We start from the raw sequence: 141,778 nt of genomic DNA, 5'->3' as shown, positions 1-141,778 counted from the left end.
TAACGGCTCTCAAAATCAGCCTCTAAAACTACTAGTCACTTTGGAAAATCTAGACCCCATTTCTTAAGAATACTTTTCTTGCTTGCGGTACTAACCTCCAGATCACAAGGAAAACAATGGTCTCTTTCTATATCAGGTTTTAAGTGCATACACATTATGGTGTCTGTTCCCCTTTCGAAGTGTTCCTCCTACTAACCCTAATGGGAAATACATTCATGTGTTGGCCAAGGAGTAGATTCTTTAGTATGTACCTACCACATATATTTCTGTAGTTTAAAATAGACTGTATACAGATGTGTAAGTACACTGTGCGTAGGTGTACAACTGTCACTTCCCAGATCCTAAACAGGATATGTAGTGTTGCTGTGCACTGTTGCCAGGTTGCATTCCAGAGATGGCTGCATTACATTGGTGGTGAAGCTATTTCTATGGACTAAATCCTGTCTCTTCTCCTTTGCAGCTGAAAGTTCTGCCTTCAGAGGAACCAGCATGGGAAAGCAGGGTAGGATTTCTGGTGTCTATGCTGCAGAGCTCTTCTCCGCATTCCTGTGCAGCTGCTTACAGGGGGAAAGGAAGGGAGGAGTGGGGTCAGGTTTGGTGGAGCCACTACCACATGGCTCCACTAGCTGTTGTCCTCTGCAGGAGTCCAGCAGGAAGGGAGACTATTGCAGCTTTAGAGCTGCAGTAGTTGTCAGAGAACATATCTACTGGCACTCTATAGCCAGGGCAGTAGTGGGTGAGGGATCTTTTGTCCCATCCCAGTGTTCAGCCTGATTACATTGGCTTGAGGGAGGATTTGTCCCCATATATGTAATATGCTTTGAGCTCTTTCTGGCTGAGTAAGCACTTGTTACACTGGTGTACATGTAGGTTAAAATCTTCATTAAGGCTACGTCTCTGCTTGGAGCTAGGGGTGTAATTCCCAGCTCGCATAGGCATACTTGTGCTATCTCTATGAGACTTAGTCCACTAAAAATAGTAGTGTAGCTGTGGTAACATGGGCAGCAGTGAGAGGCAGCACAGGGTAGTTGTTCTGAGTACAAACATACCTGGACCCCATGAGTAAGTACTCAAGACAGCTAGCCCATGCCACTGCTCCCTGTGCTACTGTGACTACACTACTGTTTTTGGCACGCTAGTCCAAGTATATCTATGCAAGCTGGGAATCACACCCCTAGCTGCCAGTGTAGACATAGCCTCAGAATGCAGCCTTCACCTTCACATCCACAGGCCTGAGCTGAAAAAAACAAATTTGTTTACATAAATATTTGTTTAAGATGTTCTCTAAAACATTCCTTACCTGGCAAAAGTAAAGTCTGCCAGTTTTACAAGACATTTCCAGGTCCTTAGTTAAGTCATTGCACAGGAGAGAGAACATGCTGCCGGTATGGTTTGGGGATTAGTGCAATGATGAGACCGTTTTCTGCTTGCATGATCCAAAATAAAGTATATTATTGAAAGATTTCAGAGTAGCAGCCATGTTAGTCTGTATCCGCCAAAAGAACAGGAGTACTTGTGGCACCTTAGAGACTAACAAATTTATCTGAGCATAAGCTTTTGTGGGCTACAGCTCACTTCACCAGATGCCTAGACTGGAACATACAGCAAGAAGATATTTATACATACAGAGAATATGAAAAGGTGGAAGTAGCCATACCAACTGTAAGAGGCCAAGCAATTGAGATGAGCTATCATCATCAGGAGAAGGAAAAACTTTTAAAGTGATAATCCAGATGACCCATAGAAGGTGTGAGGATACATAACATGGGGAAATAGATTCAATTAGTGTAGTGGCCCAACCATTCCCAGTAACTGATTGAATCTGTTTCTCCATGTTAAGTATCTTCACACCTTCTATGAATCATCTCCATTATCACTTCAAAAGTTTTTCTTCTCTTGCTGATGATAGCTCATCTGAATTGATTGGCCTCTTACAGTTGGTATGGCTACTTCCACCTTTTCATGTTCTCTGTATGTATAAATATCTTCTTGCTGTATGTTCCAGTCTAGGCATCTGATGAAGTGGGCTGTAGCCCATGAAAGCTCATGCTCAAATAAATTTGTTAGTATCTAAGGTGCCACTAATACACCTGTTCTTTATATTATTGAAAGCAACTAGTTTGGCAAAAATCCCTCTTATCACCCCTAATACTGCCAGGGAGTTTCAATGAAATCTTGATTTGTAGATATGACGTTTCCCAGGGTGCAATTTGGACTGCTATGTCCCGTTAACTCCCCAGCCTAAGATGCTTTTTACACTGCTTTCCTGGTGAACAGCAACCCCTCCGTACTCTGTGGGCACACAGCCACTAGCATGTAAAATCACTCCCAGATGAATACATGAACACTGTGCTCAGCTATCCATGAATTACATACAGGGTGATACCCACATATTCTTCAGTTCCAGCCTTCTCCCTAGAAATGTGTGTCTTGTACTGCTCAGTAACCCCCTGGATAGTACAAGCTCATAAATAGGTTGTCATTCCAACACTCAGTAATGATTATGCACCAACCTTGTTTACCCTTGTCATAAGCAGATAGTTAAGGGTTAATGCCTCTTTTACCTGTAAAGGGTTAAGAAGCTTAGTGAACCTGGCTAACACCTGACCAGAGGACCAATAAGGGGACAAGATACTTTCAAATCTTGGTGGAGGGAAGTCTTTGTTTGTGCTCTTTGTTTGCTCTTGGGACTAAGAGGGACCAGACGTCCATCCAGGCTCTCCAAATCTTTCTGAATCAGTCTCTCATGTTTCAAAATTGTAAGTAATAGCCAGGCAAGGCGGATTAGTTTTATTTTTAGTTTCTCAACTTGTAAATGTCCCTTTTTTGCTGAGAGGATTTTACCTCTGTTTGCTGTAACTTTGAACCTAACATTGGAGGGGGTTCCTCTGGGCTATACGAATTTGATTACCCTGTAAAGTATTTTCCATCCTAATTTTACAGAGATGATTTTTACCTTTCTTCTTTAATTAAAAGCTTTCTTTTTAAGAACCTGATTGATTTTTTCCTTGTTTTAAGATCCAAGGGAATTGGATCTGGACTCACCAGGGATTGGTGGGGGGAAAGAGGGAGGATGGTTAATTTCTCCTTGTTTTAGGATCCAAGGGGTTTGGATCTGTGTTCACCAGGGAATTGGTGAAGCCTCTCAAGGCAACCCAGGGAGGGGAAAGTTTTGGGGGGACAGAAAGTGCTCCAGACACTGAAATTTCTGGATAGTGACAGAGTTACCAGATCTAAGCTAGTAATTAAGCTTGGAAGTGTCCATGCAGGTCCCCACATTTGTACCCTAAAGTTCAGAGTGGGGAAGGAACCTTGACAACCCTAAGTAGATTTCCCAAATACTTCAATCCAAACACACACTGGCTTAGGTAAAACAAGTGTATTAACTAGAGAGAGATTTTATGTGATTAAAAGTGATAAGGCATAAAAGTCAGAATTGGTTACAAAAGAAAAAAAAAAGATAAAACCGCAAGCTAATTCCTAAACTTTATCAAGGCTAATAGGTTTAAAAGCACAAGACCTGTCTCACCAGACGCTGTACTGAAATTTCACAAGCTGCATCTCCTTCCAACCTGGGACTGTTCCCCTTCTTAGTTCAGTTCTTTCAGAGTCATTGATGTCCTGAGCAGAAAGGGGTGATATGGAGGTCACTGTCTCTTACTTTATACCCTTCTCCTCTCTGAGAATTACCCCCTACTGGGTATAGACAAACAGGGGACTTTGTATATGGGATGTGAAACATTCCTGTGATACAATGTCATTTTTTAAATTATACTTTCCCATTGCTGAAGAACGGCCAGTTAAACAAGTAATGGCTCTTTGACACCTGTTTGGGGTGCAAATGTGTCTTTGTCTCTGAAAAACTGCTTGTCTTAACCTTGGAGCAAGTTATAACAGTGCTACATAGTAGAATCTAATAACTTCTCATACACCATTGATACACACATTTTACCAGGACAACAGTATTCAACAGATGAAGAGTTTTCAACTGAGACCTCACAAGGCATACTTTGTACAAAATATATCATAACCATATGAAAGTGGCGAACAGGGGTACAGGGTGTCACAGTAGGTGGCTCCAGGCACCATGGAGTTCTGTGCTGGTCTTTAATGTTCAGTGTGTTAGTCAGTTTTGTTGTTTTTTTTTTAGAACAGCGCAGAGTACACAATGTACAAACTGTTGTCTCCAGCATAGGTCTCATTAAGGCCAGATTGTGAACCCCTTATGTTAGTGAACCGTCACAGTGGCTCTTAGCAATTAAATAACACTTCAGATTTGCCTCCTTGCTCTGTGAGTTTAAGGGCCAGATTTTAATGCCCTTACCTTCAGAAATACCTTACACTTCTTGTATTTAATCCCATTGAAACACCTGTATCACGCCACTGGCAATCTGTAAGTTCCTACTTGGAGTTGAAGACAAACTGAATCAGGTAATTCCATAACTGCTTACTGCAGGGTTCCTTATACCTCCACCTAATCTGGTATCCTGTCTCTGACAATGGCCATTAATAGCGGCTTCAAGGGAGGTGCAAGGAACCCTGCAGTAGGCAGTTACGGGATAACCTGCACACAGGGAAAGTCTTTTCCTACCCTTTTACCCACCTGGACAGCCTTAATGTCTTCACTGGTGGGAGGGCAGAATCTGAAGACAAGAGGATAGCCCAACCACTTGAACTTTTCTGCTTGCAACTATTTGATGCACAAATGCAAAAAGAATCCAGTGTGCTCTCCAAAAGCTCAGCTGGTCCTGCAGGGCTGACAACACTGCACAGATGAAACTGAATATGCACAGGAAAAAGACTGAAAAAATGGCATCTTAATAGTTCATCAAAACATAGTCACTTTTCACACTAGAACCACACTTCATACTGCAACTATCAGCAGCTCTGTCACTAGGGCTTTGCATCTTCAGCATCTCCCACTTTTCTAAGCCTTCTTCCAAATCTTGGATCTAGCTGGTTAAGTCTGATTCTTGTCTGAGATCAGAAAAAAGTTTGGCCTTCTAAGGATCACTTGTCTACTGTAGTTAATAGATTATACCCACCCCCTTTTAGAGGTTGTGACCCTTCTTCTTGGCAAGTGCCAAATTTGCTAGATGATCCAGTGTTAAATTAGTTCTATAAAGACACTGACATTGATTTAGGAGTTGTTAATTATCAGTAGAACTGACAAATACCCTTCTGATCGACCTAACGCACTGACCCTTCTGAGACACACAGGGTTACCCTGGTTTGAGCGAGACAACTTGGAAATGAAAACCACTTCTGGTCATGATCCCTGCCTGGGCTCTCCTCACTGGGATTCAGGTTGCCACTGATACCCCTAGTGCTCTCTGCCTTTGGTGGGACTTGAGCCTATGGAACCCCTATTTTCTCTGGCTGGTGTTCACCATGTACTTCCTTTCGGTTGCTAGTGTGGGAAAGCCATTTGTCAAACCTTTTTTGGTTATGAATAGAGACACATTACAACAAAGCAACATTTGTCCGGCTCAGGGCTTCTCATCCCCACTACAGCCACTCTGTATATAATCATTCTTCTGTGCTGGGATGAGCATCCTCTTCTACTCTAGCACAGGCTGTGTCCCAGCACTAATATATTTCTGACTGAGAGAAAGAGCTGCTTGTACTGTGGGGCTGACTTAAACACCAAGAGCGTGCAGTTGTTGAAAGGAAATAGCCCTGTTAGTTCTCCTGAACAAAAGGCCTGGCTTGTGGTTTTTGGAGTTTTCCCCTAATGCAGTCCTGCAGTTGGATTCAAGCCTTGTTATGCAGGCCCAGCCACTGTATACAACTGAGATCCATATATTGAATGCTTTCACTGCATGCCACGCCATCTCCAGTGGTAGCAATACAAGTTCTAGATAACAGGAAACAGATCAGTGCTGATATGTTAACCCCTGTTCTACAGCCCCACCGCACACAAATCTCTTGCTAAAACCAATATGAATACAGCTCACAAGACAGCCCTTAAGGTAGCTACTGTAATTCTATACTAGACAGGAATGTACACTGTATTAAAGTGAATTTTAAAAGCCTTTAGAAATAACCTACAAGACTCACACCACCCTACTCGCTGGGACTGGAGTGGGTGTCTCTCTGAGAGCGTTGCCATTTTATTGATACATCTTAGCAGGGGGGAAACACCTGAGGAGCCAGGTTATTGGATATTTCCTGATGAGTGGTGCCCGAGGAGCTGCTTGCCAGCTCTGATGTGGATAAGAAAGACAGAGGGAACCATTGGCTGCCCTGATGACACCACATCCCATCCCCTTAAAGCCAATGGGGTTGCATGACATGTAAATTGGTGCAAGGGCTGTGATTCCTACTAGGATGTATGACCAAGGAGGGAGGAGTCTTGAAGCTTGTTGTATGGTGAGTTAGAGAAATCTCCAGTGGTATAACTAAATCAGTGTAGTTATACAGTGTAGCTACTTAACATAGATACGCAGCACCAATGTAAAGTGGAGTGCGATGGCGTATACATACCGCACTCAGGCTGGAAAAGGTTAACAAACAGCCCAGCCCGCTACACTTGTAGTGGATGTCAGGCCTGTAGGAAGGGGATCGAAAGAGGGGAGCTCACTCAGTTGTGGCTGGCTGGAAAGAGAGAAGACCAGCTGCTCTCATTGGGGAAGAGAAGCCTGGCTGAAGCCAGGACTCAGTAGGACTGTGCTGGTTAGAGGCTCCCTGGCAGGCAGGCCGGCCTGATGCAATACTATTTGGGTTTATCAGGGACCTGCTGATAAACCAGGCAGCAGAGGATATCTCACCTGAGGGGAATAATGAGAGCTGTAAACTGAGCCTGGGGGCACGTTGGATGTATAACCTCAGACGGGCTGAGAACTAAGTCCACCTGGGATACAGGTGCCTTTATTTCATGTTTTGTTTTGAGACTGTGATCTTGGGCTCTGCTACCCCAGAAGGGGAGGAGGCTGAACTTTCATAGTGACTCAAGCCAGAGCACTGAGCCGTAAACCACCACAGTGGGCTGGAAACCCTGTCAGGGAAACTGAGGCAGAGTGGCTGCAGAGCCATGCTTGACCTCAAGGATGCGCATACGGCTGGCAACCTAACAGCATGGGGCTTACACCCGTAATTTATCAGATTAAGTCTCAGTAATGTTGCTGCAATGTATCTAGGTTGGGGTTTGCACCAGCATAGCTACATCAATGCAGGTACTAGTGTCAATGTCTCTAAGGTAAAGTGAGCCTTAGAGACCAAAGGAGGAGCTAGCCCTCTGTCTGTCTACAGAGGTAGATCCAGGCTGCTCAAAGGAGTTGAGAGGTCAGAAGTTTTCCTTTAGTTTAATGAGCAACCTTAAAGCAGCTTCCTGCCGTGTCCTCATAGAGACAGTGAGCTGTTTTCTTCCACCCTACACAGCATAATTGCCCTACTGTGTTTCCACCTTCCCGCTTGACTATCTTTAAAACACTTTAAATTACTTAGTGATTTATTCTTTTCTATGGTTAGACCTAGTGTTTGGAACATCGTGTATGTTACATTGGATAAGAGATGGACCTGAACCAGAACCTCCAATCAGGAATGGTGTCTTTTTCTCCCCTTCCAAATCTGCCTCTCTGGTTTTGGATCTGCATCAGACCCAAAGAAAGAGACCTGTTCTCTGGATCTGGTAACAATGTGATCCAAGATGACAGAAGCCTCACAAAAACAGCTGATCTCATGCCATTTTGATTTGTCAGATGTATCTAGATGTTTATAATGCATCCACCAACATGGTATTTGATTGCATCTTTCCACCATTTTGCACTGAAATCTCAGAAGAGGAGTGTGAAAGAGGTCAGCTTCCCTGAACCTCAGCCCTGGTTCAGTCTTGAACCTGATCTCCAAAGCTCCATCCATCCAGGTCCTAACTGAATGAAGAATCCATTGAATGCTCGTGTGTGTGTGTACGTGGTTATAACTGCTGGAGGCTACAAAAGATGGACCTATACAGTTACCAGCAGTTATGACGTAGTTCAGAAAGAACGCCGCCTATGAGAGTCCTGACCGTGTCTATTCTGTGAGGCAACAAACCCCGTCGATGGGTGTGCGTTTGTGTGTTTGGGGACCTATGTATCGCTGCTGTGGTTTTGTAATGTACTCAAAGAAACACATGATGTTATGAAACTGTGTGAAGATTTCCCAGTGACTGTTGTATTTAAACCTCCAGTGTTTAAATCCTTCTTAACAAGAAGATACCAAAAAGAGTTGCACAAACACTTGGAGCTTATTCTGAAATTCTGCCGTGTGTGTGAGAGAGAGAGGGAGCTATTTTAAAAGTGTCAGTCAGTTTTGTGTTTAATGGAAATCTGCTGCCTAGCTGCCAAGCACGAACAAAATGTGCACATACAAACGAGACTGCTCTTTGTTTTAAAATGCCACTGTTATGCCACTTAAAGCCGAGACTTCCTTCCCATCGCGACCCTGTTTTAAAATGCAGCAGACTAGCTTAATAGTTCAATGAGCAAGTCCTGGCCTAATAAATGTAATTGACTAGTGCTTACTGGAATAAAGTTTGTCACAACAAGAATACCTGGCATTGTGGTGAGGATTTTAGCTTGACTGACTGTACTGCCATGGTGGATTCACATACAGCTGAGGCTGAGAGAGGATGTACTCCTTTGTACTCTTGGCAATCATTTCTTAAATTAGCTATTTTAATCAGAACTTAAACTTATTTTGATTACATTAGAATAAAGATGTTTTTAGAAAAAGTATTTACTCATTGGTCCTGACTGTGATGCTGTGGTGGGTGTGGGAAGATTAGTAGCCCCTAGGTTCGGCATCTGTAACTATTCAAGGTAAAGCAAATGAGAGGTGAGCCTTGCAGAGCCTGGCATCTGGACTCTGGTCATCTTTGTGATTGGACTGCCATTCTTGGTCCTGAGTATCAGGAACTGACTTGCTCTGCGTCCACTGTCCATGATACAGATGGTGATCTGGCTGCTGAATTGCTTGAACCCTCAGGATTTATGTGTCGCGTATAGGGGACTCATTCCCTAAACTGTGCACCTGCTGTCACCAAAATCAATGACAAAATCCTCACCAACTTTCATGAGAGCAGGATCAGACTCTGAAATGCTTTATTCCTTTCAGTGGCTGCTCTTGATCCTACTGGTAACTCCATGCTTACTGGAGAGGATTGTGTTGCCTTTGTCATGCTGCTTTTTCTCTCCATGATGTAGAGCTTCTAAAAAACTGGAACTCTTGTTTCCCTGCTAATTTGAGACACTTGCAAACACTGATTTGCTTCCTTGTGGCTATATGATGCCAAAGCCATCCTGCCTTCTCTTGATTCCTTTCTGAGTGCACCATCCACACCAGTGATGGCAGCAGGAACCAGCACTGACTGGGTAATTGTTTGGGTGAAGGGAGAAGGATCATGACTGCTCCACTCACATAACGGTTTTATTGGGTGGGGCCTATTTAAATAATGTTGGCTTTGTTCTAACTGTCACGTCAACCCTCCTCAACTGGGTCTGTGTCCTGGAGACCATGATTTAAGGGTTTGCACATGATTCTGATTGGAGCTGAGTCTGTGGGAGTTGCAAGGCCTCAGCACCACTCTGGATCAGACCCTGAATGTCTTGTGGCTGCTGAGTGGTGCTATGGGAATTCTACTGTTATCTAGCACTGTTTCAGGCCCACTGACTGTCAAATGTAACCAGTGGACTGCATTGATGTAACACTTCTCCCCACTCCACAGGTACAGTCTCTGCTGGGATTTCCATGTGCTTTTATAGAACTCTGAGGTTGATGTCTCTTTCCCAACACAGTAGTGTAGTGAGCTTCTTAAATAACTAAATCTCTCTGGGGCACATCCCCAGCTGGTGTAAACTGATGCAGCTCCGAGTCAATGGAGCAACACTGATTTATGCTAGCTTAGGATCTGGCCATTTTATTCTCTCTCTTGCACCAGCCCCCTAGGAAACAAGTGATTGCGCGAGTTCCCACAATTCATGGAATTGGGGTTGGCCCTTGAGGTAAAAGTGTTTGAGTGTCCCTGTGACATTACCCAGGGTACTGCTGAACAGCTGTGTCCCCTCAGTTCTCCAACCTGGGGTGCCTTTTACACTGCTTTGCTGTGAGAGCAACCAGTCCTGGCCTGCTCACACCGAGCCTGCAGCATGTAAATTACTCCCAGCTGAGTTATAGGAGTACTTTTAGCTAGCCACACCTGAATTATATTGCAGAGTGACACCAGCAAATTCCCAGTTCCAGACTTGTCCCCAGAAATGTGCATCTTGTACTGTTCAGCTCTTTCCTTCTGGACAATACAAGCTCATAGAAAGTCCATCATTTTATTAATAGAAGATGATATGCACAAATCTTGTTATACCAAATGAAGTTTCCCAAACACAAATACACACTGGTTTAGATAAAGCAATAAAACAAGTATATTAATGACAGATTTTAAGTGATTACAAGTAATGAGGCATAAAAGTCAGAATTTGTTACTAAGAAATAAAAGGTAAAACACAAATTAATACCTAACTTAAGAAGCTAAGTGAACTTAAAGCAAAAAGGTTTCTCTCACTACATGTTCACAGCAATCTGGCTGGATTCCTATTAGCCAGGACCCCTCCCCCAGTTAAATGATGCTTCCTTTTCTTTCAGGGGTTGTTGATGCCATGAGTAGAGATGAGGGGAGAGAGGTGATTTGGGGCCTCTGTTCCTCATTTTTATCTTTTTCCTTTTTGAGAATCACTTCCAGCAGGGATTCAGAGGACAAAGTCTGGGGCCAGGAACTTCCAGCTGTCTCTGCAAGATGTAAATTTATCACTCATACCCTTTTTCCTGGCAAAGAATGGCCACTTAACCAGCTGATAGTCTATTTGATTTTTTGACACCTGGCTGAGGCATCAATTTGTCTTTTTTCTCTGAGGAACTGGTTTGCACCTGTTTTTCTGAACTTGGAGCATGTCTCAGTAACTTTATATGATGGGAAGAAGACCTCTAGGAGAACTCTACACTGATTTAAACAATCCCTTCCCATTCTCCAGCTCCTCCGTTCGGATCCCAGCACTATTTTGGCTTTGGATCAGACAACGGGAGCTTAATTTGGTAAATGACCTTTCTTTTCTTCTCTGAAATTCCGACACATGCGCCTGCATGCACTCTGATTTCACTTCAATCCCTTTCCCACCTTCACCAGCCCTCATGTTTCAGCGAGAGTTTTATATGCAGCCTTTAATCTGCAGTCCCACAGGTCCCTGGAGAAGGTTATTGGCAACAGTGGGAGGGGAAAAAATAGCAGCAGCAATGCCGGGTGAACTCAGCAGGACATCTGCTGTTTAATTTTTCTTTTGTACGTGTTGTGATGAGCTGTTGACGTTCAGGAATATGAGTGGATGGTGGACATTTTTGGCTGCTGCTATTCAGATAGCAGAAGAAAAGAAGCAGTATTAACTATGGGAACCAGCACCAAAACACTGCCTTTTGCAGAAGTATTGGAGAAAGACGGGTGGCTGGCTAGATTTTTTACCATCTCCTTATACATGAAATGCTGGAGGAGGCCATCTGCCAAAGCTGGTTTCTTCTATTCGAATCTCTTCATAGAGCAGGGTTTCATTTTCATTGACATAAAATCTGCCCCTTGGGAAAATATTATTTTATTTAAACAAAATTGGCCCAGGTCCTCAAAGGTAGTTAGGCACCTAACCCTCATTGAAATCAACTTTGAGGATCTGAGTGAAAACCCTTCCCAGCCGAAAGAACAAGAATTTCCATGGAGCACATCAGCAGTTGAACTCCACCAAGAATTTAAGTGCCCGCTTCATGAGGGATACATCAAAATCAAAGCAGCTTTTGATTCATTTGACTGGTCAGTGTTTTGGCTTGCAGTGAAAGGAGTTGGTGTTCCAAATGTCCTGCTAAATCTAGTGCACTGTCTTCAAACCAGCACCAGTTCAAGAGTGTGCATTGGTTCATGGCTTTTGGTGCATTTCTGCATACCCTCAGGTGTGCATCAGCAATGTATTCTTGCCCCAGTGCTATTCCGTTGAGCTATCAATTGGATATTAGGACTTGCTGCTCCACATGTTAAAATCAAGGTGGGTCAAGAAGAGTTTACCAACCAAGACTATGCCAATGATGCTTTCCTGCTTGTGGAGAAATCAGGGAATTTCAGCCTGCCTTCCAACGTCTCCAAGACACCACCTGCACTATATTTTTGAACGTCTCATGGCAGAAGACCAAGGTCCAGAACCTTGGAGCTGGGCCACAAGAACCCTAGTGCAGGTGGGGTTGAGTACAGAGGAGAGAATTGTTAAGTTCCTCTACCTAGGCTGCAAGCAGAGTTCAAGCAGTTGCCACAAACTGGACGTTCTTCAACAAATAGGTTTTGCTGCCTCCAGCATGAAGCCCATGTCTTGTTTGTGGGCACAAAAACATCTTTGCAGTGAGACAAAGTTTAGGGTCTATCAAACCTATGTGCTACCTGTATTGCTATATGGGTCAGAAATCTGAACCCTCTTACAGGAAGACTTGGAGCACCTGGAGGCATTCCATATGCACTGTCAGTGACAAATCCTCAGCGTAAAGTGGTTTGACTGTGCAAAATGTCACAGTCTCGCAGAGATCTGGCCTTCCTTCAATCACTCATATTCAAAAGCGGCGATGCAAGCGCTTCAGCGATGTCACCAAGATAGACAAAAAAAAACCAGGGCACCTTACTCCTAAACTTTCCATCAACGTGAGAAAGGGGGGCATCCCTTGGTCATACCCGGTGCCGCCCATTCCCCCCCGAGATTCATGGATTCACAGAATTGAGCCAGATTTGTGAACATCATTACGTGATGCCTGGACTTGATGCCTTCTACCATGGTCATTTTGGCTGGTGCAAGGCTACTCAGCAAACTGTGTGTGTTTGATGATGACATCAGTGTTTGGGATGTGGGGCTGGCTGGTTTGCACTGATAAATGGGCAGGAGTCTGCTGCCTGCTCTCCCTTCCCCCCCCCCAGTGTTCTGCCATCTTATAGCGAGCATATGGCAAGTGTACGTGTCTTGAAGAGAGGTCAATTCTAGCATTGAGGAATCCACTTCTGATCTCACCAGAGGCCATTTCCAGTCCGCCTGATCTTCCTGCCTCCCTATTTCCCCTGCAACTGAGACCCTGCTCAACCTCAACCTTACTGCACCCTGAACAAAGACAGGGAGTGTGCCACATATCTGCAGGCTTACTCTTGTTTAATCCTTTGCTGCATCCACTTCCCAAAAGTGGTAGCAGTGGGAGAGGGGTAACTGCTGTCAAGCTACCATATGGCAATTGGAATGTGTAGGATTTAAATGTCTGGTTGAAATACAGTCCCTCTTCATTAGAGGGAGAGACTTTAAATATTCCTCAACTGAGTGATGTGAGGCAGTGGGTCTCAGTTGAGGGATTACTTACTAGGGAGAGAGTGTGACCTAATGAGCTGGATACTGGCCTAGGAGGCTGAAGCCCTGGACTCTGTTCCTGGCTTTGCTACTGTCACACTATGTGATTTAGGAAAAGTCATTTTGCTTCCCTGTGCCTCCGTTTCCTCACTTGTAAAATGGGGAGAATGGTACTCCCCCTGGCTTGTCGGCTACTTTGAAATCTCTAGAGGAAAAGCACTCTGTAAAGTGCCAAGTGTTGTTAGAGTACCTACTTGTTCTAGATTAACATCTCTGCAGCATGCACCCCTGTGTCTCTAGACCTTCAATGGACAGACCATGTCATCCCACTGCTTTCTCTTCCCAGGATTTATTTTAACTAAGTGCATTAGTCTGCATCTCCCCTGGAGGTACCAACCATAAAGTGAAAGCAGACAGTTCTCTGTTGTGAAAAACTCCTCCTTTAACCCACTTTCTCTCCCGGGACAGAGAGCTGAACAAAACTGGCTGAGTCATTCGCTGTTGTTTCACAGCACCAGGAACTCTCTCTTCTCCTCTGTTTCTCCAGCTCCTGCTTTGCAAAAAAGCCAGGAGTGCACTCGCCTGACCAATCTGTGCTCCATCATTAGTCTGACATCTTTGATGTGCCTTTTAAGTGTCAGGAAGGTGCTGTGCACAGGCAGTGGCTTTGCAAATGCTATGTGCATTAGTGCATTTATCCCTGGTATTTTGATGTTCAGAGTTCCAGTCCCAGCAGGCTCTTTGGTATAAAATAAAAATAGCCTTGGCCCAAGCAAGGTGTTGCGTGTTATGCTGAAATGTCTGCTCCTCCTTAAACATCCATTGATCTCTTTTGGGAAGCAGGGCAGTATCTGGGATACACTTCCTCTTGTTAATCATGCAATTCAAGTGCTCTTGTCCAGCTTTTTAGCCATGGCTAGTGTTTATTCAAGCTGTTATGAATGGTTCTGCCCCTCTTGTCTTTCACATGGCACATTTTGCTCTTCCTGTTTAGGAGCTTCAGCTGCTCATCACGGTGGGAGCAATGACAGCATGAAGGGCCCCTCAGTAACAGCAGGGACAGAAAGGAAAACTCCAGGTTAGCCATCTGGCCCTGGAAATACAACACTGTGGCACTGCGCTCTCCCGAGATGCCGCATCACCTCAGGGAGAAAACCGGCTCACGTTGAAGCAGAAAAATGCTTTGCTCAGTTCCTATCCTGGCATTCCCAGCACCAGCTTCTGACGTGGTTTGAATCTCAGCCACTTCCTTTCAGACAGAGCCTACTGGGAAACAACAATGACTCTAGTGGCCTGAGTCATCTTGGACCTGAGAGATGGGACAACAGACAATTGGGACCTCCACGCCTGCCTCTGCCATCAACTTGAAGGGTGATCTTGGGCAAGTCACTGCGGCTGAAATATTCAAAAGTGGCTTTGGGTTTGGCTCCTTCTATATCTGGTTGCCCAAATCTAGTCACCTAGGGCGTGATTGTTAGGGGTGCTGTGTTGCTAGATTTGGGCACCCGAGAAGCCAGACACCACAGAGGTGACCATTAAAATTGCTTTGCGGTTCCAGTCCAGTTCCAGGAGCCAATGCCTCAAAAGACACCATCCTAGCTGGCGTTAACTGGCACGGTGGCACCCAATCAGCAGCCTCCGCACAACAGGCCACATATGCACCCACACACATCCCTGGCATGAGGATGCCTCTGGTTGCTTTCCATGGCCACTCCGAGACGAGCTACAGGAACCTGGCAGACAATGTGCAGGGAGCAGGAGTTGCCCATGCTATATCTGCTCTGTGGCTAAGCAGAGAACTTGAGGTGCTAGGGCTGGTTGCTCTGGTACCTTTCAGCAGGACTGAATTCCCACGCTCATTTAGGCAAGGCAAGCAACTGCCAGGAGGTGCTTTAGCCATGGACTAGCTTGCTGGGTTCAGTATTGATGGTTGTCGCATGGGCCTTGGAATGGAATTGGATGGGGCAGTTTGTCTGGTTCTGTTCGAGCTCTTACATCACAGTATTAGTGTCACTGTCACGTCTGGCTTCTCTGCAGAATGCTGTTCAGTAACTCCCTCTGGTGCAGAGCCAGGCAGCCTGCCCATCCCTGCACCATCCACAGAAACACAGAACTGGGGCCACGTTTCCCGTGTGGTGGTGGAATCGATCTCCTGGGATGCCTTGTGCTGCAGCAACCATACTCCCACACACACCCCATGCTCAGAGTGCTGACCTAGTGGCTTTTGGAAGCTGGCTTGAATTGGCTTTGCTGAAACATGCGCTACCCAGAGTGCTGAGCTAGTCCTGGAGCTGGCGAAGGGCCTCTCCATTCGGCCTCCCAAATCCTACGGTTTGAAATGTTTGGTGCTTTCCTGCCCAGCGCAGAGTCCTCCCTGGAGGGGAAGGTGAATCATCCATGCGGTAAAGGCTGCTTTGGGCAGCAATTAATATTTCATACAGGTAAAAAATCCTGCTGCTGCTGCAGCAACTTCAGGCGTGCAGGGAGAGAGAGACGAGTACAATGAGTGAAGCTGGGTGGGAAGCAGAGCTGAGCAGCTGACTCACCACCCCCAGGGAAGCAGGGGCTGGATTGAGCTCTGCAGCCTGACAGCTTAGCGTTTCCAGGCTACCGGCCGAGGCAAGGATTACAGGCAGGAAGTTTTCCAGGCCATCATCCCACCTGCCAGCGATTATGGTCTGCCATTGGTCAGGCTTTTGAGGGCTGACCATGCCTCACAGAGGTGCTGAGCCCCTGTGGAAGGAGAACTGAGGATCAGGCCCTTAGTGGTACAGTGAGAGAACTCGCAGGAGGAGGCAGAGGGAATTGGAAAGAGACTGCCTGCTGCTACTTCAGACCACAGCGAAGATGGGCTTTGAGATCGGCAGCCAGGCCCCATTATCATGAGGGGTAGAGGGGCCCCTGGGCATTCGAAGTTTGGAACCAGCATCCTCGGCATGTGGCACTTAGAGGACTGGAAACAGCCCCCTCCTCGTGGGTGGCATGTGGGATTCTGACAGCTGCAAGGGGCAGGATGAAGACTGCACTACTGGGGCAGGATCGCAGCAACGCTGGGGGGCTCATGCACTGTGAGCTTGCTGAATGAGCAAGAGGCAATAAGTGTGGGATGCAGAAGGCTGGGGTAGCTGAGGTGCCCCTGTCCCAGGCAACACATCCTCCCCCTCATACACAGCTGCAGAAAGCTCTCTCTGGTTTTTCCGTGCTGTGCGTTATAAGTATTTAATGAATTGCCAGGTCACTTCCCAAGTAGGTTATGAATTATTCACTGTCACAAAACTCTGTCAGACGCCCCTTGTCTTTGACTCCTAATCAGTGTCAAAATGATAAAGCGCAGAGCCCCTTGCCCCCATATCTAGCACTCCCTCTGCCCACTCCCCCCCACCCCTTCCTGCCAGCTTCTCTGCTGATTTGGTTTTAAAATGTGGAACCGGGAGGGGGGGATGAATTGTTCCGTGGCCAAGGATCTCGGCTGTGCAGAGAGTGCAGTTCTTCAGGCACCATCTTCTCAGCCCTCCCAAACCTCTGTGCTGGGCCAGGGACCTGCCTGGAGTCTCTCAGAAGGATTTCTGCAGCAAGAGGAATCTTGTTTAAGTGGCATATTCCTGCGTTCGCCACATAGAGGCTGGGAGGAAATACAGGCCTTCCTGCCCGACCCTGAACAACCACATGCACTTAGACATCCCTCACACACCAGGGTGATGAGCCTACAGAGCCAGAGGGGCAGCATGAGCCATTGGTAGGACCCTACCAAAAATCACCATCCATTTTGGTCAACTTCACAGCCATGGGATTTTAAGAATCATAAATTTCATGATTTCAGCTATTTAAATCTGAAATTTCACAGTGTTGTAATTGTAAGGGTCCTGACCCAAAAAGGAGTTGTGGGGGGCCACAAGGGTATTGTAGGGGACGTTGCAGTACCACTACCTTTCCTTCCGCACTCCTGCTGGCGGCGGCACTGCCTTCAGAGCTGGGCAGCTGGACAGCAGCGGCTGCTGGCTAGGATCCCAGCTCTCAAGGCAAAGCCACCGCCTGCAGCAGCGCAGAAGTAAGGATGGCATGATATAATATTGACACCCTTGCCACTCTCTGACCACCTGGCTCCCAAGGCAGCAGTGCAGAAGTAAGGGTGGCATGGTATGGTATTGCCACCCTTACTTCTGCGTTGCTGCTGGCAGGGTGCCGCCTTCAGAGTTGAGTGCCTGGCCAACAGCCGCTGCTCTCCAGCCACTCAGTTCTGAAGGCAGTGCAGAAGTAAGGGTGGCAATACCTCAACCACCCTAAAATAATCTTGTGACACACACCCCTAGCAACTCCCTTTTGGGTCAAGGATCCCAATTTGAGAAACACTGGTCTCCCATGTGAAATCTGTATAGTATAGGGTAAAAGCACACACAAGACCAAATTTCACAGGAAGAGACCAGAATTCACAGTCTGTGCCACATTTTTCAGGGCTGTGAATTTAGTAGGGCCGTAGCCAGTAGGTAGGAGCTGGACTGAGCTTCAAGATCTGGATTCTAATGCTGACTCTGCCACTGATCTTGGGCAAGGTGCCTTGCTGCTCAGTGCCTCAGTTTCCCTTCCCACCCTTTGCCTTTTTGGATTGTAAGCTCTTCTGTGCAGACTGGCCCTTGCTGTGTGTCAGTACCATGCCTTATACCATACAGCTCTGATCTGGATTGGGCCCCCTCAGTGCCACTCTAATGCAAATAATTTGCATGATGAATTTTGGCTAATCCATGTTGTGAACTTCTCCCCTGGGGGCCTGGGGAACTCAGGGAAGGGCCCCTCAGGAAGTTTCCTCCAGATCACTCCTTAGGGGGCACTGGTTTGAAACCACCCTGGCTGTGGAACGTTGGGGAGGCTGTTACTGGCATGTGGCTATTAGGGGAGTGCACAAAGGCACAGGTCCATCTGCACCCCTCAGCTCTCTGCAGGTCCCAAGAAACATGACTCCTCAGCCAACCACTGCCCCTGGGTGCCACTGAGCCCCAGCAGATGGTTCTGTGGGAGACAGAGGAGGGTGGGTTAGCGCTGACCAGGCTCCCAGCAATTTCCCCACACAAATACCATGGGCTGAAGTGGAAGATCACTGGAGCCTGCTTGTCACACATCCTAGTGGGTGCCCCTTCCTCGCCACCCATTAGGGCTGCTGTGAGAGGCCCTCAATCCTCTGCGCTCTGAGTCCCCCACCTTTTTCAAGTTCCTGGAGCCTGAACAAAGCCCAGCCACTGCGCCTGTCTCAGGGTCCCTAGGCACACTGAGGGCACAGACCTTCCAACCGGCACCCCTCATGTGGGTCGAGACCCATTAGACACTACCTGGCCCCTCGGGCACAGCACTGACCCTTTAGACTCCCCGGTGCATGAACCACATCCCAAGGGGTGACACTGCAGACTAGAGTTTAATGCAAGGGCACCCACAGCAGCTGTGAAGCAGCCAATGCACATGCGCTTTGGACCTGCTCACCACTGTATGTTGCTCTTTACAGTTCATTGTGGAAAGCACAGGACAGGACAGATCACACGGAACCATCTGTGATGGGTTCTCCCCAGGGTGCCACCTGGAACCAGGGTACACTGAGCCCCCTGACCCACTAGCCTGGGCTCCCTCTCACACTGTACTGCTGTGACAAGCTGCAAAGCCCTCTAGCCTGCCTTTTCACCAGCATTCATGCAGATAGGGACACACCCAGCTGCCGTTACCTGAAGGCTCTCTGACCAGCCCCTGCATAGGAAGGCTACAGCCAAGGCAACTTCCAGGTCCATAGGCAGCCCGCTCCCCCCCCCCCAGAGTATAAACCCAAAATTATACTGTCTTGTGCTGCACAGGGAACTGTATAGAGTAAGATCATAAAGATCATCACCTCCTCCCTCAGTGTGGAGAGGAATATGCAACAGTCTTTGACCCTTGAGTTATGATTCCCACACACTTCACTCCGACTCACTTGTTTAGATAAAGCAAAAACAAGTTTATTAACTACAAGATAGATTTTAAGTGATTATAAGTGATAGCAAACAGATCAAAGCAGATTACCTAGCAAGTAAATAGAAATGCAAACTAAGTTTAATATACTAGATAGATTGGATATGAATTAGCAGATTCTTACCCTAAGAGATGATACAAGCAGGCTGCAGGTTCTTAAGGGGCAAGCTGCACTAGCTTTACAGCTTGGAATCACCAAGTGTTTCATTCACAAGCTAGAAATCCATTTAGCCTGGGTCCAGCACTTCCCCCAGTTCAGTCTTTGCTCCTCGGGTGTTTCCAGGGGTCTTCTTGGGTGAGAAGTGAAGAACAACTGATGATGTCACTCCCTGCCTTATATTGCTTTTGCATATGGCAGGAACCCTTTGTTCCAAAGCTTGGTTTCCAGGCCAGTTTGTGGAAAAATACTGACATCCCAAGATAGAGTCCAGTATCATGTGGCCTGGTCACATGTCCCTGTAGCAGCCATTATTTACAGGCTGTTTGGAGTGTTCACAGGAAGGCTCACCAGGTGGGAGATAAGCTTCTCCAAAAGGTCTATTTTTCTCCCTAATGGTCCATTGCCCCGAATAGACCCTTCCCCATCCACTATCTAGACTAAAAGCATCTTGTCTAGTGGGTGTCACACAAGTGTAACTACATTTGAAATACAGATACATAGTGAATATTCATAACTTCAGATACAAAAATGATACATGTTTACAAACAGGATAATCATATTCAGCAAATCATAACTTTTCCAATGACACCTCACATAACTTACCTTGTACAAAACACATCATAATTACATAACCGAAGAATATGGGGTACAGGATCACACCACTAGCCTAAGCACAACATCCATTGCTGATCCCCTATCTCTTGGGGGAATCATAGATTATTAGGGTTGGAAGGGACCTCAGGAGATCATCTAGTCCAACCCCCTGCTCAAAGCAAGACCAATCCCTAAATGGCCCTCTCAAGGATTGAGCTCACAACCCTGGGTTTAACAGGCTAATGCTCAAACCACTGAGCTATCCCTCCAGCTAATCAGCAGTGTTCCATCAGGCAGGCAGGGGCCTCTCACCACTTACCTGCCTTAGCCTCCCACTCAAGCTGATGCAAAATGGCTCCCTTCCCAGTCCCCACCCGCTTCCAATTGTTTTTATAGACCTAGCTGGGGTCACCTGCTGCTTTGTTCTACCTTCTGGTAACTTTCCAGTACTCCCAGCCCCCCTTGCCTTCAGGCCACAGGAGGATGTGTCTTCTCCTGGCTAGAGCACCATCGGCCCAAAGTGTTTGACTCTGTCTAGGCCATCCTGGCATGCTGATCGTTCTGGGTATTTCTACATTGCAGTCAAAAGCCCATGGTGCCAAGGCCCACAGCTCAGCTCAGTTGACTCAGGCATAAGCTGTGGGGCTAAAAATAGCAGGGTAGCTGGAGCCCAGCTTGTGAAACCTGGGGAGGGGGTGGGGCTCAGAGCCCAGGCTCTAGCCCAAACATCCATACTGCTATTTTTAGCTCTGCAACTGAGTCCGCTGCCCTAGGCTCTGAGACTTGGTGCCATGGGGTTTTCTTTGCAGTGTAGACGCACCCTCCCCACCATTGGCTCTGGCCTGGCAGAGACATGACACAACCTGCCAACTCACAGGGAATCCACATCCATATATGATTCCCATACCCCAGTAACTTCCTGACACAATTCCATAAACTAACACACAATCCCAAATGGTCACAGTGCATTGGCTCCATGCCCACAGCTAGAGTGCCTGACCCACCTGGAGTCTGGAAAGCAATGGAGGGGCTTCCGAATGGTCACAGAAGGGGAAGTGACAACACAGAGGTACCTCCCTATCCTGCTCCCTATTTGTCTGATCCCTATAGCCAATGCAAGCAGAGGGATGATTAGAACTCAGTGTGTTGTGAGAGGCTAGATGCTGGTCCTTGGCTCAAACACTGAGCACAGCAGGAGATACAGAAAACATGTATTAAGGCCCAGCTCTTCAAAGGAATGTAGGCTTCTAACTTCCACTGAAATCAGCCTAAATAGCTTAGAAGATCTGGGCCAAAAGAGCAATCAACCAGAAACTCCCCCATTCCAAAGTGGTCAGCCATGTACATGCTACTCTAGCCCTCCAATCTCACCTCATTTCAACACACCTTTCTGCAATGCACATTGAAATCCCATAGGAGTTCTTGAACATACAATGGCATAAGACAAACATAAAGAAGACTCAGTAAATTGGTGCTTGCTAACCCGCCCTAAGGAAAATGTGGGTCATCCCATGCAAACCTTGGTGAGCTTTGAGCTAGCATTCCTTAAGCCACAGAGCCTCTGCTCAGCTCACAAAGCCATGACTCTTCCATCTTTTGGCTTTGATACAGACAAACATATCCATAGCCATCCAAAATAAGCCGGAGGTTTCACAGGATTCGATACAGCCCCTCATGTTCCAGCATTAGAAAATGCTGCTCTACTGGTTTTGAAATGTGTCTTTCTCTCAGCACCAGGCTCGCAGCCTAAATAGCATGTGTTTGGATTACAATAGTAGCCAATGAGCCCAGACAAGAGTGGGTCCCATTCCACTGGGCTCTGTGACAGAGAACAGTCCCTTCCCAAACAGCTTACAGTCTAAACAGGGACAAGATGCAAGGGGGGGTGGGGAAATGGGCAGTAGGGGAGGACAGGGCAGTGCAAGGGACACAAAGCTGTATATTAGCTGAGGGTAGTTCTCAAGTGCAAGTTTAGCCCAGGCTCCTACTCGGGTGTTGCTCCTAACCTAGCTCCCACACACAGCCAGGCTGAGTGATGCTTTCACCCCTTGGCCTGGCTGGATTAGAACCTGGATTCTGCTTTCCCTCAGGCTGGTAGCCCACCTGCTTTGCAGTGAGGACGCAGGCTAAACCATTCCAGTGCAGCTAGTCTTCCAATGCCTTCCCACAATTCCGCCCATGTACCAGGACAGACAGGTTCCCCACAATTCACTAGGAAAGCCTCAAGAGCAGCTCAGCCTGCTGCAGCACAAAGCACCATGGAATGGGTCCCCAGAATAGGGTGACCAGACAGCAAATGTGAAAAATCGGGACTGAGGTGGGGGGGTAATGGGAGCCTATATAAGAAAAAGACCCAAAAATCAGGACTGTCTCTGTAAAATCAGGACATCTGGTCACCCTACCCCAGAAGTCCTAGTGACACACAGAGAGTGCAGCACCAGTGAGGACCCAGTGACTTGGGCTGGGCTCTGCAGTGCGGCTGCTCATACCTGGGCTAGGCTTCCCTGGGAGCTGACCACCTGGGCTGACTGCCGTGAAGACACACTCTGGGATCGCTGAAGTGATTGGGTTTGGGGATTTGAGCAAGGGCCCATCCCTCTGACTCACTGGGGCCTGGGGCTACAGCAGCACTAACACTGCTGGAAACATTCCCTACATGGAGAAAGAACAATAACGAACCAACACCAGGCCACTGGCTGCCAGGCAGAGGCAAGTTGCCCTGGGTGTCGTAGCAGAGGGAGATCATAAGAAGGGATTTGGAAAAGGACAACATGGCTGTGGCAATTGATATGGAGATGGTGTCCAGTCTATGCACAGGGGGCAGTGAGATGTCGGCGAGGAGGGGCCCTGGGTGCTTTCTAACCATGGACAGTCAGTCCCACAGTTGGGGCAGGGGACTGGAAGCTGCAAGCCATGAGCCATCACTTATTTCTATCAATGGGCCGCCGTTGACTGGCTCCTAGCCATGGGCAAAAGGCTGTTGTCTGAAGCCCCACACATTCCAGGATCACACCATTGCTGGTACATTGCTGGCCCATGGCCTATCCCAACACCTGCATGTGGCCCTGCTCCGTCCCTCAAGCACAGAGGCAACCAGAAGTGCCAGCAAGCAGATGAATGCAGCCTTAATTTCCTGCTCACACCCCCGATTCATTTCTGCAGTCCCATTATAAAGAAACTTGGCTTTGGCAGCCTGTTTGGCAGCATTTACCCTAGTAATTCCAGATGCTGCGAGAAGGCTCCTATGCCTAGTAAAGGCCTCTTAGCCAGCAGCCAGCGGCTTTCCTTGGTAGCCTCTGCCCCTGGAGGATTAAATTATTTATTGAGACAGGGAAAAAAGGATACTGCATTAGAAGTCAACAGTTTGCTGCTGGCAGCAGCTAAAGGTGCCGGATAAAAGTCAGATTGTGAGGAGTTGCTGCCTACATGCATGCAGACACATGCACACGCACGCACGCTCACACATGCACACGTGCACATGCACAGAGGAAGGTCATTTAGACAAATGTTGCAGAGGCAGAAATGGAAAATTCCCACACAGCACCCAATCTACGTGAGCCACAATGAAATCGTTCTCAAAAGGAGGGTGTTATCCACCAGACATGATGCCAAGGTGGCACAATCCTCTCACAAGGATGGAACTTGGGTTGTGGGGGGAGAGGCAGGAGCTAGGGCTGCATTCCTTTGGTGGGGATGCCAAACTGTGACTCCAAGGTGCTGATCTCTCGTGGTCACTAAAGATCCCAGGGTACTTTGCACCAACATCAGGGAGCGGGAGATTGATTCTGATCTTACGCCCGTGTAAATCAGGAGTAATGATACTGACATCAGAGGGGCTGCACCGGTGTAAACCTAGTTGGCGAGGAGAGTCAGGTCCATGGCATGAAACCTGATGTACCTCCTGGTTGAACTCCAGTTGTGTTTGTTACATTGCTCCTCCCTAAATTCCCCTGGCAGTTTCAGTTTGAGGCAGCAAGCCAGCTCTTCAGCTGGTGCAAATCGGTTCTGCTGCACCAACTTCAATGGCATTCTGCCGCTTTGCACCAGCTGGGATTCTGGCCCAGGATCTGCTTCACTTCCTCTTCTAAAGTGCTGCCATGAGCTAGCAATCAGCTGTCACATTCCACCCCAGACTGGGCTGCCCTCCAGCCCTTGGGGATGAAAGGCATTCTGGCCTCATTCAGGAAGGTACTGAAGCATGAGCCTAACTTTAAGCATATGAGTAATCACACTGAAGTCTTTAAGTGCCCTTCTTTATGGTCACCTATAACATCATTTTGCACTTGCAGCACATTGCTCCTTTCAGCTGAGGATGAGCATCTTTCATTTCCCTTCTCCTACAGTAGCATTAGTTATATTTGTCTGTCATGTTCAGTTCCCCCTGCCCAACCACGCTCTGAGACAGTGAGTGAATTGAGACAAGGATGATGCAAGTAACTGTATTTTAATGTACTAAGGAAGATTTTTAAACAATATATAGATAGGAATGAGATATGAATCCTTTCACAGCCTCACCTAGCTAGCTAGCTACCCTTCTCCATGCATGCATACCTAGCCATCCAGACAAAGCTAGATAGATAGCCAGCTGTCTGTTCTGTGGTAGCTGTGCATTTATGCCATATTGATCATAGTTTTATCTAGGAGCCTAAGTCACAAGTTCTAATCCAGCCTGGTTTGGTAGTGACTGGTGATAATTATTATCCAATACCTGCATGGTGTCCTGTGTAGAATGAGTTTGGGGAGGGGCTCAGTCCAGTTCTTGCACACAGATCTCCTCATCCCAAGAAGCACCACAGTTGTCATCTATTAGCAACTTTGTTGGCAGAAAGGTCAAGGTCCAAACAGGCCATTGGTTCAGAACTCCCCTCTGCTCCCTCCAGGTGGGTTGGGTGGATCATGGCTGAGGCACATTGGTGGTAGCAGTGGGAATGCCCACCATGCTGCTGCCCCAGCTGGGCCTGTCCTGGGAATGAATACAGGATCTCAGCCTGCAGGGCTCCTGGTCTGAGATGTGCTTTGAAAATCTCTGCTGCTCCGCATTCTCAGTTTTAATTTAAACTTTAAAGAGCAAACTCACACTCCTTAGTGAGCCAGTGAAATATCATGTGACTGGGAGATCAGAGACCTGAGCCCTGGAACATATGGATATTGATCGATGGAAACAATTACACTGATCACAAGTGGTAAACGAGAGGAAAGTGCTTGGTTTGGCAGCAGGTCCCGCTCCCTCCTTAGACCTTCCTGTTGTTTTTTTCCCATCCCTGAAGTAACATTTCCATAGACCAGGCTGCACCGTCCTGGGCTGAGGGGAAGAATGGGACATATCCCCCACCAGGCCAGCCAAACCCAGCAATGTGAGAAAGCGAGGAGGTGAAACTCACACAGAAAGGTGCTGCTCCAAGCTGGTTCCAAGCAGCATGTAATAAATGTGGCTCAGAACAGGGGGCAGGACCCATCCAGCCTGCCCAAAGGACCCCCAGTGCCCCTCACCCAGCCAGGCATAACTGGTTAGATCACTCACTGGTAGTGTGACCAGACTGCAAGAGTGAAAAATTGGAACAGGGGGTGGGAGGTAATAGGAGCCTATATAAGAAAAAGATCCAAAAATCAGGACAGTCCCTATAAAATTGGGACATCTGGTCACCCTACTCACTGGGGACCATCCAACGCTTCATGGCAATGTTTCCTCCCCCAGAAAAACAGGATCTACCAGCAACTGTTCGAAGGTCTGTGAAATTAACTAGTGAGCGTGCTCCACTGCCAAGGGAAGCAGTGTCCATCGCCCAGACCCCCATCATAGCTGGGGCCCAGCGAAGGAAGGATGGCCTCATCACAGTAAGGAGCTGCTTGGGGACTCCCAAGGCCTGCGTTAGCTTCCTGGCTTTCCCACAGGCTCCAGGTGTGATGTTGGGCAAGTCCCTTCATCTCGCTGGACCACATTGTGCAGCTGTGACTCACAGGAGTAGTCCCTTTGAACTCTGCAGGTCCTACCAGTGTGAGTAAGTGCATACCAAAGATGCAGAACACTGCATAGCTCAGCCATGAGGTTCTCAGCTGTGAAACAGGGACAATGGATCCCTGCCTCACAGGGTGTTTGTGGGGATAATCGCACTGATGGTAGGGAAGGGCTCAGAGGGCAGGAGTTAGACAGGGTAGAGGCAGCTTGCCCTGCTTCACCTTTGTGACTGGGGGCAGTATGCCCTGCCCTCACACATCCAGGATCCCTACAGCTCTCCTCTGAGCAGCAGACATTGTCTGAGATGCTCTCCCCTGCTAGCCTCTGACTCAACCCTCTCCCTGCACTCCCAGTGTTGCCGATCCTTGTTGCTTTATCATGAGTCTCTTGACATTTGAGATTTGACTTAAAGCCCCCGCTGCTGGAGTCATGTTATTTTGTGATCATCTCCGTTTTTGTGAACAAAAATAGAACATTCCTGGCCTTCCAGGTGGCAGAGAAAAATTTGAAAGCGTGACCTGTAACAGCTCTAAAACCCAGGAAGCAGAGCAAAAAACAAACAAGTGTGTTAATTTTAACAACCTCATGATTTGGGGGGGCCCAACTCATGATCTGGGGTTGGCAATACAATTGCCCCCCCCAACCTCTTGACCCCAGTTTCCTATTAGTCCCTCCCTTTTGGAGGATCGTGGTCAATTTCCCTTCATTGGGCAGTGCCTCTCATGACGCCTCCCTCTGCAACTGAGCTCCAACAGGCCAGCGCTCACCACAAGTGCTAACACTGCTTTCAACAGACGAGGGAGGAGGAACCTCTTTCCTGGTGCGGGACTGAGCCCTTCAGATGCTGCAGCATTGTGCCACTGCCTGGAGCCTGCAGTGCGTGTAGCCAGCCAACATTACAAGCCAACTGCAATCCCAATGTTACCGCAGCGAGTTTCCTAAAACTTCCTCTTCCGCCACAGTAAATCTATAGGGCTGACCCCTAATGTTATTATGAGTTAATGCAGCAGCTTTACGGGAAATCGCCAGCCACTTTCAGCCTCTGCAAATGCAATGAAACAGCCTGTTAATGCTCTAAGCCAGGGCCTGAAATGACAAATAAAGTGACCCTGATGGGAATGCTGATGAGGCAACTATCACCGTCAGGGTTCGCAGCCCAGTTGTCTCCCAGCCAGGGGGAGTTTTCTAGATGGCAGTAATCGTTAAGCATGGCGGGGCAGCCTGGTGGTGGAGCGGAATTAGCTGGTTGCACAAGCTATAAAAGGATTAGCCCAAATCCATTGTTTGTTGTGAGATTTGTCACTGACACTCCCGGGGGATGAGGCCTTGAGTACACAGGTCCCCCGCTGCAGGAGTTCTCTTTTGGGAAGGGTTTACTGCTACCCAGGGGCCCGATCCTGCTCCCCTGGCGACCAAGGGCAAAGCTCGCATTGATGTCACTGTGGAAGAGTTCTGTTCTAAGCAGTGGCAAGAGCTGGAGGGGTTGGCCTGTGGGGAAGAGGCACGGTCATTCAGGAGATAAGGGACTGATTCAGGGACCAGCCTCCTGGCCCTGCCCTGTGATCCAGGCCAAACATGCCTACTGATTCTGGGTACCTTGACTTTTGGCTGCCCAACTTGAGACAGCTTGGGCCCGATTTTCAGAAAGGGCTGAGCACCCACAGCTCCCATTGGCTTTGAGTGGAGATGCTGCATCGCCACGAGAGGGCACAAGCCTTACAAAAGGGCACGATGCCATTGCGGGAAATGCTCTGTCGCATGTGTAGCTGTCACCTGTGGTATCTCCACTGACACCTCTCAGGGGCATGAGTAGTCTCTTCTGTGAGGTGCTGGCTGGACACCCTGGGCACCCAGATGTAATCAGAATATTCTCAGAAAAAATCAGATGGGGACAACACTACTCCCTAGACTAGCCCTATTCCTGTCTGCCCCTTCCCCATGGGCCACCCAGTCCATGGGAATTATGGCAGCCCTATGATGCCCCCACAAGAGAGAAAATAAGCCAGCTCTCAGCCTCCCAGGACTCTGCTTGCAAAGCACACAGAATACAGCTCAGCAGCAATGGACGGGCCCTTTCTGTGCGTTCCCAGAGTTCAGACAACAGCCTCGCTGTGAACTAGCTGGGAGTTAGAAGAGAATTCTGCACACCAAAGGAAAGGGAAAGGTGGAGGCTATGGGATATAACTGGGTTTTTAAATAAGGGAGGAAACATTCCATCTCAGCTGGAAGAGTGGAGGGGGTTCTTTTTGCTCAATATAATGTCTGTGCTTAAACCCGCAGTATAACTCAGGCCCCAGGTAACCTGCAGTTCTGAGACCAGGGAATCCATCACAAACTCCAGCCTTGCTGCAGAATCTAGCTCAGAATGGAAGCCTTTCCTTGTTTTGTAAAACTAAGGCTCCAGCTCTCATCAGTCCAAAGAAAACCTCTGAAATGTGAACTGATTGCAGCAATGCAGCAACATCTGCCGGAGTCTGCAGACAGCCTGAAACAATAGTGTTATGAACTACCCTATTTATCTCACTTGGTTGTTAACTCTGAAACATAAGGATGGCATTTGGAATGTCTGCACTGTAAGCTATTTCATTGCAGATCATATTAGCAAAACCATGCAGTTAATGTATATACCACACACTCCCAAAGTCCCATGACTCCTCAGATGTCATGAAACCCCCAGCACCTCCTATCCAGCTGTCCCAATGTCCACCTTCCCCCTAACAACTTTAATAAGGCAACTTTGCATTCTCAGTTCAAATCTCTGCAGCACACTGCACATGGAAAATACAGGACTGCACCAAATAGATTCATTGCAATAGGAAACGAATTAACATCCAGCTATGCTAATCAAATGATTCATTTCCATATTGAATTTGATTTTTAAAAATCAGTGTTCAATTTCTCTGCAGCTGCATCCGACTCTCCAGCATGAAGTGATGCAGGAGAAGGGGCTTTGCTGCAGAACTGAGGTGGGGCTTGCTACGGAGTAGCTGGGGACGTCAGCGGAATGATGATCGCAGCTAGTTTCCTCCCTCCATTTCCCTCAGTAATAATCCAATTCCCTCCTTGCCATAATAAACCACTTGGCTTTGGATTATTGCCTGGTAAAATGAATGCCAACGATTCCCCTCCAATTAGCCTTTATCTGATATTGTCTTACAGTAATAACATTATTGCACTAATGTCCAGGGCGTTAGCCTGCTGTACACAGTTGGTTTCATTCTCATACTTCGATGGATTCTCTATCGCTTGCAGCCTTTACATCGCGACTGGGTGTCTTTCTGTAGCTCAAACAGAAGTTATGGGCTTGATGGAGAAATTTCTAGGTGAGATTCTCTGGCCTGTGTCATGCAGCAGATCAGACTAGAGCAGTGAGACTCGGACTGAGGCTCGGGAGCCGCCAATGGCTCTTGAATGTGTCTCCTGAGGCTCTTTGCAGCACAGGATACTAAAACACTGCTTGATTTAATTATTAACCAGTCTGAGTTATTAACCAGTCAGGATGCTTCTTCTATCTTATTAACCGACTGTAGAGAAAAAAATAGAGAGAGAGATAAGAATAGTAAATGAACCAATGAGTTCTCACTCCTGTGGGCCTTTGGGTAATGCTGATCGCTAATTTGGCTCCTGAACCACTGAGGTCTGAGTTTCACTGGCCTAGATGATCATAATAGTCCCTCCTGGCCTTCATATCTATGAATCTGTGTGTGTAGTGTATGCTGCAATCAGGAATTTAACAGTGACATCCAGCTGAGACAAACATAGCATTCTCTGCAAAGCCAGACGAGGGCAGGTTTCTGTACAGCTCATCTAGTACAGCCGCTGCTCACAAGCCATGGCCCTTAGAGCCTCTGGCAACATTCAGGGTACACTCTCCTGTCAGTTCATGCCATTGTAACTTCACTGGAGGCATTCCTGAGTCACACTGGTGAGAGGAGAATCAGGTCCAGCTAGGAGCTGGGCTAATTAGGCTGGTCTGTTCTTGTCCCCTTTGCAGATAAAGTGTTCCCTACCCCACTTTCCCATACAGATGGCCTGAGTACTTGGCCTGAAAGCTGTTCGGGGCACAGACTATCTTTTTGGTCTGTGTCTGTGCCGTGCTTTGCACCATGGAGTCTTATGCAGTGATTGGGGCAGAGGACGCTGCTTCCACAATGCAAATAAATAATTATAATAGGAGAAGTAACAGCAAACTTTGTTTCCTTCCTGCTGTCTCCCTGGCAGTTGACTGTTCCATAAAGTGAAGAATATTGTTAGTCACCTGCCTCCACCCCAAACTTCTTCCACCCACGCCCCTTAGGATGGTTATAATCACTTTGGTTTTCACATGGTGTCCAACCACCATTTCAGTTGTACATGGGGAAAGACCTCACATTCTCCTGCTCCAAGGGCCCCAGCCACTGGAGCAAGAGGGAATCACCACTAGCAGTAGAGGACCAATGACACACTCTTGAATGTGTCTGATTTCCATCCAGCAGGGGTCAGTGAGGGTCATATTAGCAATTATATTACACTGGATATGAGTTAGCAGTGTGCCCTTGTTGCCAAGAGGGCTAAAGGCATTTTGGGCTGTATAAGTAGGAGCACTGCCAGGAGATCGAGGGATGTGATCATTCCCCTCTATTCGACATTGGTGAGGCCTCATCTGGAGTAGTGTGTCCAGTTTTAGGCCCTACACTACAAAAAGGATGTGGAAAAATTGGAAAGAGTCCAGCAGAGGGCAAAAACAATGATTAGGAGGCTGGAGCACAGGACTTATGAGGAGAGGCTGAGGGAACTGGGGTTATTTAGTCTGCAGAAGAGAAGAATGAGGGGGAATTTGATAGCAGCCTTCAACTACCTGAAAGGGGGTTCCAAAGAGGATGGATCTAGACTGTTCTCAGTGGTAGCAGATGACAGAACAAGGAGCAATGGTCTCAAGTTGCAGTGGGGAAGGTTTAGGCTGGATATTAGGAAAAACTTTTTCACTAGGAGGGTGGTAAAGCACTGGAATGGGTTACCTAGGGACCTGACCTACCTTTGTATGAGTCCGTACTGACTATCCTGTATTAGTTCAGAGATTCCTAGGTGTTCCCGTGTTCTCCGGCTAATCAGCGTTCTCTGGATCTTCCCCACTGCTGGGCATCTAGTTGCTTTGATCTCCCTTAGAATCCCATCTTACATTCAGGTGTGGCCTCTCTTCACAGCACCAGTCCCTCCCTTGTTGCCAGAGAGTATAAGGATCTATATCTTTTGCCACCCAATTTCCTCAGGCGTGGCATCATCCAGCCCCGAGGTTGTTTACCAGCCTTAATAACTAAGTGTTGTTCTATTCTTTAAAAGGACTGTGTTAAAATGTAAGAGATCTACTCCTTCTGTGTATAGTGAGGGGCAGATGCAGGTGCATTAGTGGCATAAATACATTTTTCACTGTGTTTCACTTCTGTCAGCCCCACAGAGCCGGCCTGGAGTCTATTGCAGCTTGTGCCTCACCAACAGCATTATTTACTACATTCTGGTTGCATGGCCAATAGCTTACGCTTGTGCAATGCGACTGAAGACATAGGGTTGCACAGGTGTCACTGAGAGCAGAGTCAGGCCTTGCAGATCTTACCTCATTAGTGATGGTGCGTTAGATGGAAAGCACATAGCTTGACTCTCAGTCAGAGCCCGGACGGGAATGTGCAGAGCCAACAGTTAGAAGAAACAGCTGGTTACTTGTAAATTATGTAAATTTAACCTGGAGACATTGAGACACAATGAACACGAACCCTCAGGATCAATGCCATTTTTACAGAATCACTTTTCACAACAGAGCTGAGTTTTAAGTGCCTGAATCAAAGACTGTTATAATCTATGGACAGACTTTCATGGCTTTGGATCAGGCCCTAGACCACTTTCTCTGGTATGATCCCGTTGTCCAGCAATATCCCTTGGTTTTGCTATAGAAAATATGTGTCTGTTTCACACCTTTCCTGCCCTTCTCTCCCTCCTCCCTCTTGTGCAAAGGAGGGCCCTGAATCAGCAAAGCATGTTTGCCTGCACTTCACTTTAAACATCTCCTAAAGTCCTGAATCCAGTCCAACACAAATAATTCATTTGGTTTTTTTTTAACCCTATCTGTATCTTCTGTCAATAATTTCCACCTCAGGTGTCAAAAGCCTGATTGTCAGCTTCCTCGATTTCTTAATCCTTGTGCACTGAACAGATTGGAATATGATTGATAGGCAGCTAGTACCTTTCTCATTGATGGTATTGTGAAACAAAATACTGCAGTTACATTAATGGGCTGTGGCATTTGATCCATTACAATACTTGATATTTATATAATGACATCTGTATTCTTCCATGCTTTCCTTATTTGCTTGACTGTGATTCCTTAATATCATTCTGTAATTTTTCAATTCTTCTTTGTCCTGGATACAAGCCTTTTTTTTTTTTACTCAATATTGCCAACCCAAAAATCATTAGTCAGGCCCCAAACAATCACGAAATTATCTTAAAAATCATGAGACTTTTAAAAAAAATGCTTGGTCATTTTTATTTATTCCTTGAATTTAGGATGCATTCAGGTCACATTTTCAAGCTTTTCTCTGCAACCGTCAGGGTTAGAAACTTACATTTTGAACAAAAGCTTAAATTCTCATATAATCACTAGACTCCAGAAGCTGGGGCTTTAAGACAAACACCAAATATGTTGGAAACACTGTCAGGTTCAGCCACATTACCCATGTTTACACCCCATAGATATAATACACTAGCTGCACTCCTTTGCTTCAATAATAATAATTAATCATCATTTAATAATACCTTATACAGTGTGTAATTGCAGTCATAAACAGGAATAAGGTTACAGAATTTAATCTGGAACAATTTCTATTTCCTGTGTCTTTCCCCTGCCTGCCACCACATCAGCAGGATTGTGGTGCTGTTAGGGTGACCAGATGTCCCGATTTTATAGGGACAGTCTCAATGTTGGGGTCTTTTTCTTATATAGGCTCCTATTACCCCCACCCCGTCCCGATTTTTCACACTTGCTGTCTGGTCACCCTAGGTGCTGTGATCGAATGACTGTGGGAACCAAGAGAATAACATATGGGCCCAGATCCTCCAAGGTATCTAGGTACCTAACTCAACTCCTATTGAAATCTGTGGGAGTCAGGAGCCAAAATACCTTGGAGGGTCTGGGCCATCCCTTTTCTGATTCCCATGCAGTAGGACACTGATGCAATTTTGAATTGCAGATATGTACATATGTTTAAATGGAACTCTTTTACTTGACATTTAAAAAAAAATCTTAACTAACATATATGCACAAATTGGGTCTAAAGGACCAGGCAGTTCTCCTTTAACTGTACAGTACTCACTGAAACTTTGTTTCTGGTGGGCTCCTAAATCATCCCCAGATTTTAACTGCCCAGCTTCCAGAGGGAGACTCACTATTCCCCTCCTTTTGTGAGTGTATAAGGAGCTTTATGATGCTTTTCAAGCCAGGCGGACTGGGCTTAGAATTCAGGCTTTAGCGATGGAAATTTGCCATTCCTGAAATTTTCCACTGGGGACAAACACATCTGAGTCCAGGGCCGCCCAGAGGATTCCGGGGGCCTGGGGCCATCGACGCCAGGCGGCTCCGATGGACCTCCCGCAGGCGTGCCTGCGGAGGATCTGCTGGTCCTGCGGCTCCGGTGGAGCATCCGCAGGCACGCCTGCGGGAGGTCCACCGGAGCCGCGGGACTAGCGGACCCTCTGCAGCCATGCCTGCGGGAGGTCCACCGGAGCCGTGGGACCGGCAAGCGGCAGGGGGCCCCCCGCGCGGCGAAATGTCTAGAGCCGGCCCTGTTCGGCGGCAGGGGCGCCTTCCGTTCTGGGACCCGCCGCTGAAGTGCCCCGAAGACCCGCGGCGGGGGCCCCCCGCCGGCGAATTACCGCCGAAGCGCTGCCCGCTCTTCAGCGGTAATTCGGTGGCGGGGGGCCCCCGCCGCGGGTCTTCGGGACACTTCGGGGGTGGGTCCCTGAACGGAAGGGCCCCCCGCTGCCGAATTACCGCCGAAGACCGGGTTGCACTTCGGCTGCAGGTCCCGCTTTGGCGGTAATGCGATGGCGGGGGGTCCTTGCGCCCCGGAGCGGAAGGACTCCCCCGCCAGTGAAGACCGGGAGCGGCCGAAGCTCCGGGGCCCGGCCCCGCAAGAGTTTTCTGGGGCCCCCGAGCGAGTGAAGGATCCCGCTCTAGGGGCCCCGAAAAACTCTCGTGGGGGCCCCTGCGGAGCCCGGGGCAAATTGCCCATCTTGCCCCCACCCCGGGCGGCCCTGTCTGAGTCTCACTGCTGCACAGCACTGATTCCCAGTCACCTGCAGAGCCGCACTGCTCCCAGCCCTGCCTGTGAACAGCTTTGCAGTCCTAGAGCCTCCCTTCTCCATCTGTAAAATGAGGGTCATAAAAATTCCCTTGCCCAGCTTGAAGGCGCCCCAGCCCCACTGCGCGGTAGCTGCTCACCCTGTATGTAGGCAGCCTTGCAGCCCAGCACAGCTACCACCGTGCCTGCAGGCAGCTGTGTAGAGCCAAGCTGCTACACAGATATCAACCCTCCCTGAAGTCTAGAGCTGAGACTACATATCCCAGAATGCTACGCTCAGGCCAAAACTGGGGCAGGACGGTGCGTTGCATGCCGGGTTCTGTAGTCCTGCCCTACTCCCTCGATGGGCTCTATTTTCCTCAAATAAGGTGGAGTCCTCCGGCTCCTGATAGGATGATGCCGGAAGAGGGCGGGGAGGGAGTCCGAAAAGGGGCGCGGATAGGGCGGGTTTGATGTTGATTGGCGGGAACGTTGGCCTATGGGCTTGAGACAGTGGGCGGGTGCTGCGAGGCGGTGGTGAGGGGGAGCGCCGGGACTGGTGGAGGTTGTGTCGGAGTCTGCTGCAGCCTTCCCCGGCCCGTGTCAGCGCGGTGAGTCCGGCCGGACGGTGAGTCTCGGCGGGAACCCCCAAGCCCACGTCGGCTCGGGGTGGGAACCCCCCAGTACGGCTGGGTCCCAGACTCGGCCCCCACGGGCTTGTCCCCCGCCGCTCCCTATTCCCCTCCCCCCCCGGCGGCTTCCCGCCCGGACTCCCGGGGTCTGCCCCGCGCCTCCCTGCACTCCCCGGGGCCTGCTCCCCCCCCACCTCCCCGTCCTCCGGGGCCTGCTCCCCCCCACCTCCCCGTCCCCCGGGGCCTGCTCCGCGTCTTCCTGCACCCCCCTGTCCCATGCTCCCCCCTCCCCCAGGCCTGCTCTCCCCCCCATCTCCCTGTACCCCCACCTCCCCGTCCCCCGGGGCCTGCTCCCTCCCACCTCCCTGTACCCCGCCCGTCCCCCGGGGCCTGCCCCGCGCCTCCCTGCACTCCCCGGGGCCTGCTCCCCCCCCGCCACCTCCCCGTCCCCCGGGGCCTGCTCCGCGTCTTCCTGCACCCCCCTGTCCCATGCTCCCCCCCCTCCCCCAGGCCTGCTCTCCCCCCCATCTCCCTGTACCCCCACCTCCCCGTCCCCCGGGGCCTGCTCCCTCCCACCTCCCTGTACCCCCCCCCGTCCCCCGGGGCCTGCTCCGCGCCTTCCTGCACCCCCTGTCCCATGCTCCCCCGGTACCCCCCGTCCCCCGGGGCCTGCTCCCCCCCACCTCCCCGTCCCCCGGGGCCTGCTCCCCCCCACCTCCCTGTACCCCCCCCTCCCCCGGGCCTGCTCTCCCCCCCACCTCCCTGCACCCCCTGGGGCCTGCTCTTCCCCCCCCACCTCCCTGTACCGTTCCCCGTTCTTGTGCCCCTCCCCGTTGGTCCTGGCTTTCTGCAATCTCCTTGGACTTCTCCATCTGGGTCCTGCCCCTTGGCACCGACTCCCCCAGCCTGGCTAATTCATCCTGATCTTGGGCCTGGCATTGCCTCACTGACCACCCCCTTTCTGGCTAGCCCTGGAACCTGGCACCCAACGGCTTCACAACAGCATCCGGCCGTGCCCCCATCAGCCTTGCCTCTTAGCCTCCCACTGCTCTGAGACCTGGCCCCTGGGGCCCTCCCATCCTGGCATCCCAATCCCTGGCCTGGCACCCCTGTCCCCAGCCTGCCCAGACCCTCTCTGCCCTAGGCCCTGTCATCCCCAGGCCTGGCTCACTGCCCCAGGGTAGAGACCCCCTGCCAAGCCCTGGGAGCACCCCTCTTCTTATACTTCCCTCTATTACCTCATCCCTTGGTTCTGGCACTTCCCATCCCTCTATCCTGGAGGGCTGGCATGCAAAATACCCTTTACCCTTGTGTCTTGCTACCCCATGGGCTGGGTGCTCCTGGTCTCCACCCATCTCTGTGGGGCCTGGCATTGCCCCAGCTGAGCTGTCCCTGGCACCCTCAGCCCTGCTGCACTGGCTGGGCCTTGCACTCTCAGGTGATGTGTGTGGTGGCTGACTCCCCTTGGGGCTTGTCTTTTGGCGTCCTCATTCCTGTCCCCCTGTATGGCTGTGCTCCCCCCCCCCCCCCATTTCCGCATGAGGGGGAGGTTTGAAAACTCAGCCACTTCATTTCAGCTTCTTGAGTGCCTGGTCTCTGGTCTCCTGGCTCAGACTGATGTCTGTAGAGGGAACCCTCTATTTTGGAAGAGGGGATTGGGCACCGTTAATTGGGGAAGGGAAGAGAGAACAATGAAGTGGGGATAGCACAGCTGCTGGAAGATGAGTGTGAATTTAAATTAGCCACTTTATTGATCTGGGCAGTTAAATCTTAACAGATCTGATTTCCTTCAGCATTTAAAAACAACCACCCCAGGTTTTCTAAAGATGGGTGTGGGCTAGAGAAGGGGGTAGTATTGCGGGGGAGATGGGGAAAAGCTTAAGAAGTTAACCATCTGCCTGTTTATTTCTACCTATGCAAACTACTGTTTTATTTTGCTGGCAAAGCTCAGCCCCACTGGTCCAGAAATGTTCTCTTTCCATGCTAGGGAGCAGCCACACTTGCTCCCCACAGGCCTGACTGTTTTGTTTGTATCAGAGGATTTATGCCTTTTCAGAATAGGTAAACCTCTGATTCAGAGGCTTTGAGCAGTGTTAGCTTCTTGTGTGAGCATTGTACCAATAATTGCCCCTTCCCCCAAAGGGCTGTGTAGCAGTCTGAAAGGAAAACAACCTTTATGCTAGAACCTGGCATTCTAAGTTAACTGCCTTTCAAAAAAAAAACAACAACCCACAAGTGTGGGTTCTTTGTTGGCAGCTTTGGGAATTTAACCAAAATTTTTGTCTGGATATTGAAAAGATGCTAAAAGCAAGCGAAGAAATGAGGACCCTCCTTTTCTTTTCTTTTAGGCTCCCAGCATATCTTGGTACAGAAGACTGGACATAAGGTGGAAAGGATGAAAGGTTCATTCTGAGGTTGACTCATTGTTCCTTAGCCTTCCTGCCCCCCTTTGAAGGGGGAGACAAAAACCTGTGCTCATAAGAGCCTCCCTAAAAGCGAGGAAGCTGGCATTAGTGCTCCTTTCAGTCTGGCTGCATGTTTAGTATGCGGATTGTGCCTCCTCACTAATGAGAGGGAGAATGGGAACCCAGGGAAGCCCTGTGAAGAGCTATGATTATCTGCTCAAGTTCCTGTTGGTAGGAGACAGTGATGTTGGGAAAGGAGAAATCCTGGAGAGCCTTCAAGATGGAGCGTCGGAATCCCCTTACGCCTATAGCAATGGTAAGGATTTTGGAAAGGGTAGAGGGAGAATGTTCTACTCAGTAAAACTGCAGCCATAATTATAAAGAAGCTATTGATAACTCTTTTTTCTAATTGTTATTGAGCTGCAGCTCTAGTTTTTCTTACAAATAGATTTACTTTTATTGAGGAAGGGAACTGTACAGTACATGATGCTCAGTGGATGTGTCCCATGTTTTGCATTGTACTTGGCTACAATTTGGCTTGGTGACTTACCAATTAGGCTTAATGGGACTTTCTTTAGTGCTAATGCAGGAGTGGGCAAACTTTTTGGCCTGAAGGCCACATCTGGGTATGGAAATTGTATGGCGGGCCATGAATGCTCACAGCTCCTGGCCAATGGAAGCTGTGGGGAAGGCACTTGGGGCAGGGGCAGTGTGTCGAGCCCCCTGGCTGCCCCTATGTGTAGGAGCCAGAAGGGTGACATGCCGCTGGTTCCAGGTGCCAAGCAGAGCCATGGCATGTGCAGAGCAGGGCAAGCCCCCGGACTCCGCTCCCTGTCAGGAGCTCAAGGGCCAGATTAAAACATCTGATGGGCCGGATGCAGCCCCCGGGCTGTAGTTTGCCCACTCCTGTGCTAGTGCAAAGGTGTTGTCACTTTATTCCTTAAACATAAGAATCTGCCTCCCTCTGTCATAGTAGAGAAATGATCAGAAACATGTACTCTGTTACCTGACACGTTCGTTACATGTGCAATAGCATGGCGCTTCTTGTACATTGCTCCAAAATAAAAAAATAAAAAAAATATTTTGGAGCATTGTTGGAGGGTTAGAACAGGCACTGAACTATACTCACAGTTAGTACTCAGTTCTTTTGGTACAAGTGCCTATGAGATTAGCTCATATCTAAAGCTTTTGGTGAGTTGCTACTTGGGTACTCAGGAGCCTAAACTTAATCTCTCTACCTCCTGCAAAATCAAGGTTTATAATGGAAGCCCTGACAGACCATTAACTATAGTGTCACAAGACTATAATTAAGAGCCAAGGAGTGGCGCTGCTCTCTCTCCTGCATCCCCTCTCAGTAGTTAAAATGTAATGCTGCCTGGCAGGGTGCAGGTCCTGTGGTGACTTGCAATCTGTCATAGTTCTCGCCATTTTCAGTGCAAAATGTGACTCCAAGGGCTTGACAGAAGCAATCTAATCCAGATCCTGGAACTCTGCATCTTTGCCAAGACCAGCCTGGGGGCTGTAGTAGCTGGCACTTGCAGTTTAATCTGCAGACAGGAGTCTGGGAGAATCAGGTGCTTGTTAACATTTGGGATGAGACAGATTGAATTCAGAGTTTGGAGGAGCAGTACAGCTTGACTCCTGAGAGTGCTGAGTTCTCTTTGTGCATAGTCTTTATAAGAGTTGCTGTATGAGTACAAGCAAAAACTGGTGAGAAGATGGCTTGGAGAGGGCAGGATAGCTGTGAGATCTAGACTCATAGCAGCAAATTACATGGCTGTAGACAAGACTTGACATGAGCGCTAGCATTCATATATTAAGGATTGCTTTTGTGAGGTACTGGGTACTTGCAAAAAGGGCTCCACACCCCTTAAGTGAGAGTGGTGTGTCATTGAGAACTGGTGTACTTTGCACCTAGTGTTGACTGACAAGAAAAAAAATGAAGGATACAGCAGGAATTATTGTTGATACCATTTCAACAGGTGCTTCGAAGGTCTGAAAAATATAATTAAAAACCTTTTTATTTGATAAGGCAATTCAAATCAGTTGGAAGTCAGTAATGTAGGAAAAGAACTAGTGATTCAATAACTTGGGCTGATTTTTACATTTAACCATAACAGTAAATATACAAAAGAAACCAATATATCAGGAATCGATAAATATGGGCTGTGCCCCCTGCACTCTGAACTGTGTACCCCAGAAAATACCACAACTCTCTTTATTTTAAAGAGAACCTCATATACCTCTAATAGCTTTAAAATTTCCCATGACTGCTTTCTATGTGCTCTTGAACCCATTTTTATGTAGCTAATTTTATGGTTATGTTTTGAGTTTTACTCAAGGCTATTGCATTTTTGGTATTTCCACTACTTAGTGGTTCATCTTGCTAAATTGCATACCCTGTGGATAGTGGGATTGGATAGCCTTGCAGTTCGAGTGAATTTAACACTCATGAAAAGTCTTGACAGTCCTGGCAATCAAATTCCTCTGGCTCCTGAGCAGCTAGGGTGCACTCACAAAATCCTGCCAGTATGCCTCAACTGTCACCAGGCAGTGACCATCTCTAGCTGTAAAGGAAGTTAAGCTTCCATGTGCGTTCAGGGCTTCTCGCCTGAAACAGGCAGCTAAGGTTAATTTTGTATGTTTGTGTTGATAGTGCTTGTCTAGTGATCTCAGCCCAGTTCTCAGTGAATACTCTATATATGCTCCCTGAAGAGCAATCCAGTTTGGCCAATACTGATCCAGATTCAAATAAGTGATCTGTAAGTGAAACGCTGCATGTTCCATTACCAGCCCTTCAAACCATCCGATTTTGTCTATTATAAACTTAGGACACATTTCTAATACTGTCCAAAACCCACCAAATTGAAACATTATGCAGAGGCTCTTGTGTAAAACCTAGCAATTTCTATACACATCCTCTTTTTCCTATAAACAGATGTTCATATTGTGCCATCCGTTTCTCATTTTAATTGCCCAGACAACGGATCTTACCATTATCTGAGAAAAAGAAATAAGCTTTGATGAGCTGGCCTTGTGGTTAGCGCAACAACTCATTTCTCAAGCTTGATTTCTCCTAGCGCTGGCTGGGTTCTGGGGTGAGTTCTGCAGTGCCCATGTGCTTAACCTCTGTTGGGGAGTGGCCTTCCTGGTAACTACTGTTCCTGAGCAAGGAGCAACAGGGAGTTCCATCCACATCCTTTGCCAAGGATGGCTACTGTGGTGCAGGACTCTGGGGTGGGATGGGAAAACCTGGTGGTGTGGGGTGGGGAGGTGGGGAAGATACTCAAATATTGAGAGAGAAACTTATAGAACTAAAAAAAAAAAAAAAAAATTCTGGAGCTGATCATTTCTTTTTGTGACCTAGGACCAGGGTCTTCTATGCAGTTGAGCTTTGGCTTGCCCTTACCCTATCTGACTTCAGCAAAGGCCTGCACCAGGAGAATTCTTGGCAGTCTATAGGAGTGACTTGAAATGGGGTCCAACAGAGGAGGGGGAGTCTGCTTTCTTTGCAATTGACTATGCAGTCCATAAGAGAGGCAAAGAGCCTCTGAAGCTGCAATTCCTGCTTATGTGCAGCTGCTAAAGGACTTCCATATGTAGAATGGACTGCATCCTTCCTGAAAGCATCATCAGTATAAAGACCTTTCTCAGGCTTTTTTTTAATCACAGGAAGCAGAGTTCAAAGGTCACTCCTGAATATGAACCTCTTATCAAATTGATAGTTTTATTCTGAATTACTTTTTATTTTTTTCCAATGCCTAGCAGATAGAGGCATTACTAAGCTATTGCTGTGTTTCAATATTTCACGCTCAAATTGACAATGTGTTCATGTATGCAGTGACATAGTTGTTAAACTCTGGAGGCTGGCCTCCGTGAAATGAATTGGTGGGTTTGACTCTAGCTCTGGACAGGTGGCTCCATCACAGGTTACTGCTGTGAATTGGCACTGACTGACACCCTTGAGCAGCCTACGACTGAAGGAGCCAGGGCTACTGAACATCCTTGGAGTGCCTGGAAGGTGGCAGCTTGGTATTGGGGCTGAGGCACGCTGATGCGGAAGCTTCCACTGGGGTTCCCTATGCTGTTCATCCTCAGTTAATAATTAAGACGTCAGTCACCAGGAATGCAAGGCTGATGGGGTCCCTGTTGTTTGCAGCACCCCCTGCTTCCTGTGTGGCAGTTGTATTCCTAGGGCCCTGGCCTGCTCACTGTGTGTATATACTGGCATCCCTCACCAGGGCTGATTTCATAAAGGAAATCCTGTAAGTGAGGATGAGTTCATAGAGCTCATCTTCTGCGGGCGTGGACTGCTGACAGGCTGCTGGTCTGGTCCTAACCAAAAGGCTTTCCTTGCAGGATGGGCTGTTTGGATACAAAGGCTCTGAAGCAATCTCCTCCCTGGAATGTTTGGGCAAAGAAAGCCCAGTGCAGGCTATTTGGGGAGGTCGTATGTCTCAACAGTCCCAGGTTTCAAGGGACTGAACCACTTTGACTCCCCTCCCCACCCTCCTCACCCCCCCCAAAAAAAGAATTATCCCAGTTGATGCAGCTCCTGTCCTGTGGGGCTGGCTGGGCTCAACTCCCTGCTCTGGCTTTGCAACCTGGTCCCTGGGGTCACAGTGCCACTCAGGTTTCTCCTGGCCCCCCGGGGTAAAGTTATAATGCCCAGAAACTGAGCCCAGCCAGCCTCACAAGACAGGAGCTGCCAGCGCAGGGTGGTCTTACTCCGCAACTCTGTTCTACCCTATCCCCGGGTTTCCCACCCCCTGTGGGCAGTCCCACTTTAGTCACTTGAAATGCTAGGATGTATGGAGGGAGTGCGGGGTCTTTCCTCCTGTTCTCCCCAATTTACCCTCCCCCCAAAAAAACGATTACAGGCTGCCTTCCTCCTATTGCAGAAGCAGGACTCCCTGGGAGCCTACCTGTCCTGTTTCCTTTCAGCTAGAGCGACCTCCTGAGAAGGGTACAAAGCCTACTCTTTCCCTTAAGGCTGAGCATGCTCCTTCCTGTATGCCTTCTGCTCCTGCTACCTTGGGCAGAGAGAGGCTAGCTTGACACTTGCACTCTGAACCCTGCTTAGCAGCCTATGCTGCAGCTAGACTAGCTGAGACTAAATGCAAAGCTGTGTGACTGCTGTGTGCTCTGAACATCTGTCACTTCATAGAGTTTGAGGTCAGAAGGGGCTGTGAGATCATCTAGTCTGACCTCCCGTACAGTCGAGGACCCCAGTTCCCGCACATGAAACCCAACAGCCACAATGAGACCAAAGTATTACAGCCCACAGGATACTAGACTGTTGTGTGCCACAGGAGGAACTGAGGTGTACCGATGCCTGAGGCCCCTGCAGTGGTAGGGAAACGATTAAGTGAGATTTACTCAGATGATCCTGGCAAGTGACCCGCACCCACATGCTGCAGAAGAAGGCCAAGGTCCCTGCCAATCTGACCTTTGGGAAGATTCCTTCCTGACACTGGTGATCAGTTAGAACCTGAGAGAGAATATGCTCTGCACCATCTCAGAGTTCTGACCCTCCCTGTCCAATATCCCATCTCCTGCCATGACCGTCCCTGATGCTTCTGAGGAAGGAGATTAAACAAAAACCTAGAAGACCTTGGTGAGGGAAGATCCCTTCCTGACCCCTGCAGGTGACTGGTAGAAAGCCTGAGGCAGCGTATTTAGGACAGTGGAGCCCAAACTTTTCCTGTCATATCCTTACCAGTAATGGAATCTGTCCATGTCCCCCTCCATTACTGCCCAGTTGGCTCAGCAGAGGAGCTTGGGCTGAAGGCGGAGCTGGGGGCTGAACTGGAGATGGGGGAGGAACTGGGGCTAGAGGCAGAGCTAGTCTGGGGGTGAAAAGGGAATCGGGCAAAGCTGGGCAAGGGCTGGATCTGGGCTGTTCAACGTTCCCTTCCTGCTCCCCGTGGGGGCTGGCCTGGGCCCTGCTGTACGCCCCCCTGAACGTTCCTCCATACCTCCCTAAGGTGGCATGCCCCACAGTTTGAGGACCACTGGTTTAGGAACATAAAACAAACTGGAAATGAGTCCCATGATGGTTGAGTCCTGCCCCTATCATCACAAGCAACTTTGCAATACAGTGCATTTATAAATTTGTCCAGCCCCCTCTTAAAACTAATTAAGTTGTTTGCATTACTTGACTCTCACAGTTGTCCTTGTCCTATCCCTAAATGTTGCGGTAGCGAGGAGTACCAAAGCACAGCAGAAATGCCCCAATTGCAGAGTTCTCAGGCATCTGGGCAAGTGGATGCAGTGTGTGTGTATAGCCCTGAGCCAGGGTGTGAAAGGCAGATCTGTTCAGCTGGGAAGATGTTTGTTCCTTGCAGGAATGCATGTCATTTAGACAATGCTGTGCCACAAATCAAACCTCTTCCTGAAATTCAAGCTGCTTATATGCTTGCACTTAAATAATCTTGTCCAGCCTCATTCTTTGGCTGAGAAGTCTGCTCTGTTATGTGCTGCATCACAACCAGATGAGACTTGTGAATTTCTCTCTCTGGAATACTTGACAGTGTGCACAAGTGACACTGCTGCCATGTGAGCAGTGATCAGCATCCACAGGAAACAGGGTTTGTCTTAACATGGGTGAGGACCTGCCTGCAACATGCTTTCCTGGTGGGTACATGCTTCCAAACATTTTGCACACTCCTGTGGAAAAGGGTGCTTCTCCATAGGGAACCTGTTCTACTCTATCTCTGACTTATCCTTTCCTACACAGGTGGGTTTGGACTGGAATGGGATAAGCAACTTTCTTTTCCTACTGTATCAGAGTGGTGACTATCAGTTTGAACAGGTTTAAGGAAAGAGGTGTCTGCTAGACATAGTAACCCTTAGTTGGGGCTACAGTACAGAGAGAAGCACCATTTCTAAGTGCTCTAGAACCCCATACGGTATCTCGCATTTATTCAGAGGAGGGATGTAGTGAGCTCTCCAGCAGGGTCTTTGTTATAAAATGGGCAAAGGTGGGGGTGTGGGGGAAAAAACTAAAATAAACTAGAGTCAGATTCTGACCTTCTACAATATAGTTGTTCATGGGTTCCATTGATCTGAGAAACTGTTCAGTCTTTTGTGAGGTCTAATCATTTAAAACGGAGAGAGAAATAGGGGGTGTGCTGTTTTTGATACCCCTTTTCTTCTCTTTCCTTCTCTCTGTGGGCTTTGTAGTTTCAGTAATTTTCTAGTAAAACTCAGCTAAGCGAGATAAGGGGATTTGAAATGAGATTTCCCTGTTTCCATCCCATTCTACTTTCTCCACTCTTACCGAGGTATCCAGTGTAGAGTCTGGTCATAGTTCTAGACAACTGTGTACACTGCTGGCTAGGACTAGGGTAGGAAGAGAAGCGGGATATGGCAGTGGACTTGCCATTTACAGAAATAATAAAACTCAGCACAGGGTGGACACAGATGCCACTGGCTGAAACTTTGACTTCACTAGGTGCAAGAATCTAGGCCAGTGTTACTCTAATGTGCTTTCTCTGGGTAAGAAGGCAGGCAAGTAGCAAAGGGGTTCTCAACCTTTTTCTTTCTGAGACCACCCCAACATGCTATAAAAACACCATGGCCCAGCTGTGCCACAAAGCCAGGTAGCTATGGGGTAGCAAGCAAGGCAATTGCTCAGGCTTTGGCTTCAGCCTCTGAGTGTGACCCCTCAATATATTTAACACTAGTATAAATGCTGGAGGCAAAGCAGGGTTTGGGGTGGAGGCTTACAGCTCGCAATCCTCCATGTAATAATCACGCAACCTCCTAAGGGGTCCTGACCCCCAGTTTGTGCTATAGAGAATAGATGGATGTGCTGGTGAATCCTCAGGAGGGGATAGGGCACTTCACTGTTATATATGGGGTTCCCCCCAATACCTACAGATCCCACCACACTATCTTTAACCGCATACACTCCTCCATTAAAGTTTACTCTCATTTAATCAGCAATAATCCATTTAGGTGGTTCTCCAGAGCAGATCTTGTCTTCTGCCCAAATCACATGCCAAAGTGCTCCCTTTGTCATTTTCTCTGACCCATCTCTTGGAACTACCCTCTCAACTAAGTCTTATGGGCTTTCACCCTCTGCTTCAAATCCTCCTTTAAAATGTCCTCTAAACAACACCATCTAACCTGCAGCACCACAGTATCCTTCCACCTTGTCATCACTCAGTGCATTAGCTGTATGTTTTGATTGTCTATGTAGCAATCCTATAGGTCCGTAGCCAAAAGACGTATTCTTCTTGCAATCAGTGCATGCAGGAGTGGAAAGGAGGGAAAGATTGTCTCCTTATTTCCTGCTCAGTAAGGACAGAAGAGCTTCATCCTCCCCTCCATGCTCCTATTCCTGCCAAGCTTCTGAGATCCACCAGAGAGAGGCAGTAGTCTCCTCTTCCCATTGCATGCATTGCCCCTCCTTCCCCCCCAAATCAGGTCTTCCTGGGGCAGAGTTCTGCAGTGACTGGGACCGCTGCTCTGCCACTGTTTGACTTGAGAAATGTTAGCAGACAAGCGAAATTGTTTAAGATTGCTTTCTGGACTGCTAACTCTTTCAGAAGAAGGCCTTTGTCTTTTTTTGTCAGCATGCAGTTAGTCTACCCTTCCCCTTTTGGGGTGCACAGGAAGTATCTGTCTGACTTGCACCCAGTGTTTACTAAAATCTTGGAATGGGGCAATCAAGATGTATTGCCCTCTCCTCTGACCAGCACAAGTTCTCGAGGCTTAGATGCTGTTGCGTTGCTTGGGCAGACTTGTACGTCCAGGGCCCAGATTTTTTACAGGTATTTAAGTGCCTAATTCTGATTGATTTCAGTGGGATTTGGCCAGCAAAGTACCTTTGCAAATCTGGACCCAAGTGGATTTTTCTTTATAATGTTGCAGTGATGCATCAAGGACACAGCAGCAGCATGTCTGGGAGGTGGGAGGGAACAGTTATCTTGACACCTGTTCTCTGCTGCTTACCCATCTTTTTTTTTTTTTCTTTTCCCTGACTGCATGCAGTTGGGTGTGTTTCATGGTGTCCTGACAGAACAGTATTTTCCACATCAATATAGACATCAGCTGTCAGTTTGGGCTGGCCCACTAATAGGCACCACACACCAATAGAAATGACTGTTCATTCTCTGGCATGATTTCTGTTTGTGGCAACAATGTTTCATACTGAGGTTTCACCATTCTGGTGAGTGATGGATAGGGACAAAATCTTGTAAATGAAGCCATGCCATCAAGTTCCCTCAGTGGCTGCAGAATTAATAGGCAGGGAACTCTTCAGGGCTGCTGCATTGGCCATGCAGCTAGGAATCTCCTTCTCTTGCAATCGCTTGAAATATAGTACAAGTGGAGAGCAATTGTTACAGTAATCCCTTCCATCTGCTAGCACTCACTCCAGTCCCCTTCAGGGAAACGTTTATCTCCACTACAGTAGGGGGACAGAGCTCTAATCTAATCAGAGCGAGCATTGAATCCAACCACTTCCAACACCTCTAGTTTATCCTTATCTCCTTTTTTAGTTCTTTTCATGAGCAAATGTTCTGCAGATTCTGCACTCTGTGTTTAGTAAGATCTCTTTTCTGCTTGATATGAGTCAGATGGGGCTAATTCTAAACAGGGGTTATAAGAATCCTGTTCCCACTTAACTTATTAGGAGTGTGATCATGCAAGGTGCTGAACATCATCTAAGATCCTGAACATCTTCAATTCTCATTGAGGGTTTTTGAGGGTGCTAAGCACCTTATAGGACTGGGCTGAGGTTACCTCATTGGAAGGGATTGGTTGGAATTAGGCTTTAGAGTTACAGAACAAATTTATAATACAGGGGATGGGGGAAGTGCTCTTCAAAATGCTCCATGGATGCTTGGAAATGCTAATACAATGAATCACAGATTATAATACACTTTTTATATGTCTGTCTGTCTGTGTGGTTAAGACTCCTGCATCTTTATCACTATGGATTTATAGCTGATAAATCTGAAGTCAGAGGTTTATATTTAATAACTAAAAGGAAAAGTGGTATTCTTTTATGTTTTGTTTTTGCTATCTTGCTCTTACAACAGCTTTATTAACCAAGCAGTGCTTGTTAGGTTTAGCGTTTTCATCATTGTCCTGATATAGCATTGCCCAGTTCTTTGTGGAAAGGCTGCAAGCTCGATACAAAAGTTGCATGCACTCTGCTATGGAAAATCTTTGTCTTCCTTCCCAGTGAGCTTCTGTTACCAAGCATTTCCTGACACACTTTCCTCAAGTTCTACTCTTTGCAGAGGGAGAGGGAAGGCATCTTCCTGTTGCATCTGTAATGGTACTTGCAGTAGCCATGCAGAAAGCTTGAAATACATTTGTGGGTAGTAATAAGTCTGGCTCCCTGACTTCCCTTAAGCTCGCTTCTGCCATTTCCTTCCCCTGGTAAGTCTTTCTCTTCTACCTTCCACTGCCCTCCAAACTTGTTTCTCCAGAAACTTTCTGTATGTTATCTGTTTCCTTAGCTGCAGCATTACGTCACCTGGGCTCCTAGCCTATTCCAGGCTTTGGGTGAGTAGGAAGAAGCTGTCTAACTTGGAAAGCATTGGAACTGGTGTCTCTTCCCTTCCTATAAATATTCTGATGAATGCCAGAAACCCCATACGCTAAAAAGGATTTCCTTAGAGAATGGAGGTCTGAGTCTGAAGTCTGGTGATTGCATTGACGCAAAGTTCTGTTTTGTAGGAGGCTTTTCTTCCTGTAGGAGGCTTCTTTCATTAAGATGTATCAAGAAGAGATGTGTTTGTCATCCCTACTATGTGATGTGGTGATCATCTCAACATAAGACATGGTATTTATTGCGATAGGATTTTGTTAAGATTGACACAATGTATTTACTGTTAGGCCATTCTAGGGAGGAAGGCACACTTAAGATACATTAAACAAGTGACAATATTTAAATGGAAGGCAGCAATGCAATTCTGGGTTCATGCTTAGTTACTCTGTCACACCTTTCGGACTTCTTTGTATTCCTAAAGGGACTTCAACTGAATCTATTTTAAGAGTTAAATAGTTCCAGGTTCTACACTAGGCCTTGAATCACCTGCCAGCACTTGTGGTTTTACAATCCCACTTTACTGTCTTAAAATGTTGGGTTTTTTTCCTCCCTTCTGCTGTTTGAGATTGACACACAGGAGAAACTACAAAGGTTTTGATTTACAGAAAAGTCCAGTCTCTCCAGTTGGGATCAGGACCCCTTTAGTCAAGTGTCTAGAACAAACAGAGATATGCAGTCTGCACCTGGAGGAGCTTGGGGAAACTGACTAAATACAAAGACTTATTTAACAACAGTGCACTTTGTTTCCTCTCTTTCCAGTTTGTTTCATCTTAGACTGTTTCCACTGCCAAAAAGAGGTGTTTGTTTTTTTTTTGTTTTTTTTTTTTTTTTTTACAGAGAGAACAAATATGCATTAGTTACCTTTCTGGAAAGTCCAGTGGAAATAATGTACAGGTAGTTTTTACAGTAATATAGCTGAGTGAGGTCAATACTTCCCCACTCCCATACGCAGATGACCTTGCATAGCTTCATCATGGTAAAAATTAGAGCCTTGTTTCCACAAGGATTTTATAATAAGATAGCTTACATGTTAATTCTCTTACTGAAAAAACACACCTTTTTTGGCAGTGAAGCCTTAGCCTCTATCCTCATAGGTGTTGCTTTTAACATTAGGTTAAAAACTCATAGTTCAATTTTAAAATGTATACAATGTCCCTTTAAAACTTAAAACACTGGCATCATCTAGACTTACAGCCAAATGAATGTTTTGCCTCTCAAATGAGGAAAGTAATTAAGGAAGTAGGTCTGTGATTGCAAGTATGAGTGGCTCTTTTTTCTCTCTGCCTGCCCCCATGCATCTTAATTCTCTCCGTTATTTCTGTACCTTAGCTCTGCTGTATCCCTAAAGAGACCAACTGGACTGAGCTCTTCACAGGCCAGAGCTGTGCACTGACTGTAGATCAAAAGGAGAGCTCATGGGGGTTTTAATGAACTGTGTAGTCTCTGCTTGAGAGTAGCTTGCTTGGAAACGAAGTTTCTCCTATTCAGATCTGACGTAATATTGCTGGAACACTGCAGAATTCATAAAGGAGAATACAAAGGAGCATACCTTTAATTGTAGAGCAAGTTGGGAGAGTCAAATACCTTGGGAAGTGCTGTATGTAATGTTGTAGCTATGTCAGCAATTGGAAATGCATACTGATGTGTGAAACTTCAGCGCTTGAGGGTGCTATAAGGAGAACTGCAGCCAAGTCCCAACCTCCTCCTCTGTTCATTATGAACACTGATCTCTCCATAATTATGATTGGGCCATTGTAAACCTGATGTTTTTGACACTTAACTTTTCCAGACCTAACCAATTTACCTGAAATTCCCCAGGTGTGATTGAATGCTGCAGTTCATTTTATTTATTTATTTTTTTCTTGGATAGTTTGGGGCAAATTGAGTCAAGGACTTTGGAGATAATATGGTCGAAAAATTGGGCTGTTTTCACTACTCCAATGCTTTCCTGATGTGTCACTGGAATGTGGTGATTCAAATGGCATGGCTTAGAAATGCTGAATTTGTTTTAAACAGCTGGCTTTGGTGAAGAGTAGTGCCTGTGAGAATTCTTCACACGTGTTTTAAGTTATTAGAAGCTATGTCCATGTGCATCTAGAACACCACAAAATTCTAAAATCTGGAAGCTGCCATGTTTGCACTCTAGGAAACTTTCATCAGCTGTGTTGCCCAAACTATGCACTGATGCCATACATAGGTTTTGAAGCATACATCTGTGAATTCTGCATGGTGCCTGCGCTCCATACTTCCAAAGTACTACATGCTGTCCAGGATTAAGGGTGGTTGGTTTGTTTGTTTCATTTCTTTTTAAAGAAACAAACTTTATCTCTAAAATTCCAGGCTTTGGAACATAGCTTTTCTTCAAAACACAATATTTGTATTCCCCTGAAATTTATTTTGACCATACTGAATATTTGGTCTCAGAACAGATCTATAATTGCATCTGTGTTGTAATCTAACAATGCAGATTGTTATGATGCCCTCTGATTTCCCTCATAGTCTTTATCAAGTGCAGTTGTATAATTTTATGGCTAACTGAACTGTAAATCATGAAAAAACTTTTGTCTGTGTTGCTTCTGTGCATAAAATCAGTCTTAATTTTCTTTTAAAGACCAAATCCACATAACATTCCCAATTCTAGACTGAGTCTTGACTGTTTCTCTGGCTTCCTGAGTGTTCATTGAAATTGTTTGGAACTTTAGGAACAGATTTGATTCTGGCTCAGAACGCAATTTTCAGATGCAGTTGCTGTCCTTAAATGAGGCCTTGAACAAAGTTCTACTGTGAATGGAAACTGTAGCTGCTTAAGTTCTCTCCGCTGGATTGCAGAGAGAGAAGCTGAAGAATGAAGTAGTCTACAAATCTGGACTCTTTTTACAGGTGTGTCAGAACATGCTTTCTGCTGCTGTCCATGTACAAAATCCAATTTGCAATACTTATTTGTATTGTACAGTACCTCGGAACCCCTGCCATGAACTACAACCCCATTGTGCTAGGTGCTGTACACTCACCAAAGACAGTCCATGCGCCAAAGTTTACATTGGGGTAGGCAGCCTATGGCATGCATGCCAAAGGCAGCACGCGAGCTGATTTTCAGTAGCACTCACACTGCCCGGGTCCTGGCCACCGGTCCAGGGGGCTCTGCATTTCAATTTTAAAGGAAGCTTCTTAAACATTTTTAAAAACCTTATTTACTTTACATACAACAATAGTTTAGTTATATATTATAGACTTATAGAAAGAGACCTTCTAAAAACATTAAAATGTATTACTGGCACGCGGAACCTTAAATTACAGTGAATAAATGAAGACTCAGCACACTACTTCTGAAAGTTTGCCGACCCTGGTTTACATTTTAAGTGAAAGATGAAAAAAAATTGTTGGATACAGACAGGGAGAGAGTTCGGAGCAAGTTTTGTTTAAAGTCTTTTATATCTGTAGTAACTCCAAATCAGCAGGTAAGTTATCTCTCCTTTCCAGGATCTTCTGATGCCCCTGATGCTAAGCCTCTTGTCAGTTTGTTCTGGGTACATCAGTTTCTCAGACCCAAGCCCACTTTCTGCAATGTAGTCCAAACCATTCACACTTTAGTTGGAGGGAACTAATATGAGGCTTCTGCAGATCCTTCCCAAACACGGGTATGCTGCCGCTTGACCACTTATAGGGATAAATTCCTAGACTCAAGAGGAAGAGTCATAACTCCTAATGGCCACACATAGTAAAAAATTTAAGAGTGAAGAATTAAGACTCAAAGCTCCTTGCAGCTGCAGCCCATCATGACCTGCAGCAAGAATAGAACTTGCATTTGATGTTCTGGTGAGCAGGAAGTGCCACAGGCTTTAAACCAAATGGCTACAGGGTAGACCAGGCAAGAGACAGAAACCAGCATGCTACACTGTAAGAGAGCATAATTGTCATAGTCACTATGGTTCTTCCAGAGTGCTTGGTGTAGACTGAGACCTTCCCTTGCTGCTATCAAATTAAAAAGGCTTCCTTAACTGTTTCCAGTGTAGTGCCATTATCAGTAGATAGTTTCCACTCCTTCTGATCTGACTGCTACTTCAGTCCTAGCACTTCATGTACTATCGGGCATTATTCTGATATTATCCTACCTGGGAACTTTACTGTATCTTTTAAAAAGGAAATATATTGACCATAGAAAGCACAGGCATGAGTTGACTGGTTGTGGTTGTTTACCTCTCTCACCTTGCGTCTTTTAAACAGGTTATATCTTTTATTGGACCAACTTCTTTTGGTCAGAGAGGCAATTTTTCAAGGTACACAGAGCTCTTCTTCAGGTCCTAAGGTATTACCTCATCCATCTTGTGTCTCTAATATCCTGGGACCAGTATGGCTACACTGCATTTAAAAGACAGACCTGTGGAGAACCCTATTATTTGGCAGTGAAGATGAGTATTTTTATATCTACTAAATAAGATATTTAAAGAGTACGCAAATTGGATAACTATGAACATGATTCTAGCTGTAATAAAGCTTCTGTCACTCTCTACATCCATTGGAAACCCCATCTTTCCATGGCTTATAATTCTGAGCTGAGAAATTCCTTACCACTAGTAAATCTAGGTTCAGATGTCTTCTGTGTTTATCCATTATTTTAACATAAAGCTTCACTTTTTTAGCTCAAGACAATGTTTATCTATTTGTAATGGATTTTTCTGGAAGACTTAGGGCTACTCACAGTTTATGATCCATCTATAGATGGAAAGTTGCTCCTCAAGGTTAACTGCATTTTCTTTTGCTGTGCATTTGTGTCATGGCAATATTTTCTAAATAATAGCATTGTTACTACATTATCAGGGATCCTAAATATCTGCATCCTGTGTGCACATGCGGTATTTCTATACCATTCCCATTAACTGTTTTCATAGCTAATAGAAAGTTCTGAATGTATAACTAGCACGCATTGCATACTATAGTATAAAATACCCTTTAAACTGATAGCAGGTAAGCTACATTGTCAGTCTGCAAGAGTGAAGAGGGCCATATGGACTCATTTGACGGTTTTGTTAGAGAAATGGAATGAAAAATTGTTAATGTTTGTGTTAACTTATGCAAACAAGAAAGAAACCATTCAAAGCTCAGTCTCACAACCAAGACTGATAACTCTGCCCTTCACTCACCACCTTGTGAAGACAGGAAGGGAGCAGTTAGGAGTGGAAGGTCAGTCAGGATTTTAAGCGTTAACTCTAATGCATCTGTTTTACTTCAGAGTGAATCTTACCATGGACCTTTCTGGCTGCAGATCTGTAAATGAGCAGACACAGCTCAGATGAAAATGTATAAACCTGTATAAAATAGGCCACATTGAAACTGTTCCTCTGAGTGAGAATTTAAATGCAGAGGAAGGGCAGATTAGTGGCTATTTTTAGAATCTGACTTCATACTTTTATTTTATAGTCCCTGAGGGCTATGGTTTCACGGTGTGTCTGTCTGTAGTGGTGCAAAGGAAGATGACTGCTAAAACAGTGCCAGGGAAATAATAATTACAAGGAGCTTTGAAGCCTCCATGGACCTTTGGCGGAGACGGTAGTGAATCTTTCCTGCTGCCAGTGCAGAAGGTCCCCGTAACAGCAAACATCGCTTCCTGTTGTTCACTGCGTGCCTGTCTGACTCCATGGGGAACAACCATCTTTTCAAAGCAGCCCTCTGTTGTAGCTTCCACTTCCTTGTGGAATACAGTCATTATGCAGGAAAATGGGTCCCAGGTGGCTTCTGCCTGCTGTAGTGTTTCAAATTAAAGGATTTGTGGGGAACATGATCATTCCATATAGATGACATGTGAAATACTGATTCATTGCTCTCATTTGTGTTGCATATATAATCTTGCACCCCTTCTTCCCCACCCCACTTCATTCATACTCACTGGAGCATCTTTAATGCTGGACATGATAGAGAAACTGGGGCTAGGACTGCTGCTTGTGGATCAGCTAGTGTCCATGGCTTTTTGTAGGCCAGCTCTGCATTGAGTGTCTCAGTTCCTCTGTATTGAAATTGCTGCTACCAGCTACTTTAATGAGCTCTTCAGAGAAGTTTTGTTGAATATTGAAATCTAGAAGTGGAAATGTTGCTTTTGTTACAAGGTTTGTGGGGTGGTGCTTTGTCACAACACAGATTTGAAACTACTATTCCTGTCTCTTGGTTTCTGACTCTTAACATGTAGTGACCCATCATTCTCCACTCAGAGTATAACCAGTTGAGTTGTTGGTATTCTAGGGGTCATGATCCTCTTCCACAAATAGTCAGAGGTGGTGTGGCGGTCTAAGCCAGTGTGCAGTCCAGGAAAAGTGACCAAGTTTGTCTGGGGCAGAGGAAGAAGACAATTGCAACTCTTGACTGTCAGGAAACTACTGTTATCCAGCGAGCTGCAGGAGGGATCGTTGGCCTAATCTGGAAGCAAAAGGCTATTGCGGTAGGTCACTCACCCAAATTAAAGGTTTGGCTGGACAGTCTCTGCATTTTGCTCTGCTATCCAGAATATGGGTCAACGTTTGGCATGAGGAGTCTGTCACTGTGTACAAAGCATAATTAGCCTGTGGAACTTACAACCCCAAGATAGTCCAAGATTTTAGCACAGTTCCACATAGACACTTTGTGGATAATGAGAACCTCTGCAGTTGCATGAGAATAAAAAATAAGGGATATAAACACTCATGCTTCAGAGCATAAGCTAGTCATTAAGTGAAGAGATGAAATAATGCCTTTCACTGTGTGTGAATATTCCTTATCAGGTTTCTTGCTCTTCTCTCTGTGTCTGATATTGGCCATTTGTAGGATACAGGACTAGACAGCCCATTGGTCTGATCCACTGTAGCATTTTCTATGTCCCTAAGCAGCCATTTTAAAGCATTACATGTAAAACTCACTCAAATTCTGTAGGCTGCAAAAATGCCTTTTTAAATTACCCTTTCATGTTAGAAAAAGTCTTCTGAACTCAGGTATGTAAATGTCACCTATTATATCCCCTCCATCCTTCTGCCATCAGCTACTGAATTGGAGAGGTCTATGACCAGATTACTTTACTGGCTGTGCAGGGCTAATTCATATTAAGTGCTCCTATTGAGGATCAAGCATTTAAATTTTGCGTCTGGAACCTGTCACACAGTTGCAAGACCTATGAAGAAGACTGGCTTGGAGGGAAGATACCATCAGTTTGTTAATAATGCAAAGTTATTGGCTTTATGGAAGCCCATCCAGAACATCACCTTTGCTACAAACCTAACCTTCAAATAATCTTGCTGCTCTTAGGCCACGTCCACACTACAGAGTAAAATCGAAATTAATAAATCGATTTTATAAAACAGGTTTTATAAAATCGATTTTACGCGTCCACACTAGGGCACATTACTTCGGTGGTGTGCGTCCATGGTCCCAGGCTACCATCGATTTCCGGAGCGGTGCACTCTGGGTAGCTCAGTAAAAGAATGGGTCCAATAACTTCGATTTCCGTCCACACTAACCCTAAATCGATATAGTAATATCGATTTTAGGGTTACTCCTCTCGTTGAGCAGGAGTACAGAAATTGATTTTAAGACCCCTTAAAATCGATTTTAACTGCCTTGTAGTGTGGACGGGTACAGTGTTAAATCAATTTAATGTTGTTTAAATCGATTTAACGCTGTAGTGTGGACCAGGCCTTACCCACACCAGTGAAACTCTGTGTTTAACATCTGAAAAGCAGTAAATTGTAAAGCACTTGGGAATATTTACCTATCAGATTGCTGGCTTGCTTGACTGAACATTCCTAACATTGCAAGCTGTGAACAGAAGGCATCTCCTGCATATGACACATTCTGTTAGCAGACCTTCGCAATGGTGCTGCACCTGCAAGAAACACTCAACATGCTCTATATTGAAAAAGCAGTTGTTTTCTCAGAGGTAACCTCTTTCACAGCTCATCGAGAGAGAATCACACCGCCTCTTTTTCTGGTCCTCATCTTGATTATGCTCTGGTTGGCACCAGCACCTCAGTACAAAGCCAGGTAGCCTCCATGCACTGCACAGTAATTCTAAGGCTAATACTCTGTAACCTCTAGTTCTTGGAATCTGAATAAAAGGCAGAGTTAAATTTGTGGAGAGTTATCCCTGGTTGCTTATTATTTGCATTGGACAAAATAGTTAAATATTGCCTACATTAAAGAAGAAATGTAAAACTGAGAACAAGTGACTGCTACAGAGCTGTAGCCTTTTAGATATGCAGGAGGAGCTAGTTTAGATGAAATGTTTTGTTTTTAATAAGTACTCTTGTGGGAAAGGAGGGGAAAGAATTTTCAGCTGCTTGAATGTAGTGCATACAGTAAACATACATTTCCCGAAGGATTCTGCCGAGGCATAGTACACCTCTCAAATGCGAGCATATATGCCTTTTGTTCCATCAATTGCTTGAGCTGCACGCGCTGTTTCCTTGCTCAAGTGATTTATTCCCAATTAATGACAATATTATCAGAAATCTGAAGGAAAAAATCTAGTCTGTAACCTCTGAAAATATAATTGTTCTCTCCTGTATACTTACTAATATACTGTCCAGTCCATTGTTTAAATGTCTCAATAGACTGCCACTCCTGACCTTAAGTACGGTCTAATCAATTTCACTGTTGGATAGCTGTGAGAACTTCCTAACCTAAATACCCATTTCTTAATTTCATCCAATTATTCCTAGTTAATTCCCACTGGATCATCTCAATTTCCTCTCTTAATGTTTACATGATTCTAATAGTTGTTGTCCTATGTCAATCTCTTCTTCATCACTCCTCCAACTCCCGGAGTGTGTATCATTAGCTCTTCTAATCTAGTCTCATTCATCAACCCAGTCTCCTGACTTTTGTTCTTTTCTGAATTCCCTTAAATTTGTCAATCTTTCTGGTAATGTGGTACATAGAACTGAATGCAGTATTGCAGATGCTCTTGCTCCAGAGCCATATGTGGTAGAAGAAGGATTTGTCAAACCCTTTCATGGACCATATATTGTCGTCTGGTCTTATGGATGCTTCCGCTCCCATTTGCAATCAGATGGGCTGCCACTTTTCCTGTTCGCTGTCAAATCATATAACATTTGTGACAACTACAGAAACTACTTAGAGGGAAAAGTTACATCAGGAAAGTATGTGTAGCTGCTTTGGTGCACTAAGTGTCCCTTCTATAATCTCCTATGTGTACTCTATCTGTTCTAGAAACGAGGAGATTTTGTACCATGTGACCAGCCAGTTTCCCATGGATCACCAGTTGTCCACAGGCCATAGTTTAGGAAACTCTGTCTTAACTCCCTGCTTCATGACGTTCCAGTGGAGCCCAAAATTGCATTGGCTTCTTGCTGTTACACACCTAACATGCTTGCTATTGTTTTTGGGGCTGTAGGGCTAGAAATTAGGCTTTTCTCTCCCACAGAATCTTTGAAATTGCAAGCCACGCAACATAGAAAGTATCTCTTCCAAAAATGTGACTCATCTCTTTTCTGTTCATATTTCTGATTTTCCCTAGCTGCTCTCTTGTTTGTGTCCTTCCTGAGACTGACAGTATCTCCCAGTTAAGGATGTGAATTTTAGTAACGTTTCAGATGTTCGTGAAACCTTTAGTAGAGATCTAACTTGAATCCCAGTTTGTTCCCCACTTGGCACTCCTCCAACTTGATATATAGCTACTTTTTTTTACAGTTGTACTGCAAGTTTTGACACCATAAAGAAATTTTTGTAACACTATCAAATCTATATAATGTTCCTTTTAACCTCTAATTCTGTTGTTCAGGTCAGGGGGTAATAATGGGAGAACTGTCAAGGCTTACTGATTATAAACCTGTCCTTACTGATCACAGTTCCATTAACTAGATGTTCAGAGACTTTCCCATTTGTTTCATTGTTTGGTGCATGCCTCAAAGAGTTTACCCTTGTACAGATGTATTCTGTGAATATATTCCTTGTAGTGATGAATTCAGGTAGCTTGTGGTTACTGGTAGCAGTTTTCCATGTGACTCTGAATCAGTTCTTCTCTTGTAAGAAAGAGAGAAATCCAGGATCGCTTATCCTTTGTGATCCAGAACATATGGAATCCCAACATTTTCTGTGTGATTTAGCTCTTTGCATGTTTGATTGTATGTTAACATGTTCGGGTATCTGAGTAGGTTTAAAACAAAACAGAGGAAATAAAATATAACTATGGTTACTGGCAAGTTTGGTCCAGAAATCTTTTCTTCTTCCAGTGCTAATGGTCTGTACCAAGGACCCACGGTCACCTTTATTTTCATATCTTCCTGAGAATTTCCCCATACTCTTAACTGCAGAATGGAAGCTCATTGGCATTGTAAATATTAATAACATAACTATCCTGTCTAAGCAAAGTTCAGAGACACAAGGTGGGTGAGGTAATATCTTTTATTGGACCAATTTCTGTTGGCGAAAGCTTGTCTCAAAAGCTTCTCTCTCACCAACAGAAGTTGGTCCAATAAAAAATATCACCTCACCCACCTTGTCTCTAATATCCTGGGACTGACATAGTTACAGCAGCACTGAGCCAAGTTCATTCATCTATATTCTTCTTACCCAGTTTGTCTTCCTCCTTTGCAGCAGAGCACTGCCACAGCATCTCTTGTCTCCTCTTGTGACTGAGACTACCAGATGGATTGTGAGGCAAGGATAATACATCCCAGTGCATCTGATTCCTTCTCCAGAGGCTCAGTGGGCTAGCCACATGTTGTTCATTAGTCTTTGCCAGCTGAGAGTCTAAATCCATTCCAGTAGCTGTCTCTAGAGTCCTGGAGTCGTGCACCTTCTGCTCTAATTACGTCTGCTGTTTAAACAGCAATCTGCTAGTTCTAGGGAGCCATACGAGCAAGCCTGGGTTACACAATTCTACTTAGCTTACCTTATTTCCCATCTGCTTACTGATGCTCTGAAAGGAGTCATCCTTTGCTCTTCTATGGAGGGTAGAATAATGGAGCTTTTAAAATGTTGACCCTATATAGGATAAAATCAAATGGGCCAATTGACTTTTTTCCCCTTCATGATTTCTAACCGAGCTAAAATTAATAATAGCTTATTTATGAAGCTGAACAATTCTCATTTTGCAGATTGTGTCTTTGTATAACACTTTGAAATCTACTGGTGAAAAGTCATGTGTAGGAGCTAGGCTTTTTATTTTTTAATTTTTAGCAGAGATGTTTCTTTTGGTTTTGGCTTTTTTTTGCTAGAGCAAACATTTTATTTAATAAATTACTATGAAGACAAGAGTCTCCAGCCTCTGAGTGGTAAAAAGCATCCATATGAACATATGTAATGAAGCATTTCAGATCATTGTACAATTAATGCAACAAATATACATGCATACATCTCTAGCAATAAATGACTAAGAATTTCTGGGAAGAAAGCAAACATGTTAAAGCTATAAATAATCCAGTACATGGAGGGTTTGTTGTGTTTTTGGGGTGGGATTTGGGGGATTATTTTCTTTGGAAAGAGCCTCTCCAGGCCCAGGCTTATGGATAGATAAACTGTAAAGCCTTTTCCATTTTGCTCAAAGACACTTCAGGCTATGGCAGCATTCAAATACTGTGCTGGAATTGTTTATTACAGTGTTTTGTAGACTACTTATATAGGCAGTGTGGTCCTGTAGATCAAGCATGGAGACCATTGTTCATTTACTCTGCTTTTTTTTTTCCTTTGGCATGTGCATAGTTGTCTAGCCAAGCGATGGCATCTTCAATGGCATGATGCAGTTCTTCTAGGCCACGGCTGAACTTAGTCAGCAGGCATTCATCGACAGTGTGCATCGTCGTCTGTATTGCACCACAGCTGCAAAAAGGGCTGTCACAAAAGCCCCAGCAACATTGGTTAGCTGCACAGAGATCTTGCCCAATCCAAAACCTGTTCAATAGGGACCATTGGCGATGGGGCAGGTCAAAATCAGGCAGGCAAATTGTGGGGTCGGCGATGAGGGACTGGTTGCTTACTCTGTGAGATTGTTGAAGTCACTTCACTTCTATGCATGTTTCTCCATCTGTAAAATTATATTTTTCCTCCTCTGTAAACATGCTATGTAGATATAAGCAGGAAGTATTACCCAAGGCTGTTAGCCTTCAGGGACTGGCTTAGCACAGCCCTTGAGGGAGAGAAGAACAATCTGTTCACATTGATCCAAAAAAAGCACTATCATGCTGCTAGTCAGTGTCATGTTTAAACAGTAATATAGTGTAGTTCTGATTCCATTGTCAATAGGGCTTGCAGGATGATGTACAAAGGAGAAAAAGGGCATGCACTCTTTTCTACTGCTCTGGCCGTAGATTTGGACAAAAACCTTTTTCAGTCCTAAAAATTTAATCTGATTGTTTTTTTTAAAGGGAAGAGGACCATTGCCAGGTCCCTGTCATAAGAAGCAGTAAAGGCTTGGCAACAACAACAAAAAAATCATTTGCAGTACACCTTTTAAAGCATCCTAAGTTTTAAAAACAAAAACAAGACCTTCTGTCCTTCTGAGCAATTACTGGGCTGAGAGCAGTGAGTATTTACAGGAGCAGTCAACTTGAATATTTATAACGGAGTATAAAAATCTGATTTGATAGTGCACTTATTTAGTATTCTGGCAGGAGTTGATTTTTCTTTAATTGGGGGGGGGTAATGCTTCCCTACTGATCTATTTAAAGATATTTTGAACAAGGGGGAGAGGATGGGCCCGGGAGCAATACCACCCAGCATACACCCTCCCTGTCTCCACCCCCACCATCCTGCTCTGTGCACATACACGCTTGCTGCCTGTTTGGTTTCAGATTTGACTTGCTGCTGCTAGCAAGCACTCTTGCAGGGCCTGGTAAAAGTACGCAGATGAGCTCCTCCACAGCTGTGCATGCTAATAGACATGTAACTGGCAATCAAAAATAGAGAAACTTAAATGTTGCCAAATGCATGACATTTGAAGTCTTGCAGTTAACTCTGACAGGTACACAATTTTATACTGGAAGTGTAATTCTTCAAAAGTTGATGTCCCTTTAAGGGTCCTGAGTTCAGTTTTGGAAGGTTGATTAGAGAATCCTGCAATGTATGACTGATCCCGCTCTCTTGAAGGTGGCTGCATTTTCTCATGAAAAATGCTGGCTTTAACTTTCCTTATAGCTAATGGCTGTTCTTATCACAGACAATCAAAAGAAATCACATGGGTTTGGAATCCTTTAGGGGCAGGACCTGGAAGCTTCTATAATACTAGTAATCCCTGGTCCACCTGAAAGTGCACCAGGGATTCAAAATTTACTACTCAAAGGAGAGGAATTTGGGTTGCCAACTTTCTAATTGCACAAAACTGAGCACCTTGGCCTCACCCCACCCCCCCTCACTCCATCCCCACTCCCTTTGTCACTCGCTCTCCCCACCCTCACTTTCGCTGGGCTGGGGCAGGGGTGAGGGCGCTGGCTGGGGGGGGTAGGCTGTGGGGTGGGGCCAGAAATGAGGGGTTCAGGATGCAGGAGGGGGCTCTGGCCTGGAGCCAAGGAGTTCAGAGTGCAGGAGCAAGCTCAGGGCTGGGGCAGAGGGTTGGGATACAGAAGGGGGCTCAGGGCTGGGGTAGGGCATTGGTGTGAGTGGGGGTTCAGTGTGCGGGCTCCAGTTGGGCAGCGCTTACCTTTGGCGGCTCCCGGTTAGTGGTGCAACAAGGCCAAGGCAGGCTCCCTGCCTGCCCTGGCTCCATGCGGCTCCCAGAAGCAGCCAACATGTCTGGCTCCTAGGCGCAGCCAGGCAGCTTTGTGCAGTGTGTGTTATGAGTTGCCCATGCCTGCAGGCGCCACCCCTGCAGCTCCTATTGCCTGCCGTTCTCGGCCAATAGGAACTGTGGAGCCGGTGCTCAGGGCGGGGGCAGCATGCAAATCTTCCCTGATCACCCCTGCACCTAGGGGCTGCAGGGACATGCCGGCTGCTTCTGGGACCTGCGTGGAGCCAGGGCAGGCAGGCAGCCTGATAATGGTGGTCTATTTCACCTTCAGTTACAGCATCTTATGCCAAATAGCTTTAGTTACTTACAAAATCTCAAGTTGGGCTAGTGTCTAACAGGCTATAGTTGAGTTAGAAGGATAGCAGAAAACCTAGCATGCACTCTGGCCTAGACAACAGCTCACGCTGGTTTTCCAGGCTTCATCCATTGCAACATGTCCAAAATATTTTCAACAAGATATTGAGTGATCTCATCCTCAACCAATAAAAAGACATAAATAAGCCCTACATCAGAATCTATTTTTCTTAGTGTTGTGCACCCTGAGGGCAGGACAAGGTTACCTAGCAGCCACAGCTATTGGACTAACTCTTTCTCCGATATTGCATATGCCACAATAGTAGCAAGTATGGGGCTCCTTAGTAGATATGTTCGGTATGGAAACTAGTTCTGGCTGACCTATGAGACATGTATTTCAAAATGAGCTGTACTTTGCGACTGCTAGACTGTACATTCAAAGGGGGGAAAACTCTGTAACCACAATTTTTAACTCTCTCAGAAATCAATTTCAAACATTCTTTAGAAGCTGACAAATTAAACTGCAAAAGATCAGCCCTCTCTAGACCCAAGAGAAGTATTGTCATGGCTGAGCAGTAGGTTGTCGCATTGCCAAAAGTTTCTGTGAGACAGTGGCATCTAGTGGCAGATGAACATGAAAATATTATGTTCCGACTCATCTCTCCAGTTGCAAAATCAATGCAACAAAAAGAAAAGCATAACCCTGCACACATGAACTGGGGATCTGTTGTAGCAAATGTGCAGCGAATTAAGCATGACTCCACCTGGCTCACTTGTCTGTTCTAGCCTGATGCTTTCAATGGGGAACAAACTCCTGGTAGCTGTAGTTAGAGACACACTGCCTAGGGAATGTTTCTGCTCTAATAGGATTAAAACATGTATAATCTTTTAAAATTAAAATGCTAACTATTGAGTTATGAGTGAGTGTGATGTGTGTCTCGGCTTGAGAAGGAAATGCAGTAGTACGTACCGGTAAATGTATTCATAGAATCATAGACTTTAAGGTCACAAGGGACCATTATGATCATCTAGTCCATGGTTCGGCAACCTTTCAGAAGTACTGTGCTGAGTCTTCATTTATTCACTCTAATTTAAGATTTCACGTGCCAGTCATACATTTTAATGTTTGTAGAAGGTCTCTTTCCATATGCCTATAATACATAACTAAACTATTGCTGTATGTAAAGTAAATAAGGTTTTTAAAATGTTTAAGAAGCTTCATTTAAAATGCAGAGCTCCCTGAACCGGTGGCCAGGACCCGGCCAGTGTGTGTGCCACTGAAAATCAGCTCACATGCTGCCTTTGGCGCTTGTGCAATAGGTTGCCTACCCCTGGTCTAGTCCGACCTCGTGCACACCGCAGGCCGTAGACCCACTCCTGTAACAAACCCCTAACCTATGTCTGAGCTATTGAAGTTCTCAAATCATGGTTTAAAGACTTCAAGGTATGGAAAATCCTCCAGCAAGTGACCTGTGCCTCATGCTGCAGAGGAAGGTGAAAAAACCCCAGGGCATTTGCCAATTTGCCCTGGAGGAAAATTCCTTCCCGACCCCAAATATGGCGATCAGCTAAACCCTGAGCATGTGGGCAAGTCACCAGCCAGCACCCAGGAAAGAATTCTTTGTAGTACTCAGATTCCATCTCATCTAACATCCCATCACAAGGAAATTTGGCATATTTACCACTAATAGTCAAAGAGCAGATAATTGCCAAAATTAGGTTATCCCATCATACCATCCCCTTCATAAACTTATTAAGCTTAGTCTTGAAACCAGATATATCTTTTGCCCCCACTGCTCCCCTTGGAAGGCTGTTCCAGAACTTCACTCCTCTGATGGTTAGAAACCTTCATTTAATTTCAGTTCTAAACTTCCTGATGGCCAGTTTGTATCTATTTGTTCTTCTGTCCACATTGGTACTTAGCTTAAATAATTCCTCTCCCTCCCTGGTATTTATCCCTCTGATATGTTTATAAAGAACAATCGTATCTCCCCTCAGCCTTCTTTTGGTTAGGCTAAACAAGCCATGCTCTTTGAGTCTCCTTTCATAAGACAGGTTTTCCATTCCATATTGAACAGGGCTGCAGATTCCAAAACCTTAAAGGAGTGTTCTGCTCTGTTGTGCAGTAGTGAGACTTTAGATTACTGCTGCAAGGCTGTGTTAGTACCAGTCTAGCAATTCCCTCTTCCCGCAATGGCTCACATGGGACTCTGTCAGTTATTCAGCTGTATTCCCCGTCTGCTGCCTCTGGTTGATGGTCTCTCTAAAAACAAATAATAAAGTACAGGTGGGTGGGTCCTGCACCTAGCTGTGGCATTGCCAACAGTGTTGCAAGATAAGACTTCAGGTGCTTCTGTCATGACTGTAGCTCCCAGGAGCAGTAAAGGGTACCCATGGATTTGATGAGTCTTCCGGTGTTCCTGCACGGGTGTATGAGCATTACCTTCCCACCAGTCCGGCAGGAAGCTGCAGGCATATGCAACATACTGCTCGAACAGACTGACCTACCTACAATAAGGACATAAAATGCACAGTCTCACAGGCTAACGCTCTTGAAAGAACCTTATTGAGACCTACAGGCCAGACCTGTACAGCTCTGTGCATATGTATGTGTTTTTCTAAATGACACCTCTGAAATGTTGCCATTGCATATAACATATATTTCCCCACCCCCATTAACAATGGTCAGGTACCTTTAGCATGGCATTGATACAGGATGAGGAAATTTCGTGACTGCCAGTCATGATTAGTGGTAAAGTCAGCAAGAGAACTTAAATCTATGCAAGCTGTAGTGGTGGTTCAGTTTACCAAGTCTCAAGTTACCAGTTACTATTTAGACATCAAATATATTTTAATAGAAAATCTAGCAGATACAGAAGTGTCTTGATTTTAACTTGGGGTATGTCTACATCTACAATTTTGCAGCGCTGGTTGTTACAGCTGTATTAGTACAGCTGTATAGGGCCAGCGCTGCAGAGTGGCCACACTTACAGCAACCAGCGCTGCAAGTGGTGTTAGATGTGGCCACACTGCAGCGCTGTTGGGCGGCTTCAAGGGGGGTTCGGGGAACGCGAGAGCAAACCGGGGAAGGAGACCTGCTTGCACGGGGGTTTGGGGAACGCGAGAGCAAACCGCTGGGAAGCAGGTCTCCTTCCCCGGTTTGCTCTCGCGTTCCCCGAACCCCCGTGCAAGCAGGTCTCCTTCCCCGGTTTGCTCTCGCGTTCCCCGAACCCCCGTGCAAGGAGACCTGCTTCCCCGCGGTTTGCTCTCGCGTTCCCCGAATCCCCGAGCAAGCAGGTCTCCTTCCCCGCGGTTTGCAGGGGGGTTCGGGGAACGTGAGAGCAAACCGCGGGGAAGGAGACCTGCTTGCTCAGGGGTTCGGGGAACGCGAGAGCAAACCGCAGGGAAGCAGGTCTCCTTCCCCGGTTTGCTCTCGCGTTTCCCGAACCCCCGAGCAAGCAGGTCTCCTTCCCCGCGGTTTGCAGGGGGGTTCGGGGAACGCGAGAGCAAACCGGGGAAGGAGACCCGCTTTGGGGGCGGGATTTGGAGAACACCGGAGCAAACCGCGGGGAAGGAGACCTGCTTGATTACCAGAGAGGCTTCCTCAGGTATGCTGGGATACCTGCTTATTCCACGGAGGTCAAGAAAAGCGCTGGTAAGTGTCTACACTTGATTACCAGCGCTGGATCACCAGCGCTGGATCCTCTACACCTGAGACAAAACGGGAGTACGGCCAGCGCTGCAAACAGGGAGTTGCAGCGCTGGTGATGTCCTGCAGATGTGTACACCTCCTAAGTTGCAGCGCTGTAACCCCCTCACCAGCGCTGCAACCCCCTCACCAGCGCTGCAACTTTGTGATGTAGACAAGCCCTTGGTCTAATACAAATTCCTGACTTCTCAAACTTGTGAGGTGCTGCGATAGTGGTGAATGGGTGTGGCTGGTATACAACCCTAAATGCAATTTCCCTTTCCAGCACTTAATAGCAAGGAATAAGCACCGTAGAAAAAATATATGGGCTGCCTTTAGGAGTTAACTAAACTGTTGTAAACAGAAATTATTGGGCAACTGCCTGAAACTTTAAGTGCAGAGCTGGAGGCAGACTTGACACTTTCCTTGCTGTGCACCATTGCATAAGACGTTTAAAATTAGACTGAGCAAAGCATTAGAAATACTCTAGGGACCCTTCCTCCGTTGGCAGGAATGGGACTCCATCGCCTAAAAAGAGAGGAAACATTCTAATGTCTGGTCTGATTCTATTTTAATACAGACTTAGGAGAGTGCTGTCACATTGTTCACCAGCTAGATCCCTAGTTTTTTTTTATTTTACTTGTTTTAATGAGTGAGACTGCCATTTGCCTAGAGTCAGGCTTAGTGGGAGCAGGTGCTCTGAGCTTCTGCTACATGGCTTTGCCAATGTACCTCTATCACGGCCCACTCTTTCAATTCTCTGCTTGAGTGAGGCCCGGACTGCCAGCTGTGTCTTAGCAGTGTCTGATTTAGGCATGTGGTAAGAGGCTTGCTAGGAGGGGAGGGGGGCGGGCTAAAGTGAAACCCCCAAACTCACTCACTTGAACAAAGGCTTTGAAGTGAAGGGCTACTGCTTTAACCGTCTGCCTCTATCTAGGCATCTAACACACCCATGTCTGAAGTAGGAGTGCAAGAGACTGCTAGGTAAACTCCTGACAGAGATGTTTGCCCACTGCTTAATGCTTTTATTGTAGATGTGCCCATGCCCAAAGACCTTCTCTTAGTCTGTTTTGATTCTTTAAAGTACACAGACTGTTTTTACATATAACTGCAGAAAGCACTGCTGCTGTGACTAACCAGCATAAATTCTCAACAGGGTAATTGCTGCCTGTTCAGAATGTACTAGGAGTTCTTGTTCATGTACAGAGTAGGTGGCTAATGAAAGTGGAGACTACATATAGCTTTTTTGCTTCCTTTAATAGGCTTGTATTAGAGCCTGCATATTCCACCCTCCCTGAGCTAATCAAGCACTGCTAGCTTTTAAAAGAAACAATAGCCAAGTGATTAGTTTCACCCTGGCAAAGGTATTTTAGAAGCACATGGCCTTTGCACCCATAAGAATATGCTGCTATTCCCTGTAGTCAGCTTGGTTTAGCACTTTTTTACAAGTGTTCCATTAATGCAATTGAACGCTGGCACAGAGAGCTTTCCGTCTGAGTGCTTTCCTCATGCAGAGCTGTGGCGCATGAAAAACAGCAGGGCCCCTCTGTATGGAGAAGAGCCTCCAGGGGCATTGCAGCTGAAACAAGGCAGCATTCTTAATTAGTTCTGTCCCCCAACAGAACCCCCTCAGAGGAATGCTGTGTCTGGGGTGGTCAGTGTTCCATTAAGGGATATTTGGTTGGATGTTTTCTTACAGTGTCTTTCCTTTATGGGAGGGAGCAAGCTTTCACCAGCATTAATGCAGGGACTGGACTGACTGTTCTCAAGTAGTTTGTGGATCGGGACTCTAGAGATCTTTATCTATGGAAGTAAATCCAGATCAGTAGCTTGTCTCCAGGTGAAGCTAAAATATAAACTGTATGTACTGTGTGATTAAGTACTGGAAATAGCTGGAATTCAAGATAATTATCTTTATGGCTTTTTATAGCCCCCCAATCAGAGCTCAACTCTAACTTCTCATCAGCAGAAATCAGATGGCTGGGCAGGATATTTGCTTTATTGACCAAACTTGTAGCTATCAATAGGTTATTGGGGAAGGACTTTGGTTGCAGCAGAGAGGAAATGCACTCGGTAATTTGACAGCTAGCTGTTTTTTAATTCCAGACTTGAGAAATCTAGCTGGAGGGGAAGAAAGGTTGAGCCCCTAACATGGTAGGTTCCATCTGTGAAGATGGGACTCTGCTTGGTGAAACAGGGTTGGACTGTAGCCTAACTTCTCTTTACGGCACTGCCACTGGGAATGTAAACTTCACTACATTCCAGGCTCCCTAAATAAGAGCACTGAAAAGCAGCAAGTTGGCTCCCTTAGCATCTGAAGCTACCTGGCTTTGTGGGGTGCACTTTGTTCCCCACATACCTGTGGTGTGATTGAACAGCATGTTGGCTAGTTTTTAAAAAGGAGTGTGCTCACTAGGAATGTTGTAGCCTTTTCCATCCAATCACTTTGGAAGGATATCCAGCTTCCTCTGAAACTGAGGGAGACGGCAAGCGGACTGGCTCCCTGATTTTTAACAAAAATCCTTGTTTATCCAGAAGTTTTCAAACACCTTCAAATAAATGGGACTTAACTGTTAACATGGCCCACATCAGGAACTTTTTGGTATTTCTATGCTGTTGAGCCTACAGCTCAATACACATTTTGCTAAAAATCTGAACTAGAATTCTAAGCTGTCCTACTTCCTCTAGAGACGCTTGGAAAAGGATCAGTCTGAAGGGTGCTCGTTGCCCTACTTGACCCAAATAGCATACGAGTTGCATGGGTCATCTTAGACTAACAATTGTCACTTCCAAGTGACTAAACTTTTAAGAGTTTAAACAATGTTTGTGGTGGTGTCCTAGGTATTGTGAACACTTCCTACTAGTAAGTTCTTAAAACTTAAACAAGGAGCAGGCAAGGTGAAATGGTATTGCCACCTGGACAATGCATGAATAGCCTGGAAAAACACTTCCACAGAAATCTGGGAAAGCATAACTTTGAACTGAGCTTCCCATTGTAAGGTGTCTTTGAACAGAAGATTCCTTTTTAAATGGATATCATTTTATGACTTCATCAGTTAAGCAAATGAAAAAGAAACACAATCCACTAGTCCCTGACATTTTCCTCTGACATTTACAAGACATGATATGACTCTCCTACAACCATCCTTTCTGCAGAAACAAAGAAGCTGTGAGGTGCTGCAATACGTTTCTGACTTGTCAGCAAATTTAGAAGGAGTTGTTTTTGGACTTGCTCCTTGTGGTTTGGAGCATGGTTCTCAAACTGATTTTGATGTAATGCTGTGCAATCCTGTTGCAGTCTCCTTATCTTGACATATATATAGGTGATAAGGGAGGAGGAACTGTTCTTATAATGCAGTGAAATTTGAGAGAGTGCCTTTGTCACAAAGGGCTTGGCTACACTCACACTTTACAGCGCTGCAACTGGGGTGTGAAAAAACACCCCCCTGAGCGCTGCAAGATACAGCGCTGTAAAGCGTCAGTGTAATCAGGGCAGCAGCGCTGGGAGTGCGGCTCCCAGCGCTGCACGCTACACCCGTAAGGGATGTGGTTTACATGCAGCGCTGGGAGAGCTCTCTCCCAGCGCTGCTGCTCTGACTACACTCACACTTCAAAGCGCTGCCGCGGCAGCGCTCCGAAATTCCAAATGTAGCCATACCCTAAGTCTGACTTACTTTTTAGTGAGATAAGAACTCATTATTCTTATAAGTATATTTGCTATAGTAGTTTTTCTAAGAGTATTCAATTTTGTTGCATGTTTCAGTCTCATCTTTTTGAACATGGAATCAGTCTCCATGGTGAACCTCTCAGCATCAAATTTAGATCATAGTTACACTTAGTGGAAGTTCCAGGAGGTGATGTCCTTTCACTGAAAGGAAGATTCTTGGTTCTCAGGCTAAATAAATTAAAAACTCCTTTGATGTAAAGTTGCCAACTCACCAGTTAATCAGCGTAAAAGCTTGAACTTAATACTCAGCACTGCCATTCAGGGTAGTGGTATAAGGCCTTGTCTACACTACAAAGTTGCAGCGCTGGTGAGGGGGTTACAGTGCTGCAACTTAGGATGTGTACACACCTGCAGGGCATTACCAGCGCTGCAACTCCCTGTTTGCAGCGCTGGCCGTACACCCGGTCGAGCCTCGGGTGTAGAGGATCCAGCGCTGGTCATCAGGTGTAGACACTCACCAGCGTTTTTGTTGACCTCCGTGGAATAAGCAGGTATCCCCGCGGTGTGCTCTGGCGTTCCCCGACCCCCCCCCTCCAAGCAGGTATCCAGCCCCGCGGTTTGCTCTGGTGTTCCCCGACCCCCCCTCCAAGCAGGTCTCCTTCCCCGCGGTGTGCAACAGCGCTGCAGCGTGGCCACATCTAACACCACTTGCAGCGCTGGTTGCTGTAAGTGTGGCCACTCTGCAGCACTGGCCCTATACAGCTGTACTAATACAGCTGTAACAACCAGCACTGCAAAATTGTAGATGTAGACATACCCTAAGTCAATAAATTCCATGTAACCAGGATCTTCAGTTTTTTCTTGAAGACTGGAAGACCTGGGGTATGGCTACACTTGCAGCTGTACAGTGCTGCTGTGGGAGCGCTCCCGCAGCAATGCTTTGAAGTGCGAGTGTGGTCTCGGCGCCAGCACTGGGAGAGAGCTCTCCCAGCACTGCAGGTACTCCACCTCCCTGTGCGGATTAGCTTACAGCACTGGGAGCCGCGCTCCCAGCGCTAGGGCACTGTTTACACTGGTGCTTTACAGCACTGTAACTTGCTGCACTCAGGGGAGTGTTTTTTCACACCCCTGAGCAAGAAAGTTGCAGCGCTGTAAAGCGCCAGTTAGCAAAGGCCCTGGTGTGACTTTGCAGTCTATATGATTTTATAAAAATTTGCTAATGAGTAAATGTAACCGAAATATGCTTCATGCAAAAGGTCTCTTGTAAGGGATCATTACAAAGCTTACAGTCTACTGAGGGTGTTCATCCTATTTGTATAAATGTATCACTGTTGTATCTGAAACTAGAAATATGAAATATAACTCTGAGGTCTTATTGTTATTATGCAAAGTGTGGGCAATTTAATGGTGGTTTGTAATCTTGATGGCTCCCATCAACCAGGACAATTGACTGTGCATGGCTCTGTTTGCAGGCAAGCCTTCCTGTGAGTCAGGCTGGGAGGAATGAAGGCTTGATTATGTCACCTGAACTGGAATCCATCTTTAACCTGGTGCTTTTTCAGTAAGGAGGGGTGGTAACCCAGAGGGACAAAGGATTTCCTCCTTATGCAAAAGATATATAAATGGGTGGAACAGAACAAAGGGGCAGCCATCATGAGAAATCCCCTAGCTACCACCTGAGCTTGAACAAGAGCTGTTCCAGGGGAGTGGATTGTGCCCAGACTGGAAAGGTGTCCAGTCTGTGAAAGAAACTTGTTGAAACATCTCTAAGGGTGAGATTTTTAGCTGTATTCAGTTATATTACTGTATTAGGTTTAGATTTGCATGTTTTATTGTATTGGTAATTCACTTTGTTCTACCTGTTACTACTTGGAACCACTTAAATCCTACTTTCTGTATTTAATAAAATCACTTTTTACTTGTTAATTAACCTAGAGTATGTATTAATACCTGGGCAGGCAAACAGCTGTGCATCTCTCTCTATCAGTGTTATAGAGGGCGAACAATTTATGCGTTTACCTTGTATAAGCTTTATACAGGGTAAAACAGATTTATTTGGGTTTAGACCCCATTGGGAGTTGGGCATTTGAGTGTTAAAGACAGGAACACTTTTGTAAGCTGCTTTCAGTTAAATCTGCAGCTTTGGGGCAAGAAATTCAGACCCTGGGACTGAGTTTACAGCAGGCTAGCAAGTCTGGCTCAAATCAGGCAGGGCACTGAAGTCCTAAGCTGATGGCAGGAAAGCAGGGACAGAAGTAGTCTTGGCCCATCAGATGGCAGCTTCCAAGGAGGTTTCTGTGATTCAACTCGTCACACCTGCATATGATGAAAAAGGTTAAACATGGTTGAGGGAAGGGTAATTCTTGCATCAAAGCAAAATGCTTTCCAGTGGAGCTACTTTAATGATCACTCTTCTACTTCCAAGCACTCCATATGTACTTGATAGTATATTGGGATGAAGCAGCATCTTCTATGGTTTAGAGGTTTGCAGAACTGTCAGCAGCTGGGGAAAGTAGATTGCATGTTTGTGTCTCTAAAGACCTGCTCAGTGTTTGTTCAGCTTTTGTTGGTTTTTTTGCAGGAATTGACTACAAGACCACCACTATCTTGCTGGATGGCAGAAGGGTCAAGTTGGAACTCTGGTGAGTTTACGTTTCTAAGCTATCTTGGCAGCAGGCCCAGTGTCTCCAAACATGGTCAAGTCTCTGCGTGACTGGAGAGAGAATATAGATAGCTTTTGAAAGCATGCTTCAATTCACTTGTAATGCTATAAGAAATGCAAGCCTATTGCTCATTCCCCTTTTCATTAGTATCCGAGGGGTAGCCGTGTTAGTCTGTATCCACAAAAACAACGAGGAGTCCAGTGGCACCTTAAAGACTAACATATTTATTTGGGCATAAGCTTTTGTGGGTAAAAAACCCCATTTCTTCAGATGCATGGAGTGAAAATTACAGATGCAGGCATAAATATACTGACACATGAAGAGAAGGGAGTTACCTCACAAGTGGAGAACCAGAGCTGACAATGCGAATTCAGTCAGGGTGTATGTGGTCCATTCCCAATAATTGATGAGGAGGTGTCAATACCAAGAGAGGGAAAATGGCTTTTGTAGTGAGCCAGCCACTCCCAGTCCCTATTCAAGCCCAAATTAATGGTGTTAAATTTGCAAATGAATTGTAGCTCTGCAGTTTCTCTTTGAAGTCTGGTTTTGAAGTTTTTTTTGTTGAAGGATGGCTACTTATAAATCTGTTATTGAATGTCCAGGGAGATTGAAGTGTTCTCCTACTGGCTTTTGTATGTTACCATTCCTGATGTCTGATTTGAGTCCATTTATTCTTTTACGTAGAGACTGTCTGGTTTGGCCAATGTACATGGCAGAGGGGCATTTCTGGCACATGATGGCATATATCACATTAGTAGATGTGCAGGTGAATGAGCCCCTGATGGTGTAGCTCATGTGGTCGGGTCCTCTGATGGTGTCGCTACAGTAGATATGGGGACAGAGTAGGCAATGGGGTTTGTTACAGGGATTGGTTCCTGGGTTAATGTTTCTGTGGTGTGGTGTGTAGTTGCTGGTGAGTATTTGCTTCAGGTTGTGCTGTCTGTAAGCGAGGACTGACCTGCCTCCCAAGGTCTGAGAGTGAGGGATTGTTTTCCAGGGTAGGTTGTAGATCGTCGATGATGTGCTGGAGAGGTTTTAGCTGGAGGCTGTAAGTGATGGCCAACAGGTGACTTCTGGGTACCCATCTCTCTCTATCAATCTGTTTCCTCACTTCCCCAGGTGAGTGTTGTAGTTATAAGAATGCTTGATGAAGATATTGTAGGTGTTCGTCTCCGTCTGAGGGATTGGAGCAAATTCAGTAGTATTTTAGGGCTTGGCTGTAGATGATGGATCATGTGATGTGTCCTGGATGGAAGCTGGAGGTATGTAGGTAAGTATAGCGGTCAGTTGGTTTCCAGTATAGGGTGCTGTTTGTGTGACCATCACTTATTTGCTCTATAGTGTCCAGGAAGTGGATCTCTTGTGTGGACTGGTCCAAGCTGAGGTTGATGGTGGGGTGGAAATTGTTGAAATCCATATGGAATTCTTCAAGGGCCACTGGACTCCTCGTTCTTTTCATTAGAATAACCTGGTGATGACCAAACCGTTTCCTGTTTAGTAAGTAGCACACCCAAAGAGAGAGCTGAAATGTTGCCAATATAATTTAGTGCTTTGCTATGGTCCTGTTGAGAGCTTTGCACCTTTAGTTCACAAGATTTCAGTGCACTATAAAGGTGACATACCTAATCTCCAGGCACAGTTTACCTAAGCTGCTTTGGTGCAATTAATGTCCCTCTTCGTCATAGTAACTCACATGGCAGCATTAATACATATCCTCTTTTCAGTGTGTGGCCCATGAAAATTTGGAATACATAACCAACACATTTTGTTAGCTGGATTCCCACACTGTACAACTATAGTCAGCCCACACCATCTGCACACCCAGTCCCAGCAACAAGACCACCATCTTTTATTCCCAGTGCAGTCCCATTTGCTGCTCCTCCAGCGTGTCACCCAATTCCCACACAACCTTCCTGCACTTTAAAAAAGAAAAAAAAAAAATCCTTTTTCAGCTACAATGCCTGCCTTCCCAGATCACACAGGGAAAGAACTACATGAAGGAAAGAAGCCTGGTTGTGGGGCTCCACATCTGTTTCCAGAGAGCTGGCCCTGGATTTTGTTGGGCCCTGGCTTCCACCCTTTAGGTTAAGAGTTGGAGTGAGGGTGAGCCCTATGATGAGCAAGGAACAGACCCCAAAACTAAAAGGGCATAGACTGCATTCAGTTTCTTGGGAACAGGGCATACTGCAAGAACATGAGTCTGTAGAAGAGGATAATGAGAATGGAGTACAATATTTGCATGAAGTGTCCTCGGTAAGTAGATAGGAATTGCAAGACTGGATCAGATTTGTGGTCCATCTAGTCTACTATCTTGCATCGGGGTCTGCACCAGGTGCTTCAGAGGAATGTGTAAGACCTGAGGCAGGAAGGTGAGGGGAATCTGCCCCCCATATAGGTCTCACCCTGATCTAATAGAGATTGACTTAAGCCCTGGAATATGAGGTTTTAATATCCCTTCCACAAACTGTGTACCATTATGAAAACACTGGATATTTGTTGTTCCTGTAAATGTTTCATCTCTGTTTGAATCCTGTTACGTTCTTGGACTCCACATCCTGTTGCACTGAGGGTATGGCTACACTTGAAATTTCAAAGTGCTGCCGCGGCAGCGCTTCAAAGTGTGAGTGTAGTCGGAGCGCCAGCGCTGGGAGAGAGCTCTCCCAGCGCTGCACGTAAACCACATCCCTTACGGGTGCAGCTTGCAGCGCTGGGAGCTCTCCCAGCGCTGCAGCACTGATTACACTGAGGCTTTACAGCGCTGTATCTTGCAGCACTCGGGGGGATGTTTTTTTCACACCCCTGAGCATGAAAGTTGCAGCGCTGTAAAGTGCCAGTGTAGCCATGTCAGAGTTCTATAGTTGAATTAGATGTGTGAAAAGATGTTTCCTTCTACTGACTTTGAATTCCTTTTCATTTGATTGACTGTCCTGCTGCTGTTATGTGACAGGGAGAACAGATGTTCTCAATCTTCCTTTGCTGCTTATATGGATAGCAATCCCTATCTATCGTTTCCCCTCTTACTCATCTTCTTTCAAAGGTAGCAGTCCTAGTCTTGTCAGTAATTCTTCCTAGGAGAATTTTCCTAGGCCTTTTGTCTTTTTCGTTGCCCTTCTCTGAACCCCTCTAATCCTGAAATATCTTTTTTGTAGATGCAATGAGCAGTACCATATGCACTATCCAGATGAGGCCACACCTTTTGATTTATATAACGGCATTATAATAGTCTCAGTATTAATCACCATCCTACTCCTTATGTAATCTAATATTTTGTTTGTTTGTTTGTTTTGACCATAGCTGCCCATTAAGCAGAGATCTACACTGAGCTGTCACAGTGATGCCCAGGTTCCATAATGTGACATTTCAAAGCTTAATCTGAGTGCAGTGCTGTGTTGAAACTTAAAGCACATCTGACTCTACCATGCAGCTAATGAGAGTCTGAAATTGAGTCTCTGGGAAACTTGATCCAGGGTGATTTCACATTGCTTGTTGACGTGCACCTCCTAGATCAGTATCGAATGGACACAGCAGGCGCAGAAGACATCCCAGTGCACTGTCTGTTTAGCTTGACCTCGAATTGCACTTCAGTAGACACTGCTTAGATCACCGTGCTGTGCTCCAGCATAATCTCCCAGATGTCCACATATACTCATTGAAATTCTGTTTATTTAAAACTTGACATTAACTTAAAAGAATGACAAATAAAGAGTTGAGGTGTTTAGTGTCTGTAATGCCCCCTATCGTGCCTGTGTGCTGCAGAACATGCTGTACTGCTATGCGCTGTTCCCAAGGATGGTGTGCTGTGACGTGTCTGCACACATGTTGGCCAAGGAGGATTGGGTGTAAAGGTCTCTCCTACAGCCAAAAAGGGTCCCTAATACAGCTTCCCTTTAGTAAGGGCTTCTGAACTGATGAGCTCAAGGAGGACACTCATTGCCCCCCCTTTAAAAAAAAAAAAAAAAAAAGTTCAAATAAAAATATTAAGAAGGTAGGCTAGGTCTGCACCATTGCCAGAGAAGGGATTCCTAGCCCAGTCTCGCTCGGAGCTGAGCAAAATTAAAGAGAAGATGCCTTGCCCTTTTGAATAGTGACTCGGTTTGCCTCTTGGCTCATCATGGAGAGGGCTGCGGGTTTTTTATGGATATGCTGATTTTCCTGTTTTGTCCATGACTTGTCGTTGTCTCTGTGACTCACCCTGCAGCGATTGCTTCTGTCCCACAGGGCTGGGCCTGGCTCCTCACTCTGTGTATGGTGACCTGGTGTGCAGGATCACAGCACCGCTCATGTTTGGCCCATTTTCATGATGAGGGGGCAGCCAGGCCAAACCTGAGCAGTGCTGTGACCCTGTGTGCCAAGTCACTATGCTCAGAGTAATAAGCCGCTCCTGCAGGGTGAGTGCAGAATGGGCTTGCTCTTCAGCCCCTTTGCTGCTACCCATCCTTACAATCACAACATTTTCTATTTTAAAAATCCTCAAATCCATGATTTTTACTAAATTTACCATGACTGCTTTGTAATTTTTGATTTAAAAAATGCTGTGACAAATGGGCAGCCCTAATCATAGAGTAGTGCTGAGAAGGTGCAAATAGAGTTGGATGGGTGGGGTTCTGTGGCCTGCCTTGTGCAGGAGGTCAGACTAGATGATCAGATTGGTCCCTTCTGACCTATGAGTCTATGAGTACTGCTCCACAGGAAGGATGATGACTGCAGCAGGGGACTTCCTGGTATATCCCAAAGGTGGTCACCTACTGGGGAGGAAAAACTTTCCAAAATCATGTAAAAGCATCTTGCTGAGCAGCCAGATACTATGCACATACAAAGAGATCAAGTGTGACTCACTGATGGATTGGTTCGTACTTCAGTTTCCCATCAGCAATGTCAGTAGGGGGTTCTCCAGGCTTGTCTGTCTAACTCTTCTCAATTTGTTGGATTTTCTGTTTCAGGGACACATCTGGCCAGGGAAGGTTCTGCACCATTTTCAGATCCTACTCCAGAGGTGCTCAGGTAAGCACTACCAGCATTGCTATGCTGGACTGGGCCTGTTCACCATCAAAGTTCTCCAGACTAATGGGAAGCAAGTTAATGCCCAACAGAACCATCCAGCATCTCGTGTTTCCCTTCCGATGTCCTGTCCCTGCCCTTCTGATCAGCATATGCACAAATGGGGGTGTCACAGAGTTGTTTGGAGCAGGGACATCTCTAGGTCCATGTACAGTGTCTAGTGCAAGGGGGTCCTGGTCCACAACTGGGGCCTCTAGGCACTACTACAATACAAGTACAAAAGTGAGTGAGAAACAAAAGGCTGAAGAAGCGGGCTTGCAGTGGTAAGCAACCTCTTACCATGTCAAAACTGGACAACTGGAATGGAGTTAAACCTAGGGTAACCATATGTCCCGTTTTGACCAGGACAGTCCCTTTTTTAAGCCCTGTCACAGCCATCCCGACTTTTTTGGCAAAAGTGGGCATTTGTCCCATTTGCTCTTGCTAACTGGTGATCAGTTGGCAAGAGCAAATGGGACAAATGCCCACTTCTGTCAAAAAAGTGGAGTGCGGGGGCAAGTGGCAGTGCCAGCCTCTGGGAGGGGAAGGCAGAGCTTGGGCAGGGGAAGCAGGGCTCGACTGAGCAGCGATTCCAGCCCTGCACAAGGGGCAGGCAGGGCTTGAGTGAACAATGATGGGGGGAAAGGAGGGGGGGAGACAGGGCATGGTTGAGCAGCTCAGACCCATGTGGTGTCCCATTTTTCCCTTTGGGAAATATGATCACCCTAGTTATACCACTAGAAATCAAAATAAATAATGCAAGATGGCTGCATTGGATAACCACTTCATTCCTGTAAATAGGCCTGTCCTCAGCACTGCTGTCTGTTAGAGTGACTTGTGATGTGACAAGGTGGCTTGGAGGGGTAGCCTCTTATTGAAACTGAATTGGGAGAGCTGACTTTCAGTCCCAAATGGAGCATTTTCTTAGGCGGTAGCTTCCCTCCCTCCCCTATACAAGAGCGTTGGATGTTTCCTTTGAATGGCAGAGTCTGGAACTGCTGGTGTTTGCACACATCCAACAATGCCTGCACCAGCACTCCACAGTGACCAATTAAAGCTTGAAAGTGTTTATCTGTATGGAAAGTATGCCTCACTGACCTTCCCTGCGTACCTTGCCACTTGGGAGCAGTCTGTGAGGAATGTGATTTTTAGCTCAGACTTTGCAGCTGATCTGGGTGGAGGGGGTCATTTTAGTGTAAACAAAGGACTGTGTGCAGGGATGTAGATAGAGCTGACAACCAGCAGGGGGCTTATGTAGCAAGGTACAACTTCTGTCTTCCTCAAAATCTCTGGATTCTGCACAGCTTGTAACTTCCCTTTCCACAGGTGCACCTCTCTTGCTTGTTAAGTGATCCTAAAGGTTGAGTGTAAATAGTAAGTGAGCTGACCTATTAAAAAGCAAAAGGATACTAAATGAAAACCTCTCTGCAGCATGTGAATGCAATTTCCACTGCAACCTCATAGCATTGTTCTCACGAGACAAGCGTTTGTGTGGGAAACTTGGGCAATTTTTGGAGGCTAAGGACAGGAAGCCCAGGGATCCTTCCATATGTGGTTTGTAACAGAACCTTCGCTCAATACTAGTAGCTGAAAGCCCATGCTGTACTTTGTAAAGTTATGTGTAAAAAAAAAAAAAAAAAAGGCTGAGAACTTAGAAATTAGGCAGTTACAGACCACAGATCCCTGTAATGATTGCACCTGGTCATATTCTAAACAAAAATACCTTTTAACCATGTTTGTAGCTGTTTCCATCACTTCACACTCTAGGATTCAGAGTGACACATGGCGTGACATTCTTGAAATCATATTATATAGAGGAATAAGGTGATCACTAATTCTAAATTTTAACAGCTGCCTTCAATTTGGTGCCTACTGTCCTTCATAGTGTAGAATGCACTGTGTAGCCTGAGCTTTCGCTGAAATATTTGTGCAGATCTCAGGCTGCCTTTGTATCGAGATTAAAACATTGCAGAATGATGTCCCTTTAAATAAATTATGCCCGCTGTTTCTCATGAAGCTGGCTTCATGTTTCAGGAAAAAGGCCATTCTAGTGTAAACTGCTCTTTAAGAAGCCAAGCAAAGGGATGGGACTGGTTGCATCAGAAGGCTGAATTTGCTGCAAGGATGGGCTTTGGTGCATTAATTTCTTAGCACCACCTTCTGGCTCTTGAAAGTGCTCCTACAGACTTCGCACTAGGCTGGCACCTCTGCCCTTTCCTCTGACTGAAAGCTACCATTCACCAGGAGCCGGGTCTCAGACTCCTAGGTATAAATGCCAAGCAGTCGCTTGGTCTGAGAAGCATCTCCTCTTCAGGGAGGTTGCGCTTGACTGTGGTGTGGAGAATGAATGGAGTGGGGAGAGCAAAACCTCTGTGAAAGTTTCCTTAAGAAATTTGGTCCTAATTACCATGGACTGGAAAGCCATCTCAGCATGGGAAGAGAATCTGCCTTGACGATTCCCTTTCCCGTACCATACATCTTCTCATTCAGCCTGAGCTCTGGATTGTGAGAGGAGATTAGTCTGCGTTAACAAGGAGGAATCATGTGTTTTGAACACTTTGCTGTAACTCCAGATTGCACACTATTAGCGTTTGAGTCACTGGACTTGGTAAACAACATTACACATTTTTATGGGCCACTTCAGCTGGGCACATGCTTTGATCTTCTGGAAAAAGTCAGTCATTGGACGTATCAGGATTCAAACCTCATTGTCCAAGATTAGCCAATTTCAATATTGGACGATGAAGAATAGTCCCCTTTTCAGCCTAAGCAAACAAGCCCACCTGACTAGGTGGTGCTTGGAGCCATGGACACATGATTGGAGTACAGTAGGGCAAGCAACAAAGCCACGCCATCTCCTTAGACAAGGAATAGGTGATTTAACTCACTTGGCTACGTACTGCTTTAAAAAGGTTAAAAGGTTTGTCTAGGCTTGAAGGAAAGCAGTACCAATTAAGAGCCTCACCAAAAGGGCTTTAAAATGCAGTAACAGTGATATAGGCCAGTAGAACATTAGGCTAAATTCTTTAGGCTGTGGTCTGAAATGCTGCCTTTGTCTATTAGTGTTCATTAGTTAACAATCGTGCGTTTCTCCCTAATTGAGTCTTCATCAGAATTAGGAATAGGCTGTTGCAGGCAGTGTTGCCTAGTGAGTAGAACAAGTGACTCTTGGGACATTTGCATTCTAGTCCTAATTCTTCTCCTGAATGTGAGAGAGCTACAAGGCACTCCAGCCTATCTGTGCCTCCATTTTCTCATCTTTGAAAGCCTCACTATAGGCTCCCCCCAGTACTTGAACAACCTCTTCTTAAGTAGCCCTATATCTACCCCTGAGCCCCCTGCCAGTTTTTTGTGATGGTAGAATGTCATTTTTTCTCTTCGCTGTTGGATGAAAGGTGCATACAGACAGGGGAAACTGACTACAAGGAAACAGAAAAGCACAGTAGTCACAGATGGCAACATTTTCAAGAGCATCTAAGTCCCATTTTCAAAGTGGTTTGAGCACTGTGAAACTCAGGGAGATTTAGGTACTCTTGTAAACTTTACCCAAAGCTCTGTCAAACACGCACTCAATTACCTAACTGGAAATACTTTTGTCTCTAATCTTTTCTGTTAATAGTGACCTTGGATGCTACAAATAAGTTACAAACTGTTCAGATGGAATGTGTGATTAAGTTGGTGTCCTAACTTGAACAGCCCCCTGTTGCCCCTCCCCATATTTGGGATGGGGAAGATCCAACACATGTAAATCACAGTCTGGGGCTGTGCATCTTGTAGTAGATGCTGCCATTCCTGTCGTAATTGTGCCAAATAGCTCACCACCTGGAATAATTGTCCACTGAGGGTACAGCGCTCTAATCTTTGACCTCTCTCCAGCTTGAATTTCTGCATCTACCGCAGAAAGATCTTCATGGAAGCTATTCTGTAGTACCTCAGTGTTCCTAGCCTCTGCTCTCACTACATGAATTTAAATCCTTGAGGCAGGGAAGAATGAGGAAGCATCACTGAAACCTGTGTGAGCAGCTTCCCGGCAGATGCTGTCAGTGCAGCTCAGACTTTGGGAATTCAGGCAGAGAAAATAAATAGGAAAGAAGTAGTGTGTGTTGATGGCTAACTCAATTGCTGTCATGTCAGAAGAGTGCTCCTAAGAGACAGGCTAGGACGTCTGGAAAAGCAAACTGATCACTGCCTTCTGGGGCTTGCTTGCCGTTCCTCACCCTGCCCTTGCATGCTCTTTCTGATTGAAATGGGAGGGTGATGAGGGCTTTAGCTCTTCACGCTTGACAGCTAGCTGTTCCAGTTCCTATTTCTCCTTTTTTCTCATGCCTTTTTACAACTTCATCTGCCACTCATGTAACTAAGGGCTGATCTACACTAAGCTGTAAGTCAACTTAAGTTATGCTATGTAAGTTACATAACTGAAGTCGATGTTACTTAGATCAACTTACAGCAGTGTCTACACCATGCTGTGTCAACAGGAGGCGCTCAACCACCGACTTAGCGTGTCTTCACCAGACCCACTAAATCAACACTGCTGCATCACTCGCAGCAGTGCCAATTTAGCTGTAAGTATAGACAGGCCCTCAGCTACTTAGACCCACCATACTGATTTAACATCTTGGGGCTAGTGAGTTTGGACTGTACATAGATGTTCAAAATCCTACAAGGTTGTATTCTAGTCAGAAGTGTGAGCAGCTAGCAAAAACCCTCGGTAGGCCTGTAGCTGTCACTATTATGGCTCTTGCTAGTTGGCATTTGTACCTCGCGCTAAAACGCTCCTGACGTTAAAGGGTTACGTGTGTGAATTAGGCTCTCTCACTCTGCCAAGTTAATCTGACTTTTTGTTCATGACCAAGCTATCAGTTCTGGAATTTCTGGCTTGTTCTTCAGTAGCACCTCTTATTAAAGGATCTCAAAGCATCTTTCTACATAAACATCAGTCAAGCCTCAAACACCTTGTTTCTACTACTGACAAGGTGGACATTTATTTCCATCTTATAGATGGGTAAATTGAGACAGAGGAACTGTGACTGGGTCAAGGTGACCATCAAAATGTTGCAAAGTCAAGAACAGAATCTAGGGATTCTACTCCATCTGCTAGACCACATACTAAAGAAAATAGACTTTGCCTAGAAGAGAAATAGCCACCAGTAGCATACCTTAAGGCATCTGACTGCCTCTGAACTGATCCATGTTAAGCCTGCCATGGTGCAGTTAGCAAGCACAGCCATGGTTTCATGATATTTGAATAATTGTAGATATGTGGCAGTGTCCACATTGCAGTTGTAATTGTAGGGGGTTGCATTGCTGATTACCGTTTTGATTTTCAAATTTGTTTGCAACCTAGTGCGTGTAATACCATTTCTCGGGGCTTAAAGCAAACAGCTAGAGCAAGGGCCTGCTATCATTGTAAACTTTCACATCTCTGACAGTAGTGCAAATACAACCTAGTCTGCCAGATCAGAGTGACCTGGGAAGCATTTTGACTGTGATAACTTTTGTGGCACATAACTGAGCATTAAGCACGAACAAACCAGCTTCATTAGCTGAATTTTCAGAATTCTTATCAGTTGGGATCTACTAACAATCAGTAGAGCGCCAGTCTTCCCCTCCCTTCTGCAACCAGGGAGTTGGCACTCTAAACTGCCTTCTTGTTCATGGCACATCTTGTGTGACACTCTCACTTGGGACCCTCTGATGCCTGTGAAGATCAGATTCCGCTTACACTAATGAGCAGAAATTGCATCCTGTTAGGAAATCACCAGTCCTTTAGAAATGCAAATCTTGGTTTTGAAGTTGTTTTTATTTGCATGTGTGTGTATTAAAAATAAAGCCCAACATTCAGGGGGATGACTTAATACAAAGTAGTTGTTAATGTTGTTTAATTAACCATTGCAGTGTCTCATACAGTACACATAGCATATTTAACTGTGTTTAAGATGGTGCAGAAATCTACATACCATTTTGGCTTCTAGTCTTTTGCCCTTCTCTACTGTAAATCGTTCTAGTCTGATGCTCACAACTAGTGCTCCTAAGCTTGTTATAAGAGTAGTAGGGAGTAAACAACAGTGCAGCAATCATGTGGCTCTTTCAAGTATTGGATAGTTTCTAGTCTGGGGAGGAGTCATTCTTTTCAGCACCCTTGTGGATGCCAATAACTAAACTTGTTTCCACAGACACTGTGGAGACTCGACCAGCCATCCTTCACATTGGCTATAATACACAGAGATTGAAAGAATGTGCTACATAAATTGTTCCAGACAGCTGTCTGCAGTTCATTTTTAATATGCATTCTAAGATTATTCCATGGGCAGCCTGGATCGGAGTCTCCAAGCTGCAGCCATAACACAATAAAAATATTGCTGAGCTCTGCCTAGTAACAACATTTCTGATCACCCAGTTGATGGTTTAACAGTATTTGGTGGGATACTGGAATTTTTGGCACCTTTTGCTGTTTCTCAGATGCTGGCTGTGCTCTGCCTTACAGCTGGTTAGATCACAGCAGATATATGGGTTATGTCAATCACTCAACTCAAGCCAAGGTGAGAGGAGGCGGCAAAGGACAACATGTAACTGCTCTGATTACAATAAATGCCTTCAGTCCTCCAGTTCAGAGGATTTTTCTATCCAGGTTATATGCGGCTTCCCCTGAACAAGAGAGAAGGATAGGTGCTCTTCCCAGCCTTCCTTCCCACCAGCCTTCTAGGGAGAGGGTTGCTAATGAATATCAAACTCCAGACAATCATACTTTTAAATAGCATGCACCAGGGTTAAGCTGAGGCCTTTTGCAATCACATAATTTCCTAGTGCCTTGTTTTTCTTTGTTTTCTTGTATTTTTCTCTCTCTCAAAGAATCTCAAAAGCTTGTTTTCCAAGCCACAATTTGCTCACTCATTAAATACTCAAAACACCATAGCAGAAATAACATGCATTGCATTGGTAGCCAGAACAAACACCCTGTCAAGACTTCATAGATCTTCACTCTTCAATAGGCCCAATCTAGTCCTCTCTAGCTAATGCAGTAGCAGCAGCTCTCCCTGGGACTCTGATTTCCCCTGCAATTACAGGACTTTCCTGCCGCCTCCTCTTGGTTATGCAGAAATACCTTTTGGTGGTTGAGTGAAAATCAGCTTTAACTTCAGCACAGTTAAAATGCTTTAAAAATAAATGTGTAAGCACACTGCTTTATTATACAATAACAAATGACCATTCCTTTTTCATTGCATGTATGTGCACATGTACATGACATGGACACTTCCACTTAATAGAGAGGGAGAGAGACAAGCACACATTCATTCTTTGTGTTGTACTGGTGATACGTACGCATGCCAAAAAGCCGAGCAGCACTTCATTTTCAAAATGCATCAGAAAATGTGGAATGAGACAGGCTTAGGACTGCATCAGTCTCCTTCCATCTGAAAAATGAAGGTGAGTGAATTGATTGTGCAGGACAGGTAGGAAGGATGATTCTCTGGCTAATGTACTGCCTTGGGAGTGAGGAGATCAGGATTCAGTTTCCACCACTTCCTGTGTGATCTTGGACAAGTCACTTAATCTCCCTGTGCCTCAATTTGCTCATCTGCAAAATGGGGTTAATAAAAGTCTTTTACCTCTGAGGAGCACTGTCAGGTTACAGACCTTTTTTTTTGGTGAGGTGTATGATGATGAGAACCATGTAAGTACCTAGAGTGACAGACTGTACTACTTCTGATTAGCAAATAGTTATACACTATGGCATTCTTCTGTTCGGTAAAGTAACCTAAGAAATTCCATACAGAACATTAGTTAGTGCGGTTATAAGTTGGAAAAGGGAGGCATTCAGTGAAGCAATGTCTAAGTTAGGATTGCCTGTGCAGCTCTATCCCAGGCCCCATTTGCATGTGTGCTTAATAATATGGCTCTGCCACTGTTTTTTTGTTCCAAATGAACAGAGACAGTAGTTTCCAAAGCACACCTGCCGAACTCATTGCATGGTCTGTAGGGTATCGGGCACTGGGCAGAACAAAAGGTAGGAGATTTTTAAAAAGAAAAAGATGCCTCATGCAGATAGTAGCATGCATCCTGTGCAGAGAAGAAGAGTATGTGCTTATTCTATCCTAATGCACATACAGGGGAATGGTGGCAGAGTGAAGGATCACAGACAACCTTAACTTTGGTATTTCTTGATTTCACACTTGGCAATCTGAACTCCAGTCCATGTGTGCATGGAATTATAATATAAAGTACTTATGTTGACAGTGGAGGAATACTTACTACTTTCTTGAAGTCAAAGCAAGTATATAGCCTTGATCTTTCACTCAGCTACTGATAGTTTGGCACAATCTTCCTGGTAATGTATTGCATTGATACACAATATTCCTCTTTGGGAGCTGCCATCCAAGATCTCCAGTGTTTAAATATGCTATCCTACAGCATATGTCTGGCAGAAAGAGACTCTTGACAAATTAGACCTCATGGTTGTTTCTACTGGCTAAGGGAATTTTGTCCACAAGTAAACAAGACAGCTGCATAATGTCTTCTGTCTAATTGGTTTGCAGTTTAATTTTTTTTTAAAAAAGAAATCCCACTTTCTGCTTCGTTAAGGAAAAGTTGTTTTCTCTTTTGGCTGCCTTGATTTATGAAGAAATCATGGAAAATCCCCCCCCTCCCTCCCAAAAAAACCCCCCCAAACCAACAAACAAACAAACTAAAAACCTGTATGTTTACTTTTGGGAGCACCTTAATTTTTGTCTTCTCTGTTTTAGTAGATGACTCCATAGAAGGCCACAGAACTGGAGTGATTTTTTTTTTTTTTTAAATCCTTACTTGATAGAAACTTTGCAAAATTGTTGAAGAAAATTTTTTTCTGCCCCCTCCTCCCTCTCCCCCCTACATACATACACTTTTTTGATCTCACTGCCTGCTATTTATGACTAAAAATAATTATCAATCAGGTACTTTAGGCAAAACCTTACATTTTTAAAATGTTAACTTTTTCCCACTTAGGTGATGTAAATAATGCAGATGGTGGTGATTTTTAACAACTTTCTCATGACCTTAAGCTTTGGCACACTGGGCCTTGGACAGATGTTCACATTTCTGCAGGCAACAGAAATTCCACATTAATGGAGACTAATAAAGAGGAGTGGGCAGGCTTTGTAGAGGACAGAAGATACTATGGATCAGGGCTATTGAACTGTATAGAAAGGGGAATTTAGAGTTGCTTTGAGAGATATTGAAGAATATAGCAAAAACTGGCCAGGCCCTGGCCCTTCCCCCACCCCAACCCCGAAACACTCTCCATAAGCAAGGAAACCTATTTAAAGGGAAGTCCGTTGTGAAAACACGTGTTCAGCTGCACCAAGCATATGTTTTCCTTGCGCTACCCACAACTACAGAAGGGAGGTAAATATTGCAACTGCTTTATAAAATGGCTGGCAAATTTTGACTAAACTAGACAATAACAGTGGTACATGGTACAAATACTGACATAGCTAGAATGCCCCAGCAGGCATCACTCCAGTGTAATCCAAACCACATGCTCTGCTCCTGCCCTCAGAGAACAGGAAGGAAAATCCCACCCCCTCCCTATATCGCTTTGTACAATTGACCTGGTGCATTATGGGATTTTGTTTAAAGTATTGGACGTAGAACAAGGATCTTGGAAGACTAGGTGGATTTGTGGTCTGATCTGGTACAGTAAATCCAGTGCTTCTAACTGAATGAAGCACAGATTTTTGTGCAGTAGCACCAGTAACCCCCCGCTCTGTTGGAATATCCTGTAGGTCAGTTGACTTCTACCACTCGGTACACTGAAATGTCATTGCAGTCTTCAAAACTTCACTGCACTGCTTACAGATCCAGGGTAGAGGTGAGGCGAGACTCTTTTCTCACTAAAGGGCAAGTTGTTTTGATTTGGGGCACACCTTTTAACTCCAACCCAAGACCTGACTGTCCTATGGGGACATCTGCTGCATTTGCTTAGAAGCCTGGCTACGCTATTCCTGCCGCAAGACCTAAATTTTGTGGCCTGGACCTGTTTGTCTTGCACTTACATTGGCCTCTGACCATTTGTATCAGTGCTGGATTTTTTTCCTTATGATCTAGTTATTTCCAGCTGAGCCTCTGTGTCATAACAATGTTGGTTCATCTGTTCCTACTCTAGTTCCAATCACTATCTTCCATTGTGACTCTTCCTATGCAACCCAGTTACAATAACAGTAGCAGCGGAGCTGTAGGAGTAGATTACCTTGAACTTCCTATTTTTCATTCAAATACCCTTGGTGAGAAAGGGGGGAGAGAGAGAACAAATAAAGTAGAAGCATTTGAAAGCGCTAGCATCAGGCATTAGCTGCCCTTTAAGAAGAATCTCTGCATCATTTAAACGTCCGCTCACTTTCTGGTAAATGCTTTGAAACCAGAGGTGGTAAAATGTGTGCTTGTAGGGTCAGACACATCGCTTGGTGCTGGGAGTACAGGAAAGCCTGGAACTGGACTGATTCAGTAAGAAACACTAATTCAAGTTTTCTCTAATATGTTCCACTATGGACTCATTGTATAGTAGCTGTCATTAAAAAGGCAAGATTTGCCCAACAGGTACCACACAGCAACCATTACAGTTTCCAGATGAAAGTACAGGGCAGGAAATGTGATATTTCAGCTACTAGGCAGTAACTGTTAGCAACTGGCAGCTTTTTGATGGTGATCGTTGTCACTTCAATGGACTACCTGGAGCTAAAAGCAGCATTGTATAGCTACCTATCTAGGCAATCCATTGCAAGCAGCAGGCTGTTGCAGAACATGAGAACAGTAATTCTGCCCTTTCCTCTGATGAAATAGTTCATGCTTTTTATTTTTATTTTTGAAAGAAGGGACAGATTTCTTTAGGATGTGTGTTCTCGTCAGCTGTTGGTGACTGGGATGCTTTTAAATGCAACACTGCCCGCAGTTAACCTGAGATTCTTCCCTCCTGGGCCATCTTTAGTCTTCCTCGTAAGCTTTATATTCTCTGTTTTGACTCTAATGCTTTTACCTTTTGATGATATATCTTCCACGGCTGGCTTCTTTTCACAATTGTCGTCTCCTACCACCAAGACGGCCTTATCGCAACCTAAACATAAACAGGATGTATTGCAAAGTGTACTACTTCGGCCCAGATGTGTGGCCTGGTCCCTTGAATCTTCAAAAATAGTTAGCGGTTACTCCGGTGTAAATATCCAGAGGAATTATCAACAAAGTCACCTTCTCTCCCATCACACACAGTCACATTTATATCTACCAGCTTATTTGCTTTCTTTTGTCGCAGCCTCCGGGCAAGGCATGAGCTTAAAAATTGTCTTCCTGTTGAAAACCAAAGGTCCATTCAATGAAGGTTGCTCTGCTCTGACTGCAGGACTGAGGAAGCTTTATGGTGAACTATCAAAAATGAAACTGAGCTGTAAAACTTCGCTAGAGAAGGTAGTATACGCACCGTATGACTTATTTAATGCTCTCTAGTACAGCAAAGTCTCTTGCAAAGCCATGCCTGTCTGTCACAGGCATTTATAGTGCCCTCGTCGTCATGGTAGCTAAGTGCCATCAGCAACCAAAAGATCAAGACAGGGAGCCCATTCATAAAACCCAAAAGAGTAACCTAGGGAATGTCCCAATGCCTGGTTTGTCCCATGTGGATGCAGCCAGAATGGTGATCTGTCCTGCGCACACAATGCACAAGTGACAGTTGTTTGGGAGCTTGCATGGTACCATGTCTTATTTAGTCTAGTCCCTTGCTTTCCTGATTGGTGAATTCACTCAAATGTAAAGTTTTCTCCACCAAAAGAAAGTCTGGACAGAGAGTGAAACCATTCTTGGCAAAATAAGTGCAGGCAGTGTGCTAGATGTGCTGTACTGGTTTAACTTTGTCAGCTTTGTTGCCAACATATCTTCATGTGAAGTTGTTCTGTGTAAAAATGACTCAGTTTCCACTTCAGATAGTCCATTTAAACATGCTACTGGGCAGCTCCTTCCCCCATCCCCCAAACTGCTAGTCTTGTAAACATACCTCCTGGGCTGGTGTCAATCCACTGTGTTCATCCTTGCCCATATGTCCTCAGTCATGATAAAGACTGCTGTTGGAAGTCAAAATAGAGTTGGCTGTCTTCCCCAGGGCAGTTTACAATATCCCCATATTTTAGAGGACCAAGGTAAGCAGTATTTAGTCTCTCGTGCCGAGTGTCCGTTTCTTTCAGCTGAAAAATTCAGGGGAGAGGGATCTTTCCAGCTGCATCTCCCTTTCAGTTTGCATAGCATGAAATTCAGCAGGCTCACATTTGTTTCCATACAGGGAATTCTCTTGGTGTATGACATCACTAACCGTTGGTCCTTCGATGGGATAGACCGCTGGATAAAGGAAATAGACGAGGTAAGTGTGACACTGCAACTTGTTTAGGTTGTGTTCATACAGCATCTATCACAATAGGGCCTGGTGTGACTACAGTAATATAAACTCTGCAGCTTCTGGTACCAGCACAGAAATATCATTATGCTGTAAAAGTGGCAGGTCCCCTTGGATGCTGAATAGCCTGTTCATGCTGACACCTCTGATTTTACTCAGCCCCACAGATGGCACTTGCTGGAAAGCAGAGATTACAAATATAATCAAAAGAGACAAGGTAGGTGAGGTAATAGGATCTTTTATTGGACCAACTTCTATTGATGGAAAGGCAAGCTTTTGAGCTTCGCAAAGCTCTTCTTCAGGTCCAGGAAAGGCAACCAGAGTGTCTGTGAGCTTGTCTACACTGAAAATGCTGCAGCGGTACAGCTGAAGTGCTTCAGTAAAGATGGTACCTACACTGATGGGAGGGGTTCTGGCACTGGCATATGTAATCCAGAGTTGGATTCCAAAAAGCGGTAGCTAGGTCAATGTGAGAATTCTCCCATCAACTTAATGCTGTGGATTTTTCGCACCCCTGAGCACTGTAGTTATAGTGACCTAATTTCCTAGTGTAGACCAGGCCTGGGCTAACTACAGGTTGAGGCAAACTGTTCAGCATAAGGGGTTCACATACACTGTAGAAGGCCACTTAAAACAAAGTGAGTAATTGAGGGTTAGCAAGCAGTAGGGTGTGTTACAAACTGTTGTAATGAGCCACAAAACCAAGGTCTGATGCAGAGGAGTAGAAATCCCTGCTGTGTCCAGGAGACCTTTGGAGGCAAAGACGGACTACCCTGTGGAGAGAAAGTACTTGCAGTTCCCTAGTCAGAGAAGAAAGAAAAGCCTCTGTTGCTATCCACTTTTACCAGGCTAAAACTGTGCAGACAATAGGGAGCAGGATATCCATACAGCTGAGTTGTGGGCCTGTTAACCAAGGATTTTGGGGCAATGTCCTGTAAAATCCATGAGCGGAAAGGTCTGAAATGGATTAATCTGTATGAGGAGTCCCTCCTTAGACACCAGCATTATATCACAGTGGCCAGTCCTAGCAGAGGCAGTTTTGCTTCCTCATGTGCCCTTTGATACTGTAAGCTAAGCAGCCTACTAGTTATAGTCTGTGTTCACTGGTGTGTCAGTGAGTTTGATGCTCTATTCTGAAGATGAGCCATGGTCTTTTAAAGCATGCTCCAGGTGTCCCCCGGATTTTGGTTGGAAACAGGCTTCACCTAGCCTTCAAGCGACAGGTGCCCACGGAGCAGGCCCGTTCCTACGCTGAGAAGAACTGCATGACATTCTTCGAGGTCAGCCCACTGTGCAACTTCAACGTGACCGAGTCCTTTACGGAGCTGTCTCGCATCGTGCTAATGCGGCATGGCATGGAGAAGATCTGGAGACCTAATAGAGGTGAGTGGAGACCTGCTCTTGCTGTGCTGATGAGGTGCTCTGTGGGCAGAAGAAACTGCCCACGTTGAAGGGGTGGGCATTTGCCTTCCTGCTCGGAAGAGGCAGTATTTAATAACCATCTGGGGACCTCCAAGCACTTTACAAACACAAAGTGCCTCAGTCCCCACCCACCTCTGGGAGCTCGGCAAACGTATCCCTGCTTCACACAGAGAAACTGACGCACCAAAGGTAAGTAGTGTGTCCACAGTCACAGAATCAGTTGTTATCAGAGCTGGGAATAGAACCCAGGAGACTGGACTCAGTTCCCCTGCTCTAACCACTGGGCAATGCTGCTACTGTATTCGAGCACACCTGTGTGACCACTCCGAGCTGTGGTGATTCACTAGCTGAACTCACTGTCTGACGTGGCAGCCCACTAGTGCCAGTTCAAGCCAGAGAAGGCTTGAGTAATCCAGTCCTGAATTTTCAGTGCTACAGGCCCTTTGCTCTATATAGTACACTGTGTGGTGAGCTTAAAAGAAGAGGCACCTCAGTTGGCCTGTGGTGCAGTGTTGTGTGTGAATGAGCTCAGTCCTTTGATAGGCTGGGGGAGAAAGCGGCACTTGGCTGCTGGCTCTACTCCAGGTGAGGCTCGTTCCACCCTCTTCCAGATGTGGGGGGGTGGCTGCAGTGGAGGTGGCAGGGATTGTTGGTACGCAGTACCCTGGGGAGGAAGAAATAGGCTGTCATCCCCTTTTATGGTGGCACATTTTCTCCTGCAGATGGTGCAGGGGGGTGAATGAACCTAGGTATCCAAGTGTGAGCCAAGTCCCATTATCTTAGACACTCTCCCCTCTGTCCTGGGCTCTGACTAGCCATCACTGAAGCGCTGGTGCGTCAGCCAGAAGGGATGAGAGAGTCCTTCTCTGCCAAGGCAATGGTCAAGGTCCCTGTAGCTGGGCCTGCTAGCACACTGCTGTTTGATGCATATGGAGTATCAGTGAGATACTAGAGGGGATTCAAACCCACATCTTGATGGAGGCAGAAGGCAATGCTGCTGCAGTTTCTGCAGGGAGATACCTTGCTCTGTGGTGAAAGCTTTCCCTGCATCAAGAGCCAGCATACACAGCTGGCTTGATTTAAAGATCAAGCCAGTCTAGTTCCTCTGTTGCCCTGCTAAACAACAGTAAAGATTTAAAGCTGAAGTCCTCTGTGCACTGCAAATCTATCCTGAACGCCTTCCATAGGCAGGGTCTACAGTCTTCGCAAGCTTCTTGTGCCCCTTGCAAAGCCACAAAGCAGTGCTATGCAGGCTCTGTCTTTGGGCAGACTGAAGATAGGAGTGTGCCCCCGTGTGGCCAGCTGTAAGGAAATCCCGCATGAGCTGGGGCATTCACAAAGCAGTGTCACATGCTTTTTACACTGAATTCAAGGAAGTAAGGGCTTTCTCAGAGAGGCTGAGTCTTGCTCTAGCTGTATGGGGCTGGCAGTTCTGCTGGATGATGGGGTCAGAGTTCAGAATAGCCTGCCCCTGGGCTTGTACAGATTGAACAGGTCCCAAACAGGAATGTGCTCTGCCTCGCCCCAGCAAGGCTGTTGCCTTTCTCCAGACCACATCTGCTCTTTGTATCTTGGAGTGGGAAGAAGGGGGCTGTGCAATTCAACTGCCAAACACTTTGCAAATACTGACTAAATGAGGCCTCGCTGCACTGTATGGCGGGGGTGGGAAGGATTGATTATTGTGCTGATGGTTTAAACTGAGACTTGGAGGCAGAGCTCAGAGAACTTGGAAGTCCTGTCTCCTAGTTCCTTATTTTCACCATCAGATCCACAGTCTCTAAGGCACTGTATTGCCACCACTAGTTTCTCCCTCCCTAAGAAATGGGTGGTGTACAGTGCAGGCGAGGTGTGCAGCAAGGAAAGCTCTCTTCCTGGAAGCACCACCTGGGTGTCACTTGCCCTCTGACTGTGCTTGATTCTTTCTCTACCGACAGTGTTCAGCTTACAGGACCTCTGCTGCCGTGCAATAGTCTCCTGCACACCGGTCCACCTCATTGACAAGCTGCCACTGCCTGTCACCATCAAAAGCCACTTGAAATCCTTCTCCATGGCCAATGGAATGAACGCAGTGATGATGCATGGCCGGTCATACTCCTTGGCTAGCAGTGGGGGCGGGAGCAGCAGCAAAGGTAACAGCTTGAAGAGATCCAAATCAATCCGCCCACCGCAGAGCCCCCCACAGAACTGCTCACGCAACAACTGCAAGATATCTTAGCAAGACTGTAATGCTGTGCGCTCCAAACACACCCACCCACCGATGTACAGATGTTTGCACACGTAACCCTTTTCAATAGGATCCTTTTGAACGTTTCTGGGTCACTTTTTTGATGACATGCATAGCTTTGGGAAACGAGTTCAGCTTAATGTTCAGACCATCATATCGACTGGATCCCACATTGCTGGTAAAGGGGACGGTGCCAAGTGAACCTTCAGGAATGCTTTGGGATTTTCCTCAGCCTGTGTGGAAAACTCAGCAGCTGCTGGCATGGGGGAGGGACAAGCTCGTCCAGTCTTGGCAGAGGAGGGGATTTAGCGGAAGATCAAGAGGCTTATGGGGTGGTCAAGGGAGAATCTGTGCTGCAATTGTGCTGCAATTGTAACTCTTGAACTCCCAGATGCATTGCTGGTGCGATAGTGAACAGTGGACTTCTAAGAATAAATGGGGCATAAGATGATGGCAAATTCTACCTGGGCTTTAACCTGCCATTGACAAAAAAGAGGCAAGAGTTGGCCAATTGGGAATCTGAAGGAAGCAGTCCTGCTTGCCTTTCATTTATTTATATAAAAATTATAGAGAGATCTCACTTTTATCTTTTTTTTTTTAAGAAGCAGTCAGGGAAAATTTTATGCAGCCATGTAAATAGAAGCATGGGACCTCTGTTTGCAATGCACCAGCTAAGGGGGAGGAAAGGAGAGGGGGGATTTTAAGGTGAATATCTACAAACACTTTGGGGGAATTGTACAAACAGGATTACTCTGTGTTTGTTTGTTTTAAATACTATCTATGCGAAAGGAGAGAGCGATTTGTATGCTACACTCCAGATCCTTCCTTTTCTGAACATTCCTGGTAACAAGGGTGAGGGCCTAGGAGGGGGCTGGGATTTAAATGTAATAGTGAGAGGGACAGAGGCTGATTGTACTCTCACTTAAATCTAAACCCAAATAGAGTTGCAGCTGTGAGGCTGCCGTGGCCTGCAGGAGCCTGAAGACAAAGATTCTGTCAGACCAAATATTAGAAACCCAAAAGTCAGCTGGTACCAGGTTTATTTTCCCATGACAGGCAGCATCTTCTCATGTGAGGTTTGTTGATCAGTGCTGGCCTTGAGGAGCTGCAGGCATAGAAGTAAAACACTTCTGCTGGGCCTGCAATGGAGAGAAACACACAGCTTGATCACAAGCTCCCTTCTGGGGTCACTGTTCCTTCCCCCATCCTCCCCAGTACTGCTATTTGTCCCTCCCAGTCTTCTGGGCCATAAGGTCAACCCTCTAATAGGCACGGAGACTTTGAGCAGGCCCTGAATGCAGGGTCCTTTCTGCACCTGTAAATATCCACTTCACCTTTCCAAGGAACATCTAATCTTCTAGCATTGCCCATGGCTCCTCTTCTAGATGGGGGCAGGAGAAGGGAGAACACACTTCACACTGGAGTGTGGCATATTAGAACTGACCAGGACTCGAGCACTAGTAGCCATTCTAAGTGGTATTAAAATGCAGCCTTGCTAGTCTGGAGTTTGCCTGCATTGGATGATCAAGACAGCCATGATTACTGTTCAGTGGCAGGAAAACATGAAGGCAAATGCACTGGCTTGTTTTTATTGTCACCAAGGTTTTCACAGCTTCTAGAGCAAGCAATCTCTCTAATTGGCAATGTGCTTGGGATAGGCATGTGATGTTAGAGAAATCCCATCTAGGACAATAGCAGCAGCTTCCCTTACTTAGTCCCATAGCAGTAGGACTTTTAACTTTCCACTAGAGCTTCCAGCAGAGGTAGTGCCCAGTTCTTGTTAAGCTAGAGAGGCTGATTACAGTTCGATGCAAGTTCAGTCATAGGTGAGTGAGACCAACAAGACTTGTAATTTTTCAGTGGTTTTCAGGGTCATCTAACTGTATGAACTGCTTTTGGTTGCTCTGTTCTGCCTCCACTATACCTCCCTCTTTATTGGGAAACTAAAACTGGCACGTCTGCTCTGAGATGCTGGTGCTCTATTGTTACCGCCTGTCTCCCATTAGCAGCAGTTCTCCAAGGCCAGGCTTAGTCTGTCACCCTAAAGCAGCTTGTTACGTGGGCAGGATGAAGCTGTTGCGTTTCCTGCACGGCTGACCACCCACTCTGTTCAAGCAGCAACTAAAAGACGGGTGGCAGGGAAATGGCACAACCCCTTCCCACAGCAGCACTCCCTGCTGTGCCTTTCCCTTCCTTCCCTGACAGGGTCTGGAGACAAAGGAGTTTCTGCACACTCTCAAATCCCAGAGGACAGATTTCACAGAGAGCCCAGCTGCAGGGCTATAAACCAGGCCACCAACGAAGCTCAAATGAGGGAGAAGGAGAAAATAAACCGAGGGCTGGGGGTGTCTTTTGTGGCCATGGTACAGACCAAGAACTAAAGCTGTAGTCCTATTCAGTGCCGTCGCGGGGAAGCCAGGGGATTTCTAGAACCTGTCAGCAGTACTACACCCACTGCTCCATGTCACTCAACAGGGAGCAGGAGCAGCCAGGCAGTCTAGGGATATATGGCTAACAGGTGATGGGAGGCAGAACACACCCCTATCCATCAGTGTAAAACCCTCTCTGAATTTGGTTTCCGTTAGACAGTTAGTTGTGGCAGCCCCTCAGCAGCCTGTAACTCACCTACGTTGCCTCTTCCATATCTAATATCTGGTACACGCAGCTGGTGTGAGGAGGAGATGGAAGATTCCATTCTGCATGTCTAGAAACTCTTCCAACTACCTGTGGATGGTTTATCCCCTACAAATAAACCCTCTCCCATCTCTTCTCCCACCGTACATTTTCCCCTGTACAATCTCAGCAAATCCTGTCCAAAGGAAAGATTCATTGATCTGGAGTGTCTGCTGATCAAAACTGAACTCATCTTGTTTTCTCCATTTGAAAAGAAAGCGGTTCTCACATCTGATATCAACACTAGTCTTTAGCTGCTGTCTGATACTCGGACCATTCCAATGTTATTTTGGACTCTTTCTTTTATTCCTTTGTACAGTCAGTGTTGTTCAACTGATATACATGTTTTGTTTTATATAAATTAAAGTCTTTTGTTGTTTTAAACTACCAGGCAGGATCTGGACAATCATATCAGTTTCAAGTGGGGCTGCGGTTTTAGCAGGTCTTTAAGCGGGGTTTTCTGGGGTTGCTCAAGGATGAGGGTGGGATGTGGCGGGGCTCATGGTGATTGGGAGCTTGCCAAAGGGGGGCCGTTATACCAGTGTTCCCAGGATTGCCCTTCCCAGCCATTCAAAAATCATGAGATTTGGCTTACAGGTGATGAGATTTCAATTCACATTTGGTTTTGTTCTTTGTCTTTCGGTGTTTTGAACCTTTGAGTCATTTTTCAAAAGTGTCTAGTCTCCAAAACATGTTTTTAATGTTTAAAGAAAAACATTGAAAAACATTCAGTCTCCTGAGACTTGTGAGAAAATCACAACAGTTTGCAACGCAGGTGTTTAAACCCCACATCAAGCCCACATAAGCTCTGACTCATGTTGGTTACAAGTGGTGTAAAACTCACTCTATGCAGCTACATCAGTTGCTGGCCACCAGAGCTTCAATCCCAGGTAGGGATCTTCTTCTGCTTTGTTACATCTGGGGTAACTACTCTGATAGCTGTAATGGAACTATCCAAATTGGAGTAAGCTGCTAATGAAATTGATATAAAGATAGATTCAAAGTGAATTTCGAAAGCAAGCTATAAACAAAGTGGAGGCGCTGTCTTGTGACTTCATAGTTTGCCTCACTTTCTGTTTTTGTCTGACGATGGCAAATATTGCAGTCACTACACTCCAGAGTGAACAGGGGCAATCAGAGAGATGGGGTCACAGAGCATGCCGAGACCCTCAGCTAGAAGAATGGCCTGTATGGTCATCACTGGGGATGAGGCTCTTAGATCCCAGAGAAGCAGTCACTTTTGGGAAGAGGGACAGCTTCTCTTGGCCTGATTCTTTTCTCATTCACCCCCTAAGGAAGCGGGGGACACTGGCCCTCCTTTTGACCTGCCTCTTCTCCCCTTCCCCCCACCTCCTCTGTAGGATTATATCTCCACTTTGAACCCAGCCTGCCAGGCTTGTTTTAGCAGATTAGTGCTTGCTGGGGGAGGGAAATCAGATAACAGCTGAAGCATGGAAAAACCCCATAATGGGGTAAAAGCCTGGTCAGGGAAGAGAGAGCAAACATGCCTCTTGTTTTTCAGGCAGGTTCTCGAAGTACCCTGTGCAGTCTCACCCCAGGAGCCTAAACAAAGGACTTGTGTGATTTCAGGTGGTGAAGGATCAGCAGGAGTCAGTGACTCTCCAGCAGTAGGTTCTGTTTTCATGCAGATGTCCTTATTCGGAAAGAACAAGGCAAGAAAACTGCTCAGGACAAATGATTAACACTGTGCCCGCTAGCCTCTTTCTGCCCGAGTTCAAATGACTCTCACAAACAGCTCCTTGAGCCTCACCCCCCATGGAGAAGTAGGCAGGAGCAGCATGTTGCACTGGGATCACTTTACTAATTTCCCAACTCTTGTGAGAGCTGGTGGTTTTCTGAAAGCCCCAGCTCCTGGAGTCATGTCACTAGGTAAGAAATGGTTTTCATTTAAACAAACAAACTCTGGCTGGAAGCGACTGGCACTGAAGCTAGGCTGCTTCCCAGAGAGGGGTGGTTTGTCAGCCACTACACATAAGTGGTTTAACATTGCCAACAGCAGGAGTGAGTGATCTAGTGGCGCAGTGCCACAGGCAGGCACAGCATGCTATAGAAAACAACGTGCTAGGCTCTGTAGAGCCACACGTTCTGCTGTTTAGTATGTGCTTGGCTGTGCTGCTGAATCAAGGCCTTAGTCTCATCCATGTCATAAGTATCTGCTTTGCTGAATCCAGACATGAGCCCCTGAGCTGCAGGCTTGGTCGGAGCTGCAGCTTCTGCTGCTAGCCCAGAGTAAGAGTTCCCCTGGCCTGGAGTGTTAGGCTCTGCTGCTCTTCCTCTTGGCTGGGGGTTAGTTTGTTGCTCTGTCTTTGAGGTCAGGCATCTCTGCTCCTGTCTCCTGGGCCAAAAGGTCATGACAGAAGTCACTGGAGCTCTCAGATCAAACAAGAGAGGAAATAGCTCCTGGGTCTGGGGGCCTCTCCTGGGCTTGCCTGATGCATGTGAAACAAAGGTTCTTGTCAGCCCTTTATCCTCCCTGTTTGCTTTTGATCTTTGTGACCTGCGGGTGAGACATCACAGGAGTGCATGTGAAACAGGGCTGCCTTGGAAGGCTCTCCTGGCCAGGGCGCTGGGGTTGCACTATTTAGCCAGTTGGGCTGCTGAGAACCAGTGCTGTGACCTGCCTGAAACAGTCTGCAGCAAACTCCCAGCTTCCTTTCCTTGCTGTTACTAGCAAGCAGATGATGGGGGAGCTGAACTCAGGTGGTGATGCCTTTTTCCCCATTAAATACCCCAGCTGGCTGTGCTGCTCTCTAGCTGGGATTGTGTGCTGCAGCCATCAGTGTGGTGCCCGCTTGAGGTGGGAGCCACTGTCCTGCCACCTGCTCCCCCTCGTGCTTGGTGGCTGTCTGTAAGAGTAGTGGCCTCAGTAAGGATTAACCCTTTGCCCTTAGTGCTTCTGTTTGCAAAGCGCTCTGCAGATGCTAATTGCAGGTCACCCTTCTCCAACTGGGGAAGACAGGGCCCAGAGAAGTGGCTTGCAGACCTGGGCTGTCAGCCCTGTGCGCCAACTGCGGGATTTGTTGGCTGCCCTTACTATGGACGTGTGGATGGAGGTGCCAAGGCCACGTCTCCCTCACACACTGGACTATTAGTCCAGCAGCAGCACTGGGACATGGTGCTCACAGGCTAGAAGTGGTGCAGACATGCACAGAAGAGTCCCTGATGAGCTCCCAGCCTAGGCTGGAGGCAGCCTGTGAGCTCGCGATGCCAGTATCTGACTGGGAGCCAGGAGATCTGAGTTCTAGTCCCAGTTCTGCCACTGACCTGTGACCTTGGGCAAGTCACTTCCCCCTCTGTGCCTCTTGTCCACAGAGATTGTGAGCCCTTGGGGACAGAACTGTCTCCTGCTATGTGTTTGGTGCAGGGCCCAGCACAGTGGGACAACAACCAGGGTCAGATGGTGCTGAGATACAAATCAGGTAAAGAAGATGCAGTGGGTGGATGCAACAGACCCGAAGTGTGGGGCAGGACTAAGGTTATCAGTAAAGCAAGCGAGTCTACGGACTATGGGCAGAGATCTTGGCTACCCAGCCCTGCATAGCAGGACCTGTGACACTTTCCAAGATTAAACGAGCTGGATTATATGGCTGCTGGCAGCATTCCCATGTACTGTGCTTAACTTCCCAGTGACAGCGTTTCTGCTGGTTCCTGCTGGGGTTCCCCTTCGGGCCTCTATTAACACACGGTGAGGTCACTCTTTGTCTTTGCAGCTGCTCTGTCAGTGATCTGGGGGTGTCATGGGCTGCCTGCGGAGGGAGACCCTGGGCAGTTGGAGACAGGTCAGTTGCTGCAGTGTCCATGTTGCACCCCTGGGCACAGCATCAAGGATAGGGTGTAGCTGAGATGCTGTGGAACAGGAGAGAAGAGAAGGGGAAGCCAGGAGCTTGGCAGGACTGGGGCAGGTGTAGCTCATGGCAAGAAGCTGCTGTTGATTATTGAATCAAAACCTGCTCAGCCCCGTGCAGCCGGCATTTCCCTGCATCTCCCAGCTTCCTGATCAGACAGATGAGGGAGACCCCAGCTTGTGGCACAGCCCTGAGCCCCCCTCGGGTCACTCTTGCAGGTCTAAGGGAAGGGGATAGATCCTAAGGCAAAGGGCATACGGGGAGACGGTTGCCAGGCTCAGCTCTGGGACATGTGACAGGCTGGGAGCCAGTCTGCCCTCTCCTCTGGCTTATTGGGTCACTGCCCCTAGAGAAAGGCTTGTCCCTTGCAAGCCTTCCCCTATAGAGGTCCTGTGAGGTGCCACTGCCATGCACATGCCTCCCGAAACAGACACGGGTATTTCTCAAAGTCTCCTAGGTATTTCCTACCCCTCAAACCTGAGCATTTTCCCCTCTGTGATACCTGTGTTCACCCCATGCAGCTCCCCCTCTGCGAACATTCAGGATCAACCTCCCCTGGTAATGTTCTCCTCCCACTAGCCTGGCCTTAACTGCTGCATGGCTGTTGAGCAGCTGCCATGTTCTATCTCAGAAGCGGCTGCATTTCCGCGGTGGGTAAAAGAGTCCCTCCAATGTGTAACTTGCTGTTGTGTGGCACCCCCAGCTGCCTGAAGAGGGCACTAGGTGATACAGCGTATTCAACTGATCAATGTCTTTACCACATCAGGGCTGGGGACCGGATGACCTTGGCTCTCCTGCCCAGTGAGCCTGGATCAAGAGGAAAACTCAGAAGCGGGTGACGGAGACTGGGTGAAGCAGGAGGAACTGGAAAGGAATAGCTCCAGTTCTGTGTCCAGAACTATAGGAAAGACCGGTCCCCCCCTGCTCTATTTGTTTCGTTGGCCCTGCTGCTGGGGGTGAATCAAACTGCTATAAGCTTGTCCCCCTTGCTCTCTGGAGGAAGAGGCAGCAACTCTGTAGGGGGAAGTACAGCAACCTGATTGGATGGGGACCGATGATGCCATGCAGCCCCTTTTCCGAGGTGCCCACAACATGGCGAACTAAGTCTCTGGCCCATCGGACTGGAAAGGTTGTCTGGGCCTTGCCCTGTCTGTCCTGGGATGAGAACTGTGTTACACAAACCAAGTTTAAATGGACTAAGGCCTCTGCTTAAACCCCAGAACCAGCATTGTGCTGTGGCCAGAGCACAGGACTGAGCATCGGAACTCCTGGATTCTAGCTCCTAGCGCTGCTGCTGACTTGCTGTGACCTAGAGCACGTCGTGTCCTGTCTGTTTCTCGACTTCCCCATCTGGGAACAGAAGCAATGAGACTTACCAGCCTTCTGTCAAATGCTCTGGAATCCTAGTATAGGTGCTAAGAATTATTCCAGATTAAACCCAGATTGGCTGGCCGGTGGAGTTAGGCCACATTCAGTCAGATATTGGAGACCAGCAGGGACCTGGTTTCTAAGCGCTGTCTGGCTCTGTCCAAACTGTTATTTCCTGTGTTAACACAGCTTTGAGTACCATGGTTTCTGGCCTGTCCTACATAAACCTTCATGCTTCAGGGCACAAGCTGACTTCTTAACTGGAGGGTCAGGAAGAATTCATTTGCGAGGCTAAATAGAGATTCTGGGATAACCTGCCCACTACAGGCTTTCCTGCACCTTCCTCTGGAATAATGTACTGGTCACTGTGAGCGTCTGGATACTGGACTAGCAAGTTCTATGGTGCTACACAATGCTCTGCTGATTGAAATGGGACATCTTGTGTCTCCATTCATGGGCCTCTGATGACTATCACTAAAATGGTGCATTTGCCCTCAGCTGTTGCTGTTTGTTCCTAAACATTCTTCTTCCGGGGTCCTGCGGCATTCTGATGAGCAGCAGCTCGCCTTGAGGCTGGCCAGCCACGGTGGTGAAATCCTGTGTCACGGCTGTGCTGGTGGCTGGTAAGTACAGCATTAGCAGATCTGTAAATTCTGGCCCATGGAGCAGCTCTGCAGGGCTGATAATCTGGGAACATAGGCTCTGGCTGCTCAGATTGACAGTGGAGTGTCTGTGGCTAGGTGTCTCTGCTTCCATGGCAGCCAATGTCACTTTGGATCGAGTCTCTCTCCCTGCATTCCTAGGCGCACCAGGAGAAGCTGAGTCTGCAGTCTGCGCATGGGGCCTGGGAGGCAGTGCGGTACATAGCCCACTGCTAGGGGACATGAACGCCGGCCTGTGGGAGCACAGGGCATCAGCTCCTCTCAGCCCATTGGTCCTCATAAGAACATAATACATAAGACCAGCCATATTGGGTCAGATCAAAGGTCTGTCTAGCCCAGTATCCTGTCTTCCGACAGTGGCCAATGCCAGGTGCCCCAGAGGGAATGAACAGAACAGGTAATCATCAAGTCATCCATCCCCTGTCGCCCATTCCCAGCTTCTGGCAAACAGAGACTAGGGACACCATCCTGGCTAATAGCCATTGATGGACCTATCCTCCATAAATTTATCTATTTCTTTTTTAAACCCTGTTATAATCCTGGCCTTCACAACATCCTCTGGCAAGGAGTTCCACAGGTTGACTGTGCATTGTTTGAAAAAATACTTCCTTTTGTTTGTTTTAAACCTGCTGCCTATTAATTTCATTTGGTTGCCCCTACTTCTTATGTTATGAGAAGGAGTAAATAACACTTCCTTATTTACTTTCTCCACACCAGTCATGATTTTATAGACCTCTGTCATATTCCCTCTCAGTCATCTCTTTTCCAAGCTGAAAAGTCCCAGTTTTATTAAGCTCTCCTCATACAGCAGCTGTTCCATACCCCTAATAATTTTTTTTGCCCTTTTCTGAGCCTTTTCCAATTCCAATATATCTTTTTTTGAGACGAAGTGACCATATCTGCACACAGTATTCAAGATGTGGATGAACCATGGATTTATGTAGAGACAATAGGATATTTTCTGTCTTACTATCTATTCCTTTCGTAATGATTCCTAATGTTTGCTTTTTTGACTGCCGCTGCACATTGAGTGGATATTTTCAGAGCACTATCCACAATGACTCCAAGATCTTTCTTGAGTGGTAACAGCTAGTTTAGACCCCATCATTTTATATGTATAGTTGGGATTATGTTTTCCAATGTGCATTACTTTGCATTTATCAACATTGACTTTAATCTGCCATTTTGTTGCCCAGACACCCAGTTTTGAGAGATCCTGTTGTAGGTCTTCGCAGTCTGCCTGGCACTTAACTATCTTGAGTAGTTTTGTATCATCTGCAAATTTTGCCATTTTATTGTTTTTACTCCTTTTCCAGATTATTTATATTCATAAATAGGACTGGGCCCAGTACTGACCCCTGAGGGACACCACTATTTACCTCTCTCCATTCTGAAAACTAACCATTTATTCCTACCCTTTGTTTCTTCTCTTTTAACCAGTTACCAATCCATGAGAGAACTTCCCTCTTATCCCATGACTGCTTACTTTGCTTAAGAGACTTTGGTGAGGGACCTCGTCAGAGGCTTTCTGAAAATCTAAATACACTTTATCCACTGGATCCCCCTTGTTCACACGCTTGTTGACCCCCTCAAAGAATTCTAGTAGATTGGTGAGGCATGATTTCCCTTTACAAAAAACTTGTTGACTCTCCCCCACCCCCACAGAAATTATATACATCTATATGTCTGACAATTTTGTTCTTAACTATAGTTTCAACCAGTTTGCCAGGTACTGAAGTCAGGCTTACCATCCTGTAATTGCCTGGGTCACCACTGGAGCTTTTTTAAAAAATTGGCATCATGTTAGCTGTCCTCCAGTCATTTGGTACAGAAGCTGATTTAAATGATAGGCTACAGACTACAGTTAATAGTCCTGCAATTCCACATTTGAGTTCTTTCAGAACTTTTGGGTGATACCATTTGGTCCCGATGACTTATTGTTTATCAGTTTGTTCCAAAACCTCCTTTAATGACACCTCAATTTGGGACAGTTCCTCAGATTTGTCACCTCAAAAAAGAATGGCTCAAGTTTGGGAATCTCCTTCACATCCCCAACCACGAAGACCGATGCGAAGAATTCATTTAGTTTCTCCGCAATGGCCTTATTGTCCTTGAGTGCTCCTTTAGCATCTTGATCATCCAGTGGCCCCACTGGTTGTTTAGCAGGCTTCCTGCTTCTGATGTACTTAACATTTTTGCTATTACTTTTTGAGTCTTTGGCTAGCTGTTCTTCAAATTCTTTTTTGGCCTTCCTTCCTAATTATATTTTTACACTTCATTTGCCAGTTTATGCTCCTTTCTATTTTCTTCACTAGGATTTAACTTCCAGTTTTTAAAAGATGCCTTTTTGCCTCTCACTGTTCTTTTACGTTTTTGTTTCTCCATGGTGGTTAACCATGTTTTGGTTCTCTTACTGTGTTTTTTAATTTGGGGTATACATTTAAGGTGAGCCTCTATTACACTGTCTTTAAAAAGTTTCCATGCAGTTTGCAGGGATTTTACTTTTGGTACTGTACCTTTTAAATTTTGATTAACTAACCTCCTCATTTTTGTGTAGTTCCCCCTTCTGAAATTACATGCTAGAGTGTTGGACTGCTGTGGTGTTTTCCCTGCCACAGGAATATAAAATTTGGTTATATTCTGGTCACTATTACCAAAGAGTCCAGTTCTATTTACCTCTTTGACCTGATCCTGTGCACCACTTAGAGCTAAATCAAAAATTGCCTCGTCTCTTGTGAGGTCCAGGATAGCTGCTCCAAGAAGCAGTTATTTAAGGTGTCACTGGGGGGCAGGGGACGCGAGTTGGGAGGCCTTGGCCCTCTGTCACAGCCTGTGCACCTGCTAGACCCTGCGCTGGCTTGGTTGGCTGTTCCCAGGAACTGAGCGCAGCAGGGGGTTGGGCCGATCCTGGGAGCCCCACCGGCTGTCTATGGCTCCATCTGCCAGGAGGTGAGTTCACCTGTCAGCAGCTCTGACAGGAGCAGACATTTAATTTAAGAGGCCCCAGACTCAGGCTGCTCACCTGCCCTGGGGCTCTCATGGAGTGCACAAGGCTTGGCCTGGTCTCCCCCTCCTCTTGTGTGCCAAGCTGTGGTGGAATTGAGGTGAAGAACTGAGGCCATTGGGATGGCACCCAGGTTTCAGTCGCCAGGACAGTGCAGCGCTCTGCTTTCCCAAGCATCTGGCTGAGGGCAGGGATAAAAGCCGGGGGCCAAAGTTCAGCTCAGACGAGGTGAAGTGATGCTGGAAGGAGGACAGAATAGACAGGATGGGGTGCTTCCCAGCCAGGCAAAAATCTAGCCCTTTTACCTACCGGGTGAGCAAGGACAGTGGGGAATTAATCTGGGGAAGGGAGTCCCCCATAAGGGGTCCGTGAGTCTGCTGTGGCCTGTACCTGTAGCGGGTCTGTGACCCAGTCCAACTGCCCTAGCACTGATCCAAAGGTAGATATTTCCCAGCTATGGATACACTACCAGTGTACACCGTGCAGCGTTAGGAGCTGGGCTGCTTAATGCAAAATCCCTGTGTTTTGAATGTCTCTTGCTTCCCAGGTAAAAGAGTGAGCCAATCACATAAGGGCACTATGCAAGCACGGTTGTAGAACTGTGGCATTGTCAACTTGTGGCAGTAGCTTGCCTTAACATATTCTTCCTCCCAGTATCGCTGCTGCTCTTCTGTAAACACAGGAAGCCCCGTCACCCCTGCACCCAATAGGGCCCCGGTGTCCACTATGCTGCTGTCCTGTCAGTGGCCCTGAAGGGCAGGCAGTTTGGAGGGGAGACAACTTGCTGAACTAGCCTTTCTGGGGCTGTGAATCTGAGCATGAATCTGAGCTGCCACAAGTGAAACAAATCTGTGAATCTCAGCTCAGCCCTTAGCCTGCATTTGTCAATGTCACAGGAAGCACCTGTGCCTTTGCCACTGTTCACGATTGTTTTATATTGGACTGGTTCTTTCTCGGTAACGAGCCCTGGAGATGAACACACCCTTTAATCTAGTGCTGGCAGAGAACGGTTAGTGACACTCGTGTCATGGCCAAACTCAGCCAGCAGAGGAGATGCGAGCAAAACAAGAAATACAGTAGAAATGGCTGGGAATCTGACAGTCGTGCTCTTGGGAAGCTTTGAAATCCTATAGCCTGTGCCAGGCAGGAGCTCAGACTAGAATGATCAGCGTGGTGTCTTGTGGTCTTAAGAGCTTTGCTGGTAAGCAGGCAGCTGCATCCTGCACTGGCTTGGGTTTCCACGCACCTTCAAAGTGCAGCAGGCCCATGGCAAGTGTGGTGCAGTAACATAACCAAAGGTGTCAAGGCTGGGCTTGGTACTGTGCCTGGCAGGACCAACTGTAGTGACCTGTCAGAACAGAACTCCTGTTGGAGTGGAAAGCTTGGGATGATTTCTAGTCACCAGACAGAGCTGATACTCCATGTGCGGTGCTGTCACAGCTCATAAACCTTCCTTCCTTACCATAGAACAAGTTGCATGAACTATGTTAAGGCAACCACTTGCTAGAGCACCAGGTTTCCCAGTTACCTCCATGCTGAACAAGGGCCACTCAGGCCTGGCTCCAGGTGTCAAACAGCCGTTGTGGAAGTGTTGCTGAAATCACCACAGCCGTTTTAGTGCGCATTAACCATGAAAACACCTGTAAGTTCCCTTGGGGCAGTAGAACCCACCTGCCCTGCCCTGTCCAAGGCTAGGCTAGTGTTGACAAGGTGCTAGCTAGTATGTGTGAAGCCCAGCATAGCAAAGGCACTGTGTCCTTCAATCCATTTAACATATGTCAAAGGCTCACTGCCCTGCCTCCACTAGGCATCTCCCACAGATTCTAGGGCATTCCAAGCTCACCAGCAGAAATAATGTGGAAATTGAAGGTGGGGCTTGATAGCTCCAGGGATCAGTGAGGGGACATGGAGTTTTGCTCCTTTACTGGACTAGGCTGAGTCTAGCCGAGCCTTGTTTCCATCCAATGGTTGCTTGGTAGCCTAGCTAAAATGAGCTGTCAATTCCCCATAGGATCCCTGCCACTTCCATTAAAAGACACTCTCTGCTTTTAGTAGTATGAGGCCTATGACACAACTGAGCCATTCCAATTCCATGCAGCAGCCTTCTCATGTTGGCATCGCCAGCAGAAAAGCCAAAGACGGGTGAGGTTATGGAGATGTTCCGAGGCCCCCCTAGAAGGGACTGATCCAGGTCAAGGTTGAGGCATGTTGGCAATGTGGAGTTGAGGGAGCCTGCACTGCCTCCATACCTGTTCTGTGGGTGCATGGTCCAGCCTCCAGGGCTAGCGAGCCAACCCCAACTCTGTAGTTGCAGGGAGCAGCTCTCCAGTCCCTTCTTTGCCACTTCTAGGTTGTGCTGGTAATGGCCACATATAGTATAATACAGCCATCCCATGACCAAGGCAGGTTACCTGAGGCCGTGTGAGCAATTTCTCTGGCAAAGCCGGCTGTTTGGGGAGAGTGAGATGCACGTCAGATATCAAAACAGAGTCAAGGTCACCATGTTTGTGTCACACACTCCGGCAGCGGCTGCCCCAGAGCGCACATCTGTTCTCTCCACCCACGCTGTGGGTTGCTAGCTTGGGGTCAGTATGCCGGGGCACGTTTGGCTCTTGGCCTGCGCTCTGCTCACACAGGGCATTAACATGCCTGTCTAGAACTCGCAATTGCTTTCCCCTGCTTGTAACGCATTTACCATACGTACCGTGTGTTCAGCCATTTTGTAAATATTGCAGTGAGCAGGGCAGTCTCTCAGTGCTACCATTGCCCTCTACGGAATGGAATCAGAACTGCTCAACAATGTGTCATAGACATTATACTGCTGGTAGCCAACATAGATTCTTCTTTAGCTTCAGTGTGGCAAGAGGATTTGAATGTTCTCCCTGCCACTAGCATAATGTTCCAGGCTCCTACTGTCTGCAGTATAGTGACCATGTAAACTCCTTGGGGAAGGCCCCAATTTCTATTCTATTTGTAGCTTGCCAAGCATGTTGGAGCCTAGTCTTGGATGGGACTCCAGGTGCTACAAGAACACATTCCAGACAAGCATGGTTAATTACACACTCTCGTAGCAAGATTCAAAGAGGGATTGGAGAATCCTAAGGATAACCAGAAGATCCAGAGGCGGAATAGTTAATGCCACTAAACCAATGTGGGAAGGGCTATAAAACCAAGCTCTAACTATTTGGGATTAAGATAAAACCCAGGTGTGTGTGTGTTGGGGGTGGGGTGTCTTTTCTCAACTCTGATGGGGGCCTGCTGGGTGACCTTGGGCTAGTCACTTCACTGCCCTGGGCCTCAGTTTTCCCATCTATAAAATGGGAGTGATGATACTGACCTTGTCTGTAAAGCACCTGGAGTTCTATGGATGCAAAGTGCTATGTAAGAGCTAGATGAGATTAGTACTACAGGGTTCTCGCACCTTTCTCTGAAGCAGCTGGTACTGGCCACTGTCCAATACAGCCTGGCAATTCCTATGTGCCATGTATCATTTCTGGATAATTATTTACCTACAGTCTCTCAAAGGTGGAAAGTGCTCTTGTCACAGGCAGCATGGATGTTATTATCTAAACTCAGGTTAATTTGGATTCTCCCTAGGGGAGGATGGGGAGTTCAGGGGCTCCCCTGAGTGGCTTCCGGTCAATCACTGCGGGAGCGATGGGCACAGATCCCGCCTGCTCAGTGAATGGAAGCTGAATGTGGTGAGGCAGCTTGGTCACAGTTTGTTTCACTCGAGGGAGGACGTTCTGGTGGGTAACGCACAGGACAGGGGCCAGCAAGCTCAGACTCTAGCCCTGCCTCTGTTGGGGGCATGACCTTGACCAAACCCCTTTGCCTTTGTATGCCACAGTTCCCCCAGCTCTAAGAAGGCCTTGATCTGTCCCACAGGCTGGCTCTGGTCCTGTGCTTAGCGCACTGGCCTTAAGAGACCTGCTTTTAACTCCCTGCTCTGTCACAGGTTTCCTGTGTGACCTTGGGCAGGCCTTGTCTACCCAGGGAAATTGAATGGCAAAGCTACGGCCAGGGCTGGTGCAACCATTTAGGAGGACTAGGCGGTTGCCTGGGGTGCCAAAAAGCGCCCCCCAATTTTTTTTTAAATGGTTGAGCAGCCGCTGCTGCTGGGACAGAGAGGGAGTCTGAGCTGCTGGTGGCAGCCCAGGGTGTTCCCTGGGTCAGGGCGCCTCCACGGCAGCCCAGGGTGTCCCCCGGGTCAGGGCGCTGCCGCGGCAGCCGGCAGCCCAGGGGGTCCCCTGGGGAAGGGCGCCGCCGCGGCAGCTGGCAGCCCAGGGTATCCCCTGGGTCAGGGCGCCGCTGGAGGGGGCGGCAGGCAGCTCCCTTGGAGCTGCCACAGTCGTGCCTGTGGACGGTCGGCTGCTCGCGCGGCTCTGGTGGACAGCCGGCAGACACCACTGCGGCAGCTCCACCAGAGCCGCGGGACCAGCGGGCGGGGCGGCGAAATTGCTGTCCACCTAGGGCGCTCAAAACCCTAGCGCCGGTCCTGGCTACGGCAGAACAGCTCACTCTACAGTGGCTCTTCCGGTCAATCTCCTTGTGTAGGCAGGGCCTGAATCTCTGTGCTTCTGTTCACACATCTGTACAATGGGAATAATAGGGCAGGGTATCTTAAAAGGGGTTTGTGAGCAAATACACTAAGAGTGTGAGGTTATTACTGTAATGGGGTTTGTATTAGTCCCTCAGATAGATTCAGGGAATCCTCTTTGTTCAAGGGGTCCCAATCCATGCCCTATTGAACTATCCTTTCCAAAGTGCTTGGCTGCAACAGCATCAAGTGATTTGTAATGTTGTTTGACAGGGTGTAATTGTAATGCATGATGCCATGATTGTCCTATTTGCATGGGTCTGGGGAGGGTCTCTAGAAATAGTTATTTTAAGTTCCCATTTAAAATACACATCTAGCCCGTTATAACGCCACCCGATATAACACAAATTCAGATATAACGTGGTAAAAGCAGCACTCCAGGGGGGCGGGGCTGCATGCTCTGGCAGATCAAATCAAGTTCGATATAACACGGTTTCACCTATAACACAGTAAGATTTTTTGGCTCACGAGCAGAGTGTTATATCAAGGTAGAGGTTCTCACCTTGTCTGACAGCTGCCACATCTCACCTCAGAAGGGGCTGCATTTCAGTGCTGGGTGAAGGGATTCCTATTGGGCCCCCCAAAAAACCAAGTTGCTTAACAGGATGAATTTGAAGTAGAACTGGAGTCACTAGGGCCCTGATCCTGAAGTTGGATCCATATAGGCAGATCCCTGCACCTGTGCAGAGACCCTTTGCTTTCATTTCTACTCCGCATGGGCCCCAGGGGCCCATCTGTGCTGATCCAATTGCAGGAGCGGGAATGTGTGGCGAGACTTCAGCTTAGTCTCTTAGATCAGTGCTTCTCAAGCTATCTAATGTGGGGGACCAGCAATTTTTTTCCAATGTGCCAGTGCCATATTATTATCCTATTCAACGCTCTTATGAGGAAACCTGCCGCGGACCGGACCACCACTTTGAGAAACACTGTCTTAGATAATAGTGGCATCTTCCTTGGATTTCAGTGTACACTCTAGAGAAACTTGCTGTTACAAGTTATTAGCAAGGAGCTAATTTCTGTCAATTCCAAAGACCTTATTCCCTATGTTGTTAATTTCATCCTTAATTCTCAGCACCTGCAGTTGTGAAATCACTTCTTCTGGCGCCAAAGGAATGGGTGAAGTGGTTTCCTCCTGCAGGTTTCATCCTGGGACCCATACAGGATGTTTACAAGGAAGGGGCCTGAGTCAGCTAACAAGTCACTCATTCTGGCAGTGACACACAACCTGTTGACCTGGAGAAGTTGGCTTTAAATCACTGTTGTTGCTGTTGGTTTGCTTATCACTTGATCTCTGTCAGAGCAGGACATTTCTGAGCTGTGGGGAAATGAGCTGCTTGTGTATTTCTGGGCAGAGGAGGTGACTGGGATTTGGAAACTTCAGCTGCAATCAGGTGGGAGGCCTCCCCAAGAGAAAGGACGGAGCAGGGGTTAGTGCACTAGTCTAAGATTTGGGAGACTAGTAGACCAAGGAGTTGAATCCTAGACTTCCCAGGTGGCTTTGGGCCTTATCTGCAAGGGGAAATTGACCAGAATAAGCTCTTCTGGAATAATGATGATTGTAAAGGGATTGCTCAACACAACAAAAACAAACTCTCTCCTCCCAGGATTGCAGGCAAGGAACTCACTGCTTCATTCAGCTGCATCACAAAACAGGCACTAAGGGAGGGGGGAGGGGAGCACGGCTCCAGCCCACAATACAGTGAGATCCTAGTTAACCCCATTATGACCACTTGGCTACAATCCAGAATACAAATAACTTTAATTCCCCAATAGCTGTTAATCAATTTCCCAAGGTAGATGAGGCCGGGTATCTCTCTGTCCCTTAGTTCCCCAGCTGTACAATGGATACAAGAGCCCTGCCCCACCTCCCAGCAGTGGGGTGAGGATAAATACACCACAGATTGTGCTCAGATACTATGGTCAGAAGGTCTGTATTAGTACCAACGATGGACAGGGTCACAGCTAGACGCCGGATCTAACACCTTTGCACTCTTATACTGTAGTAAACTGGTTAGTATGTGTTACCACTGCCCTCTACGGATGGGGTCAGCACAGCTCTGCTGTGTCTCATGACCCTATGCTAGCTATTGTCCTTTAGCTCAAGTGGTAGGTGCCTGCGCTTTTGGGGATGGAGGAGCTGAGTCCTAGCCCTGCTGCTGCTGTGTAGTGCTATGAGTGACCAGAGTGTGCACCATAGCAACAACTGTGAGGCATCCTGGGGCTGTGAATTTATTACAGTATTGTAAAGGCTTCTGCCTTAAACCCACAGGCATGCTTTCCAAATCCAACCCTCCTGCATGGGCTGCAGCTGTCGTCAGGGCCAGGCTGTTCATCTAGAGTAATAACAATGGCACTTAGCCCTCTATAAACAGGGGGGTTTGTGTGTGCAAACACAAATGAGTCTTCATAGCAGTCCGGGGGTGAGATAAAGATCATTAGCTTTGTTTTATGGATGGGGAAACTGAGGCCCAGAGATGGGCAGTGACTGCTCAGGATCACCCTGGGAGTTCAGAGTAGAGCTGGAGAAAATAAATCAGGAATCCCTGGCTCCCAAACCTATGCTCAGTCCACTACCATGTAGCCACCTTCTCCTCCTCCATTGGCATTGTTGGCATCCAGCCAGGTGCTGACCATACTGCTCTCGTTAAAGAGATTCGTCTCTCACTTCAAGGTGCTGATCCTTTGAGCCAAGCCATCTCTTGGGAAGTGAGCTAGTCCTCATCGTGTCTCCGGAAGCCTACTCAGCGGCTGCTCCTTACAATTATTAGATCCAGCAGAGGCTTGACCAGAGGTGGTCACATGTTGTTCCCATGTCTCAAGGATGCAGCCCCTGGTAGCAGGTGTGCATGTGCTGGGAGGAAGATGGGTGCATTGGATACAGCACACACCCTTTTGACTGGGTTTCTCCATTAGAGTTATGCAGTCCCTCCTCTCCAGATCTGGGTGCAGCCCTCACTCTAGCTCTTTGCCTTGCCAGCTAGGACGATGGGCACCAGGCAAACAAAGCTCCAGGTATTGTAGCTCCCCCTTTGGCTAGGAAGGCTTGAAATTCTGCCTCGGAGTGTACTATGTGAGGCCTTGGTCAGATGCCCCTAGTATTGCTTGACTTCCCTGAGGTGCCTGTTTCCCGTGGGGTTAACAGTGCTGGCCCCTCTGTGTGATAAGCTAGCAGATCTGTGGGTGGAAAACAATGTAAGCTAGGCCCTCAGTAAGTCAACGGCCAAACTCCAATAGCATCAGTTCAGGTTTTCCCCCTTTGTGTGGATGTCATTTCCTGCGTGGGGCAGTGGATAGTATGCGTGACATGTGGGTGACTATCTAGTTCCTGGCTCCAGTCACCCCAACACGGACCTAGGTAGCAAACGGGCCTGCTGTGTCCAAAGGCTGAAGCTCCTGAGCTTTCAGTGTAGCCCTCTGAGTTGGCTGTGAATGGCCTCAGGATTAGCAGGATAACAATGCACTGCAGCCCCTGGGCAAGCAGGCATTGTCTGCTGTCTTGCTCCCCCAGCCGTGGCTAAGCACAGAGCCTGTCCCTAAGCAACTCCCCCTGCCCTTCAGAGCAATTTGCCTGGGTCATCGCTTGACAAAGTCATCGCCCGTAGATTGCCCTGGCATCAGCAGGCACTAAAATGGCTGTAGGGCCACCCTCATTGGCACAAGCTGGGCCCCATCAAAACACAGAGTGTTAGCTGCTGGAGCCCACCTCCTGAGTTCGGGCTCCCATATGGTGCCTATCACCGTGGTATCTGAGAGCCCTTCCAAACTGAGCCCAGAGAGTGCCACTCCAGCCCTAAATAGTTCCCTGGGCCCCTGGAAACAGCTTTCCAATAAAAAGGAAGCAGGAGAAACAGCTCAGCAAACTGGCCAGGCACCTGGCAAAAGGTCTGGGCTTGTCTCTTGCTACTGGGCCTGGCATGGTCAATCACACTCCAAATGGGCAATGTGCAGGGGCGATTTTCTCATCCCGTAAGAATTCACTCTCTGGCTGGAGGTTCCCCCCCTTTCCCTCTCGCTCTTTAGAGGCTCCACAGGCCCTTTGATGTTCTCCCACTGTTTGCCCAGTTGATCAGCTCAGACAGGGTTAGAGTCTGAGGTCAGCGGCTTTTCCATTCCAAACACCCAGACGCATCCGTGAGAGAGGAGTGGACTCAGGTTACATGCCTGCCTCCCTCTCCTCCCCTCCCCTCCCCTCCCATCCCCACGCCACAGACACACACAGGCACACCCCAGACCAGGCTCACAGCCACTCGGTGGGATACTCCACTGCTCCACACACCCAAGAGGGCTAAAGCCACACTTCAAGCCTTGGCTGTGAACCAAAGACCCATTGAGGCTGGGGTTTAACGAACTCCTTGGGAAACCAGCTGGATGAAGTCTGGGGGGATCTGGGAATCGCATGGATGGATCCATTCTCCCCCTTCTTTGCATGAATCTTCTCTTCTAACAGTCCCCCTCCCCCAGAGGCACTCGCCCTGGGATCTCTCAGAAACCCTTTGCTGGGAGATGACCTTTAAAGGGCCTCGGGGGGCTCTGCAGCCAGCAAGCAGCCCCTGAAGCAGACCGTGCATCAGGCGTCGTCTCCCGAGAGCCCATGCGGAGCTTGCCCTGGGCACAGTAGAGCCAGAGGTCTGGGTTCTGCACGTGCCGGGTTGCTTTTTGGATGTGATTCTTTTTGTGTGTCAGGAGCTGTGCAAGGCGAAGAGCCCTCCTGGCTGGGGAGAGGGAGCCTGGTGTGAATTGATGCCTTCCTGGTGCTTCGGAAGAAGGGGATTAAAGAGGAAAAAAGGGGAGCTCCAGCTCCGGGAGGCAGGTCAGCCCGACCCCATGCTGGCCACACTGCTCCTGTCTCTACTGCCTGTCCTGGCCGAGAGCGCCAGCCTACAGCCAATCCGAATGAGTCATCTGGGGGTGTGCCCCAACCAACTGAACCCCAACCTGTGGGTGGATGCCCAGAGCACCTGCGAACGGGAGTGCCACACTGACCAGGTGAGCTCTGCCTCCCCCCTCCAAGCTCAAACCATGACCCTGGCACTCGAGGGTCCAGGCCTGGCCAGTGAGGTCACCGATCCTCTGATGTAAGATGCTGCACAAGTACTCAGGATTACCAGTCCTGAGGAATTATTCACTGCGCTCTCCCTCCGCCCCGCATTAGCCCATGTGGAAGGAGGGTCAGGTTTGTGCACACCTGCAGTCTTGCAGTGATGTCCTGCCTGAGGCCTAAGAGCCAAGGGCCTGTTCTGCAGCCTTACCCATTCCCAGGCTCCTGGGGTGTGAGATTTCAGCCTGTCCAGGCAGATGCTCTTGCTCAGATCCAGGCAGGTTTTTATTTGCTAGCTGCAGTTCTCAGGGGTGGCAGGAGGAATTGTGGCTGTTGGTCAGTTTCATCCCACTGACTGTTTTGGGATACTGGACAGGCTGAGCGAGACAGGATGTGTCTCCTTGAAAGGCACAGCCAAAGACTCCCCTGTGGGGGAGATGCCTTAACAAGGGCCTGGCAATGAATCTGGCTCTGGGCCAGAGAAAACAAATAGCCAGGAGCCACCTGCAGATCAGGCAGGGATTTCAGGGCAATATTCTCAAGGGTCAAAAGCCTGGACCAGCCAGCCAGTAGGGCTTGTCCCCATGCTGTAGACATAAGGGAGGGCCCACAGATGGCCTAGTGATGTGACTGTCACTCACAGTGCTATAGCCCCAGCTAAAATCACAAGGTCAATCTAGATGATCCAGTGGTTTCCTCTGGCCTGGGAGGCTCTAAACTGTATTTGAGCTAGCGTTTTGTGTCATGTGGGTGCCAGTTGCAGACCCTGGAGCACCGTATGCTGTGAGTGATCAATGAGGCTTGCAGTGGAGAGGCAGTGTGGCCTAGTGGTTAGGGAGCTGAACTAAGAGAGCTGGCTTCTATTCCCAGCTCCGCCACTGACCTATGGGGTGACTGTGGGTGAGTCACGTCCCCTTTTTGTGCCTGCTTCTTTGCCCACCCTTTGTCTTTCTGGTTGTCTGGTTCAGACCCCCCAGCAGGGCAGGCTGCCCCCAGATCCTGGCTCCCACATGGGACAGCAGGGGGAGGGGCTCAAACCCCCATGAGAGGCAGGGTCCCCAGACCCTAGTGCACATAAGGGGGCCCTGTCTCACCTGCATCAGAGGGAAGGGGGAGCAAGCTGGCATTCGGGCCATGGACCCTGTGCGACAGGCATTGTACCCTCACTGCCAGCTCCAGGGGAACGGTGCAGCGAGCAACCGTCCACGTGCCCCAGCGCCCCACGGGGGTGACTGGTGCTGGGAGGCGGCGCTGGCTCACGCTGGTTTGCAGAGCAGGGAGGAAACAGCCTCACTAGGCCCTTCCCAGTGGCTTCCTGCAAGACAGTAACTTCCAGATGCTGCCAGGTGCCCAGTCCACCCCCCCAAAGGTGTAAAGAGGAGGTGTTTCAGGGGGTCGAGGCTAGGCCAGGGCTGTATTATTTTTTTTTTTTAGGCCCTCACGTCCCAGTCTGTCCCTCCCCAGGGCTGCCCGTAGGGTTGCCAGTTGTCTGGTTGAAAAGGGACCCTGGTGGCTCCAGTCAGTGCTGCCAACTGGGCCATTAAAAGTCTGGTTGGTGGTTCTGCAGGGCTAAGGCAGGCTAGTGCCTACACGTCCTGGCACCGCGCTGTGCCCTGGAAGCGACCAGCAGGTCTGGCTCCTAGATGGGGCGCCCACAGGGCTCTGCGTGCTGCCCCGCCCTGTGTACTGGCTCCACACTCCCATTGGCTGGTTCTCAGCCAATGGGAGTGGGGGGGGTGCCTGCAACCCTAGCTGCCCCAGGCCTGTGAGGTTCAACAGACTTTACAGGCGTGTTCCCATTGCTCTCTCCCGCTGGCCCTAGTTATAGAGCCTCATGGTGGGCGGGGATAGAATCCTGACTCCTGGGGCGTCCCACAGAGCTCGGCTGTTAGCACCTTGGGGCAGGGAATGTGTGTGTGAAGCCATAGAGCTGAAAACCACTATGGAACATGACTCATGAATACGATGAAGCCTGGAGGACTGAGAGCCAGGACTCTAGTCCCAGCTTGGCTATTGACTCACCATGCCCCATGGGCAAAGCACCCCCCACGTGTGCCTATGTTTCCCCCATCTGTAAAATGGGGAGAATGGTCCCATGGAACCACGAGGCTGAGGTCATGAATGTTTGTAATGTGCGCTGAGCTGCGTGGAGGGGAGGTGCATGGAGAACGCAAAGGAGACAGTTACTATATGGTTAATAATAACTGCCAGATTGGGTTAGACCAATGGTGCATCTAGTCCAGATTCGTACCTTCCAACAGTGGCCAGTGCCAGATGCTTCAGAGGGAATGAACAGAACAGGGCAATTATTCAGTGATCCATCCCGTCCTCCGCTCCCAGTTTCTGACAGTCAGAGGCGAGGGACACTCAGAGCATGGGGTTGCATCCTTGACCACCTTGGCTAATAGCCATTGCTGGACCTGTCCTTCAGGAACTTATCGAGTTCTTTTTTGAACCCTGTTATAGTTTTGGTCTTCGCAACATCCGCTGGCAGCGAGTTCCATAGGTTGACTTGCATTGTGTGAAGTACTTCCTTAGGTTTGTTTTAAACCTGCTGCCTATTGATTTCATCGTATGACGCCTAGGCCTTGCATTATGTGAAGGGGTAAATAACACTTCCCTATTCATGTTCTCCACCCCAATCATGTTTTTATAGATCTCTCATATCCCCCCTTAGTTGTCTCTTTTCTAAGATGAACAGTCCCAGTCTTTTTAATCTCTCCTCATATGGAAGCTGTTCCATACCCCTAATCATTTTTGTTGCCCTTCTCTGCACCTTATCCAATTCTAATATATATTTTTTGAGATGGGGCAACCAGATCTACACAGAGTATTCAAGGTGTGGGTGTATTGTGGATTTATAAAGCAGTATTATGATATTTGCTGTCTCATTATCCATGCCTTTCCGAATGATTCCTCACAGTCTGTCTATTTTGACTGCCACTGCACACTGAGTGGATGTTTTCAGAGAACTCTCCACAATGATTCCAAGACCTTTCTTGAGTAGTAACAGCTAATTTAGAACCCATCATTTTGTATGTATAGTTGGGATTATTTTTTTCCAAAATGCATTACTCTGCACTTATCAACACTGAATTTCATCTGCCATTTTGTCACCTAGCCACCCAGTTTTGTGAGATCCCTTTGTAACCCTTTGCAGTCAGCTTTGACTTAACTGCAAACTGTATCATCTGCAAACTTTGCCATCTCATTGTTAACCCCCTTTTCCAGATTATATATGAATATGTTGAACAACAGTGGTCCCAGTTCAGATCCTGGGAGGACCCCACTACTTACCTTTCTCCATCATGAAAACTGATCATTTCTGCCTGCTCTTTGTTTCCTATCAGTTAACCAGGTACTGATCCATGAGCCTGATCCCTCTTATCCCACAATTGATTAATTTGCTTACAAGCCTTTGGTGAAGGAGCTTGTCAAAGGCTTTCTGAAAGTCCACGTACTTTATATTGACTGGATCACCCTTGTCCACATGCTTGTTGACTCCTTCAAAGAATTCTAATAGATTGGTGAAGCATGATTTCCCTTTACAAAAGCCATGTTGACTCTTCCCCAGTATGCTGTGTTCATCTGTGTGTCTGAGAATTCTGTTCTTTACTATAACATCACCCAGTTTGCTTGGTGCTGAAGTTAGGCTTACTGGCCTGAAATTGCCAGAATCACCTCTGTAGCCTTTTTTTAAAAACAGGTGTTGCATTAGTTACCTTCTAGTCATCTGGTACAGAGGCTGATTTAAGTAATAGGTTACATACCATAGTTAGTAGTTCTGCAATTTCATATTTGAGTTTTTTAAACTCTTGGGTGAACGCCATTTGGTCCTGCTGACTTATTAGTGTTTAATTTATCCATTCATTTCAAAATCTCCTCTACTAATATCTCAATCTGGGACAGGTCCTCAGATTTGTCACCTAAAAAGAATGGCTCACCTGCGGGGGTCTCCCCCATATCTTCTGCAGTGAAAACCCATGCAAAAAAATCATTCTCTGCAATGGCCTTGTCTTCCTTGAGTGCTCCTTCAGTGCCTTGATCTTCCAGTGGCCCCATGAAATGCAAGGCTCAGGGCCTGCGATGTTCCTCTGGGCCTTTCCTTAAGAAGCAGGGATGTGTCCTGCTGAAATTCCATTCCTAAATCCCCCTGCAGTTTCCAGTGGATGCAGAATCTTTGTAGCGTAATATTGCTGTGTGCTGTTAAATAGCTGCCAACGTGCTGCCCCAGAGGTGGCTGCATTCCAGTTGTGGGTGGAAGTGGTTGATAGACAGCTAATGTAAGGGTATAAATGTGAGGTATTAATGGCAGTGAGGATGCTGGTTTTAAGCCTGCTGCTGATTGCTTTCCTGCAGGACTGTGAAGGCTTTGAGAAGTGCTGCACCAATGTCTGTGGCCTGCGGAGCTGCGTGGCTGCCCGTTATGCCGATAGTGTCTCATCCCCGGAGCTGGCACAGGAGGCCTCGTGTGAGAGCTTTGTGTGCACCCAGCAGGGCTCAGACTGCGACATCTGGGACGGGCAGCCCATCTGCAAGTGCAAGGACAGGTGTGAGAAGGAGCCCAACTTCACATGCGCCTCAGATGGGCTCACATATTACAACAAGTGCTACATGGATGCGGAGGCCTGTATCCGGGGCATCAGCCTGAGTGTGGTGCCATGCAAGTACATCTTCACTTGGCCGAACACCAGCCCGGTGCCGCTGGAGACCACGGTTCACCCCACGCCTGGGGCTGCTGCTGAGGTGCCCATCCCCCCAGCCCTCTACAACAACCCCTTCCACCAGTCAGTCTACGTGGGTGGCACCGTCAGCTTCCATTGCGACGTGAGCGGGCGGCCCCGGCCAGACATCACCTGGGAGAAGCAGAGCGACCATCAAGAGAACTTCATCATGCGGCCTGACCAGATGTATGGCAATGTGGTGGTCACGAATATTGGCCAGCTGGTCATCTACAATGCCCAGCTGGAAGACACCGGCATCTACACCTGCACAGCCAGGAACTCCGCCGGCCTTCTCCGGGCTGACTTCCCCCTCTCCATCATCAAGAGAGAGCCTTCCGGGGGGGAGCCCAGGGCACCCAGCACCCAGCAGGTCCCAGCCACCGAGTGCCTGAAGGAGCCCGACAAGAGGGAATGCGAGGCTCAGCAGATGCGCTGGCATTTTGACCCCAAGAAGGGGTCATGCGCCACCTTCCGCTATGGCGGCTGTGGTGCCAACCAGAACCACTTTGAGACCTACGAGGCATGCCGCTCGGCCTGTGTCAGCAGCGCCGTCAACATGTGCACCCTGCCCATGGTGCAGGGACCCTGCAAGAACTGGGAGGCCCGCTGGGCCTACAACCACCTGATGAAGCAGTGCCACTCCTTCATCTATGGTGGCTGCGAGGGCAATGACAACAACTTCGAGAGCAAGGAGACCTGTGAGGATGCCTGCCCCTTCCCCAAGACCCTGCAGTGCAAGGCCTGTCGGCTCAAGAGCAAGATGGTACTGAGCCTGTGCCGCAGTGATTTTGCCATTGTGGGCCGGCTCATGGAGATCATAGAGGACCAGGACTCGGGCATCGCCCGTTTCGCCCTCGAGGACATACTCAAGGATGAGAAGATGGGCCTCAAGTTCTTCAACATCAAGTACCTGGAGGTCACCTTGAGCGACATGGACTGGAGTTGCCCCTGCCCCAACATGACCACGGAGGATGGACCCCTTATTATCATGGGGGAGGTGCATGATGGCATGGCCGTGCTGGACCCCAATAGCTACGTCCGAGCTGCCAACGACAAGCGCGTGAAGAAGATCTATGAGCTGATTGAGAAGAAAACCTGCGAGCTCCTCAACAGGTTCCAGGACTAGAGGTGCAGCCTAAGGAAGGGGAGAGTCGGGCTAAATCGGGGTTCTCAAACTGGGGGTTGTGAGATTATATGGGGGGTCACAAGCTGTTGTCCAGCATCCCGAATCCCACTTTGCATCCAGCATTTATAATGGTGTTAAATATATAAAGAAGTGTTTTTAATTTATAAGGGGGGGTCGCACTCAGAGGTTTGCTATGTGAAAGGGGTCAGCGGCACAAAAGTGTGAGAGCCACCAGGCTAAATAGACAATCCCTGCCATCCCCTCTCGAGCCAGTCATGGCTTTGAGCCACCCAGGGGGCAATTCCTGGGGGAGCTGCCTGCTCCCCAAACCCTCCTCCCTTGGGGTCAGAGTGGAGACGCTCCCACCCAGAACTCCATGGCCACCTCCACAGCCCGGTATTTCTGCATGTAACGGGATGATTTACTTCCTGGGCTGTGGTGGTGACGAGCCTGATTCTACCCAGACCTACCTCTGTCTGTCTAACTGTAATTTATCTGTCCACATATCCTGCCCCATGTACCGTTTTGAGGCCAGACTATACCAATAAAAGCGTGACCTGGCGGGGAGGTGATTGCTGACTCTCCCATGCTCAGTCATCAGAGTCTGGAATGGGCACTGCACTTGGACTAGGCTAAATCATCAAATCCCCCCTTGGCTTCTGTGGGGGAAGGCTCAGGACCATGGTGGGGGCTAAACTTAGCCCTGGGTGAACTGCCAGGGGCAGGGGTGGGTCTTGCCCTGCGCTCTGCCCTCCTGCTGGGCAGCAGCACACTACAGAACAACCAGAGGGAGGCCATGCAGGCTCTGGCTTGCTCCTAGGCAGGGGAGCTCCTCTCTGGCCTGAGGGGGCTGGAAGGGGAGCTCCCAGTGCTAAAGAAAGCCCCAGGGCTGCAAGTGCAGAAAGCCCTTTGCTGATGCGCTCCCGCTGCCTGCCCCTCCCCTTGCAGCCCTGCCTGAGGGGCCAAAGTAACCTAAACTTGTGCTATGTGGGGCGGGCCCTGCCCCTGGAGCTCACCTGGCCTAGGCAGGTGCCTGAAGCTGGAATCTGCCAGCCCCCTGGGCTGGGAGTGCTCACTACAGGCCAGACAGTGGCATCTAGGTCACCCATTGCAAAGGTGCCAGTAGGGGGCACTCAAGCCGAGCTAGCCTAGGGCTGGGGGTGTGCAGGCCCAACATCCCTTGTGTGCATGGTGCCAGGCAGTGTGAGGACATTGAGTCCTGGCTTGGGCAGGGAGCACTTGCTTGCTGCAGTGAGGGGAGGCTGGCAAGTACGTCCCCCTGGGCCCACTCAACCAGAAACCAACCCCTGGGAGAAAGGCTCAGGGCTCCCTGGAGCACGAGAGAGCGAGGGATTAAAAATCAGCACCCTCCCAATCCCCCCCTAAACTGTGAGTGTTGGTTTTGCCCAGAGCCCAGCAGCTGTGGAGCTCTCCAGGAGCCTGTGGGAAGGTGGGGGGAATAGAAAGGAGCAAGCCTGCTCCCCGCCAAGGGTGCTTGGATTTTTATGGCATGGGCCAGACCAGTCCAGTCCCTGGTTGCTATGGTGTAAGCTCCACGAGGCCAGCTACTCCAGCCCCATGGTACTGCTCCAAAGTGTAATTCACTGGGGCCTAGCCTTATTGCGGGGAGAGAGGCAGATCACCCTCCCCCTTTTCCTGCCTCTTCAAGGAGTAGTGTCCTTTCAATGATCAGGCCAGAGGGAAGGATTGCTCTAGGCCAGGGATCTCAAACTCAAATGACCACGAGGGCCACAGGAGGACTAGTACATTGGCCCAAGGGCCACATTACTGAAATCTCCCCCTTGCTGCCACTCCACCCCTTCCATGAGGCTTCACCCCTGCCCCACCTCTTCCCTGCCCCCATTCCAACTTCTCCTCCGAAATCCACACCCCAACTCCACCCCCTCCCTGCCCCCAGGGGGTGCAGGAGGGGTGCGGAGTGTGGCAGGGGTTCAGGGCAGGGAGTTGGGGTGTGGGGGGCAGGAATGAGGGGTGCAGCAGGGGGCTCAGGGCAGTGGGTTGGGGTGCAGCAGGGGGTCAGGGCAGGAGATCAGGGTACAGGAGGGGTGTGGCAGGGGGCTCAGGGCAGTGGGTTGGGGTGCAGGAGGAGTACGGGGTGCGGCAGGGGGTTCAGGGCAGGGGGTTGGGTGCAGGATGCGGCAGGCAGCTCAGGGAAGGGGGTTGGGGTGCAGGGCACGGCAGACAGGCTCCTTTCGGCGGCTTGCCTGCTGAGGGTCTGCTGGTCCCGTGGCTTCAGCAGACTTCCCTGCGGAGGGTCCGCTGGTCGTGTGGCTTCAGTGGACCTCCCACAGGCGTGCCTGTGGGAGGTCCTCCAAAGCCACGGGACCAGCGGACCCTCCGCAGGCAAGCCACCGAAGGCAACCTGCCTGCCGCCCTCGCGGTGCCGGCAGAGTGCCCCCCGTGGCTTGCCGCCCCAAGCACGCGCTTGGCGTGCTGGGGCCTGGAGCCGCCTGTGGACAGCAACAGCCAATGGTGAAGACTCCCTGCTGAGCAGCCACAATGCCCCCGCTCTCCCACCCCAGGGACCCTGAGTAAGCCTCGGGTTGGCTGGGGATCAGGCTGATTGAGTCAAATGCTTTGCCAGCCCTGGGGGGCTACAGTGCCTGAACGCTTGCCCTGGCATGGGGGAGGAGGGGGGAGGGTGGCTGCAGCTAGGGGACGTGCCCCCCCTCTTGGAAAACAAAGCCCCACGTTAGACCTGGGCTGCAGAAACACACTCTAACCAACCTCACGCAGATACCAGCAAAAGCAACTTCTTTATTGTGCCAAAGGCCACATGATCCGGTGCAGCAGACTCCTTGGAGGAACTGGTCCTCTCCACCTGAAACCCAAATCAATGCCGTGCCACACTCATGCCGCTAGAGGGAGCCCCTCACCGTCTATAGCCACCATGCAGGAATTTTTTTTTTTTAAAGTACAGTAGCTAGCTTCAGTCTCCAGTGCCCATGTGATTTAGGAGCCAAATTCCCTTCAAAGAGTGAGAGGACCTATACCCCTAAATCACATAGGCACTTTGGAAAACTTTGGAAAACTTCCACCCCTAACTTCCACTCGTTCACATTACCTCCTTGGCAGCCTAGCCTGGGATTGCTCACAAAGCGGGGTAACGTGGAAGGCATTCAGACTGGCCAGCAAGCCGGCCTGCGGGTTGTTTCATGCTTCCCTTCCACACATGACTAGGCACGACAGCTCCTCAGGCCAGTCTGTCAGGACTAGCGTACCTGAGGTGAGCCCCCTAAATAAGCTGGTGTGGGGTCAGAGGCTCTTGCACCTGCTCAAGTCAATAGGAGCTGTGGGTGCTCAGCTCCTGATACCAAGTAGTAGGTAGCCAAATGGCACTGCTAGTTTTCGAGCTCAGAGAACATTCAGTTTGAGCAGAGAAAAATAAAGAGCTACAGAAGTGTAACTAAAACGAAGCTGAAGCCCATGGGGGCTGTGGAACAGTCCTCAAGAGAGACAGGTAGACCCAGCTCGACTGCAGAGGCTACATTCCAGTGGAAGAGGTGACCCAAGCTGTGTATCCACTTAGGTGGCTTATTCCTCACCCGGTCCCCTCACCCCTTGGGACATGACAATAGGCCACCGTAGGCTGCCAAGACCTGATCAGCTCAGGTAGGTAGAAGCAAGCAGCGCAGGTGGGCTTGCAATAGAGACCCTGGTTTTGTGGCCTCATCCTTGGAGGCTTTGGGGAGCAGGAACACGAGCTACATACAATACAGCCCTCCACCACACATTAGCAGCAACATCCACCTAAAGTCAGTCAGTATCAATCCCGGCGGTGCATCTCCGGCAGAGCGGCTCCACGAAAAGACCCACAGAGTGCTATGGACACTGAAAAGCCGCGGGGTGCAGTTCAGCAGGCAGCTGGCCCCTGGGGCGGGCGCCGCAGGTCACTGCTTGCGGAAAATGAGACACTTGTTGTTCGCGGGCATGTCCACCTAGAGGCACAAAGCCAGAGTTAGAGCTCTGCGGCAGCACCAAGAGGCCTGTTTGCCAGGCAGCCTGGCTCCAGCTCGCTGTGTACAAGCCCCAGAGCGCCAAAGGCCATCAACGCTTGGGAGAGGGAAAGGGGAAGACTCCAGCCCCAGCCTCTCCAGCAGGACGTGCTGGAGGAAGTGCAGGGGGAGCTCCCAGCTATGCCAGCCCCAACCTCTCCAGCAGGAGACGCTGCAGGAAATGATGTGGGCACATTGGATGTGGGGGGAGCTCACAGTTGCTCTGGCCCTAGCCTCTCCTATGATCAAATCAAACCAGACCTCTGCTACACCCACAAATGCCCTGGAGAGAGGCCAGCCCTCCATCGGCCATCACCAACCAGATTCTGCTATCGCGGAGGGGGAGCACTGCGGGTGGACCTGGTTCATATAATTTCCTTGCACCCCAGGGCCCAAAAGGGAACGGACTCAGGCTTCTGCTGCAGAGAAGGAATGGTGCTTCCCCCACACAGCTATGAAGTGAGGGGCCAGAGAACACAACTGGCTGTTGGAAGGAACTATCTGCAGACACCAGTGCCGGTGGCGCGCCTATTGCAGTGCTGCCTGGTCCTGGGCTCTGGTCCTGGGCTCTAATCCCGTCCCAGGAGCCGGGCCTGTTCCCAGTGTTAGAAGTGCCACCTTAGGGCAAGCTGTAAAGCAGGGCCCGATCTGCCCAGCTCTGCCAGAGCTTTGAAGCATGGACAATCGTGCTCTGACGGTGTGCTTTGCAGGGTGGACAATATCCCCCTGTATGTGGGATCCCAGGCCCCTGTTGGGCTCTCATTCAGGCTCCAAGACAGGCATGCGCTTGGTATATGGGAATCCAGTGCAGTGCAGATCTGGGCACCCACCATCCTCTCCAGACACAGCCCGTTGGCCTCGGCCAGCTGCTGCAGCAGAGCCGTGTCCCGAAGGCCCCAGGCCGGATTTCTGCCAAAGAGAGAGACCAAACATTTGGCAAACGTGTCATTCCCGCCACATGGCCACAGGCCCCCAAGGTGCTGAGGGCTCTCGGACTCTGGGGTTCAGAGGCAGCCTCTCCCCTACAAAGGGGGCTAGGACAGAGGCAGCCCCGGGGATCCAGCCTCCCTCAGAGATCCTGTCTGGGGTTCTTGCCCAGGACTAGGGTCGCCCCCAGAGTGCACCAGCTGTGGTGTGGTGGCTGGATGAACACTGGGAGAGGAGTACTGTGGGTAATGTTTTCAGTCCCTCAGTCAATGAATGGCTGGAGCAGACTCAAAGGCACGAGGACAAAACCAGCCAAGGTGCTGCATGCTGCCTATGACAGGCCAAGGCCGTGCCCTGTGAAATGTGGGGGTGCAGTGGGCCCACCCAAGGAAGCAGCTTTCCCTTTGGGGGTGGAGACCCAGCTGCACAACAGACTGGGGGTGGAGCAGGGGAATGGCTCAGTCTAAGCTGGTAGAAGGCCCTGGACTGACAGTCCCCAGGACCGAGCATCGGGCAGACGCAGGGCAAACCCCAACCCTGCCTAGGTGCGCTACCCTCTATGGGAGTTCGGTTTGCATGGCCCGTCTTGCTGTGGCCTCTCTGCTGAGCAATACTACCCACCATTGAGGTGAGACGCAGCCACGGCCCTTGGGGAAGATCCACCGCACCATCCTGCAGCAGAAACTGCACCTGCTAGTGCCAACGACTGCATGTTCTGAGCCTGGGCGGGATTCAAACTGCCAACTGGGGGTAAACAGCTGCTGATCCTGTTACTGGTCCCCATAGCTCCTCAGCCCCCACAGACCCCGCCTCTACCAATGCCCTGGGGCCTGAGTCAGCCTGTGGGAATCTGCATGCATCTGGTGGGGTGCACCGTGGGGTTTCCTTGCCTGTCCCTCCCTCAACTCTTCTGACCCTGGGCAGGGGGTTGCACCCTGCAGAGTAGGGCTGGGCTGCAAGTAGCAGCAGAGAGCAGTGGTAACTGCTCCAGGCCACAAGAGAGGGCATGTTGCCTAGCTACTCTCACTCCCCACCCCCTCTTTTCCATGCAGAAGGAAGCTATGGCTCCACAGACGGGGGGGGGGGGGGAGGTGTGGGGAAGAGGGGAGGAAAAGTACACTCTGCCGATTTGCACCCTCCTCCAACCCTGCCCCACTTCCCAAGCAACTGGGACCTAGATCTTTGCAGACGCCTGCTGGGGCTGGGTCCCCGTCGGTGTCAGAGAGCGCCGCCCCTGTGGCCAGAGGGCATCTGGGTCATTAGATCCCCTTGGCCCAGCCCCCTCTCCCTCCCAACACCCGAGCCAGGCTCTCCTACCTCTGCCTCAGGCAGCAGTCGAAGTCTACATTGCTCTGCGGGCTGATCCGTCCGTTGATGGCGTAGGGCTGAGAGGAAAGGATGTAAAGGGATTCATTACAGAGCCAACTCAAGGCATGCACCAGCATCCCAGATGCCACAGACCGGGCGCAATTTCCCAATGGGTCAGGCTTGGGCCCAGCCACCAACTCACTCCCCAATTCCTAAACAGCGCAGGGGAGAAATCAAAGAGCTGAGATGGAAACACACTGAGGTTAGCAGACAGACCTGGACCCATGAGCCACCCAGGCCAATATGGTATGGTACAGGTGAAGCACTGCCCACCAGACTGCACCCCAGGTGTGTACATAAGGGGGGGGAGGATGATGGGGATTGTGCTCGCACGAGGGACAAGCTCCTGAGATGGGGGGATGGAGGCAGAGCGTTCATGTCCTAAGCAGGGGGGAAGCTTGTGTTCCACCTAGGACATGTGTATAAAACCTTGCGGGAGCCATCAAACGTACAAACCAGAAAGCAGAAACTGTGAGCAGCGCCACCTGTGCTGGAGTACCTGTGCCAGAAAGGGAGGCTGCCCAGGGCTCGGCACACACTCAGGGCCAGATTTTCAGAAGTGCTCAGCACCCAGCGTGCCAATCCAGCCCCCGGTGGCTCTAGCTTAACCCCTCACTGGCTGTGCACAGCTAACAGACTCGCCCCCTGACCCAGACACACAGCACCTGCTGCGCTCACGCCACCCGCCTTTTGCAGCTTTAACACCCACCTGGACTGCAGGCACACAGAGTGTCCAAGCCCAGCTGGGCTGTGCCCACCGAGGGGCCATTGCTTACCCCATAGGTGATCAGAACAGCTTTGGGTTTCAGCAGTTTCCCTGCTCCTTTGAACAAACCCTGGGGAAAAAGAAACTCAGTAAAGGGTGGAGCCCCCAGGCGCAAGAAACTGGATGCCTGCCAAGTGTGCAATGGCCAGTCTCCTCCCAGCGCCCACCAGAGGCAGTGACCACCTTTTCCCTCATTTCCATGGCTGATCGTGTTCCTCCCCCCCTGCCCCTCAGTCTCCCAGCATGTGACTCTGGGTGTGGGCCAGCTCCAGTATTCCCAGGGTGGCACAAGGGGCCCTCACACACTTACGAAGTGGATGCTAAACCAAAAAATAAAAATGGCTCCACCTGTCCCATCTGAGAGAAGGATTCTCAGCTTGTTTGCTAGTACATATTGCGTGCCCCATCCCAGCCCATTTGTGAGCACACACGATCTGAGACCGTGGGGCCACAAGGGGGTAGGGATATCTAGAATCAGTTCAAGCTCTTTCGCTCTCATTCTACCATGGGACACCTGCATACACCCTGGGGATGTTGTGAGCAAACGTGAGGATTAATCAATGGGCAAGAGTCAAAGATTTGTCCCCCAAGGATGGGCTTGGAATTAAACGCACAGGACTGGGAGTGAGGACCAAAGGCAGGTTACTTCAAATGCCACATAATTCAGTTTCCCCATCTGTCCAATGGGGATAAAAGCACTGCCCTGCCCCCAGGCTTAGTGAGACTAAGGGCTTGTCTACATCAGAAAGTTGCAGCGCTGGTGAGGGAGTTACAGCGCTGCAACTTAGGAGGTGTACACATCTGCAGGGCATCACCAGCGCTGCAACTCCCTGTTTGCAGCGCTGGCCGTACTCCCGTTTTGTCTCGGGTGTAGAGGATCCAGCGCTGGTGATCCAGCGCTGGTAATCAAGTATAGACACTTACCAGCGCTTTTCTTGACCTCCGTGGAATAAGCAGGTATCCCAGAATCACCGAGGAAGCCTCTGGTAATCAAACTGGTCTCCTTCCCCAGCTTGCTCTCGCGTTCCCCGAACCCCGAGCAAGCAGGTCTCCTTCCCTGAGGTCTGCTGGGTGGTTCCGGGAACGCGAGAGCAAACCGCGGCGAAGCTGGTCTCCTTCCCCGGTTTGCTATCGCGTTCCCCGAGCAAGCAGGTCTCCTTCCCTACGGTTTGCAGGGTGGTTCGGGGAATGCGAGAGCAAACCGCGGCGAAGCTGGTCTCCTTCCCCGGTTTGCTCTCTCGTTCCCCGAACCCCGAGCAAGCAGGTCTCCTTCCCTGCGGTTTGCAGGGTGGTTCGGGGAACGCGAGAGCAAACCGCGGCGAAGCTGGTCTCCTTTCCCGGTTTGCTCTCGCGTTCCCGGAACCCCCGAGCAAGCAGGTCTCCTTCCCTACGGTTTGCTGGGTGGTTCGGGGAACGCGAGAGCAAACCGCGGCGAAGCTGGTCTCCTTCCCCGGTTTGCTCTCTCGTTCCCCGAACCCCGAGCAAGCAGGTCTCCTTCCCTGCGGTTTGCTGGGTGGTTCCGGGAACGCGAGAGCAAACCGCGGCGAAGCTGGTCTCCTTTCCCGGTTTGCTCTCGCGTTCCCGGAACCCCCGAGCAAGCAGGTCTCCTTCCCTGCGGTTTGCAGGGTGGTTCGGGGAACGCGAGAGCAAACCGCGGCGAAGCTGGTCTCCTTTCCCGGTTTGCTCTCGCGTTCCCGGAACCCCCGAGCAAGCAGGTCTCCTTCCCTGCGGTTTGCAGGGTGGTTCGGGGAACGCGAGAGCAAACCGCGGCGAAGCTGGTCTCCTTTCCCGGTTTGCTCTCGCGTTCCCGGAACCCCCGAGCAAGCAGGTCTCCTTCCCTGCGGTTTGCAGGGTGGTTCGGGGAACGCGAGAGCAAACCGCGGCGAAGCTGGTCTCCTTTCCCGGTTTGCTCTCGCGTTCCCCGAACCCCCGAGCAAGCAGGTCTCCTTCCCTGCGGTTTGCAGGGTGGTTCGGGGAACGCGAGAGCAAACCGCGGCGAAGCTGGTCTCCTTTCCCGGTTTGCTCTCGCGTTCCCCGAACCTCCCTTGAAGCCGCCCAACAGCGCTGCAGTGTGGCCACATCTAACACCACTTGCAGCGCTGGTTGCTGTAAGTGTGGCCACTCTGCAGCGCTGGCCCTATACAGCTGTACTAATACAGCTGTAACAACCAGCGCTGCAAAATTTTAGATGTAGACATGGCCTGAGTTCATCAATGTCTGTAAAGTGCTCTGGGATCTAGTACGGGAAGATGCTTTAGAAGGGACAATATCAGGGGCACAATCGGGGAATAAGCATCTATATTCCACTAGATGGCACCACAGCTCTTCGGAATATTGGTTGCCCAAGGCTAAGATTCAGGCAAGGCCAGCTGAGATGCCAGGCAGCTAGAATATGACTATATTCTGTGGGCAGAGCCCAGCCCAACCCTCATCTGCCCAGCCCAACGGGGTCCAGGGAATTCCCATAGCCCCAGGCAAAGTGAAGAGCTCTCACCTCAGTGCACCTCATCTCAGAGATGTGCATCATGTTGATGTTGACAATGAGATCCAGTGTGTTGGGCCTCATGCCACCCCATGTCTCCCAGCTCTGGGACGAGTCCAGGAAAATCGGCGGCCTCACGTTCCTGACTCTCAGCGCCGCAATGAACGCAGAGATGCTGCAGAGGGAGAAGGGAGAACGCCTGCTTGATGGGCATGTGAGACCCAAGCACTGCACAAGTACCCGTTCCCAGCCACAGAACCAGCACACACCACTCCTGCTCCAGGGGAGCGCCTGCCTTCTCTCATCCAGCAGGGGGCACTCTAACCCAGGACTGCCATCAGCACTATTACAGCAGTGACTGAGCTCCCCGGGCCCCACGATGCTAATGCTGTACAGACACACTGAAAGAGACAGCCCTATGGAGCTCACCATCTAAATCACTGACTGAGGAGAGAGTCAGCTAGCCCTAGCTGGGATGATGGGGGTTGGGCCAGGGCCAGCACTGGAGTCAGGGGAACAAAGCTGGGCCAAACCCGAGTACTTCTGCAAATGCAAATCCCACCCCTAACCTCTGTGTCACTGGGGAAGCAACCCTGCAGCTCAGCAAGGAGTTCTCAGGCAGGGGCTGGAGCTGGTCAGATAACTAGAGACCTTTGCACTCCAGGACTCCTTTCCCCAGCATGGAATTCCCTTCCTGCTGTTGACTAGGAAAACAGGCCTCACTTCCCCAGCTGTCCCCTCTCATAGGCGTTGTTATTAAGATGCAGACCAGACACACTCTCTCCCTTCTCTGTAGTCAGAGAAATGTTGAACACATGCTGACTACCCTGAAGCCTATTTCTTAGCCTTGAACAAAATGCAGGGAAACAGCTGTTTTATTGCTGATGCTGTTGAAATTTGGAAGGAACTGAGTGAGATCTTAAAAAGAGAAATATGCAATGACAGAGTTAAATTACAAGCATTAAAAAAAACGAATGGGACAAGCACTATCTCCAGCTCATTTTCTTGCAAATATTCTCAATACTCGGTACCAGGGTCAAACCTTAACTGCTGAAGAAGAGGTGTTGGCTATGACATGGACATCCAGCAATTCACCCCTCCATAATGCCAACGATAATAAACTTCAGAGCTAAGGGTGAAACGTTCAGGAAATATGTGTTTGCTGATGATGTTTTAAAGAAAGTCACATCAGTGAACTGGTGGAAGTCACTTAAGCGCTTGAATTCAGAGACTGTTGAAGTGATAATCTCACTTTTAAAAGCAGTAGATTCTTCTGCCAGTGTAGAAAGAATATTTTCTTCCTTTGGAGTAGTTCAGTCCAAACTGAGAAATCGTTTGAGACCTGAAAAAGCAGGAAAGTTTGTTGTTCTTTTCCAGATTATGAACAATCAGGAAAATGAAGGTGAAGATGACTGAGTTAGCTGCAGAAGTCAATATTTTAAGTTTCTCATGAGGATCAGGCTGACAGTTGATTTAATTTTTTTTTAATATTTCTTTTAACTATTTTAGTTAAAAACAATTTTAACAAAAACAAACCTGATATTAAAAAACTTGAATATTTAACTAAACTCAAAAATTCATATGCTTGTTTTGTTAAAATATATGTTTGCTGTTGAAGAAAAAAAATCCAGAATATATAACATTGTTTTATTTACCTAAAACAATTTAACTGTCTGGTTGTTGGTGTCACTAGGCATAAATCTAGGTAGCTCCGGAGGGTGGAAGATCACGAGTACCGATGAAGCCCTTCCTGTTCAGACCTCAATAAACCATTGTTCCTCCATGCTAAACACTTTGTGTAACCTAATGTACTAATAGCTGCAAAAATGTAGTGTAAGCAGTTAGTTTTCGATTGTAATAGCCAGTTCTCTGCTGTAATATATTGAAGCTAGGCTAAAGCACGCTCAAGGCCATTTTAAGATACTGTATACATGTCTCAGCAGCAGAGAGGGGGGAGGAAGGGGGAAGACAAAAGATTGAATGAGAAAAGATACTGCAACTGGATGGAAAAGGAGGGGGGAGTGAAAGATCAGCTAGTCTGCAAGAAAAAGTGTTGCAGTAAACAACTGGGACATAAAACAACTGGAAAATAATGGAAGAAACTGCTTGTTTTAGGGGTGCAGGATTCGAGATTGTTATTTCTCCCTTGCACCTTATTTGAGCTCAAATAAACTTGTGTTTTGCTTCTCCACCCTGGTGTGTTCATTGGCGTTACGCACTCTCGGCAACGAACCACTGTTGCTTGCCTCGGGCACCCTCTGTGTCAGCAACAGTTCCTGGCATCCCTGGGTGGGCTCGAGGCGAAAATTAGCCTTGCCCGGATCCCTCCTGGTGGTCAACGGATCGCAGCGATGACCGATGCCCAGTGCACACCGGTGACTTCACTGGGGGCTTCGGCGGAGATGCGGTGTGAGCAACCCCAGAGGGCACAACGGTGCAATGCGTTCGAATAGTGGAGAAGCAGTTGCGGGCGACAGTGTAGAACCGGTCCTGGGCGACGGTGAGGAACCAGTTCCTTGGATAAGGTAGGAAAAGTCCGGTTGTCTGGACTCTCTCTGTTAGGACCTGGGGACACCCAGCGTCTACCTGCGACATGGGGCAGGGACAGAGCAAGGTGGGGAAGGCCCGGTGTACCCCCCTAGAATGCATTCTAGAAAATTGGAAGGTGTTTGGATCGGATCCAATGACCAAAAGTAGGTTACAAAGGTTTTGTACAGTAGACTGGCCTCAGTACCCATTAGAGGGTCAAAAAAGGTGGCCACCTGAATGATCAGTAAATTACAGTACCATCCTCCAATTACTCCTGTTTTGTCAGTGAACAGGTAGCTTCTGAAGCTGTTAGTACGAAAAGCTCTGGTAAAACAAAAACAAAAAAAAAAGACCACCGTAGCTCCTGTTCTTCCCCCCTGTCTAGCGGAGTGAAAGGATCAAAAAGCAGGTTAGGGATAGTTCAGGGACAGAGGAGGGACCTGTCTAGGAAGGGGAGACCCTATGTCCTAGTGCACTCTCTCCCTGTTGTGGCTGCCAAAAATAAAATAAAATAAAATAAAATAAAATAAAATAAAATAAAATAAAATAAAATAAAAAAGATGCAGAATGGTACTGGGGACCAGTGTGAGTGACTGTTACCGGAAGATGCCCAGAGTACCCTGTGAAGCAAAAGCTCGTGACCAGGACTACTCTAACCGGTAACTAGTGGATCTTTAGGAGGTCCGACCCATGGTGGGCTGACTCGGCCTGGCATCGTCCAGTGAGGAAGCTACCTGGGTCTAGGAGTGTGTGTACCCATCTTCCCTTCCCCTTTCCTTTCCATGTGGGCTACTGACAGTCTGATCATCTCACTGGATGCAATCAGAGTAAGCGGCGCCGTCTCCCAGAGACTAGCCAACACTCTTTGCTGAAGGGAGGTGTAGGAGGGTCGTGGCCATCCTCATTAGCCTCTCCTGTGTGAGTACCCTGTAGGGAAAAATCCTTAGTTTATCAGCCACTAGCACGGACAGGGCACCCTCCCTGTGTGTGTAAGTGGAAAATGGGTAGGGGGACAGTCTAAACATTCCACCTCACCCCCTAAGGATACCCCCGCATATTACATGTACGTACATTATGATTCATCAACCTGCAGGTATTTAGAGAATTGGAATATTTACACATGTGAAAATCCATCTAAACAATGCCCAGTAGAAGGTACTTTAATCTAGATAAGACCACACATCTAAGAGGAGCATTTAATCACCAAAAAGCCCTAACACAGCGTGAGCAAATTTGTCTATTGAGGAAAGGAACGGGTTAATTTGAAATTCATCTTGGCCCAAGGATAAAAAGAAAGTTGCTCTGCATTCAAGGTCAGGAATCAACGCAGACTATGCTTAGTACAAAGAAAAACTGCTTTCGGCCCCAGCTGGCGGTGGAAAAAGGAAAATTGACAGAGGCGAACCAAAGGCAATATAAGTTACAGAACTGAGATTACATTTGCAAAGCTTAACTGTCCAGTAAGATCCAACAGTGTGCCTTTGTGACCCCGGAGCCAGTGTGGCTTGGTGACACCAAAGAAGCCACAGGCAGCCGATCTGGACTGGAATCTCTGAAAGAGAGGCCACAGGAGATTCCAGGGTGTAAGAGAACAGCCCTCCCAAGGGCGGAAGCATGTTGGAAATTCTGGACAAGCTATATACAGGATAATCTCCCATCCACCTCTCCCCCTTCTCTGAACATCATACACAGAAGTGGCCAGTCTGGACGTACGTGTTTGAGTATGAAAGAGGCTTAGGGCTTGGGGCATTAATGTTTTTCCTGAGTGATGTGGGAGTGTTCCCAACACTCTCCGTTGTTGTTTTATTATTTTATTAATGAAGCTTTAAAATTCAGTTATATGGTGTGTTTTCTTTATCTTCCCCCAACGATCCTGTAGTGTCAGCCTGATCACCTGACACGAGGGATAGATTGGTAACAGAAATTTGTCACAGTTTGGTGAGCAATGAAGAAGGGGGGAGCCCTGCAGAATTTACCCCATCTATTCGTTTTACCCTTGTTATTTTATGTTTGCTTTGCTTGGTACTGTTGGTGTTATATGTCGAGAACTGCATAATTAAAAGTGAGCCCTAATAGGGTAAGGAAACGCTATCTGGTTTTGGTTCTCTTTTGTTTAACCAGTTACTGTTGTTTTTCTGCTCTGCTCATTTGGACGTTAGGAGTGTGGGCGGAACTGAACCTCTCATTCGTAATTCCTCGGAGTGGAAGCCATGCGTGCGAGGAAGCTCTGAGGTCAAATTGAGATCCTTCTGTCCTGTCCCCTGTAGCGGTCAGTGTATAGAAGTGGGAAAGCCTGGCTTAGACTGTAATTTCCTCTGCTCTCTGTGTAATTCTCTTTTCTGTTTAAGTGTCAGCAGACAGATGGGTGGGTCTCTGGGTAAACCCTCTAAAGGGGTTTGGATTGTATGTTAAGTAAATGGCCTTTGCTCAATGGGCCATGTGTTTTTATCCAGGTGGCAAGTCTCACGAGGGAGGACTCGGGTAGTCTTGTGAGTAAGAATGTTGAAGGGAAGAGACCAGGAGGGGTGGGGGCTAGTTAAGAAGCCCACCCTCCTAGCTAAACTGGTAGTGGAACAAGTTGGTGCCCATGGAAGGGACGGTTCAGCAAGAAAAGCAGGATCGGGCCCAGGTGGGCAGGCAACAGACAGAGAGATTGGAAAACAGGTTGAAATACTTTGAGGGTGTAGTGGAAGGAAGGAGTCAGTAAGTGTAAGCATGAGGATTTCAAATACCCAGGACTTACTTGGAATGGTGATTTGAGTTGGTAAAAGTGGTTGTTGGGAGACAAGCAAGTGATTTAAGGGAGAGTGAGAAGTTAACTCTTTAGTTGCTGGAGGGAACAGTAGTTGAACTTTGTAAAAATGCCTAAGAGGAAAGTTCTTGGTGTCTTTGAAATGTCTGTGAAATGTTTGTAAATAAATTCAGGCAAATAAATTATTGGATTGCAATCATTTAATTCGGCTATGAATAATTTAGTTGAATTAGCTGAAGAATGTACATAGTGTTATGTAATTGAAAACCTGGGCTGCCTATGAAACTAATACATGAAACTATGGGGTAATTCCTCTGTTTTGCCTGAAATCAACAAGGGTAATTTGTATATTTTAAGTGATGATTGACTGCCCAGAAGGGGTAGATCTGTTTTTTTGTCTTTCAGATAATCAGAGAAAACTGATGCCAGCTGAACAGCATTCAACGTACCATGCATTTACTGGCACAACAGAAATTATGTTTTGTGTTCTATGTTCTGTCTTGCGGCAACATGGTGAAGTTTTCCTCCTAATACAGCATGGCAAGAAAATTCTCCCAGTATTAATGATTAACCTGTTGAATTGGAGATATTTATGAAGTCATTAGGGGGTGAACTATCTGCTTCAATTACCTTTGGTAAATGAAATAACCAAACAATCATTCATTTTCTGATATAGCTGTAAAACTAATCCAAAAAGTTTTCAAAATAAATCACTTTAAAAATGTATAGTGTGTACCTTCTAAAAATGAAACCTACATCCATCTCTGAGTTGTGAAAAATATGTATTAAGGTTATACCAACCAACAAGAATGCACTTTTATGTAGAAATCCATGATTAAACTGAGTCTTCCTGACTAGTGATTTAAATCAAATCCACCCTGGGGAGAATCTTTAAAAAGAAAAGAGAAATAACCCAGTCATCAGAAGTCTGAACGAATACAATAGCCTTGCAACATCATGCTTGGAAAGTTAGAGTCAGGCCAGCCAGAACAAGGGGGAGGGGCAAATTCCAGAATCAAGGGGCTACTGCTGAATACACGCCGATCTCAGCTTTTTATGGGGCAAACCTATAGGCTCTCAAGATGAACACATTAGCTGTCCTCTGACAGCAGGAGAGCAGTCCTCTTTAGAGGAGACTTGTACCAAACCATGAAGAAATGCATAGCCATAGCCAGCGATTTAGCTCATGGAATAGACACTAGGAGCAGGTCAATTTTAGACCATCACTTGCTAGATCACCTTTTAAATGAGAACACATCCCAGCCCTCTGCATCGGGGGAGACAGAACAGCCACACAAGGGACTTGAGTGTCGCAGTCAATCTTATTTGTAGTATGACAGCACCTTGAGGGCCCATTGTGCCAGGTGCTGTACACACACCATAGCACCATAAGAGTTTACAGTCTAAAAAGAGAGGACTGATGGAAAAACGATTCCTGTCCTTATCTTACAGAAGGGGCACAGAGAAATTAAGTGACAATCACCAAGGCCCAAGGGGAGCTTGTGGCAAAGCCTTTCTTCCCAAGCCAGTCCTTTAACCCCAAGAGTGTCTTTGTTATAGACCATTCTGAGAGGGTACAGGGAAGTCCAGTGCTTTGTGCTGACAGACAGGAACACATCGGAGCAGGGAGAGGGATTTAAAACAGAAAAGCCAAGGAGCCTGCTGCACTGGCCATGCCAGTGGGTGGCCACAGGGATGACCTACCTGCCCATCGACATAATGCCCATTTTCCACTCTGTCCCTCCCAACCCCCCTGCTCAGCCAATGAGGTATGAAGGACTTGACAGTTTTACACCCTAAGGTTCTGATTGACAACCGCCCTGCCCCATCCCCAGTGTCCTCATTTATATCAGATAATTTACATCCACTTTGCATTAGTGCAAATGGCAATTTGAGGCCAGGGACAGGACTTCAGAAAAATGAGAGGTGGGGTGGAGTTGAACTGGCATACAGAGCATTCAGTGTGATTCTACGATATCTTGCAAAGCTGGGCCCGGGGGCACAAACCAGAAGACAGAGACCTGCAAAAATCGGAGGGGGCAATCCAAGGTCTTGGGGGGGAAGCGGGGGTATCTTCCCTTTGAACATAACAACCCTGCAACAGATGCAGGGCAATGGTGAATCCAGTCTTCTGTGTCTCTGCCTCTTACTGCCAGGCCTGGGAAAGTATGACACAACCCCCCCGCATTGCAGGTTACAAATAAGCAGGAGACCCTAGCCTCGCACGCTCTGACAGCCCGGACACGGGCCTTCCAGCCACTGATTCTCAGCAACGAGGCACTGTGCCACAAAAGCAGCGGGAAAGCCAATCCTGAACGGACTCAGTCTGTGCTTGGTGTGATGCCAGTAGCAGGGAGACACAGTAGTGTCCCTCTGTTCCCCAAGTGGCCGTTCCGGCACAGGCACTACAACTGCCAAAACCAGTCACCAGGCTGAGACTGTCTAGACAAGAGGGCACAGACCGAAGAGGAGCATGCAAATTTCCCATTGCAACCATGGCAACGGAGGCTTCAAAGCCTGGTAACTCCAATTCTGACAGACTCGGAATTTCAATCAAGAGCAGGCTGACTGGAAACGAGGGGAGAGTTTAAATCAGTACCAAGTATCAGAGGGTAGCCATGTTAGTCTGGATCTGTAAAAGCAGCAAAGAATCCTGTGGCACCTTATAGACTAACAGACGTTTTGGAGCATGAGCTTTCGTGGGTGAATACCCACTTCCTCAGATGCATGTAATGGAAATATCCAGGGGCAGGTATACCTTTGCTGCTTTAATCAGTACCAAGACATTCAAAATGGCCAAATTCCATGCATAGGCTTCAAGATGTGCACTTTGAAACTGACACCCAGTGCTGGTGAGAGGGACGGTGTGTTAAGGGTTTCAGAGGAGGTTTGGCAAAATGGTGAAGATAAATAATTTCCTACAGTGCATTTTCAAACATAGATTCTTTTCCCTGGATATAAATAGGAAAGGGATCTGGGGGTCATAGTGGATCACAAGCTAACTATGAGTCAACAGTGTAACATTACTTCACAAAAACCAAACATGTCCTGTGACGTATTAGCAGGACTGTTGTAAGCAAGATACAAGAAGTAACTCTTCTGCTCTACTCTGATTGGACCTTAATTCATTATTCCCATTTTACAGATGGGGAAACTAAGCCACAGGTGGGTGAAGTGATTTGCCCAAGGTCACCCATGAGACCAGGGGCAGAGTCAGGAACAGAATCCAGATCTCCTAAATCCCAGTCCAGTGCGCTACCTATCAGACTACACTCCTCAAACTCTGCAGTGGTACTAGGTGGTTTCCAACCAGATCTTCATACAGCCTGGCAGCACATTTTCATCAGACTCTCCACTCCACTGAGCAAGGAGAGCACTCATTAAAAAGTAGAAGGTGCAATGCTCAGGAGTAACAAGGTTAAAGCCACCCTAGTGGAGCCTGCTGTTCACCCTAGCCATAGTTGCAATGCAATGACCCTGGGGGTGGGGGGAATGATGCAATTCTCTGCTTAATACAGTGTAACAAGTTATTGTTTGCAACTGCACTTTGTTACTCTAGTATTGTTATTAAGGTAACAATCACGGGAAATCAGGGCCCATCTCCCACCAATATGAGAACATTTGGCTTTTTTCATAACCGGTGCACTTTGCAAGCTTCATCTCATGACACTTCAGAACACCCATGGGACATCAGTAAATAGACCTCCATTTTACAGATGAGAAAATGGGACAACAAGATTGATATCAACATTTTTTGGTTAAGTGGCAACAGATTTTGGGTGATAAAACAGGCTGAGGGTTTCTCAGTCCAGGTAGGCAAAAAACAGTGGCAGCTTTTGAAAACCTTAACTCAAGAGATTTGCCTGCCATTGCAGACCTAGGAGCTCCTGGCTCCCAGATGTGTTCTGACCACTAGGCTAAACCTCTCTCGATGTAATTAGTTACATTATTGGGATTGATCTGTGAAGACTGTGAATGGGATGGGGATTTTGACTGCAAGCAGCTTGAAATATATTCTATTGTTTTGATTTGGAACTGAAGTCTGAGTAATGCCCAGAAATCTTCCTGACTCGTTTCTGGGGTTGGTGTAGATTCGTTTCCTTATGAAGCACATCCTCGTGAAGGGGATAAGTTACTCAAAATGCAAACGGTAAAATAACAATAAAAAACTTTAAATCAGACAAGAAGCCCAGTTCCAATAACCACCTCCTCTACTGCCACGCGAAGGGACACCCGGAGCAGGGATCTTTATGGATCTGGTTTCTGGATGCAATTACGCCTGGATCAGGCCAGAAATCCACAGGAATGGAGTGACAAAGTTGTCACGTGAGCAACCCCGCCACCAACTCCACAGACCCGCACTGGATGTCGGTGTGGCACCCACTCCCGGGCCAGGCCCCGTGACACCCACACCTGGGAGGTCCCCCCCGCGATCTCCCCGGGCTCAGAGGCGGCGGGTCCCGCCAGCAGCTCGCTCCCACCTCTCGAGACACTTGGGCTCCACGTCGGAGGGCTGCCAGAGCACGTTGGGCAGCGCCCGAGCGCAATGCACCGCGTGCTGCCCCGAGCCCGACGCCACCTCCAGCAGCCGCACCTCGGCCGCGCCGGGGCTCACGTAGTCCCGCAGCACCCGCAGGATGGGCTCCTTGTTCCGCTCCGCCGCCGCTGCCACGATCATGCTGCAGGGGGCGGACTCTGGGAGCAGGCACCCGCACCCCCAGTGCCGGCAAAGCTCCTCTGCGTCACACCTCGCCGGCGGAGCCCAGAACCAGAGCCGGCCGGGGTGCGCACGGCATGCTGGGAGCTGTAGTCCCGACGAGTGCGGCAGCCCAAGGAAGGCAGCGGCAAGATCAGAGCAAGAAGACTAGAAATCCCAGAATGCACCAGTTCAACCTGGTTCCCTGTCCCGCCCCCCCCTTTAAAGTGACCGCAGCCAATTTCTCATGGGGGGGAGGTATGGTGGGGGGGGAGTTTTAGTGCAAATGCCCCTTAGGGGAGGGACATAATCCTGCCCCACTGTGGGTCTGCAAGGGGAGCTCCCAAACCCTCCAGCCCTTGCTTGAAATGACAACCCACAAAGGAAAAAGGGGATCATGCCCCACAAGGAGCAGAGAGGGGGGCAATGTCCCCTGCAGCCTCTCTCGCCCCCATGTTGCTGGTGGCTGGCAACAGGGGGAGAGACAAATAAAAGGGGGGCTCAGAGGGGGACAGGTTAAAGAGAAGCCCGAAGGGTGCAGCCGATGAGTAGGATTCTAGGCACTCCACTGACATTGAAAAGGGCGAGGGTGGCTTCCGAAAAGAAAAAACTTCTCTGCGCCGCCCGGGAATCGAACCCGGGTCGCAAGAATGGGAATCTTGCATGATACCACTACACCAGCGGCGCGACTTGAACTACCGTTCTCCGGCAGAGCTCATCACACTGTGCCGTGCAGCACCACCTACGGATTGAACATAATACTGTTCTGCCGGGCTAGCGAGGATTAGCAGCGGGATGGCCAGGCCCTTGCTGTAGGAAAATACAGACGTGAGAGGGCGCCCTGGGGCTTTCACAGGTACCCGCTTGCAGCCGCTGCTCCCCTGCCCTTGTGCAGTTCTGCCACTAGGCACGTTCTGCAGCTCTTTGGATTTGAATTTCGTGGCGATCTTTAAACCATCACACTAGCTCCAGAGTCACTGCCTCCCCCAATTCAAATGCCTTGCATAGGGGAAAAGACCAATTTTAAACAAATATTTCATGTGCTTAACTGCAAATACAATCAGCAGGGACTCTGTGCCTTTTAGTCTTTCCTAATGGAGAAATAATGAACAGGGAACAATAATAATTAATGATTAATAGAAGAATAACATGATTGATAATATAATATCCTACATTTCTACAGCACCATTCATCCTGCAGGATCCCAACGACTATGTTATATAGAAAGCCTGCCCTTAAAATGCAGCCATCTCTGGGGTGGAGGGCCATACCACCCAGTGCTGAGTATGCTGCTCTCCCCAGGTTGGGAGAGAAGGAATTCTAGATGGCTATAGCCGAGCATTTACCAAAAGTTTCACAGAACTTTTAATGGTCAGGGGAAAAAATGCAATGTCGCTTAGAATGAACAATTTAAGGTGGAACTGTTTGTCTGTAACTGACGGGTTTGATGTACATTGGGAAATGCACTGTGAGCTAAGTGGCTAAGTATAAACATCTCACTGCCTCAATATGCAGTATGATTAAATCAATATTTCATTCATATTTCATAGATTAAATGGCCAGCAGGGACCATTGTGATAATCTAGGCTGACTTCTTGCATAGCACAGTCAGTGAATCTTGCCCACTACAGTAATTTTTGCCTGAAGCTCATAACAGCTGTTTCAGATCGAATGTATCTTTTATAAAGCCATCCAGTCTTGATTTAAAAACTGCAAGTGAGATTGATTTCACGACTGAATCCACCATCCCCAGCTAAGTTGTCCCAATAGTTAATTATCCATACTGTTAACAACCTGCATTTTACTTCTAGCCTGAATTTGTCCAGCTTCAGGTTCCAACCACTAGGCCTTGTTATGCTTTTTCCCCCTTCCACTATGAGAAGTCTCTACCCCACATAGGTACTTGTCAGCCATGATCAAGCCACTTCTTAACCATCTCTTCAAGAAACTAAATGGATTTAGTCTTTAGTTGAGGTTTTTCAGACCTTGATTCATTCCGGTAGCTCTTTTCTGAACCCTGAATATTTCTTTCTTTTCTGCATATTTATTATAAATTAATTATATTAAAGTAATAATTTCATA

At 47.7% G+C, this 141,778-nt stretch overlaps 3 protein-coding genes, 1 long non-coding RNA gene and 1 other non-coding gene across 11 annotated transcripts; 2 read left to right on the top strand and 3 right to left on the bottom strand.

The window, feature by feature from the left end:
* Nucleotides 1–29,194: 29,194 nt before the first annotated feature.
* On the bottom strand, nt 29,195–34,626 carry LOC115658971. The gene is made up of 3 exons (XR_004002417.1): nt 34,545–34,626; nt 31,665–31,790; nt 29,195–29,598 (listed from the first exon to the last, which is right to left on the bottom strand). It is a non-coding gene; the product is annotated as an uncharacterized LOC115658971 (long non-coding RNA).
* Nucleotides 34,627–34,907: 281 nt separating this feature from the next.
* RAB40C (RAB40C, member RAS oncogene family) lies at nt 34,908–96,159 on the top strand. Of its 2 annotated transcripts, none has more exons than XM_030577757.1 (7): nt 34,908–34,994; nt 37,364–37,736; nt 71,923–71,983; nt 76,945–77,005; nt 89,343–89,420; nt 90,614–90,836; nt 92,810–96,159. In XM_030577757.1, exons 2-7 carry the CDS (start codon nt 37,583–37,585, stop codon nt 93,088–93,090), a joined length of 858 nt encoding a protein of 285 aa, XP_030433617.1. In that variant the 5' UTR covers nt 34,908–34,994; nt 37,364–37,582; the 3' UTR covers nt 93,091–96,159. The 2 variants fall into 2 exon arrangements, with proteins under 2 accessions (XP_030433617.1, XP_030433616.1); XM_030577756.1 differs by having other exon boundaries at nt 34,916–35,011.
* Nucleotides 96,160–99,193: 3,034 nt separating this feature from the next.
* WFIKKN1 (WAP, follistatin/kazal, immunoglobulin, kunitz and netrin domain containing 1) lies at nt 99,194–120,263 on the top strand. Of its 3 annotated transcripts, XM_030579001.1 has the most exons (4): nt 99,194–99,572; nt 100,405–101,629; nt 113,956–114,258; nt 118,670–120,263. In XM_030579001.1, the coding sequence occupies exons 3-4, from the start codon at nt 114,013–114,015 to the stop codon at nt 120,158–120,160; spliced, it is 1,737 nt and encodes a 578-aa protein (XP_030434861.1). In that variant the 5' UTR covers nt 99,194–99,572; nt 100,405–101,629; nt 113,956–114,012; the 3' UTR covers nt 120,161–120,263. The 3 variants fall into 3 exon arrangements, with proteins under 3 accessions (XP_030434861.1, XP_030434862.1, XP_030434860.1); XM_030579002.1 differs by lacking the exon at nt 99,194–99,572 and having other exon boundaries at nt 100,250–101,629; XM_030579000.1 differs by lacking the exons at nt 99,194–99,572; nt 100,405–101,629 and having other exon boundaries at nt 112,545–114,258.
* A 2,655-nt stretch (nt 120,264–122,918) lies between these two features.
* Nucleotides 122,919–139,782, bottom strand: METTL26 (methyltransferase like 26). Of its 4 annotated transcripts, XM_030578070.1 has the most exons (7): nt 139,482–139,779; nt 129,732–129,894; nt 127,248–127,307; nt 126,472–126,488; nt 126,421–126,436; nt 125,007–125,085; nt 122,919–124,119 (listed from the first exon to the last, which is right to left on the bottom strand). In XM_030578070.1, the coding sequence occupies exons 1-7, from the start codon at nt 139,676–139,678 to the stop codon at nt 124,004–124,006; spliced, it is 648 nt and encodes a 215-aa protein (XP_030433930.1). In that variant the 5' UTR covers nt 139,679–139,779; the 3' UTR covers nt 122,919–124,003. The 4 variants fall into 4 exon arrangements, with proteins under 4 accessions (XP_030433930.1, XP_030433928.1, XP_030433931.1 ...); XM_030578068.1 differs by having other exon boundaries at nt 126,421–126,488; nt 127,181–127,307; nt 139,482–139,778; XM_030578071.1 differs by having other exon boundaries at nt 126,421–126,488; nt 139,482–139,778.
* Nucleotides 139,783–140,312: 530 nt separating this feature from the next.
* On the bottom strand, nt 140,313–140,383 carry TRNAG-CCC. Its single transcript has one exon. It is a non-coding gene; the product is annotated as a tRNA-Gly (tRNA).
* Nucleotides 140,384–141,778: the final 1,395 nt, after the last annotated feature.

Source organism: Gopherus evgoodei, chromosome 10 (assembly GCF_007399415.2).
Source record: "Gopherus evgoodei ecotype Sinaloan lineage chromosome 10, rGopEvg1_v1.p, whole genome shotgun sequence".
NCBI lineage: Eukaryota > Metazoa > Chordata > Testudines > Testudinidae > Gopherus > Gopherus evgoodei.
Note: the sequence above shows the minus strand (reverse complement) of the source record. Positions and strands in the feature narration are given on the sequence as shown.

What these genes read in the sequence shown, in the direction of transcription:
- RAB40C (XM_030577757.1), top strand. Translation starts at nt 37,583, where the DNA reads ATGAGAGGGAGAATGGGAACCCAGGGAAGCCCTGTGAAGAGCTATGAT. An exon ending in CCCTTACGCCTATAGCAATG is followed by an intron (nt 37,737 to 71,922) that starts GTAAGGATTTTG and finishes GTTTTTTTGCAG; the next exon opens with GAATTGACTACAAGACCACC. An exon ending in GGATAAAGGAAATAGACGAG is followed by an intron (nt 89,421 to 90,613) that starts GTAAGTGTGACA and finishes GGTCTTTTAAAG; the next exon opens with CATGCTCCAGGTGTCCCCCG.
- WFIKKN1 (XM_030579001.1), top strand. Translation starts at nt 114,013, where the DNA reads ATGCCTTCCTGGTGCTTCGGAAGAAGGGGATTAAAGAGGAAAAAAGGG. An exon ending in GGGAGTGCCACACTGACCAG is followed by an intron (nt 114,259 to 118,669) that starts GTGAGCTCTGCC and finishes GCTTTCCTGCAG; the next exon opens with GACTGTGAAGGCTTTGAGAA.
- METTL26 (XM_030578068.1), bottom strand. Translation starts at nt 139,678, where the DNA reads ATGATCGTGGCAGCGGCGGCGGAGCGGAACAAGGAGCCCATCCTGCGG. An exon ending in TCTGTGTGCCTGCAGTCCAG is followed by an intron (nt 126,489 to 127,180) that starts GTGGGTGTTAAA and finishes CTTTCCTCTCAG; the next exon opens with CCCTACGCCATCAACGGACG. An exon ending in GACTGCTGCCTGAGGCAGAG is followed by an intron (nt 125,086 to 126,420) that starts GTAGGAGAGCCT and finishes TCTCTTTGGCAG; the next exon opens with AAATCCGGCCTGGGGCCTTC.